We start from the raw sequence: 144,179 nt of genomic DNA on the forward strand, positions 1-144,179 counted from the left end.
AAAAAATAAAAGCTTTATGTTATGCTTGGACAAGATGAAGTTTCATTTATTTTATCTAAGTTTATTACCAAATAACATGATGCTAAGGATTTACCTTGTTTAGATGAAATAGAAAGGATTGCTTCAATTGTTATTCCCCCACTCATCCTTCGAAACAATATTTGTTGGAGCACGAAAGTTTTTAAATATGCATGAGCGGAAGGAAACAAATGATTTGGGCAAGTACTTTTGCTAAGACATAATCTGCCTGTGGAAACTTTAGGAGATCCCGAGCCTCCTAAAGGCGATCTAGTGTTTGAACTTAAACCTTTGCCTGATACAATGAAACATGCTTATTTGGATGAAAATAAATTATATCTGATTATTATCAGTGGTAACCTTTTAGTGCCGAAGGAGGAGGATTACTCGTTGTTCCAAAGAAACATTGAGGAGGAATTATTTACAGAATGAAATTGTCTTAAAGGCATTAGTCCCATTTTCTGTATGCACCAGATTCATATGGAACCTGATGTTAAGCCTGTTATAGATCATCAACATTGCTTAAATCCTAAGATGAAGGAAGTGGTAAGAAAAGAAATTCTCAATATCCTGTAAGCAGTATAATTTATCCTATATCCATTAGTAGATAGGTAAGTCTTGTTCATTGTGTTCCTAAGAACAGAGGAATTGTTGTTGTTCCTAATGATAAAATGAACTTAAACCATAAAGGGATGTAAATGTTATAGGATGGTTATCGATTTAGGAAAAATAAATAAAGCTACTAGAAAGGATCATTATCCTTTGCTTTTTATTGAAAAATGTTAGAAAGATTATCTAAGCAGACACATTTTTGTTATCTTGATTGTCATTCTAGTTTATCTCAAACAGTTGTTTATCCTAAAGATCAAGAGAAAACAACTTTTATACGTCCTTCTGATTTTTTTCATATGTATGTATGTCTTTTGGTTTATGTAATGCACCTTCTACTTTTCAAAGATGTATGACTGCTATCTTTAGTGATTTTTGTGCGAAGATCATGGAAGTATTCATGGATGATTTTTCCTTCTATGGAACTTCCTTTGATGATTTTTTGCACAATATTTACATTGTTTGCAGAGATGTGAGCAAACTCACATTTTTATTTAATTGGGAGAAGTGCCACTTTATTGTAAATGAATGTATTGTCCTTGGGCATAAAATTTTCGGATGAGGTATTGAAGTTCATAGAGCCAAGGTTGAAGCTATTGAAAAGATGTCTTGTCCTTGAGATATTAAAGGTATATGAAGTTTTCCTAGTCATGTTGTTTTCTATAGAAGGTTTATTAAAAACTTCTCAACCTCTTACTTGAAGGAAATATGCCCTAGAGGCAATAATAAAGTTATTATTTATTTCCTTATATCATGATAAATATTTATTATTCATGCTAGAATTGTATTAACCGGAAACATAATACATGTGTGAATACATAGACAAACAGAGTGTCACTAGTATGCCTCTACTTGACTAGCTCGTTAATCGAAGATGGTTATGTTTCCTAACCATAAACAAAAGAGTTGTTATTTGATTAACGGGATCACATCATTAGAAGAATGATGTGATTGACATGACCCATTCCATTAGCTTAGCACCCGATCGTTTAGTACGTTGCTATTGCTTTCTTCATGACTTATACATGTTCCTATGACTATGAGATTATGCAACTCTCGTTTGCCGGAGGAACACTTTGTGTGCTACCAAACGTCACAATGTAACTGGGTGATTATAAAGGAGCTCTACATGTGTCTCCAAAGGTACATGTTGGGTTGGCGTATTTCAAGATTAGGATTTGTCACTCCGATTGTCGGAGAGGTATCTCTGGGCCCTCTCGGTAATGCACATCACTTAAGCTTTGCAAGCATTGCAACTAATGAGTTAGTTGCAGGATGATGTATTACGGAACGAGTAAAGAGACTTGACGGTGACGAGATTGAACTAGGTATTGAGATACCGATGATCGAATCTCAGGCAAGTAACATACCGATGACAAAGGGAACAACGTATGTTGTTATGCGGTCTGACCGATAAAGATCTTCGTAGAATATGTGGGAGCCAATATGAGCATCCAGGTTCCGCTATTGGTTATTGACCGGAGACGTGTCTCGGTCATGTCTACATTGTTCTCGAACCCGTAGGGTCCGCACGCTTAAGGTTTCGATGACAGTTATATTATGAGTTTATGAGTTTTGATGTACCGAAGGAGTTCGGAGTCCCGGATGAGATCGGGGACATGATGAGGAGTCTCGAAATGGTCGAGACGTAAAGATCGATATATTGGACGACTATATTCGGACATCGGAAAGATTTCGAGTGGTTCGGGTATTTTTCGGAGTACCGGGGAGTTACGAGAATACGGGAGAAGAAGTATATGGGCCTTATTGGGCTTTAGGGGAGAGGGAGAGGCAGGCCGCGCGCCCCCCCAAGGCCTAGTCCGAATTGGACTAGGGGAAGGGGCTGCGCCCCCTCCTTCCTTCTCTTCCCTCTTCCCCTTCCTTGTCTCCTACTCCTACTACATGGAAGGACTCCTAGTTGGACTAGGAAAGGGGGAATCCTACTCCCGGTGGGAGTAGGACTCCCCTAGGGCGCGCCATAGAGAGGCCGGCCCTCCCCTCCTCCACTCCTTTATATACGGAGGCAGGGGCACCCCATAGACACACAAGTTGATCCACGTGATCATATTCTTAGCCGTGTGCAGTGCCCCTTCCACCATATACCTCGATAATATTGTAGTGGTGCTTAGGCGAAGTCCTGCGACAGTTGAACATCAAGATCTTCACCACGCCGTCGTGCTGACGGAACTCTTCCCCGACACTTTGCTGGATCGGAGTCCGGGGATCGTCATTGAGCTGAACGTGTGCTAGAACTCGGAGGTGCCGTAGTTTCGGTGCTTGATCGGTCGGGCCGTGAAGACGTACGACTACATCAACCGCGTTGTCATAACGCTTCCGCTGTCGGTCTATAAGGGTACGTAGATCACACTCTCCTCTCATTGCTATGCATCACCATGATCTTGCGTGTGCGTATGATTTTTTTTGAAATTACTATGTTCCCCAACATTACTAACTTTTACGAAAAGACGTTTCATTTCTTTTTTATGATGATTGTAAGGAAGCTTTTGAAATTCTTAAGAAAGCCTTAATATTTGCTCCTATATTCAACCACGCGATTGGAGTTTGCCTTTTGAAATTATGTGTGATGCCAGTGACTATGTTGTTGGTGTTGTGTTTGGACAAAGAGTTGATAAGAAACTGAATATTATATTATGCTAGTAAGACTTTCGATTTTTCTCAAAGAAACTATGCTATAGCTAGAAAAGAATTTCTAGCTGTTTTCTTTGCTTGTGATAAATTTAGATCTTATATTGTTGATTCTAAGGTTACTATTCATACTAGCAATAAGGCCAAGGGAAATAGGTGTGGGGAAAGAAGAAGGTCGTGAAGGAGGCCGGGAAGAAGAAGCACACGGAGAAGAGGGGCTGACAAGTCACCGCCGGCGGAGAGCAAACCTCCATTCTGCTCCGTCGTCTTCTCCGACGGAGGGGCTCAGAGAACACCTCGAGCGAGATTTCATCACGTATGCACCCTGAATCATGGGCTATTGAATTGAGTCGAAGGCAATATGGATTTCATTCTTCCCTTTCAAGTAGTTTCAGTCGTGTGAACCTCTTCATCGAAGCCAGTGGCGGAGCCAGGATTGGGGCAAGCCCCGGCCCAAAATAGTTTTTGCCGTGAGGGAAAAACTTAACGTACATAAGGCTTTTTACCTCAAAAGACACCCATACAAAATATGGCCCAATTGCACTAAAATTTAGAATTTAAACTCGATGCTTAACGATACAACAAAATGGATAAAAACATAGCAAAAACTACAAAGAACAATACATGATGAAAAAGTGTACCGAATCAATGTTTGCTTCATCTGTGCCTCACATAACCTCAACAACGATGGAAGAAGAGCCAACACCTTCAAGACATGAAAAACAAAATTTCATAAGAGAAGACATAAATATCAAGTGAAACAATTATCACTAATACAAATATAAAAACTTACCACTTCGACGAGGTAAAGCCCTTTGCGAGATCTATAAGCGATATACCCTAGACTGATGAAAAAAAATCTCTTCATATTATTTTTCTACAATATGAAATAAATTAGCAACTACATCAATTTGAGTTCGACAATACCCTGGATATATGACTGGATACATATACACACACTATTTCAATTAAATTTCAATTCGGAACAGTTTATACACTGATATAAGTAGAACATCGTACAAGTGAAAAGCGTCAGGGGAACAAAGAAAACGTCAAAGAAAAATACAAGGTGCGACAGCCGGCAGTGAAGCAACCAGCACGGGATGGCGCGCCCGGGCGAAAGACGCACATGACAGCAGGGCAGCGGGCGGGAGCCAGGGAAGTGGGGAGGGGGTTGGTGGGCGGAGGCATCGCCGGCGGTGCGAACGCTAGAGTCTGGAGATTTGATCATGTGTGTGTGCGCGACTCGGCGGCGGCTGCACGAGCGCCGCGTCTCCATGTTTCAGCAACAGCACTGCGTTCCTCTGCCTCGTGCGTGCGAGTAGATCGTGGGGTAGCGTTGCCTCGTTCGTGCGTCCGTTTCACATAAGACAGGTCAAGGCTTTGGGCTTTCTTTCGTTTACTGGGCTGCACCCCGGGCCTGCAGAAAAAGCTATATAATTGCAGCCTATTAAATTTTGCATGCCCCGGGCCTGGGCCCTAGGTGCCCGGGGCCCAGCTCCGCCCCTGATCGAAGCCAAAATTGCAATACCGGTGGTTTTGACTTATTTGTACTAAACTTTTTACCTATCATCAATTTTTGCGTCAGTATATCCTTAAATTGGTTAACTATGAACTTTCAGATATCATGTTAGTATATAGATATACTATTAAGATGTTATATAACTCGCCATTATATTTTCTACTGTTTATTATAGAAATATTCATGTTCTGCCAAACAAAAAACATGTTCAAAAAAATGAATTTCCTTATCCATTTTTTAAGATCTAAAACTTTTGCTATAATAAACTTCGCCATAAGCCTAAGAATAAATCTCATTACACCGGAAATTAATTGATTTGTGGCAATTAATGAGATTGTAGTGCATTTACTATTTGCATCCATAGTATACTTAATAAATACTTCCTTCGTCCTGATTTACTTGTCGTAAAAATGGATGTATCTAGAACTAAAATGCATCTACATACATTTATTTGTGCGAGTATATATATAAGCATGGTAGAGTGTTTAGAACATACATTCGCCACAAATATCCCGACATGTCTCTAGAGTACTACACAATAGAAATTCTTTATCACATGAAATTTGAAATATGTCTTTCACGTTCTTGGTGTTTATAAGCTTGATAGTGGCCCGTGCGGGTGGCCATGCGTTCTTTGCATTTACTCTCAAATTGCAAGCAAATGTGTGGGATTGTATATAACTTAAACTTCTCAAAGGATGTAAATTTTTTTGAGAGAAGGGTCGAAGTATTGTTCTTTTGATCTCCCGGTAATGTAGTATACCTATAGTAATCCGACTAAATGATTCTAGTGAGTTGGCCTCCCTCTATCTCGCTAGATATCAAGCCAACCTATTAAAACTAGGGAAATGTTATCTAGAATACCGGGTATTATAGATAATATATATATATATATATATATATATATATATATATATATATATGAAAAATGTATTTGGGGATGTTCAGTGAGTAGGGCGTTTTGGTGACCGAGCTCCATGGAGCCCTTTATTTTTGAAAAATTCAAAATTCAAACTTTTTGACTTCAAAAAATTCTGAAAATAAATATGTAACTATACACAGATGAAATGCACGTGTGTGTAAAAATTCAAGATGAAATACTTCGAAATGCAACCTATAGAAAAAAGACAAATTTCTGGACTTTGAGGATGAATAGTAACATGTGTTAAAAGGCCTCAGATTTGTCTTTTTTGCACAGCCTTTATTTCAACGTATTTCGTCCTAAAAATTTACACACATGTGTGTTATGCCTCCATGTATATCTGTAATTTTTTTCAGATTTTTTTGAATTGTAAAAATATGAATTTTCATGATTTTGGTGTTTTTCAAAAACCGGCCTCCATGGAGGCCGAGCTCCAAAAGGCATTTTCGATGTTCAGTTATATATAAAAGGGTCTAATAATCATCAGGAGTCTTTTTATATTTAATTTAAGGGTTTCTTATTTCTGTGCCCCTGGTTCCTTAGTTCTACTCATTCATCGCCACGCTCTTAACTTTTGCTCACTTTTCCCTACTCCCTTGCCCGAAACCCTCAGAACTGGTCACAACGGACGTTGCCGTCGAGTCAATGGCTTGACCGTTAACTCTGACGAGTGGGGCCGCGTAGGGAGGAGTCCACATTTTGACCGTTACGTGCTAACTAGCGGGGTCGCGAAACTGACACTCACTGTAACCTGAATCAGATCCAGTCGCTTCCGCGCCGCCCCCTCCGCCGCCATCATGCCGCCTCTGCCGCAGTCATACCGCCTCCGCCGCAGTCGTGCCGCCTCCGCCGCATCTACCCTCTCTGCCCATCTAGGATTAGGAAGCGATGTCGGGGGGGCACCCCATCCGGCCCATCCACCGTGGAGATGATTGGGTCGAATTAGAGGCTGATAATCCATGGGTTCCACCTGGGTAAGCATCGTTTTCCTCTCAAATTGATTAGGAGATCCGTAAATTAGGCTGTATTTGACCACCGTTGGCGTGAATCAGTGCAATTTATCTGAAAATTTTCGGCCTAACTGCGCCCTTTATCTTATTTCAATCGAATAGGGTTGATCCTGCACTTGCTTTTCGGCTGGCGGTTAGAATGGAAACTAGCGAGCTGCGTGGAACTAAACCGTGTCTGATTTCTAGATTTTTCTATCCTAAAGTGCTAGAAACCAGCGTTTCATTCATAGGTTTCCGCAAGGCACTCTGTTGTGAGTATCCGTGGAGCCCTGCCGATGCTGTGGAACTGAGATATTTCAATAGTACCGAGCAGATATTTGTCCCATTAACTTGTGATGAGCATCTTTGATTAATATTTAGTTTGAATGCTGACAGCCGTTTCGGTAAAATCCATATCGGTGTGCTTTAGGCACGCAAACAACGTATCCCGAAGGGGAAGGGTGTTCAGACATCATCTGTCTCTGCTAATAGCGAGCGTCCTCGCACTCCTTGTAGGTCGAGACCAAGTAAACCTAGTGGTTCTGAAAGCCACAACATGTCGGTTGCCGCTAATTCTGCCACTTTTCCTCTTCCTTCTACACCTAATGTGGAAGTAGATGCAGAGCCTGACGAGGAAGTGCCTCGACATGATGATGAGGATGAGATTCTATTCCCTGAACTGGTAGATAGAGTCAGTCAACAAGCAGTGGAAGATGAATATCTAGAGGAGCCTAGCAGCCGTGCTAGATTTGATGACACTGACGATGAAGAGAGGGAGGAGAACATTGACTCCTTACTTTTACAAGATTATGATGGTGAGGACATGCCAACAATTGAGTGGAACAAGGAGAATCCTGACCTTACTCCAGGAACCGTATTCGAATCGATGGTGGACTGTCGTAATGCAGTGACTACATATTGCATTCTCACTGAAAACTCTTATGAGGTTGATAGGAGTGAGCCAGGAAGATTCACTGTTCATTGCCCTTATGATAGGTGTAGGTGGAGGTTGCATGCATCCACTATACTAACAAGCAAATTGATTCAGGTATTACAACTGAATCTTTTTATCAGATTATTTATCCATTCTATATTCAGATCATGTGTATTGTTTCTTAATTGTATTTGACATCATTTTTCATTTTGTTTTAGATAAAAAGCAACCCACATGGTCACACTTGCCCACCTGGAGTGGGGGGAGGAAAAATCTAAGCTTGCAAAGACTAGGTGGGTGGCAGATGCAATCTTGGATTGGGTGAGGGAAACACCAACAATTGGTCCAACAACACTTCATGGGAAGCTATTTGAGAAGTACAAGATTAATATACATTACATGAGGATTTTCTATGCTAAGGAAAGGTCTCTTGATAGGATTAATGGTCCATGGAATGAGAGTTTTCGATTGCTTTACACCTTCAAAGCTTTAGTGGAGATGGCTAGTCCAGGGAGTGTTGTAGAGATTGACAAGCATACAGTTAAGTACAAATTAAAAGGGAAGGCATTGGAGAAGGAGTGCTTTAGTAGGACTTTTGTTTGTTTCAAGGCTTGATGGCAGGGGTTTCTGAATGATTGTAGGCCCTATTTGGCTGTCGATGCAACTGGTTTGAATGGAAGATGGAGAGGCCAGCTAGCAGCAGCTTCTGCAGTTGATGGACACAACTGGCTATTCCCGGTTGCATTTGGTGTGTTGGAGGTAGAGTGTGAGGAGAGTTGGGTCTGGTTTCTACAGCAGTTGCGCAACATTATAGGTACACCCTCAGGTTTAGTTATACACACAGATGCTTGCAAGGGTTTAGAAACTTCATTAGAAATTGTATTCCCTAGAGTGGAACATTGGGAATGTATGTGACACCTAGCGTAGAATTTTAAAAAGAAATTCAAAGGCAAAGTTTATGATGAGAATCTATGGCCAGCATCATACACATGCAGCTTGGGGAAGCATGGGCACCATTTGAGAGTGTTGTATGCTCACAATCCTTTGGTGAAGGAGTACATGGATGAACATCATGGAAAGCTGTGGTCAAGAAGCAAATTCAATGAAATCTGTAAAGTAGACTATGTGACCAATAATCTCACTGAGTGTTTCAATGCAAAGTTCAAGTCAGTGAAAGGGCTTTTGTTGTGGCAAGCATTTGATAAGATCAGACAGATGATCATGGTAAAGATGGCTCTTCGTAAAAGAATTGCAGAAACACAATATGTTTGCCATCTTATGCTCCCATCTCTGATTAAGGCATTGCATGCCAAGGCAAGAGGACTAAGGATGAAATGCATTATTCGACCTCGACATACGAGATAACCAGTGAACCTTGCAACTAAGGAATGCAGTTGTAGGCAATGGCAGATCCGCGGGAAACCGTGCATACATGCCCTACATCTCATGACTGTTATTGGAGGTGAAGATGGTGAAGTAGATCAGTATTGCTCTGAATATTTCTCTATTGCCAAATTTAGGGCCTCTTATGCTGAAAATGTGCCTGCACTCTTGGGAAAAGACCAATGGAACATAGTAGACCTAGGGTTCAGACTCTATTCTCATGTACTGACTAGACCACCAGGAAGACCAAGGGAAAACACGATAAGAGCCGGTGAAGAGGGTCGTGTAAAAAAACAGCGTAAGTGAAAATGATGTGGTATCCTAGGGCATATTGCTAGGCGTTGTACCAATCTAGTTGATGCATCATTTGGAGAAGAGGAACAACGGGCAGTAGCAAATGCAGAGGAGAATGCAGCATCAAAGGAGAATGCAGCAAGTTTAGAGGAGAATGCAGCAGCAGAGGAGAATGTAACAAGTTTAGAGAATGAAGCAACTGAAGTAGCAGCTTGGTATGTGTGCAATCTTTCCATTTTTTGCATCTGTTCTCTTTTTTTATCAATGTCTAAGCTTACTTCTATCTGACCTAGCTCTAGGATAATTAGAGGCACAAGACAGAAAAGACCTAGAGAGGAAGAAACTTCGTTTGAACCATCATGTGATGCGGAATTTGAAACCATGGCTTATGAAGGTTTTGAAGATATAAGAGAGGAGGAAGTTGATACGTTTCCAACGTATCTACTTTTCCAAACACTTTTGCCCTTGTTTTGGACTCTAACTTGCATGATTTGAATGGAACTAACCCGGACTGACGCTGCTTTCAGCAGAACTACCATGGTGTTATTTATGTGCAGGAGCAAACGTTCTCGGAATGACCTGAAACTTCACGGAGACACTTTTCAGAAAATAAGAAAATACCTGCCAAAGATGAAGGCCAGGGGGCCCACCGTCTCTCCACGAGGGTGGGGGGCACGCCTCCCCCCTAGGGCGCGCCCCCTACCTCGTGGGCCCCCTGTTTCCTCTCCGACTCCAACTCCACCTCCATATATTGAGTTTCGATGAGAAAAAAATCAGAGAGAAGAAATCATCACGTTTTACGATACGGAGCCGCCGCCAAGCCCTAAAACCTCTCGGGAGGGCTGATCTGGAGTCTGTTCGGGGCTCCGGAGAGGGGAATCCGTCGCCATCGTCATCATCAACCATCCTCCATCACCAATTTCATGATGCTCACCGCCGTGCGTGAGTAATTCCATCGTAGGCTTGCTGGACGGTGATGGGTTGGATGGGATCTATCATGTAATCGAGTTAGCTTTGTTAGGGTTTGATCCATAGTGTCCACTATGTTCCGAGATTGATGTTGCTATGACTTTGCTATGCCACTAGGGCCAGAGTGCCATGATTTCAGATCTGAACCTATTATGTTTTCATCAATATATGAGTGTTCTTGATCCTATCTCGCAAGTCTATAGTCACCTTTTATGTGTTATGATCCGTTAACCCCGAAGTGACAATAATCGGGATACTTACCGGTGATGATCGTAGTTTGAGGAGTTCATGTATTCACTATGTGTTAATGCTTTGTTCCGGTTCTCTATTAAAAGGAAGCCTTAATATCCCTTAGTTTCCGTAAGGACCCCGCTGCCACGGGAGGGTAGGACAAAAGATGTCATGCAAGTTCTTTTCCATAAGCACGTATGACTATGTTCGGAATACATGCCTACATTATATCAATGAACTGGAGCTAGTTCTGTGTCATCCTAGGTTATGACTGTTACATGATGAACCGCATCCGGCATAATTCTCCATCACCGATCCATTGCCTACGAGCTTTCCATATATTGTTCTTCGCTTATTTACTTTTCCATTGCTATTGCTATCATCACTACAAAATACCAAAAACATTGCTTTTACTACTGTTACCCTTTGCTACCGTTATCACTACTATCATATTACTTTGCTACTAAACACTTTGCTGCAGATATTAAGTTTCTAGGTGTGGTTGAATTGACAACTCAGCTGCTAATACTTGAGAATATCCTTTGTCTCCCCTTGTGTCGAATCAATAAATTTGGGTTGAATACTCTACCCTCAAAAACTGTTGCGATCCCCTATACTTGTGGGTTATCAAGACCATTTTCTGGCGCCGTTGCCGGGGAGCATAGCTCTATTATTTGAGTCACTTGGGATATATATCTGCTTATCATTATGAAGAACTTGAGAGATCCAAAAACCAAGATCTATCCCTCAACTACGAGGGGAGGTAAGGAACTGCCATCTAGCTCTGCACTTGATTCACCTTCTGTTATGAGTAAGTTTGCGACACCTACACCTGCTTCTGCTATTCGTTCTGATATGTCGCATGTTATTGATCATGCCACTTCTGCTATGCATGATACTTATGATGAAACCACCTCTATGCCTGATACTACTATGCCACTTAGTGATTTTCTTGATGAACAACTTGCTAGGGCTAGAGAAATTGAAAATATTGAATCTGATGATACTGATGAAAGTGATGATGAAGAACCACTTGCTATTCCTAAGGGTTATGTATTTGATCAAGATGCTTCTTTATCCATTTTAGTTTGCAGAAATAGAACTGAACTTAAAAAATTATTGGCTAAATGGAGTAAGCAATCCCTAAATGATAGAATGAAACCTGACCCTGCTTTGCTACTTCACCTATCTTTGTTACTGATAAGGATTATGAATTCTATGTTGATCCTGATATAATTACTTTGGTTGAATCTGATCCTTTTCATGGTTATGAATCTGAAACTGTTGTGGCACATCTTACTAAATTAAATGATATAGCTACCCTGTTTACTAAAGATGAGAGAACTCGTTACTTTTATATCCTTAAAATATTTCCGTTCTCATTAAAGGGTGATGCTAAGATATGGTTTAATTCTCTTGATCCTGGTTGTGTGCGTAGTCCCATGATATGATTTATTACTTCTCTACTAAATATTTCCCTGCTCATAAGAAACAAGCTGTTTAAGGGATATATATAATTTTGTGCAAATTGAAGAAGAGAGTCTCCCACAAGCTTGGGGGAGGCTTCTCCAATTACTTAATGCTTTGCCTGATCATCCTCTTAAGAAAAATGAAATACTTGATATCTTTTATAATGGACTAACCGATGCCTCCAGAGATTACCTGGATAGTTGTGCTGGTTCTGTTTTTAGGGAAAGAACACCGGATGAAGATGAAATTCTATTAGATAATATGTTGACAAATGAAAATAATTGGACTTCTCCGGAGCCAATTCCTGAGCCTATTCCTAAACCAACTCCGAAGAAGAGGGGTATTCTATTTCTCAGTCCTGAAGATACGCAAGAGGCAAAGAAATCTATGAAAGAAAAGGGTATTAAAGCTGAAGATGTTAAGAATTTACCTCCTATTGAAGAAATACATGGTCTTAATTTACCGCCTGTTGAAGAAACATATAATCTTAATCCATTACCTATTGAAGAAACTCATGGTCTTGATAACCCGACACAGGTAGTAAAGGTAAATTCTCTCTATAGATATGATAAAGCTGTAATGCCATTCACTAAAATTGCTAGCCCATGCTTAGATGAGTTTGATAAATTTATGGCTAAGAAAGAAGATTTTAATGCTTATTTTGGTAGACAATTGAAATACAATTCAAATATGCTTGGACACTTGGGTGATTATATGGCTAATGTTAAAGGTGAACTTAAACTTATTAGTAAACATGCTTCTATGGTTACCACTCAAGTAGAACAAGTACTGAAAGCTCACAATGATTTGCTCAATGAATTGAACAAATGATAATGCTGTTAGAGTTATGACTAGAGGTGGAAGAATGACTCAGGAACCTTTGTATCCTGAAGGCCATCCTAAAAGAATTGAACAAGATTCTCAGAGAAATAATATAGATGCACCTAGCATTTCTAAAAAGAAGGAAAAGAAAAATGATAGGACTTTGCATGCTTCTAGTGATCCTATTGTTGAAACACCTGAGAATCTAAATGATATTTCTATTTCTGATGCTGAAACTCAATCTGGTAATGAACCTGAAATTAGTGATAATGTTAATGATAATGTTCATGATGATGCTCAACTTAGTAATGACAATGATATAGAAATTGAACCTGCTGTTGATCTTGATAACCCACAATCAAAGAATCAACGTTATGATAAGAAAGATTTTGTTGCTAGAAAACACGGTAAAGAAAGAGAGCCATGGGTTCAGAAACCCATGCCCTTTCCTCCTAAACCATCCAAGAAAAAGGATGATGAGGATTTTGAGCGCTTTGCTGAAATGATTAGACCTATCTTTTTGCGTATGCGATTAACTGATATGCTTAAAACCAATCCTTATGCTAAGTACATGAAAGATATTATTACAAATAAAAGAACGATACCGGAAGCTGAAATTTCCACCATGCTTGCTAATTATACTTTTAAGGGTGGAATACCAAAGAAACTTGGAGATCCCGGTGTACCCACTGAAAGAACATGCGGTGCCCCCATGTTTGGTTTTGGTAATTGATGACAATCTCTATGGACTAATGGTTGCCTTGAGTTATATTTGAAGGTTTTGTCCATAGGCTTTTCTTGGAGTACATGTCTTGGTTTCAAGGAGAGTTTGTGTCGACCAAGGTGCTATTCAAGGAATTACCTAAAGATTGGTCTTGTGAGAGGTTGATCAAGACTAAGTCAAAGAATGAATCAAGTTGATCAACCCACAAAGTGTAGAAGATGTACCGAGAGGGATCAAGTGATCCCATGGTATGGTAAGCATTGTCAATTACGCTTTGTGTACTAACCCATGGTCTTTGTGAGGGTTCTTTGTGGGGTTAGGTTGCTGTGTGCAAGTTCAAGTGGAGCATCTGAAAGCACAAGTGCTCCCTGGGTGGTTTTGGTAATTAATGTCAACATATCTCTTGTTGGACTAACACTTTTACCTAGTATGTTTCAGATAAGTTCAACAATGGAGTGGCATGGACTAGAGGATGTGGAACCCCTTCAAGATGCTAAGGACAAAGGATTGGCTCAAGCTTCAAGATCAAGACTCTACATTTTCTATTTAGTGATCCAAGATCACATTGAGTCTATAGGAAAAGCCGATACTACCAAGAGGGGATGAGGTGTTGCTTAATGGCTTGCTTGCTCAAAGTGCTTAGTGATATGCTCCAAAACCCTCAACTACCTTCCCACATCCACATATGACCTAAACCAAAAGTCAAACTCGGCCCAACCAATTCTATCTATCCGGCGCCATCGAGTTTCAGATGTCATAGCCACTGCCACAAACCCTAGCAAATCAGTTTCACCGATAGGGATCTCGGTCTCACCGAGATGGGATTGTAATCTCTCTGTGTATGTCCATTACCAAAATCGGTCTCACCGAGTTTGAGAAATTGGTACTACCGAGATTACAATGCAAACCCTCTGGTTAGCTTATTACCAAAATCGGTCCCATCGAGTTTGTGTAATCGGTCTCACCGAGTTTGCCTGACCAACTCTCTGGTTAGCTTATTACCAAAATCGGTCCCACCGAGTTTGTGTAATCGGTCACACCGAGATTACGTTATGCCCTAACCCTAACCATATCGGTCCTACCGAGTTGCATCTCAGTCCCACCGAAAATCCTAACAGTCACTAAGTTTGCTGAATCGGTCCGACCGAGTTTAACCATTCGGTCGCACCGAGTTTGGCAAATTGTGTGTAACGGTTAGGTTTTGTGTGGAGGCTATATATACCCCTCCACCCACTCTTCATTCGTGGAGCGAGCCATCATAACATACCTAGACTTCCAATACACATTTTCTGAGAGAAAACCACCTACACTTGTGTTGAGGTCAAGATATTCCATTCCAACCACATGAATCTTGATCTCTAGCCTTTCCCAAGTTGCTTTCCACTCAAATCTTCTTTCCACCAAATCCAAATCCTGTGAGAGAGAGTTGAGTGTTGGGGAGACTATAATTTGAAGCACAAGAGCAAGGGGTTCATCATCAACACACCATTTGTTACTTCTTGGAGAGTGGTGTCTCCTAGATTGGCTAGGTGTCACTTGGGAGCCTCCAACAAGATTGTGGAGTTGAACCAAGGAGTTTGTAAGGGCAAGGAGATTGCCTACTTCGTGAAAATCTACCGCTAGTGAGGCAAGTCCTTCGTGGGCGACGACCGTGATGGAATAGACAAGGTTGCTTCTTCGTGGACCCTTCATGGGTGGAGCCCTCCGTGGACTCGCGCAACCGTTACCCTCCGTGGGTTGAAGTCTCCATCAACGTGGATGTACGATAGCACAACCTATCGGAACCACGACAAAAACATCCGTGTCTCCAATTGCATTTGAATACTCCAAACCCTTCTCTTTACATTCTTGCAAGTTGCATGCTTTACTTTCCACTTCTCATATACTCATTGCATGCTTGCTTGATATGTATTGAGTTTGTTAAACTTGTGCTTAAACTCCACTTAAACTTAAGTATATTAAAAACTGCAACTTTTGGCACTTAGCGTCTAATCACCCCCTCTAGACACCTCTTCTCGATCCTTTCAATTGGTATCAGAGCTTTGGTCTCCATTGCCTTGGTTTAAACACCATTGGAGGAAGATGGATGTGTCTACTTTGGGGAGTCTTAGACATAGAGTGCCTATTCTTGATGGAGAGTATTTTTCATGAGTGGAAAAATGAAATGCTTGAGATTTTCAATGAATATCATTTGAACAAGTACATTACTAGCCCTTGTGCACCTCATGTTTATCCTTTGCACCCTATCCTAGATGAAGATATTGACATGATTCGCAATCTTAGAACTGTTGAGCTCATCATTAGAGGCTTGCCTAGAAACTTGATTAGATGTTTGCCTACTCTCAAGTGTGCCTACACCATCTGGAGATTTCTTGAGGAATGATTTCCAGATTATTCCTTGAAAAATTTAGATGAAATTCTCCATAAGTCTATTGCCTTGAGTAAGATGAACTCTAGTGATCCTAGCTTTGGTGATTGTCTATTTGAGCTTACCAATCTCATGCGTGCTAAAGGAAATGTTGGAATCATTAGCGATATCATATCCGAAGCTATTAGAATTCATAAAGGTAACCATTGTGATGATCATTTATCTAATGAATTACCCTCTCTAGGAATTGATCAATCACAAGATGATGTTGAACATGGATACTATGATGAAGATGATGATAGTGACTATGATCTTTATGATGCAATGAGGCATTTTGGTCTTATGGCAAATCTTCGCGGCTACATGGCTGGAGGAAAGGAATGGGTCCTTGATAGTGGATGTACTGATCATATGACCGGAGATAAATATATGTTCCGTGAGCTTGCTGAAAACGACAACCCTCGAAAATATGTCACTTTTGGTGATAATTCAAAGGGTAAGGTGGTTGGCCTTGGTAAGGTGGCCATCTCACATGATAGCTCCATACAAAATGTCATGCTCGTTGAATCCCTTGGATACAATTTACTTTTAGTTTCTAGACTTGCAGATTTCGGTTTCAATGTCTTATTCACTGAAGTAGATTGCCAAGTGTTTCGTAGAGACAATCATAAAATGGTCTTTACCGGTATACGTAGAGGAGATCTTTACATTGTTGATTTCACTAAAAAGGCTCAACCTAGAACTTGCTTAAGTACCAAATCTTCTAAAGGCTGGTTGTGGCATAGAAGACTAGGTCATGTTGGTATGCGAAATCTTGATAAGCTTATTAAAGGTGATCATATCCTTGGAATAAAAGATGTCATATTTGACAAGGATAGAATTTGTAGTGCCTGTCAAGCAGGGAAACAAGTTGGAGGAAGTCACCGCGCGAAGAACATCATGACCACAAGAAGACCACTCGAGCTACTTCACATGGATCTCTTTGGTCCAAATGCCTACAAGAGTCTCGGTGGTAACTCATTTGGTCTAGTCATAGTTGATGATTTTTCAAGATTTACGTGGGTGTTCTTTCTTGATGACAAATCGCAGGTCCAAAAGATCTTCAAAAACTTCGCTAGGAAGGCCCAAAATCAGTTTGACGTGAAGATCAAGAAGGTTCGGAGCGACAACGGAACGAAGTTCAAGAATGCAAATGTGGACACCTTTCTTGACGAATAAGGGATTTCACACGAGTTCTCGGCTACGTACACACCTCAACAAAATGGAGTTGTTGAAAGGAAGAACCGGACTCTTATCAAGATGGCAAGAACGATGCTTGATGAGTACAAAACGCCAAAGCACTTTTGGGCGGAAGCGGTTGAGACAGCTTGTCATGCAACAAATCGCTTGTATCTTCACAAGCTACTCGGCAAGACGGCATACGAGCTCCTCACCGGTAACAAACCCCAAGTTGGATACTTTCGAGTATTCGGCTCAAAGTGCTACATTCTTTATAAGCATCGTCGTTCTAAATTTGCTCCTAAATCTCATGAAGGTTTCCTACTTGGTCACGGCTAAACTCTCACACTTACCGTGTCTACAACAATTTCACCCGAAAGGTTGAAGAGACGGTAGATGTGAAGTTTGATGAATCTAACGGCTCGCAAGTAGAGCAATTGCCAATTGATGTAGGAGACAAAGACCCTTCAGAAGCAATTCAAGACTTGTCCATTGGCAAGATTCGTCCAACGGAAGTGAAGGAGAGTACCTCGTTCGTCCAAGTGAAAGCTTCTACCTCATGACAAGGTGAACCAAGAGTTGATACGGAAGCATCCACAAGTGGGACACACCAAGATGAAGAAAACGAGGAAGCGCACCAAGATGAACATCAACAACCTCCTTCTCCACCACGACAAGAGAATGACAACATCAACAATAAAGAAGGCCAAGAAGAAGCACAAGATGAAGAGGATGTTCCACCCCGACCCAAGCAAAAGCTTTCACGAGTTCGAGCAAGAATTGCTAAGGATCATCCCGTCGAGCAAATCTACAATGATATCCAAACCGGGAGAATCACTCGCTCTAAAACTCGTTTAGCTAACTTTTGTGAACATTACTCATTCATCTCTAGCATTGAACCTATGAAGGTTGAAGAAGCATTGGAGGATCCGGACTGGATAAACGCTATGCATGAAGAGCTACACAACTTTGAGAGAAATCAAGTGTGGACATTGGTCGAGAAGCCCGACAACAACCACAACATCATTGGTACCAAATTGGTGTTTCGCAACAAGCAAGATGAAGATGGACAAGTGGTTTGCAACAAAGCACGTCTCGTCGCCCAAGGCTACACACAAGTTGAAGGTATGTACTATGGTGAGACATATGCTCCCGTTGCTAGACTTGAGTCCATTCGCATCTTACTTGCTTATGCTAATCACCATGATATCACCTTGTACCAAATGGACATTAAAAGTGCTTTTCTAAATGGCAAAATTGAGGAGGAAGTTTATGTTAAGCAACCTCCCGGCTTCGTCAATCCTAAGAAACCTAATCATGTTTACAAACTTCACAAAGCCCTTTATGGTCTTAAACAAGCTCCTAGAGCATGGTATAAATGCTTGACCAAGTTCCTTATTGAAAAAGGCTTTGAAATTGGTAAAATTGATTCTACTCTTTTTACTAAAAGGGTTAATGGAGAACTATTTGTGTGCCAAATTTATGTTGATGATATCATATTTGGTTCAACTAACCCTCATTTTAGTGAGAAGTTTGGAAAGCTAATGTCGGAGAAGTTTGAGATGTCTATGATGAGTGAACTCAAATTCTTTCTCGGTTTGCAAATCAAGCAAACTAAGGAAGGTACCTTTGTCTCTCAAACGAAGTACACCAAGGACTTATTCAAGAAGTTCAATATGCGAGAATGCAAAGGTATGACTACACCCATGCCTACTAGTGGACATCTTGATTTGACCAAAGATGGTGAACCGGTTGATCAAAAGGTTTATCGCTCTATGATTGGTTCATTGTTATATCTATGTGTCTCTCGTCCCGATATTATGCTAAGTGTGTGCATGTGTGCACGATATCAAGCTGCTCCTAAAGAGTGTCATCTTAAGGCTGTGAAAAGGATAGTGAGATACCTAATCCATACACCAAATTTTGGCATTTGGTATCCTAAGAGGTCCTCTTTTGATCTTGTTGGCTACTCCGATTCGGACTATGCCGGAGACAAGGTTGATAGAAAATCCACTTCGGGTACTTGTCAATTCCTTGGTAGATCTCTTGTGTCTTGGTCTTCCAAGAAACAAAACTCGGTATCCTTATCCACCGCCGAAGCGGAATACATTGCCGCTGGTTCATGTTGTGCTCAATTACTTTGGATGACCCAAACTCTTAAAGATTATGGGATATATGTGAAACATGTTCCATTGCTATGTGACAATGAAAGTGCTATTAAGATTGCTCACAATCCCGTGCAACATTCTCGAACTAAGCATATTGAAGTTCGTCATCATTTCATTCGAGATCATGTTGCAAAAGGGGACATTAACCTTAAGCATGTTCGCACCGATAAGCAATTGGCGGATATATTCACTAAACCACTTGATGAGAAAGTGTTTTGAAGGTTGAGAGGTGAATTGAACATCATTGATGCTTCAAACTTGGAGTAGGAACTCCATTTGATACACGCGGGGCATGAGCCTATGACTAATCCTCGATATTTCTCTTATGATGCTATTCATATGTCTTGGATATATTTGTACCTTGCATGTTATCTAACCCGTGTAGGTACTTGGTTGAATCTAAATCTATGAGATTGCAACTCACTCACATCTTGAGCAATCTCTACATCACCAAGTCTCTACACAATGGTGGTTGAAGACAAGGAAGCACGAAACCATTCAAACATATCCTTTGGCAAATTCTATGTTGAGTCTCATGATTGTCATTTTGGATACACAAGTGCTCTTCCTTGCAAAGCTAACCCATGTAGGTAGATGAACTCAAACTCCAAGTGGTGCTCCCAACCCTTGATGAACTACATCAACCTTGAGCAACCCACACAAGTTCAACTACATGAGCAAGATCAACACCACCACCCAAGGTATGTTATTCCATCTTAGAGAAGCTTTACTCCAAGTCATGAGTCAAAGCAACTCGACAAGATGTGAATACATCAAAAGGCTTAAATGAAAAATGGTAACCCCATTTTGAGCTTAAACGATGAGTATAACCTATGATCAAGTGCTCTCACTTGACTCCTAAGTCAATATACTCTAACATAGGTGACTTTGTCGCCGACCATCTCTAGATGAAGTTCTCGTGTGTCTCTCCGTGCTTTTGTCTCTTGCATATTTGTTTCCCCTTTCAAAAAAAACTTCATCTAGAACTTTTAGTTTCTTTCTTTCCTTTTTGTTCTGCATTTTCTGCATTCAATTCATTGCAAATCTTTCAGTAAATTCCTTGCATATCCTTGTGAGCTCTTACTTGTCTAGTGAGCTGAGGTGACAAGTGGTTTCACTCTAATGAACTCGGTCACACCGGTTTGTTCTCTTCGGCCCAACCGAAATCTTTCGGTGCAACCGAAATCTTTCGGTGCAACCGAAGCACACAACTCGGAGTCACCGATTCCACCACAGGAAAACCAACTTGCCACTTATTCCTGATTTCTGTTTGCTCCAGCTCCACTCAATGATTCTTGTCCTCTACCAGCATCATATTAGACATGCTGCTTTGCTCTGTGACTCGAGGACCAACCCATTTGTATCACATCTCCAGAAGAGCCTTTCTTGGAAATTGATGTCAAAGGGGGAGAGAGAGATCACATCAAAGCTTAATCCTTCCTATAGGGGGAGAAAGAGAGAATACTCAGGGGGAGAGAGTTTCTCAACTAGGAGAAAGTAATATCATCAAAGACCCCAGATGCTTGGTGTTCAAGAGGAGATATGTCACATGTCTTTAAGAGGGGAAAGACATGTTTGGTTGCTTGCTTTAGCTCAAGCTCTGTTGTTTCCTTTTTTGTTGCTCTGATTTTCTGTTCCCTATCTTCTCCCAATATCCCATGCAGATTTAGGGGGAGCAAGACATCTAAGGGAAGGAAATCTATGATTTTATTGCATATCTTTACCTTTGGGGACATGTCTATATCCAATGTGGTACTTAGTACTCACTCTACATGTCATCCCAGTCTTGGTTCTCTTGTGGTTTCTCTTGCTTGCTCTGGTTAGTAGGTGTATCTGTGTTATTTAACCTTGTTTGCACAGGTTCATCCCATCCTAAGCCGACTCAAGACCACAAGGTAAGTATATGCATCACAGTCATGTGAATGAGAAGTTCTTGCTGATGTACATACTGTTTGAAAGAAGGACTCATGAGCATGAAGGTACATTTCTCACATTCACATCATTTTCTCTGATGCATATAGCCAAGATACATGTAACACATTTCTTACTCTGTCATGTTTACACATTCACATGCTCCTATATTCAATATTCACATGCCTATGCATGTTACATGTCTTTCGAAAGCTTTACTTGCTATTCTCTATATCTTTATCTAAAGCTTTGATGTATGTTGTCATCAATTACCAAAAAGAGGGAGATTGAAAGCACAAGTGCTCCCTGGGTGGTTTTGGTAATTAATGTCAACATATCTCTTGTTGGACTAACACTTTTACCTAGTATGTTTCAGATAAGTTCAACAATGGAGTGGCATGGACTAGAGGATGTGGAACCCCTTCAAGATGCTAAGGACAAAGGATTGGCTCAAGCTTCAAGATCAAGACTCTACATTTTTCTATTTTAGTGATCCAAGATCACATTGAGTCTATAGGAAAAGCCAATACTATCAAGAGGGGATGAGATGTTGCTTAATGGCTTGCTTGCTCAAAGTACTTAGTGATATGCTCCAAAACCCTCAACTACCTTCCCACATCCACATATGACCTAAACCAAAAGTCAAACTCGGCCCCACCAATTCTATCTATCCGGCGCCACCGAGTGATGTCATAGCCACTGCCACAAACCCTAGCAAATCAGTTTCACCGATAGGGATCTCGGTCTCACCGAGATGGGATTGTAATCTCTCTGTGTATGTCCATTACCAAAATCGGTCTCACCGAGTTTGAGCAATCGGTACTACCGAGATTACAATGCAAACCCTCTGGTTAGCTTATTACCAAAATCGGTCCCACCGAGTTTGTGTAATCGGTCTCACCGAGTTTGCCTGACCAACTCTCTGGTTAGCTTATTACCAAAATCGGTCCCATCGAGTTTGTGTAATCAGTCACACCGAGATTACGTTATGCCCTAACCCTAACCATATCGGTCCTACCGAGTTGCATCTTAGTCCCACCGAAAATCCTAACGGTCACTAAGTTTGCTGAATTGGTCCGACCGAGTTTAACCATTCGGTCGCACCGAGTTTGGCAAATTGTGTGTAACAGTTAGATTTTGTGTGGAGTCTATATATACCCCTCCACCCACTCTTCGTGGAGAGAGCCATCAGAACATACCTAGACTTCCAATACACATTTTCTGATAGAGAACCACCTACACTTGTGTTGAGGTCAAGATATTCCATTCCAACCATATGAATCTTGATCTCTAGCCTTTCCCAAGTTGCTTTCCACTCAAATCTTCTTTCCACCAAATCCAAATCCTGTGAGAGAGAGTTGAGTGTTGGGGAGACTATCATTTGAAGCACAAGAGCAAGGGGTTCATCATCAACACACCATTTGTTACTTCTTGGAGAGTGGTGTCTCCTAGATTGGCTAGGTGTCACTTGGGAGCCTCCAACAAGATTGTGGAGTTGAACCAAGGAGTTTGTAAGGGCAAGGAGATCGCCTACTTCATGAAGATCTACCGCTAGTGAGGCAAGACCTTCGTGGGCGACGGCCGTGATGGAATAGACAAGGTTGCTTCTTCATGGACCCTTCATGGGTGGAGCCCTCCGTGGACTTGCGCAACCGTTACCCTCCGTGGGTTGAAGTATCCATCAACGTGGATGTACGATAGCACCACCTATCGGAACCACGACAAAAACATCCGTGTCTCCAATTGCGTTTGAATACTCCAAACCCTTCTCTTTACATTCTTGCAAGTTGCATGCTTTACTTTCCGCTGCTCATATACTCATTGCATGCTTGCTTGATATGTATTGAGTTTGTTAAACTTGTGCTTAAACTCCACTTAAACTTAAGAATATTAAAAACTGCAACTTTTGGCACTTAGTGTCTAATCACCCCCCTCTAGACACCTCTTCTCGATCCTTTCAATTGGTATCAGAGCTTTGGTCTCCATTGCCTTGGTTTAAACACCATTGGAGGAAGATGGATGTGTCTACTTTGGGGAGTCTTAGACATAGAGTGCCTATTCTTGATGGAGAGTATTTTCATGAGTGGAAAAATGAAATGCTTGAGATTTTCAATGAATATCATTTGAACAAGTACATTACTAGCCCTTGTGCACCTCATGTTGATCCTTTGCACCCTACCCTAGATGAAGATATTGACATGATTCGCAATCTTAGAACTGTTGAGCTCATCATTAGAGGCTTGCCTAGAAACTTGATTAGATGTTTGCCTACTCTCAAGTGTGCCTACACCATATGGAGATTTCTTGAGGAACGATTTCCAGATTATTCCTTGAAAAATTTAGACGAAATTCTCCATAAGTCTATTGCCTTGAGTAAGATGAACTCTAGTGATCCTAGCTTTGGTGATTTTCTATTTGAGCTTACCAATCTCATGCGTGCTAAAGGAAATGTTGGAATCATTAGCGATATCATATCCAAAGCTATTAGAATTCATAAAGTTAACCATTGTGATGATCATTTATCTAATGAATTACCCTCTCTAGGAATTGATCAATCACAAGATGATGTTGAACATGGATACTATGATGAAGATGATGATAGTGACTATGATCTTGATGATGCAATGAGGCATTTTGGTCTTATGGCAAATCTTCGTGGCTACATGGCTGGAGGAAAGGAATGGGTCCTTGATAGTGGATGTACCGATCATATGACCGGAGATAAAGATATGTTCCGTGAGCTTGCTGAAAATGACAGCCCTCGAAAATATGTCACTTTTGGTGATAATTCAAAGGGTAAGGTGGTTGGCCTTGGTAAGGTGGCCATCTCACATGATAGCTCCATACAAAATGTCATGCTCGTTGAATCCCTTGGATACAATTTACTTTCAGTTTCTAGACATGCGGATTTTGGTTTCAATGTCTTATTCACTGAAGTAGATTGCCAAGTGTTTCGTAGAGACAATCATAAAATGGTCTTTACTGGTATACGTAGAGGAGATCTTTACATTGTTGATTTCACTAAAAAGCCTCAACCTAGAACTTGCTTAATTACCAAATCTTCTAAAGGCTGGTTGTGGCATAGAAGACTAGGTCATGTTGGTATGCGAAATCTTGATAAGCTTATTAAAGGTGATCATATCCTTGGAATAAAAGATGTCATATTTGACAAGGATAGACTTTGTTGTGCTTGTCAAGCAGGGAAACAAGTTGGAGGAAGTCACCACGCGAAGAACATCATGACCACAAGAAGACCACTCGAGCTACTTCACATGGATCTCTTTGGTCCAAATGCCTACAAGAGTCTCGGTGGTAACTCATTTGGTCTAGTCATAGTTGATGATTTTTCAAGATTTACGTGGGTGTTCTTTCTTGATGACAAATCGCAGGTCCAAAAGATCTTCAAAAACTTCGCTAGGAAGGCCCAAAATCAATTTGACGTGAAGATCAAGAAGGTTTGGACGGACAACGGAGCGGAGTTCAAGAACGCAAATGTGGATACCTTTCTTGACGAAGAAGGGATTTCACACGAGTTCTCGGCTACGTACACACCTCAACAAAATGGAGTTGTTGAAAGGAAGAACCGGACTCTTATCGAGATGGCAAGAATGATGCTTGATGAGTACAAAACGCCAAAGCACTTTTGGGTGGAAGCGGTTGAGACAGCTTGTCATGCAACAAATCGCTTGTATCTTCACAAGCTACTCGGCAAGACGGCATACGAGCTCCTCACCAGTAACAAATGCTTGAAGCTTGCCATCCTTTGTGGTGACAATGGACTTGTGAAGATGTGCGGAAGAGTGGCTCACCCATAGTGGAGTATGGGGGAGCAATCAACTAGTCTTCATCAAGTCAACACAATCAAGAAAGGTTGTGGTGTGCAAGTTCAAGTGGAGCATCACGAAGAGATCAAATGCTTGAAGCTTGTCATCCTTTGTGGTGACAATGGACTTGTGAAGATGTGCGTAATAGTGGCTCACCCATAGTGGAGTATGGGGGAGCAATCAACTAGTCTTCATCGAGTCAACCCAATCAGGAAAGGTGGTCCAACTTGAGGGAGTCAAGATCGTCATCATCTAGCTCAAGTGGACCATGTGCAAGGCAAAGGTTTGCCCTCGGTAGGTTTTCTATTTTACCGGTCTCATGATGGTAGTTGGGAGACCGGGTTATAGGATCGATTTACGTACTATCAAGGGGGGCTCTCGATGAGTAGCTTGATCGTATCGTTCGTAGAGAGCTCAAACCATTGCATCCTTGCATCATATTTATTGGTTCTTGTTTGGTTCTTCTCTTTGTGAGTTTTGGAGCTTATGGTCATCTTGGTGACAAGCTCGAGTTCATCGAAAACGGAGTCCACTCGCATCTTCTATGATGTTTTCGATGTTGGAGGTTTTTGTCGGTTCTTCTCGGTTGGAGGTTTCTCTCCTCTATTTGTTGGCATACCTCCTGTCGGTGTCAAAATTGGCGGATCTCGGGTAGGGGGTCCCGAACTGTGCGTCTAGGTCGGATGGTAACAGGAGGCAGGGGACACGATGTTTTACCCAGGTTCGGGCCCTCTTGATGGAGGTAAAACCCTACATCCCGCTTGATTAATATTGATGATATGGGTAGTACAAGAGTAGATCTACCACGAGATCAGAGAGGCTAAACCCTAGAAGCTAGCCTATGGTATGATTGTTGTTTGTCCTACGGACTAAAACTCTCCGGTTTATATAGACACCGGAGAGGGCTAGGGTTACACAGAGTTGGTTACAATGGTAGGAGATCTACATATCCGTATCGCCAAGCTTGCCTTCCACGCCAAGGAAAGTCCCTTCCGGACACGGGACGAAGTCTTCAATCTTGTATCTTCATAGTCCAGGAGTCCGGCCGAAGGTATAGTCTGGCCACCCGGACACCCCTAATCTAGGAGTCCCTCAGTAGCCCCTGAACCAAGCTTCAATGACGATGAGTTTGGCGCGCAGATTGTCTTCGGCATTGCAAGGCGGGTTCCTCCTCCAAGTACTTCATAGAAGATTTTGAACACAAAGGTAGTGTCCGGCTCTGCAAAATAAGTTTCCACATATTGCCATAGAGAGAATAACATTTAGACAAATCTAATCTGCTGACGTATTCCGTAGCGTGACATCACACCATGGCCAAGTCTTTATTCGAATCGTTTTACTGTCCCACCTCAGCGCGTTTAGCGAGGCGGTTTCCTTGGCACGTCTTGTTAAAGCAGAGATCGTGTCCCCTTATTCTGGGATTCTCATCAATACGGGTGTGGGTAACCCAACCGCGCCATTGACTGTGGCTCTTGGGAGATAAGCGAGTTTTACCAGGCTGGTGGGGGCGCATAGTCGCGTCTGCCCATATAAGGGGATAAGGATCCACCTTTTCATCCATGCCTTCTTCCTCCTTTGCCTATCCATTTCCGCGCACTCGAGCTCCAGCGCCCAAGTCCACACACCCCACCTCAACCTTCTCCATCCATGTCCGGAGCGGGAGGCAAGTGGATGGTCTCCTCTGTCACGGAGGGACACATCAAAAGACTGAGGAAGGCTGAATACTTGTCTAACGACATTGCGCACCGGCTTCCCGAAGAGGGGCAGCTCATCCCCACCCCAGGCCCCATGAGAGCATGGTGTTCCTCCCCCATTTCCTCCGCGGACTGGGCTTCCCTCTCCACCCATTTGTCCAGGGGCTCATGTTCTACTATGGCCTGGATTTCCACGATCTGGCCCCGAATTTTGTCCTCAACATCTCGGCGTTTATCGTTGTGTGCGAGGCTTTCTTCCACATCCGCCCCCATTTCGGCCTATGGCTCAAGACTTTCAATGTCAAGCCGAAGGTGGTGCACGGCACCCAAGCGGAGTGCGGAGGCGCCATGGTGGGCAAGATGCCCAACGTCCTATGGTTCGAGGGCTCCTTCGTGGAGTCCCTAAAGGGGTGGCAGTCGGGGTGGTTTTACATCACAAAGCCGCGCGACCCTGAATGGGTCGCAACCCCCGAGTTCCGATCCGGACCCCCTACGCGGCTCGCCTCCTAGAAAGAGATGGGCCTGTCGTGGGGTAAAAAAGGAGAGCTGACCGGACTCCAAACATGCGTCCAAAACCTGGTGGACAGGAATCTCAAACTTGTCAACGTAGTCCAGGTTATGCTCATCCGTCGGATCCTCCCGTGTCAACAACGGGCTTTCAACCTGTGGGAGTTCGACCCGGCGTGGCACCGAACTCTAAGCAGGCTCTTCGACACGACGTACGAAGATGCCTGGAAGGTGCTATTCAAGGGCGCCGAGGCCCCCGCATCTGCTACCGAGGATCGCGGATACAGCACGCAGCGTCACGCTTGTGCGGTAAGATGTTTTCACTTTTTACAGGGTATTAGTTTTTCATAGTTTGACTCCATGCAGGATCTAAGTTCCCTTACCTTTGACAGGATTGGCAGGAGACGTCTGGACAGATCAACTGTCCGGCTCCTTTGCCCGAAGGCCTAGCGGACGCTCGCTTGGCGAAGCTGCTGGCTCCGGCACCTTACGTGGTGTCAGAGTAGAAGGCCAAGAAGAAGGCCACGTGGACTCGGAAGAGCGCCCGGCGCCAGGAGGTGTCGGATTCACCATCCGACGACTCCAAGGCGCACTCCTCCCATGAAGACGAGGAGGAGGAAGAAGAGACCTCTCCCCCTCCAGCGGGGGAAGGGAAGAAAAGGAAGGCCGCCCCAACTGGGGAGGCCGAAGGGTCCAAGAGGGGGAAGACCCCTCCTCCGGACTACTCCACCAACGCCGCCGACGACGAAGAGGAGTGGCCGCACAGGGCCAAGCCCCTGGCGAGATCGTAAGTATCTGGATACCCGAGTGATTCATAGTATTCCCCCATTGCACAACTTTTCCTTACGTCGAACATGATTGTGCAGTCCGCCCAAGGCCGGGCTCGACGAGTCGTCGAGCGGCTCCCTGGATTCGTCGGATGTGAATTAGCTTCCGACGGCTTCCTCCCCCCACCCTACGGACGACGCCGAGGTGGCGTCCCAATAGGTTCGAAGCCAGGAGGAGGTGGTCCTGGAGGCGCTGCAAGGCAACCTCCCGGACTCTAGGCATAAAGGGGATAGAACCCCCAAGGGCTCCAAGTCCGGCCTTGAGCCGGACACCGCGCCGGAACCTTCAACGGTTCCGGACTCCGGTAGGTAGCCTCCTTCCAAGAGGAGCAAGCCTACCGAGACGGTGACCTCCGTCCAACCGGAGGCACCGGACAATTTGCTGGAGATGCTTAACGGCGCCTCCATCGATGAGGGGCACCACACTATTATGATTGCGGTGATCCAGAAGGTTCAGTCCGCCAAGAGCGGACTGACTGAAGTCTGTGCCAGCCTTCTAACAGGCTTTGAGGTAAGTAAAGAATATGTAAAAATATTACCCATAGACAGTAGCCCCTGATGCTCTGTTCGGTGTTCGGAAAGAAAAGCCGAATAGAGGATCTAAGAATCACAGGAGTCTAACATAATCAAGTCAATATGCGTATGCAGGCTTCACTGCTGGCCTCCGCCGCACTGACTGCGGAGGTGGATACGCTGAAGTAGAACCTCGAGCGGTCCGAGCAAGAGCTCGGCCTAGCCAAGCAGTAGCTCGAGGAGAAGGAAGGTAAGAAATACCTTATTGAAATATGTGAAAGGTGCAATTGCAAAAAGTGACAGGATTAATGCGGCTATTGTAGGGGCCACAACTGCGGTGGCGACCCTTAAGCAAGCGATGTCCGAGGCCGAAAAGAGGGCGGCCACGGAGCGCACCGAGCGGGAAAAGCATGAGACGCAGGTTGGCGAGGTGCGGCAAGAGCTCCAGGCTCTCATGAAAAAACATGAGATTTTGGAGCGTGACTCGAAGACAAGAGAGTCTGAGCTCGCGGCAGCCATTAAAGATGCCAAGTCTGCCAAGGCCGAAGCCCAGAAGGCCCTCCAGGAGGTTGAGGCAGTAAAAAAGATAGCGGCGGGTAAGGCATTCTTTATGCAAAGCAAGCACATAAAAGTGATTTACTTGTCACTTACCTGAATCCGGAGCTCTCCGGGAGCATTCGCAGACTTGCCCCGTAGCGTGTCGGATGCCGCCGCCTTCTACCGCGTCGAGGAGGGAAGCTCGACGGAGAAGGTGTTCTGGTCTCAGTATGCTGACGCCGAACACCCGGTGCCCTTAAGCGACCAGCTGAAACAGCTGGTCGAGCTCCATAAGGTGGCCGGACAGGCCATGAAGGGCCTCATAGTCCGGCTGTGGCCTGGAGAGGCCATGCCTGGGAGCTACTTCGGGCTGGTGAGGCGGCTGGTGGAGGCCTGTCCAAGGCTCGAAGCCATCAAGCGCTCCGTATGCATCGAGGGTGCCCGTAGGGCGCTTTCCCGTGCGAAGGTGCACTGGGGCAAGCTGGATGCTGAGAAGCTTGTGAAGGACGGGCCACCGCGGGGCAAGGAGCATCGCAAGCTCGAGATGTATTATGAGGGCGTTCTGAAGGGTGCCCGCCTTGTGGCGGATGAATGTTCCATGAATGTAATTTTTCAATGAACTCGCTCGTTTTGTCCTGTGCGCTGAAAACTTGTTCATGTGCGCTAAGCAATGCTTTTTGAATTTAAAATATTACCTTCTGTGCGTCCGTTTATCAAATTTGAGAGATGGCGAGTCGTCGGCTTCTGCCCCCATGCCACGAGTGCTGGGGTGTTCGGGATAAACATGAGCGCTCTTTTTCCCATTCTTGGGTCCTTCGAGGGAGGCGCTCAACACAACGAACAAGGCAATCAGACTATAATGCTTGAACACTCTCACTTAGCCATAAAATTCTATAATTTTAAATTTCAGCGAAGCCCCTAGTGTTCGGAAGACCGAGTTCGGGGCGTTATCCACGCCTAGGCCGGACAAAGCCGACTCCTCGCTCTAAGCGGCATAAGTCTTTAGGGACTCGAAAACCTCTCGAACAGCGACCAGCTCTCGCCTCATCATGACGGTCAGTTTTAGCTTTCTCTACTGAGGTGCTTAGCCCAGCTCAACTGGGGCACAATCGTAGTAGTTCTCCTAGTGCTACCTTAGCCCATATGACGGAATGTAAGGTACCAAAACATAGGAGTCGGGCAAACCCAACTATTGACCCAAGACATGATTCGGAGCCGATGCATATAATGCTATAAGTTCGGGGTGCCGCACTTGTGAAAGTGTTCGGACTTCTCACACCATGTTGTGGGGTACTTAAGCCCCTGGCGTATTGGCCGTACCAAAGTGTACGGGTGCAACATGTCATTAATGAACATATATTCGTAAAAAAGGTAATGCAATAATAGACGGAAGCTATGCATTGTTTATTTAAAAAAGCTGCGATCAAAGCAGAACGATACAAATAGTGATAAGCAAAGGATGGGACTATCAAATATGTCCTTTCCAGGGGCGAGCTGCAGAATGTTATGCGAAACAGGTATACTGCTCGTTATAGAGACCACCTTAGAGTTCCGTAGTGCGGCGTAGCTTTCTGCTTCCCTGGTTGTATCGTTTGTGCGGCAATTGTACTGCTGGACAAGCCTTCCGAAGGATGGAGTCCTGAAAATAAGAGAAAATTAAGAAATCGGCAGCCCCTAGTGCGGTTTAAGCCGCATTTCGGTCGTGCCGTGATGGTGCCCCTCCCCCTGTGCCCATGGTATTTCTAGAGCATAGTTATGTACGCGCAACACTGGTTTCGCAAGTTCGCGAGGGCTGGGGTTGGGGCCGCATTGCTATGCTTTCTCGGAACGTGCCAGGCGGTCTTGTTGTAGGTTACTCCGGGCGCGCTTGACGGTGTCCGGACGTTTAATGGCCGGACTGGGGAATTGCCTTGAGAGGCTGCTTTGTACTTCCTCTGCGATAGCCGCCGTATGCTCCTCCGTTCGTTGTTTCCATTGACCGTGATGACGCCTCGAGGGCCTGGCATGCTTGAGGTATGCTTAGTGCGGCACCGCATTGAACTTGGCAAATGCGGTTCGCCCGAGCAGTGTGTGATAGCCACTGCGGAACTGGACTATGTCGAAGATTAACTCCTCGCTTCGGAAATTATCCGGAGATCCGAAGACCACTTCGAGTGTAACTGAGCCTGTACAGTTGGCTTCTACACCTGGTATGACGCCTTTAAAGGTCGTTCTGGTGGGTTTAATCCTCGAGGGATCGATGCCTATTTTCCGCACTGTATCCTGATAAAGCAGGTTCAGGCTGCTGCCGCTGTCCATAAGGACTCTAGTGAGGTGAAATCCGTCAATAATTGGGTCTAGAACCAATGCAGCGAATCCGCCATGACGGATGCTAGTGGGGTGGTCCCTTCGATCAAAAGTGATCGGGCAGGAAGACCATGGGTTGAACTTTGGGGCAACTGGCTCCATCGCGTATACGTCCCTTAGCACACGCTTCCGCTCCCTCTTGGGGACGTGGGTTGCGTATATCATGTTCACCGTCCGCACTTGTGGGGGAAAACCTTTCTGTCCACTGTTGTTCGGCGGCCGGGGCTCCTCCTCGTCATCGCTATGCAGCCCCTTATCTCTGCTTTCGACATTTAACTTGCCTGCCTGCTTGAACACCCAACAAACCCTTTTGGTGTGATTGGCTGGTTTTTCGGGGGTGCCATGTATCTGGCATGAGCGGTCGAGTATTCGGTCCAAACTGGATGGGCCCGGAGTATTTCTTTTGAATGCCTTTTTCCGCTGACCGGGTTTAGAGCCTCTGAATCCGGCATTAACTGTCGTATCCTCAACATTGTTGCTGTTAATGCGACGCTTTTGCTTGTTGCGACGTGACCTACCACTGTTGTCCTTGGTATCCGAATTACCAGGGTTCTTCGTCATGTTATTGTTGCGAGCTAGCCAGCTGTCTTCTCCCGCGCAAAAGCGGGTCATAAGTGTCGTGAGGGCTGCCATGGATTTCGGTTTTTCCTGTCCTAGGTGTCGTGCAAGCCACTCGTCACGGATGTTATGCTTGAAGGCTGCTAAGGCCGCTGCGTCCGGACAGTCGACAATTTGATTTTTCTTGGTTAGGAACCGTGTCCAGAATTGTCTGGCCGATTCCTCTGGCTGCTGAATTATGTGGCTTAGGTCATCGGCGTCTGGTGGTTGCACATAAGTGCCCTGGAAATTGTCGAGGAATGCGGCTTCCAGGTCCTCCCAACAACCAATTGATTCTTCTGGCACGCTATTAAGCCAATGCCGAGCTGGTCCTTTAAGCTTGAGTGGGAGGTATTTGATGGCGTGTAAGTCATCACCGCGGGCCATGTGGATATGAAGGAGATAGTCCTTGATCGATACCGCAGGATCTGTTGTGCCATCATATGATTCGATGTTCACGAGTTTGAAACCCTCGGGGATTTGATGATTCATTACTTCATCTGTGAAGCATAGTGGGTGTGCGGCACCTCTATACTGGGCTATATCATGACACAGCTCAACCGAGCTTTGTCTACTGTGTTCGGCCTGGCCGGATTTACTATATCCGGCGTGACGAGTACCGTCTCGTGCCATGGGGTGCCCACGTGATCCGTAGATCGATCTTGTTTGCCTTGCCTTGTCCTCCAATATGTCTCGCAGGTCTGGTGCATTTTCCCATGCCTTGGTAGTTTTTGAGCGGCACCGGGGTGCGACTTGAGTGGAGGGCCGAGAGGCCTCTCTGTCGCGGCCACGGGGTGGCCGGTCGGCCGCATCATGCGCTGGTGATGTAGGTTTAAGTGCTTCCTCCTCTAATTGGGGTAGCAACCTGCGCTTTGGGTTGCTCTTGGAGGGGCGTTCGAGTTCATACTCTTCGGCCGCAAGGACTTCAGTCCGTCTGTCGGCTAGCAAATCCTGATCAGCTCTAAGTTGTTGCTGTTTTTTCTTGAGGCTGTTCACCGTGGCCATAAGCCTGCATTTGAAACACTCTTGTTTGACGGGATCCTCCGACACGACAAATTCGTCGCCGTTGAGGCTTGCCTCATCTTCAGAGGGAGGCATGTAATTATCGTCCTTGACCTCTCTGTCTGCCGCTCTCTCATGAAGGCTGGCTTCTCTATCCTCCTGTGCTGAATCTTGCTGGAGGTGGTTGTCTTCGACACTGTCCGGGGTGTTATTATCCCCCGTGCCGGAATCACCATTTTTGGTTTGGCGGGATTTAGAGCGGCGTCGCTGACGCCGGCGCTTAGGCTACTTCTTGGAGGGGTCATCCTCCGCTATTCCATCGCCATTGCCTTCTTTTGGGGTGTCCACCATGTATATATCATACGACGAGGTGGCTTTCCAGTGCCCTATAGGCGCTGGTTCTTGATCGTCTCCTGCATCGGCGTCCATACCGTCGATGTCTTCGGAGTCGAAGTCGAGCATGTCGGTTAAATCATCGACAGTGGCTACGAAGTGGGTGGTGGGTGGGCTTTGAATTTCTTCATCATCCGCATCCCAACCTTGCCGACCATAGTCCGGCTAGGGCTCTCCTGACAAAGAGACAGACTTTAGTGACTTCAGAATATCGCCGAAGGGCGAGTGCTGAAAGATGTCCGCGATGGTGAACTCCATGATCGGCGCCCAATCGGGTTCGATCGATCGGGGTGCAGAGGGCTTGGAGTCTGGAGAGGAGTCCGGCTCCTTGGAGTCACGGGCTTCGCAGAGAACAGGGCTGGTGTTCGGCTCGATCGCCGTAGAAATTGCAGCCCCTGAGGCGGTGTCTAACCACCCATCCTCGGTTGGTGTGATTGGCTCCGAGCTAGGGGTCGGAGCGGACACAGGTGCGGCCTCCAAGGCACTGTTCGGCGGCAGAGCTAAATCATGCCCATCATGACAGTGCGGCGTGCTCGGCTGTGGCTCGAATCCGTCGAAGATCAAGTCTCCGCGGATGTCGGCCGTGTAGTTCAAACTTCCAAATCTGACCTGATGGCCAGGGGTGTAGCTTTCGATCTGCTCCAGATGACCAAGCGAATTGGCCCGCAGTGCAAAGCCGCCGAATACGAAGATCTGTCCGGGGATAAAAGTCTCACCCTGGATCGCATCGCTGTTGATGATCGGAGAAGCCATCGGGCCTAAAAGCGACGACACAGAGGAACTCTCAATGAAAGCAACAATGTCGGTGTCAAAACCGGCGGATCTCGGGTAGGGGGTCCCGAACTGTGCGTCTAGGTCGGATGGTAACAGGAGGCAGGGGACACGATGTTTTACCCATGTTCGGGCCCTCTTGATGGAGGTAAAACCCTACGTCCTGCTTGATTAATATTGATGATATGGGTAGTACAAGAGTAGATCTACCACGAGATCAGAGAGGCTAAACCCTAGAAGCTAGCCTATGGTATGATTGTTGTTCGTCCTACGAACTAAAACTCTCCGGTTTATATAGACACCGGAGAGGGCTAGGGTTACATAGAGTCGGTTACAATGGTAGGAGATCTACATATCCGTATCGCCAAGCTTGCCTTCCACGCCAAGGAAAGTCCCTTCCCGACACGGGACGAAGTCTTCAATCTTGTATCTTCATAGTCCAGGAGTCCGGCCGAAGGTATAGTCCGGCCACCCGGACACCCCCTAATCCAGGACTCCCTCACCTCCCCTGTTTTGATGCTACTCGTCGTCTTGTATCCAATAAGCTTGAGTTTGCTCAATTCGGATCTCATTTGCAGAAGTTATGGCAGTTCTGGTTTTCTGTGGAGTTTACTTGCTTTCGTGGAAGTGGCATAAGGATGGCGCCAGCGGTAGTACCGCTGGGCCGGAGCGGCACTACCGCTTATCACCACAAGCGGTAGTACCGCTGTCCCACAGCGGTAGTACCGCCCATGGCCATAAGCGGTAGTACAATTCCGGTTCCGCACTGGTACCGCATCGACTCAAGACGTGGTTTTCTCGTGTCGGGTTCAGCGACAGTAGGAGCGGTAGTACCGCTCAATGGCCCTCCTCTCTGTTCCTTCTCCCTGTGCTCGTGATAGGCACTGTGCGCAGTCCTAGCGGTAGTACCGCCTGGCCGGAGCGACAGTACCGCTTATCGCCACAGGCGGTAGTACTGCTGTCCCAAGCGACAGTACCGTTGCGGCCAATGCTAGTACCGCTGGCTCCAGCGGTAGTGCCGCTCATACGGCTCTGCCTCGCACTCTGTTTCGCTCCGCTCTCCGTGTTCTACCGCCCGAGCGGTAGTACCGCTCCCCTGAGCGGTAGTACCGCTCGTGCGCGGACTGAGCACATAACAGTTGGATTAGGGAGCTCCTATAAAAGGGGGTCTTCTTCCCCATTCAACCTTATCCTTTGAGCTCGTGTTCTTCCCCCATTGTTGACCTTCTTCGAGCTTGCTAACTCTCAATCCCTCCATGGATTCTTGCTAGTTTTTGAGGGAAAAGAGAGAGGAGATCTAGATCCACATTTCCACCAATCACTTTCTCCTCTATGTGAGGGGAACCCCTTGGATCTAGATCTTGGAGTTCTTTGTCTTCTCTTTCTTGTTCTTCCTCTCATTTTCCTCCCTAGCATTAGTTGCTTCAGTGGGATTTGAGAGAGAAGGACTTGGGCACTCTGTGTGCCCTTGCCATTGCATTTGGTGCATCGGTTTGAGTTCTCCACGGTGATACGTGGAAGTTACAAGTTGAGAAGCTTATTACTCTTGGGTGCTTGGTACCCTTGAGCTTGTCCCTCTTGGGTGCTTGGGTGCCCTAGATGGTTGGTGGTGTTCGGAGCTCAATCATTATGGTGTAAAGCTCCGGGCAAGCGTCGGGGTCTCCAATTAGGTTGTGGAAATCGCCCCGAGCAATTTGACGGGTACCGGTGACCGCCCCCAAGGGTTGCCAAAGTGTACGGGTTCGGTGACCACCCCCAAGGGTTGCCATTTGTACGGGTTTGGTGACCGCCCTCAAGGGTCCCTTAGTGGAATCACGGCATCTTGCATTGTGCGAGGGCGTGAGGAGATTACGGTGGCCCTAGTGGCTTCTTGGGGAGCATTGTGCCTCCACACCGCTCCAAACGGAGATTAGCATCCGCAAGGGTGTGAACTTCGGGATACATCATCGTCTCCGCGTGCCTCGGTTATCTCTTACCCGAGCCCTTTACTTATCCACTTTACTTTGTGATAGCCATATTGTTCTTTGTCATATATCTTGTTATCACATAGTTTCTTATCTTGCTTAGCATAAGTTGTTGGTGCACATAGGTAAGCCTAGTTGTTTTAGGTTTTGTGCTTGGCAAATTAACCGCTAGGTTTATTCCGCATTTGTTCAAGCCTAAACCGTAATTATTTTAAAGCGCCTATTCACCCCCCTTCTAGGTGACATCCACGATCTTTCACCCACTATACAATGCTCCATTAAAAGAAACTATGTTAAAACTGCTTTATGTGATCTTGGAGCCGGTGTTAGTGTTATGCCTCTCTCTTTATATCGTAGACTTGATTTAAATAAGTTGACACCTACTGAAATATCTTTGCAAATGGCTGATAAATCAACTGCTATACCTGTCGGTATTTGTGAGGATGTGCCTGTTGTAGTTGCAAACGTTACTATTTTAACGGACTTTGTTATTCTTGATATTCCCGAGGACGATAGTATGTCTATTATTCTTGGAAGATCCTTTTTGAATACTGCATGTGCTGTTATTGATTGCACTAAAGGCAATGTCACTTTTCATGTTAATGGTAATGAGCATACGGTACACTTTCTGAGGAAACAACCTCAAGTTCATAGTATCAACTCTATTGGAAAAATTCCATCGATTATATTTGGAGGTTTTGAATTTCCTCTTCCTACTGTCAAGAAGAAATATGATATTCTTATTATTGGGGATGTGCATATCCCCGTTGAGGTAACATAGTGTTATTCGAAATTTCTCCAGTTCCATGTTATTCGGAATGAGTTCATTAACAAGACTTGATCAACCTTGTTAGTGGATTCCTTTTGATGATCATGAGATGGATGAAGCTAGAAGGCACAACCTTCTGTACCCCACTTTTACTTTCTGTTATTTATATCAAATAAAATAAAAATAAATATTTTTCTGTCTGTTATCTGATTATCCGTGCAATATAAAAATACCTTGAAAATAAAAGTTCTCCAAATGCCCTGAAAATTAAATATGATTTTTTCTAGAATATTTGAGGATTTATGCAACTGAGAACACACCAGGGGGGTCAACCACCTGCCCACGAGGGTGGAGGGTGCGCCCACCCCCTAGGGCGCGCCCCCTGCCTCGTGGGCCCATGGTGGCCCTCCTCCACTTATTCCTGCACCCACACACTTCATCTTCCTCCCCCAAACACGAATAACCAACTCAAACCCAAGTCCAAGCTCGTTTTGCTGCCATTTTTGATCTCCTTGCTCAAAGCACCTCTCACAAAACTGCTTGGGGAGATTGTTCCTTGGTATGTGACTCCTCCATTGGTCCAATTAGTTTTTGTTCTAGTGCTTTATTCATTGCAAACTTTTGCTTCTTAGGTGACCCTGTTCTTGAGCTTGCATGTGAAATTTATATGGTCAAAAGTAGTTTTGATGCATGATATAGGCCCTAGGCACTTGTAGGAGTAGTTACTATCAATATTATTGAGTTTGGTTTACTTTTATTTTGAAGTTACTAAAAATTTTCAGAATTTTTCATAGGAAGAAAAATGCTTAGGAAAATTTTCCAAGGTGGTTCTTCAAAGAAGCAAGGACCCAGGCTTGCAATGTGTGATGCTGACGAAGAGCCACCAAGAGAGGCTCCAGTGCGTCCTTGTGAGTGGCCTTCTGAAAATTTTATGGATCGAGCAGGAATAAAAGAAGAATTCAACGCATATCTGCGTAACGCTTATCTCGTGAGCTTCGAAGAAGAGAAGTGCAGTCAGTATCATGATCTCACTAGCTCCTTTGTGAGGAGGTTTGAATTTTCAACTTCACGTAATTCTCCAACTGTCCTGTTTGATCTTTATGATAAATCTTATACCATGGACTTAGAGGATTTTACCAATGCATGCAAACTTCCACAATGGGGTAGTATAAGGGATCCTCGCAAATCTTAATTTAGAGATTTTCTTGCTAATATAACTGTGGGAGAATCTAGAGATATTACACAAGCTACCATAGGGAGCATTCACTTTCCTGCTATACATTATTTTGCTCTCTTCATAGGTAGATGCATAAGTGGTAAAGATGAGGCATGTCACATGTGTGTCCCCGATCTTAGTATTCTTAGGAGTGCTGTGTTAGGAGACAAGTCATATAATTTGGGAGCCATTGTTGCACGTAGGTTGCATCTTAATAGACGTAATGGAGATTTCTTTGGTGGAATTTATGCAACCCGCATAGCCAATTTTCTTGGTATAAATGTACGCGAAGATGATATTGAATTACCTCATGCCTATCTAGATTTTAATGCTATGGTTCACCACCAGTTTGTTGAGAGGAACGAATAACCTCTCCAGTATCGACTAATCTTTGACAGACGCCGTGCTGTCCGTATTACTCTCCTTGCTCCTGCTTTCTTTGATTACCAGGCAAGAGGAGGATATACTATTACCAGAGAGGAGGCAGATGAGTACAAAAGGAGAGAGGAGGCCGCCCGTCGCCACGCTGCGGCTCAGCAGGCGATAGCTGCTGGATCCCAGTACAACCCCAACAACTATTATTATGGATATCCGCCAGGCCAGCCGTGGCCATAGACCAACTTAGGCCAAAAGCCTAATCTTGGGGGAGTACGTATTTCCCACCGACACTATATTCATGTTCACACGCTCATTGCTAGATGTCGATGCTCATACTTTTTCATTGTATCATCCATGCTAATTTATTTTCCTTTTTATGCTTTCTTATTGTGTGTTTAATAAACCTTAATAAAAAACCAAAAAAATTAGTTGTAGCTTTTAATTAGTTTACTTTCCATGCTTGTAGTAGTAATTAAAAAGAAAACCCAAAAAGATTTCATGTTCTTCTTTTGCTTGTTGGGAGCTTTCCCGTGTAAATAGTTTCTTTTCTTTTCTTTGGGGGTCGATAGGAGAAGACCATGATTAAATTGTTGAAGTGGCTCTTATATGCATTATTGTTGATCTGACAAAAGAGCCCATATTGCCTTGTCTTCTCCTGTTTATTGAATGCTTGCAGATTCCAGCTTAGTCCAATGCACGTGCACTATTATTATTATTCACATTGTTCAGTCGTGCAAGTGAAGGGCAATTATGATGATATATGATGGACTGGCTGAGATGAGAAAAGCTAGTATGAACTCGACCTCTTTTGCTTTTGTAAATATGACTAGTTCATCATTCTTGATTCGGCCTATTATGAATAAACATGTTTGCAATGTCAACTAGAGATCATAGTTTCTTGTGCCATGCTTGATTAGCTATGAGTTATAATGGTTTACCTTGCGTGCCAACATGCTAATGAGATAGTTATGATGTGGTATGATAGGGTGGTATCCTCCTCTGAATGATTTAAGTGACTTGACTTGGCACATGTTCACGCATGTAGTTGAAACAAAATCAACATAGCCTTCACGATATTTATGTTCATGGTGTATTATATCCTACTCATGCTTGCATTCGATGTTGATTAATTTTAATGCATGTTCATGACTGTTGTCGCTTGAAAGTGCTAGTGATCGACTAGAGGGGGGGGGGGTGAATAGGCGATTTTTATAAAAGTCTTCAAAACATGGAAGTTTCGAAAACAAACAATAGAAATAAACCTATTACCATGCAGCGGAAGGTAGACTACCCTAGGCAAACCATAGTCAAGTATTCAATGAAGTGAAAGCGCAATGACTAATAGCAGCTAGGCAGTAAGGATCAGGTAGGAAGATATTGTAAAGCCAATCAGAACAAGTAATCACTCAGTGAAGCCAAATGGTGATGCAATCGTACAATGACTTCACAAGGACCAACAGTAAGTAAAGGGAAGGGAAGGATGAAACCAGTGACTCGTTGAAGACAATGATTTGTTGGACCAGTTCCAGTTGCTGTGACAACTGTACGTCTGGTTAGGGAGGCTGAGATTCAACTCAGAAGACCTCGTCTTCACCTTATTCCCCTTGAGCTAAGGACACACAGTCCTTGCCCAATCACTCTGGTAAGTCTTCAAGGTAGACTTCCGAACCTTCACAGGCTTCGTTCACCGGCGATCCACAATGACTCTTGGATGCTCAGAACGCGACGCCTAAGCGGCTGGAGGATTCACAGTCCTCAAGTGTAATAAGTCTTCAGATCACACAAACAAGAAGACTTAAGTGATTCCTAACACTCTTTGGCTCTGGGTGGTTAGGGCTTTATCCTCTCAAGGAATTCTCTCTCAAAGGCTTCGAGGTGGGTTGCTCTCAAACAACAAAAGCCGTACTTTAACTCTGAGCAGCCAACCGTTTATGGTTGTAGGGGGTGGGCTATTTATAGCCACTAGGCAACCCGACCTGATTTGTCCGAAATGACCCTGGATCACTAAGGAACTGACACGTGTTCCAATGGTCAGATTTCAAACACACACAGCAACTTTACTTGGGCTACAAGCAAAGCTGACTTGTCCAACTCTGAACAAGATTCTCTCTCATAGTCTTCACTCGAAGACATAGGATTTTGGTTAGGCATCACTTCAGTCATTCTGACTGGTTTTCTTGGACCCCACTTAACAGTACGGTGGTTCCTATAACTCAACAAAGAAGAAAAAGAACTATGAAAGATCTAAGTCTTCACGCTCCATAGTCTTCATGCGATGTCTTCTCTTGTCATAGTCTTCAATGTGAATGTCTTCACATACCACCTTTGACTTCAATGTCTTCATACATTTTTAGGGGTCATCTCTGGTAGGAAAACCGAATCAATGTGGGACTTCTACCTGTGTTATCCTGCAATTCTCACAAACACATTACTCCCTCAACTAGGTTTGTCGTCAATACTCCAAAACTAACTAGGGGTGGCACTAGATGCACTTACAATCTCCCCCTTTTTGGTGATTGATGACAAACTAGTTGAAGTTTTCAACGGGGAATATAATATGTGAAATTGTAAAGGATAAGGAATTGTCTTCATAAGTTGCAAGGGCTCCCCCTGAATATGTGCATATAAGTAATTTGCTTTTGGAATGCAAATGCACATGGCAGGTTGTACTTGTGGAGATCCTCTTCAACTTATGATGACAATTCATCACGCATGAAAGGTATGTGAAGATAATTAACATGCATAATGAAAAATGGACGTCTGCAAAATGATCTAAGTGCGGAATTTATCGTCGCACATGCGGAATTTATCATCGCATCACAAAATAGCAAATAAGTAGCAGACGACCATCGAGTTTAAGTGTTACAACTCAAAGAACCAAATGTATCAAAACGAGAGTTGTAAACACTAGGCAAAACATAAAGTAACCGCCCATATGGACCCGCTTGAAGACTATCAAACTCATAAGCTTCTCCCCCTTTTGTCAGTGAGGACCAAAAAGGTTTGAAGACATAGAGCATCTACTCGTTCCCATGAAGAGTAGGTGAGGCAGCAGGGTCGTCGGTGGTGTTCGGCGGTGCAGAAGAACTTGGGGCAGTGTCGAGGCGTGCAGAAGTAGGGGGCGGTGAAGTGGCATCATCTTCGTCCTCGATCACTCTGGCATTCACAGTTGCCGCAGAGGAAGAAAACTCAGAGTCTTCAAGAGAAGGGGTTCGTCGCAGCACAACCCTTCTGGGAGGTGTGGAGTCAAACTTGAAACGTTCAGAGAAGCCATCCTCTTGAAGATCATCCTCAGGACACATAAGCGTCAGCCCTTTCCATGTACGCTGACAAGTTTCATGGGAAACAAAGGCATTCTTGGTGGCACGATTGCGAATGCGATTGACATCCACCAAGAGGCTTTGCATTTGGCGCTTTAGCCAGTCATGATGCCTATCCTGTTTCTGATGAAGAGCAACCAGAAGCTCTCGGTCATTGAGAACACGAGATCGCTTCTTGGGTCGTTGGACAATAGTGCTTTCAATGGCTTCAGTAAGAGCACGATGAGGTGCACATGTAGTACCAGCCAGAGGATAAACACGAGTGACTGCTTCAACTCCTTCAATGTTCTGAGTGAAACTTTGATGCTCCACATTCTGAAGACTAAGAGGTTCCTTGGTAGGCTCAGGATAAATGGCTTCAACGGACATATCCACATCAGGCAGAAAGATCCAATGATTGTGAGCAGATGGCTGATATGAGATAGCTGAGTGGAGTTTAATCAGCCGCATTATCCATGGAGCATAGAACTTCAAGCCAAAAAGATCAGATCCTGATGCAGCAAGTTGGTGGATGAAGAAGTCTTGTGCATTGAAACATTTGCCATGAAGAATATAGAAGACCAAAGTATTCATTGCACCTTCCAGCTTTGCATGTGGAGAATGTCCTTTGATGGGCCAGAGAGTTCACCTTATAATGTGATAGATAGTCCTTGGCAGATACTCAAGGTCTTCAACAAAGAACTCCTTAGGATATGCAACATCTTGTGGCAAAGGCTTCATCATACTGAGCATCTGACTCATGTTCGGTTCAGGCCTCTGAAAGATGCTTTCCATAGCTTCACTGTGAAGTTGACATCCAGGTTCATAGAGATCTCCAGGAGTGGGCAGACCAGTGAGCTCAATGATATCAAAGGCTTTGGCTTCATGATGAACATTTCCTGTCATCCACTCCAGGACCCAAGTCTTCGGATCTCTGTTGTAACCACGTATGTGAAGTGTGGCATAAAATTGGAGCAGCAACTCTTCATTCCAGTGCTCTTGGTCGGTGATGAAGGGCAACAATCCAACCTCTTTGAAGCAGTCCAGAGCTTCTTCCAGATATGGCAGACCAGCTATTGCTTCGGTGTCAAGACGCATATGTGGGAAGATGCGACCTTGATTGTACAGAATGCAGGAGTAATAGCTTCGCTGCGGATAGCTCCAGAACCGATTAGAAGATATTCGTTCCCTTGAGTAGGGGTTCTTGGAGCTATTGAAGAAGGTGTTGTCTGCTTTGAAGCCATTGACATTGAAGGATCCAGGTGCTGTTGCAGGACCTAGAAACCTGGGCAACCTTGGCATTGGCTTCTGTACCTGAGGCCTATGCTCAATATGATAGTCAAACTAAGCACCAGCAGCAGGCGCAGGAACAGAAGCAGTAGTATCATTGGCTTCGCTGACTTATGGTTCTTGGGTTGGTGCAGGCTCCACATTTGCTTCAGCCATGACAATGTCAGTGGCTTCATTGGTGTTGGTGGTGGCAGCCTCAAGATTTTCTACCTCCACTTGATGAGCTGGAGGGTCGGGCACAAACATGTTCTCCTCGAGAACAGCTTCTTCAGTAGTTGGGGGAGTAGGAACACGTTCTTCTTCTTGGGTGTCATCGGCTGATGCAGCCGGAATGTCTTCAGCAGTTTTAGCTTCAGACTCGAAGACTTGAGACCTTGGTCCTTTGCGAAGCCTGCGTAATGCAGGCGACGCCTTTGGAGATGGAGTTGGCTGGGCCTCAAAGTCATCTTCTTCTTCTTGCTGGGGTGGTGTGACTTGTTGTTGTTGTGGGTGATCAGCCCATGTTGCATCCTGAGCAATTGGCGTTAGAGGATGACCAATGCTGATGAGTTCGCTGTGCGTAAGCATAGGCGATGATACCTGTTGGTGCTCGATCTGAGGAAGAACTACATCATCTTCAACATGGTCATGATGACCAATGTCTTCAGCAGTGATGGGATTAGCTGCTGGTATGTCTTCCGCTTCATGAGCCTCTGTGAAAGCAGGCTCATGGACAGTCAGTTGGCGCTCTTGATGTTCAGCGGCAGGGCGAACCATGGAGATAGGTTCAACAATTAAGGGCTCTATGGGAGCAGCCCGTTCCTTCTTGGTCTTGCGCTTCTTTTTGGAGGGAGCAGCAGCAGAGGCTTCAGGATGTTTCCTCTTTCTGGCTTCAGCCTCCGCTGTCCTCGTCTTCTTCAGGTCTCAAGCAGTAGACCTGGCCTTTGGCTTCGAGCCAGTCATGCTGGTTGGGAAGACAATGGGATGTGCTTCCTGCCTTGGTGCGTCGGGTTCTGCCATAGCGGGCTTCTTCTTCTTCTTCTTCTTCTTCTTCTTCTTCTTCTTCTTCTTCTTCTTCTTCTTCTTCTTCTTCTTCTGCTTTGTAGCCATCCTGGGGTCAATGCCAGGACGCCCAAGAGCCTTGCGCTTCTCAGCCTCATTGTAGGCTTGCGCACACTTGTCAGCCAGGCTCTTCATGCGCTCACGAGAACCTTGAGCTTCTTCACGCTTCTTGAGAAAGGCTTCTTTAAGCTCGTGCATCATGATCTTGAAGTTCTTGACCTCTTGCACACTGAGCTTGGCCATATGCTTCTTGAACTGAGCTTTCTCAAAGTCAATCTTCTGCTTCAGTTCAACGATGCGCTGGGCTATAGCTAACTCTGAAGCAATGGCGCCATGGAAAGCGACACTGAGGCCAATGGGAAGTTGCAGATCTTCAAAGCTAAGGTTGGGCATGTCAAACCACTCATCGATGAAGTCGTGGATGATTGCCATGTCAAAGAGAGGCAAATTGTTGAAGATTTCTGCTTCTTCTTTGCTCTTGATCAGTTGCTCAAGAGCGTCATCTGCAAGATCTTCATCACTGTATAGATCAATGGTATCGTTGCGCAGAATAGCAGCAACAATCAGTTCTTGGCTGGTATGTGGCAGAGGCATCTTGACTCTCGGGGGCTTGGAGATGCGTGACAGATCTTCAGACTGCACATTGTCTTCAGGAGGTGCAGTAGCCAGTGGCTTCGCCCGTGAGATTTTTGGTGCTGAGGCAGGCTTTGAAGCTTTAGGCAGCTTTGGCTTCTGCGGCTTTGGAGTAGAAGCTGGGGCTTCATTAGTGTCAGCATCATCATCAGAATGATCCACTTTGGCACCTTGAACAGAGATGTGAGTGATGAGGCCATCCAGGTTGTAGAACGGACCGGCGACATTGGGTTCGGCATCGCGGGTGCCATCTGCACGGGGAGCAGAGGGACCAAGGTTGAAGTCTAGTCCCAATGACTTCTTGTTCTGCTTCGCCGAATTCTAGGCAAACTGGAAGTTGCGCTTGAAAAGATTGTCGTCACGACACCAGAGCAGTGACGATGGGTCAGCATCCGCAGGCTGTGGTCCACGGACCATGCAGGGATAGAAGCCTTGTTCAATGGCTTCATCTCTGGACCTGGGTTGAAGATTTTTGTATAGGATGTCTCCCCATGGTCGCTTGATGGCATTCTTTTCAGCATATTCCTTTGTCACAAATCTGTACTTGAACCACTGTTCTGCCCAATATCGTCGAATCCATTGGATTCGTGTCTTGTGATGATTGTAATCCTCTTCTAGATCTGTCTTGTACAGTTCTGAGAGGTCATCGAGCAGATCTCTTGATGTCTCACCTCGACGCTTTCTTGCTGATTTCTCTGCAGCCATGAACTTTAAACTGAATGGCTTCAATACGTTCAAAGACTTCAAGGGCTTTCGCTTGCTGGACAAATAGGAACTGGCTTTGGGAGAATTTATGTGATGTTGTAAGAATTCTACAAATGAATGCAGACTATGAGAACCAAGGGATTCTCCCATGGACATGTACCTGTGACAGCATTAAGGTGCGAGGGAAGGGGAAGAGGTCATATGCATTCTCAGAAGATTTTGAAGATAAATCAGTTTAGAAGACATTGACCTCATCGTGCGAAGACATTCACTCATAGATAAGCAGTTGGTTCCAGATTTGTACGAATCCACATATCAGTACAAGTGAGGAATCTAACTACTTTGTGAAGCATAAGTGAACATACTAGGCATAATATGAGATGCAGTATGAAGTGGATCCAACTTGTGTGAACAGAAACTGCTTGTGGTAGAAAGTGACCAATCTATAGGATCAAAGAGGCCATAAAAAAGAAGTTTTATTGTTGGAAATATGCCCTAGAGGCAATAATAAATTGGTTATTATTATATTTCCTTGTTCATGATAATCGTTTATTATCCATGCTATAATTGTATTGATAGGAAACTCAGATACATGTGTGGATACATAGACAACACCATGTCCCTAGTAAGCCTCTAGTTGACTAGCTCGTTGATCAATAGATGGTTACGGTTCCCTGACCATGGACATTGGATGTCGTTGATAACGGGATCACATCATTAGGAGAATGATGTGATGGACAAGACCCAATCCTAAGCCTAGCACAAAGATCGTGTAGTTCGTATGCTAAAGCTTTTCTAATGTCAAGTATCATTTCCTTAGACCATGAGATTGTGCAACTCCCGGATACCGTAGGAATACTTTGGGTGTGCCAAACATCACAACGTAACTGGGTGGCTATAAAGGTACACTACAGGTATCTCCGAAAGTGTCTGTTGGGTTGGCACGAATCGAGACTGGGGATTGTCACTCCGTGTAAACGGAGAGGTATCTCTGGGCCCACTCGGTAGGACATCATCATAATGTGCACAATGTGACCAAGGAGTTGATCACAGGATGATGTGTTACAGAACGAGTAAAAGAGACTTGCCGGTAACGAGATTGAACAAGGTATCAGGATACCAACGATCGAATCTTGGGCAAGTACAATACCGCTAGACAAAGGGAATAGAATACGGGATTGATCGAATCCTCGACATCGTGGTTCATCCGATGAGATCATCATGGAACATGTGGGAACCAACATGGGTATCCAATTCCTGCTGTTGGTTATTGACCGGAGAACATCTCGGTCATGTCTGCATGGTTCCCGAACCCGTAGGGTCTACACACTTAAGGTTCGATGACGCTAGGGTTATAAAGGAAGTTTGTATGTGGTTACCGAATGTTGTTCAGAGTCCCGGATGAGATCCCAGACATCACGAGGAGTTCCGGAATGGTCCGGAGGTAAAGATTTATATATGGGAAGTCCTGTTTTGGTCACCGGAAAAGTTTCGGGTTTTATCGGTAATGTACCGGGACCACCGGGAGGGTCCTGGGGGTCCACCAAGTGGGGCTACCAGCCCCGGAGGCTTGCATGGGCCAAGAGTGGGAAGGGACCAGCCCCTGAGTGGGCTGGTGTGCCTCCCACAAGGCCCAAGGCGCAGCTAGGAGGAGAAGGGGAAAACCCTAGGCGCAGATGGGCCTAAGGCCCACCCTAGGGCGCGCCCCCTCTCCCCCTCTTGGCCGCCCCCCTCCATCCCATCTAGGGCTGCCGCACCCCTAGGGGTGGGAACCCTAGAGGGGGCGCACCCTCCTCCCCTTCTCCTATAAATAGTGGGGGTTTTGGGCTGCCCAAGACAGACGATTTGATCTCTCCCTGGCGCAGCCCTACCTCTCTCCTCCTCGTCTCTTGCGGTGCTTGGCGAAGCCCTGCTGGAGTACCACGCTCCTCCACCACCACCGTGCCGTTGTGCTGCTGCTGGATGGAGTCTTCCTCAACCTCTCCCTCTCTCCTTGCTGGATCAAGGCATGGGAGACGTCACCGGGCTGTACGTGTGTTGAACGCGGAGGTGCCGTCCGTTCGGCACTAGGATCTCCGGTGATTTGGATCACGACGAGTACGACTCCTTCTACCCCGTTCTCTTGAACGCTTCCGCATAGCGATCTACAAGGGTATGTACATGCACTCTCCTTCCCCTCGTTTCTGGTTTCTTCATAGATAGATCTTGGTGACACGTTGGAAAATTTTGAATTTCTGCTACGTTCCCCAACAGTGGCATCATGAGCTAGGTCTATTGCGTAGATTCTATGCACGAGTAGAACACAAAGTAGTTGTGGGCGTTGATTTTGTTCAATATTCTTACCGTTACTAGTCCAATCTTGATTCGGCGGCATTGTGGGATGAAGCGGCCTGGACCGACCTTACACGTACTCTTACGTGAGACTGGTTCCACCGACTGACATGCACTAGTTGCATAAGGTGGCTAGCGGGTGTCTGTCTCTCCCACTTTAGTCGGATCGGATTCGATGAAAAGGGTCCTTATGGAGGGTAAATAGCAATTGGCATATCACGTTGTGGTTTTTGCGTAGGTAAGAAACGTTCTTGCTAGAAACCCATAGTAGCCATGTAAAACATGCAAACAACAATTAGAGGACGTCTAACTTGTTTTTGCAGGGTATGCTATGTGATGTGATATGGCCAAGAAGAATGTGATGAATGATATGTGATGTATGAGATTGATCATGTTCTTGTAATAGGAATCACGACTTGCATGTCGATGAGCATGACAACCGGCAGGAGCCATAGGAGTTGTCTTTATTTATTTATGACCTACGTGTCAACTTAAACGTCATGTAATTACTTTACTTTATTGCTAAAGTGTTAGCCATAGTAGTAGAAGTAATAGATGACGAGATAACTTCAAGAAGACACGATGATGGAGATCATGATGATGGAGATCATGGTGTCATGCCGGTGACAAGATGATCATGGAGCCCCAAGATGGAGATCAAAGGAGCTATATGATATTGGCCATATCATGTCACTATTATTTGATTGCATGTGATGTTTATCATGTTTATGCATCTTATTTGCTTAGAACAATGGTAGTAAATAAGATGATCCCTCATTAAAATTTCAAGAAAGTGTTCCCCCTAACTGTGCACCATTGCGTCAGTTCGTTGTTTCGAAGCACCACGTGATGATCGGGTGTGATAGATTCTAACATTCACATACAACGGGTGTAAGATAGATTTACACACGTGAAACACTTAGGTTGACTTGACGAGCCTAGCATGTACAGACATGGCCTCGGAACACAAGAGACCGAAAGGTCGAGCATGAGTCGTATGGTAGATACGATCAACATGAAGATGTTCACCGATGATGACTAGTCCGTCTCACGTGATGATCGGACACGGCCTAGTTGACTCGGATCATGTAATCACTTAGATGACTAGAGGGATGTCTATCTGAGTGGGAGTTCATAAGATGAACTTAATTATCCTGAACATGGTCAAAAGGTCTTCGCAAATTATGTCGTGGCTCGCGCTTTAGTTCTACTGTTTAGATATGTTCCTAGAGAAAATTTAGTTGAAATTTGATAGTAGCAATTATGCGGACTAGGTCCGTAAACTGAGGATTGTCCTCATTGCTTCATAGAAGGCTTATGTCCTTAATGCACCGCTCAGTGTGCTGAACCTTGAACGTCGTCTATGGATGTTGCGAACATCTGACATACACATTTTGATAACTACGTGATAGTTCAGTTAAACGGTTTAGAGTTGAGGCACCGAAGACGTTTTTGAAACATCGCGGAACATATGAGATGTTTCGAGGGCTGAAATTGGGATTTCAGGCTCGTGCCCACGTCAGGAAGTATGAGACCTCCGACGATTTTCTTAGCCTGCAAACTAAGGGAGAAAAGCTCAATCGTTGAGCTTGTGCTCAGATTGTCTGAGTGCCACAATCACTCGAATCAAGTGGGAGTTGATCTTTTAGATATAGTGATGTTTCTCCAAAGTCATTGCCACCAAGCTGCTAGAGCTTCGTGATGAACTATAACATATCAGGGATAGATATGATGATCCTTGAAATACTCGCGATGTTTGACACCGCGAAAGTAGAAATCAAGAAGGAGCATCAATTGTTGATGGTTAGTGAAACCACTAGTTTCAAGAAGGGCAAGGGCAAGAAGGGATACTTCATGAAACGGCAAATCAGCTGCTGCTCTAGTGAAGAAACCCAAGGTTGAACCCAAACCCGAGACTAAGTGCTTCTGTAATAAGGGGAACAACCACTGGAGCAGAATTACCCTAGATACTTGGTAGATGAGAAGGCTGTCGATAGAAGTATATTGGATATACATTATGTTAATGTGTACTTTACTAGTACTCCTAGTAGCACCAGGGTATTAGATACCGGTTCGGTTGCTAAGTGTTAGTAACTCAAAATAAAAGCTACGGAATAAATGGAGACTAGCTAAAGGTGAGATGACGATATGTGTTGGAAGTATTTCCAAGGTTGATCAAATATTGTACGCTCCCTCTACCATCAAGATTGGTGTTTGCGTTGAGCATAGATATGATTGGATTATGTCTATCGCAATACGGTTATTCATTTAAGGAGAATAATGGTTACTCTGTTTATTTGAATAATACCTTCAATGGTCTTGCACCTAAAATGAATGGTTTATTGAATCTCGATCGTAGTGATACACATGTTCATGCCAAAAGATATAAGATAGTAATGATAGTACCACCTACTTGTGGCACTTCCACGTAAGTCATATCAGTATAAAATGCATGAAGAAGCTCCATGTTGATGGATCTTTGGACTCACTCGGTTTTTCAAAAGTTTGAGACATGCGAACCATGTCTATTGGTGTATATGCATGAAGAAACTCCATGCAAATGGACTGTTTGGACTCACTTGATTTTGAATCACTTGAGACATGCAAATCATACCACATGGGCAAGATGACTGAATGCCTCGTTTTCAGTAAAATGGAACTAGAAAGCAACTTGTTGGAAGTAATACATTTTGATGTGTGCAGTCCAATGAGTGCTGGGGCGTGTAGTGGATATCGTTATGTTCTTACTTCACAGATGATTTGAGTAGATGTTGAGTACATTTACTTGATGAATCACGAGTCTGAATTATTGAAAGGTTCAAGTAATTTCAGGGTGAAGTTGAAAGATCGTCGTGACAATAGGATAAAATATCTATGATATGATCATAGAGATGAATATCTGAATTACGAGTTTGGCACAGAATTAAGACATTGTGGAAATTGTTTCACAACTAATACAGCCTGGAACACCATAGTGTGATGGTGTGTCCGAACATCATAACTGCACCCTATTGGATATGATGCATACCATGATGTCTCTTATCGAATTACCACGATAGTTTATGGGTTAGGCATTAGAGACAACCACATTTACTTTAAATAGGGCACCACGTAATTCCGATGAGATGACACCGTATGAACTATGGTTTAGAGAAACCTAAGCTGTCATTTCTTAAAAGTTTGGGGCTGCGATGCTTATGTGAAAAAGTTTCAGGCTGATAAGCTCGAACCCAAAGCGGATAAATGCATCTTCATATGACACCCAAAACAGTTGGGTATACCTCCTATCTCAGATCCGAAAGCAATAAGGGATTGTTTCTAGAATCGGGTCCTTTCTCGAGGAAAAGTTTCTCTCGAAAGAATTGAGTGGGAGGATGGTGGAGACTTGATGAGGTTATTGAAACGTCTCTTCAACTAGTGTGTGGAAGGGCACAGGAAGTTGTTCCTGTGGCACCTACACCAATTGAAGTGGAAGCTTATGATAGTGATCATGAAACTTCAGATCAAGTCACTAACAAACCTCGTGGGATGACAAGGATGTGTACTACTTCAGAGCGGTACGTAATCCTATCTTGGAAGTCATGTTGCTAGACAACAATGAACCTACGAGCTATGGAGAAGCGATGGTGGGCCTGGATTCCAAAATGGCTCGAGGCCATATAATCCGAGAGAGGATCCATGTATGAAAACAAAGTGTAGACTTTGGCAGAACGGCTCGATGGTCGTAAGGCTATTGAGTACAGATGGATTTTAAAAGGAAGACGGACAATGATGGTAAGTATCACCATTAAGAAAGCTCGACTTGTCGTTAAGATTTTTTTTCTGACAAGTTCAAGGAGTTGACTATGATGAGACTTTCTCACTTGTAGCGATGCTAAGAGTCTGTTGGAATTATATTAGCGATTATTGCATTATTTATGAAATCTTGCAGATAGGATGTCAAAACATTGTTTCCTCGACGATTTTCTTGAGGAAAGGTTGTATGTGATACAACCGGAAGGTTTTGTCAATCCTGAAAGATGCTAATAAGTATGCAAAGCTCCAGCAATCCTTCTAAGGACTGGAGTAAGCATCTGTTGGAATGTATGCTTTGATGAGATGATTAAAGATTTTGGGTGTATACAAAGTTTATGAGAAACTTGTATTTCCAAAGAAGTGAGTGGGAGCACTATAGAATTTCCGATGAGCATGTGTTGTTAACATGTTGTTGATCGGAAATGATGTAAAATTTCTAGAAAGCATGCAGAGTTATTTGAAAAGTGTTTTTGAATGGAAAGCCTGGATTAAGCCACTTGAACGTTGAGCATCAAGATCTATAAGGATAGATCAAAACGCTTAATGGTACTTTCAAATGAGCACATACCTTGACATGATCTTGAAGGTGTTCAAGATGGATCAGTCAAAGAAGGAGTTCTTGCCTGAGTTGTAAGGTATGAAGTTAAGACTTAAAGCTTGACCACGGCAGAAGAAAGAGGAAGGACGAAGGTCGTCCCCTATGCTTTTGTCATAGGCTCTATACGGTATGCCATGCTAAGTACCGCACCTGATGTGTGCCTTGCCACATGTCTGGCAAGAGGGTACAAAGATGATCTAGGAGTAGATCACCAGATAGCAGTCAAAATTATCCTTAGAGGAATAAGGATATGTTTCTCGGTTGTGGAGGTGATAAAGAGTTCGACGTAAAGAGTTACATTGATGCAAGCTTAACATCTATCCGGATAGCTCTAAGTAGAGATACCGGATTTGTATAGTAGAATAGTTATTTGAAATGGCTCCAAATATAGCGTAGTAGCTGCATCCGCAAGATGACATACATACGAATCTGAATGTTGCAGACCCGTAGACTACAACCTCTCTCACAAGCATAACATGATCAAAGCCAGAACTCTTTGGGTGTTAGTCACATGGGGATGTGACCTTGAGTGTTAATCACATATCGATGTGAACTGGATTATTGACTCTAGTGCAAGTGGGAGACTGTTGGAAATATGCCCTAGAGGCAATAATAAATTGGTTATTATTATATTTCCTTGTTCATGATAATCGTTTATTATCCATGCTATAATTGTATTGATAGGAAACTCAGATACATGTGTGGATACATAGACAACACCATGTCCCTAGTAAGCCTCTAGTTGACTAGCTCGTTGATCAATAGATGGTTACGGTTCCCTGACCATGGACATTGGATGTTGTTGATAACGGGATCATATCATTAGGAGAATGATGTGATGGACAAGACCCAATCCTAAGCCTAGCACAAAGATCGTGTAGTTCGTATGCTAAAGCTTTTCTAATGTCAAGTATCATTTCCTTAGACCATGAGATTGTGCAACTCCCGGATACCGTAGGAATACTTTGGGTGTGCCAAACGTCACAACGTAACTGGGTGGCTATAAAGGTACACTACAGGTATCTCCGAAAGTGTCTGTTGGGTTGGCACGAATCGAGACTGGGATTTGTCACTCCGTGTAAACGGAGAGGTATCTCTGGGCCCACTCGGTAGGACATCATCATAATGTGCACAATGTGACCAAGGAGTTGATCACGGGATGATGTGTTATGGAACGAGTAAAAGAGACTTGCCGGTAACAAGATTGAACAAGGTATCGGGATACCGACGATCGAATCTCGGGCAAGTACAATACCGCTAGACAAAGGGAATTGAATACGGGATTGATCGAATCCTCGACATCGTGGTTCATCCAATGAGATCATCATGGAACATGTGGGAACCAACATGGGTATCCAGATCCCGCTGTTGGTTATTGACCGGAGAACATCTCGGTCATGTCTGCATGGTTCCCGAACCCGTAGGGTCTACACACTTAAGGTTTGATGACGCTAGGGTTATAAAGGAAGTTTGTATGTGGTTACCGAATGTTGTCCAGAGTCCCGGATGAGATCTCGGACGTCACGAGGAGTTCCGGAATGGTCCAGAGGTAAAGATTTATATATGGGAAGTCCTGTTTTGGTCACCGGAAAAGTTTCGGGTTTTATCGGTAACGTACCGGGACCATCGGGAGGGTCCCGGGGGTCCACCAAGTGGGGCCACCAGCCCCGGAGGCTTGCATGGGCCAAGAGTGGGAAGGGACCAGCCCCTGAGTGGGATGGTGCGCCTCCCACACGGCCCAAGGCGCAGCTAGGAGGAGAAGGGGGAAACCCTAGGCGCAGATGGGCCTAAGGCCCACCCTAGGGCGCGCCCCCCTCTCCCCCTCTTGGCCGCCCCCTCCATCCCATCTAGGGCTGCCGCCCCCTAGGGGTGGGAACCCTAGAGGGGGCGCACCCTCCTCCCCTTCTCCTATAAATAGTGGGGGTTTTGGGCTGCCCAAGACAGACGATTTGATCTCTCCCTGGCGCAGCCCTACCTCTCTCCTCGTCTCTTGCGGTGCTTGGTGAAGCCCTGCTAGAGTACCACGCTCCTCCACCACCACCACGCCGTTGTGCTGCTGCTGGATGGAGTCTTCCTCAACCTCTCCCTCTCTCCTTGCTGGATCAAGTCATGGGAGACGTCACCGGGCTGTACGTGTGTTGAACGCGGAGGTGCCGTCCGTTCGGCACTAGGATCTCTGGTGATTTGGATCACGATGAGTACGACTCCTTCAACCCCGTTCTCTTGAATGCTTCCTCATAGCAATCTACAAGGGTATGTAGATGCACCTCTCCTTCCCCTTGTTGCTGGTTTCTCCATAGATAGATCTTGGTGACACATAGGAAAATTTTGAATTTTTGCTACGTTCCCCAACATTTATTTACCACACAAGAAACTGCTAGACGGAGTGGAAGAGGAGGCTGAGCAGTTCGATCGTCCGTGCCCTAACTTAGCGACGGAGGACACCTACGGCGACGGCGGAGAAGACGATGTCCGCGGCCGGCATGAAGACGGCGTCGGAGAGGTCGCGGCAGCTAAGCGCTTCGTCGCCGGTGTCGTCGAGGGCTAGCGGTGGCGCTAGGGTTCGTGCGAGAGTGGAAGAAGGATAATGACTGTGGTGAGGCGTGTATTTATAGGGACAGGGACGACACAACGTTATTACACAGGTGCCCCTGGCGATTCACATCTGAGGAACACGTGGCCATCATGCAACCTATCGGAGGTTGTTCCACGTTCCCACGCACGCCTGGATTGTCGGGTGGTCGTTCCCACTTCTCTGGGTTTCAGGTGAAGGAATTGGCATTGAAAACGGACTTAATGTTTGTCTCTGTATCTTCTGCTGTCAAGGACGCAGAGAAGACATTCGACAGTTTCAATAGAATGCATATGATTTGGAGAGATAGAGTTTGAGATAGGAAGCATAGAGAGACTAGGGTCCGATCACATTCACTTAGTTCAAAAGATTCAACAAGAAGACATAGCTATAAGTGAATGCTATAGAGGACAAAACACTATGTGTATATATATGTGAAAAATACAATCAAATCAACATAGTGAAGATAATCATGAGGACAAGTTGAGAATGAAGACAAACAAAATGTGAAGACATAGCAAATGTAATGCCATGGGTAAAACACTTCAAACAGAAGAATTTGGTGGTGGCGTTACCCACAGTATAGGAAGTATTAGACCCAGACACGGCGCACAATTATCGTGGTGCTCCGAAGTCAAATTCCACATTAATGTGTTCACACTTAGAATGTATGTCTTCATTGACTGAAGATATACTTTACTTCATGTGTTACACATCTAAGTCATCAATATGCATAAGTGTTAGGATGTGTGCCTGATCACAGGACATTTGAGGATTCCAAGATATTTAGCTCACACCGTAACTTGCAAAATCTCTTCTCATCCAAGGGCTTGGTGAAGATATCTGCCAATTGCTCTTCAGTGTTGACATGTATGATATCAATATCTTCCTTCACAACATGATCTCTGAGAAAGTGATGACGAATTTCAATATGCTTTGTCTTCGAGTGCTGAACTGGGTTGTTGGCAATCTTGATGGCGCTTTCGTTGTTGCAGTAGAGTGGCACTTGCTTCAGATAAATGCCATAGTCTTTGAGGGTTTGCTTCATCCACAGAAGCTGAGCGCAGCAAGATCCAGCAGCAATGTATTCAGATTCAGCAGTGGAGAGAGATACACAATTCTGCTTCTTTGAAGACCAACATACAAATGATCGTCCCAGAAAATGACATGTGCCTGATGTAGACTTGCGATCCACCTTGTCACCAGCATAATCAGCATCCGAGAATCCAACCAGATCAAACTCTGAGCCCTTTGGATACCATAATCCTAGAGTTGGGGTGTAAGCCAAATATCGAAGAATTCGCTTCACAGCTAAGTGATGCGATTCCTTTGGTGCCGCTTGGAATAGAGCACACATGCAAACACTACGCATAATATCTGGCCTAGATGCACATAGATAAACTAAAGAACCAATCATGGAGTGGTATACCTTTTGATCGAACTCTTTACCATTGTCGTTGGGACCCAGATGATGTTTGGCTGGCATTGGCGTCGTGAAGCCTTTGCAGTCTTGCATACCAAACTTCTTCAGGCAATCTTTGAGATACTTCTCTTGAGATATAAAGATGCCGTTGTGTTGCTGACGTATTTGAAGACCAAGGAAGAACTTCAGCTCACCCATCATGGACATCTGATATTGCTCTTGCATCATATATCCAAACTCTTCACTGTATTTCTGATTGGTGCAGCTGAAGATAATGTCATCCACATATATTTGGCACACAAACAGTTCACCATCATATGTCTTCATGAAGAGAGTGGGGTCGAGGGAACCAGATTTGAAGCCTTTGCTCTTCAGGAAGTCTTTGAGTGTGTCATACCAAGCCCGAGGGGCTTGTTTGAGGCCATACAGTGCCTTGTTGAGCTTGTATACCATGTCAGGATGTTTTGGATCTTCAAAGCCAGGTGGTTGTGCGACATACACTTCTTCTTCAATCTTGCCATTGAGAAAAGCGCTCTTCACATCCATTTGATACAGAAGTATGTTATGATGATTTGCATAGGCCAGAAGTATGCGTATGGATTCAAGTCTAGCCACAGGAGCAAATGTTTCATCGAAGTCAATCCCTTCAACTTGAGTGTATCCTTGAGCAACATGACGAGCTTTGTTTCTGACAACTTGACCATGCTCATCTTGCTTGTTGCGATATATCCATTTGGTGCCTATTATATTGTGCTTCTGAGGATCAGGACGCTTAACCAGTTCCCATACATTATTCAGCTCAAACTGTTGAAGCTCTTCTTACATAGCTTGAATCCATTCAGGTTCCATGAAGGCTTCTTCAACTTTCTTGGGTTCTGTTATTGAGACGAATGCGAAGTGCCCACAGAAATTTGCTAGCTGTGTTGCCCTTGAACGAGTGAGTGGACCTGGTGCATTGATGTTATCAATTATTCTCTCAATTTGCACTTCATTTGCAACACGAGGATGTACAAGAGGAAGATTTTGCTCTTGCTGATCATTATCATTGTTACAGGGATTGTCTTCAGGCTGAGCATTGTCTTCAGGTTGATTAGGTGCGGAGATGATAAGTTCTTCTTCAGGTTGAGCTTCAGAAGGTATGATTTCTCTAGTTCCCATAAGTTTGATTGATTCACTGGATGGAACTTCATCTAGCACATTTGGCAGCTGCTCTCTTTGTGAGCCATTAGTTTCATCGAACCGCACATCCACTGTTTCAACCACTTTGTAATGAAAGAGATTGAAGACTCTGTAGGAGTGCGAATCCTTTCCATATCCAAGCATAAAACCCTCATGTGCTTTTGGTGCAAATTTTGACGTGTGATGTGGATCCTTGATCCAGCACTTGGCGCCAAATACTCTGAAGTAACTGACATTTGGCTTCTTGCCAGTAAGGAGTTCATAGGATGTCTTGTTCAGAAGCTTGTGAAGATAAACACGGTTGATGATATGGCATGCAGTGTCAATGGCTTCAGGCCAGAATTCTCTTGGAGTCTTGTATTCATCAAGCATCGTTTGAGCCATCTCAATAAGTGTTTTGTTCTTGCGTTCGACGACGCCATTCTGCTGTGGCGTGTACGGAGCTGAGAATTCATGTGTGATGCCCAAAGTATCAAGATATGTATCAAGGCCAGTGTTCTTAAATTCAGTGCCATTGTCACTTCTGATGTGCTTTATCTTGGTGCCATAGTTGTTCATTGCTTGATTGGCGAAGCGTCTGAAGACATCCTGCACTTCAGTCTTGTAAAGGATTATATGCACCCAAGTATGTCTTGAATAATCATCAACAATGACAAAGCCATAGAGACAAGAAGTAGTAGTAAGAGTTGAGTAATGAGTGGGACCGAAAAGATCCATGTGTAGCAGTTCGAAGGGTTGAGTCGTTGTCATGATTGTCTTCGAGGGATGCTTGGCCCTCGTCATCTTTCCTGCTTCACAGGCACCGCATAAGTGATCCTTTTTGAACTTGACGCCCTCGATGCCTATGACATGCTTCTTCCTTGCAAGGGTGTGGAGGTTCCTCATGCCAGCATGCCCTAGCCTTCGATGCCAGAGCCAGCATTCAGAAGCTTTTGCTAGAAGACATACTGCAAGTTGTGGTCCTGCTGAGAAATCTACCACATACAAATCATCTTTTCAATACCCTTCAAACACTAGAGACTTGTCAGATTCCATTAGTACAAGGCAACGATATTTTCCAAACATCACAATCATGTTTAAATCGCAAAGCATTGAGACAGACATTAAGTTGAAACCAAGGGATTCAACAAGCATGACTTTATCCATGTGTTGATCCTTTGAGATTGCAACTCTACCTAGACCCAATACCTTGCTTTTACCAATGTCAGCAAATGTGATGTGACTTTTGTCTGATGGACGTAAAGTTGAGTCCATGAGAAGGCTTCGCTTGCCAGTCATGTGATTTGTACACCCACTATTAATAATCCATTGTGAAGCAGCTGGTGTCGTACCCTACAGTGTAGTTAGGGGGATAGGCTTCATGAAGAGAATTGTGAAGCAAAAACATTTGACGAACCAGTGGATTATTAAAGCTTAGGTCGAGATTAGGACTGATAGGGCATGTTGCAAGCGATTTAGAAACAAAGTACATAGTAAGACCATTTGGGCATTTGATCTTGCGCCCTACAAGATGTTTAAGGTCCCCACCAATAGTGTCAAACGATTTTGGTTTTTGGCTGGAGACCTTTCCCTGCAAAAGAGAGTTAAGCTTTCTTAGCCACCCACAACTTCAGGGGTGGCTTCGAAGCAATGAGTCTAAGTGCAGCATCTGAGAACTTTGGCTTTGGAGCCCTAGCAAAAAGTCTTGCAGGTGGACAGTAGTACTCATAAGAATAAGCAGAATAGTTCTTGGTCTTATGAACATGGCGGTTTAAAGGACCGCGCTCATATTCATAGGCCTGAGTATGGCTTCCCTGCAAAACATTTGCGTTAGTTTGACTCCGGTGAGTCCTCTATCTGTATGAAGCCTTTGGACCGTATGAAGCCTATGGTCTGGGGTTTGTCTTCTTCACATGTGGTGTCATGATGACATTCACAGGAAGATTCTCCAAACACCTTTTCGGTACCCAGATCTTCTTCATAGGCGGCCCATTCCTGCAGTTAGTACCAATGTACCTGGCAAACACTTCACCCTTCTGATTCTTAAATAGTTTATAGTTTGCATCAAAGGATTCATCAATAACAATGGGGTTAGCACAAGTGAAGCCAGATAGAGTGGATGGATCTGCTGAAGGTTCCTTTGCAACAACCCATGTGGTTTTGGGGTACTGCTCAGGTTTCCAGTAAGAGCCATCAGCATTCATTTTCCTTACGAACCCAACACCCTCTTTCCTAGGGTTTCGGTTTAGGATCTGCCTTTTGAGGACATCACAAAGTGTCTGATGCCCTTTGAGACTTTTGTACATCCCTGTTTCAAGCAGTGTTGTAGGATCTAGAAGTAGATGTGTCTAGAGGGGGGGTGATTAGACACTTAATGCTAGAGTTACAATTTTTAAGCTTTTTCGGTTTAAGTGGGGTTTAGGCACAATTTCAACACACACAATACATATCAAGCAAGCATGCAAGAGTATATGAGCAGCGGAATGTAAAGCATGCAACTTGCAAGAATGTAAAGAGAAGGGTTCGGAAAATTCAAACGCAATTGGAGACACGGATGTTTTTCCCGTGGTTCGGATAGGTGTTGCTATCCTACATCCACATTGATGGAGACTTCAACCCGCGAAGGGTAACGGTTGCGCGAGTCCACACAGGGCTCCACCCAAGGGTAACGGTTGCGCGAGTCCACACAGGGCTCCACCCACGAAGGGTCCATGAAGAAGCAACCACCCACAAAGGGTCCACGAAGAAGCAACCTTGTCTATCCCACCATGGCCATCGCCCACACAGGACTTGCCTCACTAGAGGTAGATCTTCATGAAGTAGGCGATCTCCTTGCCCTTACAAACTCCTTGGTTCAACTCCACAATCTTGTCAGAGGCTCCCATGTGACACCTAGCCAATCTAGGAGACACCACTCTCCAAGAAGTAACAAATGGTGTGTAGGTAACGAACTCCTTGCTCTTGTGCTTCAAATGATAGTCTCCCCAACACTCAACTCTCTCTCATAGGATTTGGATTTGGTGGAAAGAAGATTTGAGTGGAAAGCAACTTGGGAAGGCTAGAGATCAAGATTCATATGGTAGGAATGGAATATCTTGGTCTCAACACATGAGTAGGTGGTTCTCTCTCAGAACATATGAGTTGGAATGGTGTGTGTGTTCTGATGGCTCTCTCATCGAATGAGGAGGAGGTGGAGGGGTATATAAAGCCTCCACACAAAATCCAACCGTTACACACAGTTTTCCAATCTCGGTGGGACCGAATCAATAAACTCGGTCGGACCGAAAATGTAAACCTAGTGACCGTTAGAGATTTCGGTGGGACCGACTGGATCAACTCAGTGGGACCGATGTGCTAGGGTTAGTGTAAATCCAAAACTCGGTTTGACCGATTACTCAAACTCGGTGGGACCGATTTGGGTAATAAGCGAAACTGAGATTTGGCCAAGCAAACTCGGTGGAACCGATTGCATATCTCGGTGGGACCGAGAATATTGCAATGGGTAACAGAGAGTTTTCAAGCCCATCTCGGTGAGACCGAGATCCCATCGGTGAGACCGAAATGATTAGGGTTTGGCAGTGGCTTATGACAAGTGAAACTCGGTGGTGCCGGATAGGAAGAATCGGTAGGACCGAGTTTGGCTTAGGGTTTAGGTCATATGTGGATATGGGAAAGTAGTTGAGGGTTTTGGAGCATATCACTAAGCACATGAAGCAAGAGGCTCATTAAGCAACACCTCATCCCTCCTTAATAGTATTGGCTTTTCCTAAAGACTCAATGTGATCTTGGATCACTAAAATATAAAATGAAGAGTCTTGAGCTTGAAGCTTTAGCCAATCCTTTGTCCTTAGCATCTTGAAGGAGTTCCCACAACCTTTAGTCCATGCCACTCCATTGTTGAACTTATCTGAAACATGCTAGATCGAAATGTTAGTCCAACAAGAGATATGTTGTCATCAATTATCAAAACCACCTAGCAAGCACTTGTGCTTTCAATCTCCCCCTTTTTGGTAATTGATGGCAACATACATCAAAGCTTTAGATAAAGATATAAAGAACAACAAGTAAAGCTTTGGAAGAACATGTAACAAGCATAGACCCCCCCTACATGTATGCACTCATGTAAATATGAAATATAGAGACATGTGAGAGAGCATAACCATGACAGAGTAGGCAATGTGTTACATGCATCTTGGCCATATGCATCAGAGCAAAAGATTATCAAGGAAAATACCTTCATGCTCATGAGTCCTTCTTGCAAACAATATGTACATAAGCAAGAACTCCTCATACTCATGATTTTGATGCATATACTTACCTTGTGGTCTTGAGTTGGCTTAGGATGGAATGAACCTGCACAAACAAGGTTAGATAACACAGGTACGTCCACTAGCCAGAGCAAACAAAAGAAACCACAAGAATACCAAGACTGGGATGACATGTAGAGAGTGAGTACAAGGTACCACATTGAATTCAACATGTCCCCAAGAATAAAGATATGCAATGAATTTGACTGATTTCTTTCCCTTAGGTGTCTTGCTCCCCCTGAATCGTACATGGGATATTGGGAGAAGATAGGAAACAGAGAATCAGAGCTGAAAGATATGAATAGAACTTAATTCAAATGAGTTCATATGAACATGTCTTTCCCCAAAAAGACATGTGGCATCTCTCCTCTTGAACATCAAGCATCTGGGATCCTTGAGTATTCTCTCCCCCTTGGAAATTTCTTTCTCCCCCTTAATATATGGGATCCTTGAGTATTCTCTCCCCCTTAGTACTTTCTCCTTTGTAGATCTCTCTCTCTCTCCCTGATGATAACCTTTGATGTGATCTCTCTCTCCCCCTTTGACATCAATTTCCAAGAAGGTTTGTCCTGGAATCCGTCGAATAGGTTTGGTCCTTGAGATTCAGCACAAGGCAGTGAATAAAACTGTGATGCTTGTAGAGGACAAGATTCATTGAGTGGAGCCGGATTAGAAGAAATATAGAATATGTGGCAAACTGTTTTTCCTGTTGCAAAATCGATGGCACCGAGTGGCATGTTTCGGTAGTACCGAAGGGAGTCGGTTGGACCGAAAATGACAATTCAGTGAAACCGAGTTCATCACAGAGAAAAACACTTGTCACCGCAGCTCACTAGTCAAGTAAGATCTCACAAAGATTTGCAATGAATAAGCTGAAAGATTTGCAAGGAATTTGATGCAGAAATATGCAGAACAAAAACAAAGAGAAAAGAGTGAAAGTTTCTAGATGAAGTTTTTTTTTGATTGAAAAAGAAAGAAACGAATATGCAAGGGACAAATGCAATAACTCAGAAAAGAACACAAGAGATCTTCATCTAGAATTGGGCGGTGACATAGTCACCTATGTTAGAGTATATTGACTTAGGAGTCAAGTGAGAACACTTGATCATAGGTCATACTCATCGTTTAAGCTCAAAATGGGGTTACCATCTTTTGTTTAAGCATATTGATGTATTCACATCTTGTTGAGTTGCTTTGACTCATGTCTTGGAGTAAAGCTTCTCTAAGATGGAATAACATACCTTGGGTGGTGGTGTGGTTCTTGCTCATGTAGTTGAACTTGTGTGGGTGCTCAAGGTTGATGTAGCTCATCGAGAGTTGGGAGCACCATTTGGAGTTTGAGTTCATCTACCTACACGGGTTAGTTCTTGCAAGGAAAAGCACTTGTGTATCCAAAAATGACAATCATGAAGCTTAATATAGAATTTGTCAAAGGATATGTTTGAATGGTTTTGTGCTTCCTTGTCTTCAACCACTATTGTGTAGAGTCTTGGTGATGTAGAGATTGCTCAAGATATGAGTGAGTCGCAATCTCATGGAATTAGATTCAACCAAGCACCTACATGGGTTAGACAACATGCAAGGTGCAAATATATCCAAGACATAAGATAGTTATCACAAGAGATATATCATGGATTAGTCATAAGCTCATGTCTTGCATGTATCCAATGGAGTTTCTACTCCAAGTTCGAAGCATCAATGATGTTCAATTCTCCTCTCAACCTGCAAAACACTTTCTCATCAAGCGGTTTAGTGAATATATCCGCTAATTGCTTATTAGTGCGAACATGCTTAAGATTGATGTCACCCTTAGCAACATGATCTCAAATGAAATGATGATGAACTTCAATATGCTTAGTTCAAGAATGTTGTACAGGATTATGACCAATTTTGATAGCACTTTCATTGTCACAAAGCAGTGGAACATGTTTCACATAAATCCCATAATCTTTAAGAGTTTGGGTCATCCAAAGTAATTGAGCACAACATGAACCAGCGGCAATGTATTCCGCTTCGGCGGTGGATAAGGATACCGAGTTTTGTTTCTTGGAAGACCAAGACACAAGAGATCTGCCAAGAAATTGACAAGTACCCAAAGTGGACTTTCTATCAACCTTGTCTCCGGCATAATCCGAGTCGGAATAGCCAACAAGATCAAAAGAAGACCTCTTAGGATACCAAATGCCAAAATTTGGTGTATGGATTAAATATCTCACTATCCTTTTCACAGCCTTAAGATGACAATCTTTAGGAGCAGCTTGATATCGTGCACACATGCACACACTTAGCATAATATTGGGACGTGAAGCACATAGGTATAACAATGAACCAATCATAGAGCGATAAACCTTTTGATCAACAGGTTCACCATCTTTGGTCAAATCATTATGTCCACTACTAGGCATGGGTGTAGACATACCTTTGCATTCTTGCATATTGAACTTCTTGAATAAGTCCTTGGTGTACTTTGTTTGAGAGACAAATGTACCTTCCTTAGTTTGCTTTATTTGCAACCCGAGAAAGAATTTGAGTTCACTCATCATAGACATCTCAAACTTCTCTGACATTAGCTTTCCAAACTTTTCACTAAAGAGAGGGTTAGTTGAACCAAATATGATATCATCAACATAAATTTGGCATACAAATAGTTCTCCATTAACCCTTTTAGTAAAAAGAGTACAATCAATTTTACCAATTTCAAAACCACTTGTAGTAAGGAACTTGGTCAAGCATTTATACCATGCTCTAGGAGCTTGTTTAAGACCATAAAGAGCTTTGTGAAGTTTGTAAACATGATTTGGTTTCTTAGGATTGACAAAGCCGGGAGGTTGTTTGACATAAACTTCCTCCTCTATTTCACCATTTAGAAAAGCACTTTTAATGTCCATTTGGTACAAGGTGATATTATGGTGATTAGCATAGGGAAGCAAGATGCGAATGGACTCAAGTCTAGCAACGGGAGCATACGTCTCACCATAGTCCATACCTTCGACTTGTGTGTACCCTTGGGCGACGAGACGTGCTTTGTTGCGAACCACTTGTCCATCTTCATCTTGCTTGTTGCGAAACACCCATTTGGTACCAATGATGTTGTGGTTGTTGTCGGGCTTCTCAACCAATGTCCAAACTTGGTTTCTCTCAAAATTATGTAGCTCTTCATGCATAGCGTTTATCCAATCCGGATCTTCCAATGCTTCTTCAACCTTCATAGGTTCAATGCTAGAGATGAATGAATAGTTTTCACAAAAGTTAGCTAAACGAGTTTTTGAGCGAGTGATTCTCCCGGTTTGTATATCATTGAGGATTTGCTCGACGGGATGATCTTTGGCAATTCTTGCTCGAACTTGTGAGAGCTTTTGCTTGGGTCTTCGTTGAACATCTTCTTCATCTTGTTCTTCTTCTTGGCCTTCTTCATTGTTGACGTCGTCGTTCTTTTGTCGTGGTGGAGAAGGAGGTTGTTGATGTTCATCTTGACGTACTTCCTCATTTTCTTCATCTTGGTGTGTCCCACTTGTGGATGCTTCCGTGTCGATTCTTGGTTCACCTTGTCGTGAAGTAGAAGCTTCCACTTGAACGGATGAAGTACTCTCCTTCACCTCCGTTGGACGAATTTTGCCAATGGACAAGTCTTGAATTGCTTCTGAAGGGTCTTTGTCTCCTACATCAATTGGCAGTTGCTCTACTTGCGAGCCATTAGATTCATCAAACTTCACATCTACCGTCTCTTCAACCTTTCGGGTGAAATTGTTGTAGACATGGTAAGTGTGAGAGTTTGATCCATAACCAAGTAGAAAACCTTCATGAGATTTAGGAGCAAACTTTGAACGATGATGCTTATCAAGAATGTAGCACTTTGAGCCGAATACTCAAAAGTATCCAACTTGGGGTTTGTTACCGGTGAGAAGCTCGTATGCCGTTTTGCCGAGTAGCTTGTGAAGATATAAGCGATTTGTTGCGTGACAAGCTGTCTCAACCGCTTCTGCCCAAAAGTGCTTTGGCGTCTTGTATTCATCAAGCATCGTTCTTGCCATTTCGATGAGCGTCCGGTTCTTCCTCTCAATAACTCCATTTTGTTGAGGTGTGTACGTAGCCGAGAACTCGTGTGAAATCCCTTCTTCGTCAAGAAAGGTGTCCACATTTGCGTTCTTGAACTCCGTTCCGTTGTCACTCCGAACCTTTTTGATCTTCACATCAAACTGATTTTGGGCCTTCCTAGCGAAGTTTCTGAAGATCTTCTGGACCTGCGATTTGTCATTAAGAAAGAACACCCACGTAAATCTTGAAAAGTCATCAACTATAACTAGACCAAAAGAATTTCCACCGAAACTCTTGTAGGCGTTGGGACCAAAAAGATCCATGTGAAGTAGCTCGAGTGGCCTCCTTGTGGTCATGATGTTCTTCACGGGATGTCTTCCTCCAACCTGTTTACCTGCTTGACAAGCACTGCAAAGTCTATCCTTATCAAATATGACATCGTTGACTCCAAGGATATGATTTCCTTTAATAAGCTTGTCAAGGTTTCTCATGCCAACGTGACCTAGTCGTCTATGCCACAACCAACCTTTTGAGGATTTAGCAACAAAGCAAGTTTTAGGTTGTGCCTTTTTAGAGAAATCGACAATGTAAAGATCACCTCTACGCATACCCGTAAAGACCATTTTATGATTGTCTCAACGAAATACTTGGATATCTACCTCAGTAAATAGGACATTCAAACCGAAATCAGCAAGTCTAGATACTGAAAGTAAGTTGTAGCCAAGAGATTCAACGAGCATGACATTTTGAATGGAACTATCATGTGAGATGGCCACCTTACCAAGGCCAACCACTTTACCCTTTGAATTCACCAAAGGTGACATATTTTCGAGGGCCGTCATTTTCAGCAAGCTCACAAAACATCTCTTCATCTCCGGTCATATGATCAGTACATCTACTATCAAGAACCCATTCCTTTCCTCCTGATTCATATCCCCGAAGATTTGCCATAAGACCAAAATGTCTCATTGCATCATCAATATCGAGGTCACTATCATCATCATCATAATATTCATGTTCATCATGATCTTGTGACTCATCATTTCCTAGAGAGGGTAATTCATTAGATAAATGATTATCAAAGTGGTCACTTTTATGAATTCTTATAGCTTTGAATATGATATCATTAATGATTCCAACATCTCCTTTAGCATGCTTAAGATTGGCAAGTTCAAAAAGACATTTACCAAAACTAGGATCACTAGAGTTCATCTTACTCAAGGCAATAGATTTATGGAGAATTTCATCCAAAGTTTTCAAGGAATAATCAGGAAATCGTTCCTCAAGAAATTTCCATATGGTATAGGCACAATTGTGAGTAGGCAAACTAGCAATCAAAATTTTGGGCAATCCTCTAATGATGAGCTCAATAGTTCTAAGATTGCGAATCATGTCAATATCTTCATCTAGGGTAGGATGCAAGGGATCAATATGGGGTGCACAAGGGCTAGCAATATACTTGTTCAAATGATATTGATTGAAGATTACAAGCATCTCATTTTTCCACTCATGAAAATACTCTCCCTCAAGAATAGGCACTCAATGTCTAAGACTCCCTAATGTAGACACATCCATCTTCCTCCAATGGTGATTAAACCAAGGCAATGGAGACCAAAGCTCTGATACCACTTGTAGGATCTAGAAGTAGATGTGTCTAGAGGGGGGTGATTAGACACTTAATGCTAGAGTTACTATTTTTAAGCTTTTTCGGTTTAAGTGGGGTTTAGGCACAATTTCAACACACACAATACATATCAAGCAAGCATGCAAGAGTATATGAGTAGCGGAATGTAAAGCATGCAACTTGCAAGAATGTAAAGAGAAGGGTTTGGAAAATTCAAATGCAATTGGAGACACGGATGTTTTTCCCGTGGTTCGGATAGGTGGTGCTATCCTACATCCACGTTGATGGAGACTTCAACCCACGAAGGGTAACGGTTGCGCGAGTCCACACAGGGCTCCACCCAAGGGTAACGGTTGCGCGAGTCCACACAGGGCTCCACCCAAGGGTAACGGTTGCGCGAGTCCACACAGGGCTCCACCCACGAAGGGTCCACGAAGAAGCAACCACCCACAAAGGGTCCACGAAGAAGCAACCTTGTCTATCCCACCATGGCCATCGCCCACACAGGACTTGCCTCACTAGCGGTAGATCTTCACGAAGTAGGCGATCTCCTTGCCCTTACAAACTCCTTGGTTCAACTCCACAATCTTGTCGGAGGCTCCCAAGTGACACCTAGCCAATCTAGGAGACACCACTCTCCAAGAAGTAACAAATGGTGTGTAGGTAACGAACTCCTTGCTCTTGTGCTTCAAATGATAGTCTCCCCAACACTCAACTCTCTCTCATAGGATTTGGATTTGGTGGAAAGAAGATTTGAGTGGAAAGAAACTTGGGAAGGCTAGAGATCAAGATTCATATGGTAGGAATGGAATATCTTGGTCTCAACACATGAGTAGGTGGTTCTCTCTCAGAACATATGAGTTGGAATGGTGTGTGTGTTCTGATGGCTCTCTCATTGAATGAGGAGGAGGTGGAGGGGTATATAAAGCCTCCACACAAAATCCAACCGTTACACACAGTTTTCCAATCTCGGTGGGACCGAATCAATAAACTCGGTCGGACCGAAAATGTAAACCTAGTGACTGTTAGAGATTTCGGTGGGACCGACTGGATCAACTCGGTGGGACCGATGTGCTAGGGTTAGGGTAAATCCAAAACTCGGTTTGACCGATTACTCAAACTCGGTGGGACTGATTTGGGTAATAAGTGAAACTGAGATTTGGCCAAGCAAACTCGGTGGAACCGATTGCATATCTCGGTGGGACCGAGAATATTGCAATGGGTAACAGAGAGTTTGAAAGCCCATCTCGGTGAGACCGAGATCCCATCGGTGAGACCGAAATGATTAGGGTTTGGCAGTGGCTTATGACAGGTGAAACTCGGTGGCGCCGGATAGGAAGAATCGGTAGGACCGAGTTTGGCTTAGGGTTTAGGTCATATGTGGATATGGGAAAGTAGTTGAGGGTTTTGGAGCATATCACTAAGCACATGAAGCAAGAGGCTCATTAAGCAACACCTCATCCCTCCTTAATAGTATTGGCTTTTCCTAAAGACTCAATGTGATCTTGGATCACTAAAATATAAAATGAAGAGTCTTGAGCTTGAAGCTTTAGCCAATCCTTTGTCCTTAGCATCTTGAAGGAGTTCCCACAACCTTTAGTCCATGCCACTCCATTGTTGAACTTATCTGAAACATGCTAGATCGAAATGTTAGTCCAACAAGAGATATGTTGTCATAAATTATCAAAACCACCTAGGGAGCACTTGTGCTTTCAAGTGTCTTCAACCTAGCATTCTCATCAGCAATAGCAGTGGTGTCCTCAGCAGAGGGGTTAGTTTCCACATCAACAGTTGAAGATATTGCAACAGTAGCAGCAGTAGAGCATTCAGCAACAGAAGTAGCGTTATCACGCTCAATGCATTTAAGACATGGTGGTTCAAATCCTTCCTGGGCTGAACTGATCTGTTCGGCGCGAAGTGACTCGTTTTCCTTTTGAAGATCTTCATGAGCCGCTCTCAATTTCTCAAGATCTTGCTTCCTTTGAAAATAATCATAGGAAAGCCTTTCATGAGCTGTTGAGAGCGTTTCATGACGACTTTCAAGTTCCTCATACTTAACGTGAAGATTTTTTATGTCTTCAATTAAGGACTGAGATCGAGTCATTTCAGTGTCTAACAGATCATCGCTTTTGTCTAATAGTTTTTGAATGTGTTCCATGGTTTTCTGTTGTTCAGTTGCAATTTTAGCAAGTGTTTTATAGCTGGGTTTGCAACCACAATCAGAGTCATCATCACTAGATGTTTGATAGTGAGTAGTGCGTGTGTTTACCTTGGCACCACATGCCATGAAGCACTAGGAAGGAGCGGAGTAGTCCTTGTCATTTGCATCGGTGTCGGTGATGAAGTCATTTTCTTCAGTGTTGAAGATGGACTTGGCAACGTATGCTGTAGCCAGACTTGCAACACCAAAATCGGACTCCTCCTCAGACTCGACCTCCGCCTCCTCAGAAGCGGACTCATCCTCAGAGTCCATTTCCTTGCCAACAAACGCACGTGCCTTGCCAGACGAGCTCTTCTTGTGTGATGAAGACTTGGAGGAATACTTGGAAGAAGATTTTGAGTATTTCTTCTTCTTCTTCTTCTTGTCGTCAGAGTCATACTCCTTGCTCTTCTTCTTCTTGTTGTTCTCATTGTCCCACTGTGGACACTCAGAGATGTGGTGACCAGGTTTCTTGCACTTGTGATATGTTCTCTTCTTGTAGTCATGAGCAGAAGCTTCATCATTCCTTGAGCTTGACCGTGAAGACTTTCTGAAGCCTTTCTTCTTGGTGAATTTTTGGAACTTCTTCACAAGCATAGCAAGCTCCCTTCCAATGTCTTCAGGATCATCAGAACTGCTGTCAGACTCTTCTTCAGATGAGGAGACAGCCTTTGCCTTCAAGGCACGAGTTCGCCCATAGTTGGGACCGTAGATGTCTCTTTTCTCAGAAAGCTGAAACTCGTGTGTGTTGAGTCTTTCAAGTATGTCAGACGGATTGAGTGTCTTGAAATCAGGACGTTCTTGAATCATCAGGGCTAGTGTGTCAAACGAACTGTCAAGTGATCTCAGGAGTGTCTTGATGACTTCATGCTTGGTGATCTCAGTAGCACCGAGGGCTTGAAGCTCATTTGTGATGTCAGTGAGTCGATCAAACATGAGCTGGACATTCTCATTGTCATTTCTCTTGAAGTGGTTGAAGAGGTTGCGAAGGACACTGATTCTCTGATCTCTCTGGGTTGAGACGCCTTTGTTGACCTTGGAGAGCCAGTCCCAGACTAGCTTAGATGTTTCCAAAGCACTCACGCGGCCATACTGTCCTTTGGTCAGATGACCACAGATGATATTCTTGGCAGTAGAGTCCAGTTGAACGAACTTCTTGACATCAGCAGCAGTGACACCTTCTCCAGCCTTGGGAACGCCGTTCTTGACGACATACCATAGGTGGACATCAATGGCTTCAACATGCATGTGCATCTTATTCTTCCAGTAGGGATATTTAGTTCCATCGAAGACGGGGCATGCTGCGGAGACTTTGATTATCCCTGCAGTCGACATAGCTAAAACTCCAGGTGGTTAAACCGAATCACATAGAACAAGGAAGTACCTTGCTCTGATACCAATTGAAAGTGCTAGTGATCGACTAGAGGGGGGGGGGTGAATAGGCGATTTTTATAAAAGTCTTCAAAACATGGAAGTTTCGAAAACAAACGATATAAATAAACCTATTACCATGTAGCGGAAGGTAGACTACCCTAGGCAAACCATAGTCAAGTATTCAATGAAGTGAAAGCGCAATGACTAATAGCAGCTAGGCAGTAAGGATCAGGTAGGAAGATATTGTAAAGCCAATCAGAACAAGTAATCACTCAGTGAAGCCAAATGGTGATGCAATCGTACAATGACTTCACAAGGACCAACAATAAGTAAAGGGAAGGGAAGGATGAAACCAGTGACTCGTTGAAGACAATGATTTGTTGGGCCAGTTCCAGTTGCTGTGACAACTATACGTCTGGTTAGGGAGGCTGAGATTCAACTCAGAAGACCTCGTCTTCACCTTATTCCCCTTGAGCTAAGGACACTTAGTCCTCGCCCAATCACTCTGGTAAGTCTTCAAGGTAGACTTCCGAACCTTCACATTCTTCGTTCACCGGTGATCCACAATGACTCTTGGATGCTCAGAACGCAACGCCTAACCGACTGGAGGATTCACAGTCCTCAAGTATAATAAATCTTCAGATCACACAGACAAGAAGACTTAAGTGATGCCTAACACTCTTTGGCTCTGGGTGGTTAGGGCTTTATCCTCTCAAGGAATTCTCTCTCAAAGGCTTCGAGGTGGGTTGCTCTCAAACGACAAAAGCCGTACTTTAACTCTGAGCAGCCAACTGTTTATGGTTGTAGGGGGTGGGCTATTTATAGCCACTAGGCAACCCGACCTGATTTGTCCGAAATGACCCTGGGTCACTAAGGAACTGACACGTGTTCCAGTGGTCAGATTTCAAACACACACGACAACTTTACTTGGGCTACAAGCAAAGCTGACTTTTTCAACTCTGAACAAGATTCGCTCTCATAGTCTTCACTCGAAGACATAGGATTTTGGTTAAGCATCACTTCAGTCATTCTGACTGGTTTTCTTGGACCCCACTTAACAGTACGGTGGTTCCTATGACTCAACAAAGAAGAAAAAGAACTATGAAAGATCTAAGTCTTCGCACTCCATAGTCTTCATGCGATGTCTTCTCTTGTCATAGTCTTCAATGTGAATGTCTTCACATACCACCTTTGACTTCAATGTCTTCATACATTTTTAGGGGTCATCTCTGGTAGGAAAACCGAATCAATGATGGACTTCTACCTGTGTTATCCTGCAATTCTCACAAACACATTAGTCCCTCAACTAGGTTTGTCGTCAATACTCCAAAACCAACTAGGGGTGGCACTAGATGCACTTACATTGCTCTCTAGCTGGTCGCTTCCTAGTCTTTTGCTAGCCTTCACCTATACTAAGCGGGAATACTGCTTGTGCATCCAAACTCCTTAAACCCCAAAGTTATTCCACATGAGTCCACTATACCTACCTATATACGGTATCTACCTGCCGTTCCAAGTAAATTTGTATGTGCCAAACTCTAAACCTTCAAATAAATATCCTGTTTTGTATGCTCGAATAGATCATGTATCAACTAGGGCTGTCTGTATCTTCCATGTTAGGCAGGTTATTCTCAAGAGGAGTGGACTCCACTCCTCACTCACGAGATAAATGGCTGGTCACCGGGATGCCCAGTCCCATGCTTTATGCAAACTAAATCAAACTAATTGCAAACAAAACCCCCCTGGGACTCTTGTTAGTTGGAGGCACTCGTTGTTTCGAGCAAGCCATGGATTGATGCTTGTGGTGGAAGGGGGAGCATAAACTTTACCATTCTGTTTGGGAACCGCCTATAATGTGTGTAGCATGGAAGATATCGCCATCTCTTGGTTGTTATGTTGACAATGAAAGTATACCACTCAAAATATTATTCACATCTGTTTCAAAACCAAGCTCTGGCACCTCTACAAATCCCTGCCCCCCTCTGCGAAGGGCCTATCTATTTACTTTTATGCTGAGTTATCATCCTCTTATTAGAAAGCACCAGTTGGAGAGCACTGCTATCATTTGCATTCATTATTGTTAGTTTACATTGAGTATGACTTTACTGGATCTCTTTTACCATGAATTACAATGTCTAGTCAGTCCTTGGTCTTTAAAGGTGCTCTGCATTTATGTTTTGCGGTCTCAGAAAGGGCTAGCGAGATACCACCTTGTTATATCATATTATGATTGTTTTGAGAAAGTGTTGTCATCCGAGTTTTATTATTATGGCTCGCTAGTTGATTATGCTATTGATATGAGTAAACTTGAGACCTATGCATTATTGCGAATGTGGTTAGTTATAATCTTTGCCGAGAACTTGAATGATGGCTTTACATATTTACAACAACAAGAGCAAACAGAGTTTGTAAAAGTTTTTCTTTATCACTTTCAGTTTGTCAACTGAATTTCTTGAGGACAAGCAAAGGTTTAAGCTTAGGGGAGTTGATACGTTTCCAAAGTATCTACTTTTCCAAACACTTTTGCCCTTGTTTTGGACTCTAACTTGCATGATTTGAATGGAACTAACCCGGACTGACGCTGTTTTCAGCAGAACTACCATGGTGTTATTTATGTGTAGGAGCAAACGTTCTCGGAATGACCTGAAACTTCACGGAGACACTTTTTAGAAAATAAGAAAAATACCTGCCAAGGATGAAGGCCAGGGGCCCATCATCTCTCCACGAGGGTGGGGGGCGCGCCCCCTACCTCGTGGGCCCCCTGTTGCCTCTCCGACTCCAACTCCAACTCCATATATTGAGTTTCGATGAGAAAAAAATCAGAGAGAAGAAATCATCGTGTTTTACGATACGGAGCCGCCGCCAAGCCCTAAAACCTCTCGGGAGGGATGATCTGGAGTCCGTTCGGGGCTCCGGAGAGGGGAATCCGTCGCCATCGTCATCATCAACCATCCTCCACCACAAATTTCATGATGCTCACCGCCGTGCGTGAGTAATTCCATCGTAGGCTTGCTGGACGGTGATGGGTTGGATGGGATCTATCATGTAATCGAGTTAGTTTTGTTAGGGTTTGATCCCTAGTGTCCACTATGTTCTAAGATTGATGTTGCTATGACTTTGCTATGCTTAATGCTTGTCACTAGGGCCCGAGTGCCATGATTTCAGATCTGAACCTATTATGTTTTCATCAATATATGAGTGTTCTTGATCCTATCTCGCAAGTCTATAGTCACCTATTATGTGTTATGATCCGTTAACCCCGAAGTGACAATAATTGGCATACTTGCCGGTGATGACCGTAGTTTGAGGAGTTCATGTATTCACTATGTGTTAATGCTTTGTTCCGGTTCTCTATTAAAAGGAGGCCTTAATATCCCTTAGTTTCCGTAAGGACCCCGCTGCCATGGGAGGGTAGGACAAAAGATGTCATGCAAGTTCTTTTCCATAAGCACATATGACTATGTTCGGAATACATGCCTACATTATATCAATGAACTAGAGCTAGTTCTGTGCCACCCTAGGTTATGACTGTTACATGATGAACCGCATCCGGCATAATTCTCCATCACCGATCCATTGCCTATGAGCTTTCCATATATTGTTCTTCGCTTATTTACTTTTCCGTTGCTATTGCTATCATCACTACAAAATACCAAAAACATTTCTTTTACTACTGTTACCTTTTGCTATCGTTATCACTACTATCATATTACTTTGCTACTAAACACTTTGCTGCAGATATTAAGTTTCTAGGTGTGGTTGAATTGACAACTCAGCTGCTAATACTTGAGAATATTCTTTGGCTCCCCTTGTGTCGAATAAATAAATTTGGGTTGAATACTCTACCCTCGAAAACTGTTGCGATCCCCTATACTTGTGGGTTATCAGAAGTTTTTTGTCTGAAGTTCCATCAAAGATTAGTGAACCCACAAATGACCATCGACTGGTCATCACTTGCTCGATCAATCAAAGCTCAATAAAACTGCCACCACCAGAAGTGAATATCAGAAGCAACAAGACAAAGCTTTCAAAAGCACAAAATATCCCAGCCAAGGAAACCAGAAGCAAGATGGTTAACCCATCCCGAAACACAAGGAGCAAGCCAAAGATTTGAATTTGAACTTGAATGCAAGTCATAAACTTTGAACTTTAAGGATTTGTAATAAGGATTTTGTCGTCAATTTGAACTACTGTGAAAACTTGTAAGGTGTAATAATTCTATTTGTAAACTTTGATTTTGAACTACTGAAGCAAAATTTGAATTTTAGGCAAACTTTGAATTTGAACCAACACTTGAAATCCATTCCCCTGTGGTGTGAGTTGCATAGTCTGCTGAACTATTATAAATGTTAGGTGATCAACCCGATCTCGTTTGCGTGGTAAAACTTGTAGTCATGAGAAATGTGCTCCAAATGAGCTCCCAAGCTAGGGTAAACAACCCCATTTGTAATCAAGTTTTTTTGGACCTACTCCAAATTAGCCAAATATGTTTTATTAACACCGATTCAATCTGTGTAGTGTAGATTCGAAGAATCACTATTTATTGAATTAATATTTATATTTTTACATTTTTTTGAAAAATATACTTTAATAGAAAAACTATTAAAAATAGGTTTACCATATGAAAATGGAAAACTAAGTTCAGATCCTTCTTATTCACTTTGAAATCAAGCTTTAGTGATTTTTTTTTGATTTTTTTTAATTTTCAAAAACCGAAGGGAAACCCTACCTCCTCTCCTTGGTCTCTATGAAACGTTGTATGTGATAGCTCATATGTGTGAAGGTTTTTTCATGAAAATGTCCATAGACAAAGTTTATGATTTTTGGTTGGTAACATGTCACACAAGACAACATTGTGCGCAGGTTTTGTATTTTTTTTGATTTTTTTAATTAATGGTGCTCATTTGACCTCGATTGTGCTAGCTAGGTTTTTTCTCTAAATGTACGTATACCAAGTTTAGTATTTTTCCTCGTTAGTGTGTCCTATAAAACAACGAACGGCAAAGGTTTCGTATTTTTTGATTTTTTTTAATTAGTTATGCTCAGTCAAAGCCTTTGAAACCCCATTGACCAAATCAAAACCCCTCTAAACCCCGCGGGGTTTCGCCTTAGCTCCGAATGTCAGCCGTCCGATCATACCCTAGCGCCAAGTGACAACCCTCATATGCGGTCTTCTAGAAGGAATTCCGAGGCAGGCTGCGTGCAGGCTCCGCGCCGTTGAATCACATGGACGGCTCTGCATCGTTGGATCGTGGGGTGATCCGCGAGACATGTTGGTTGTGCCTCCCCTTTTTCTGGTGCTTATTCTACAGCGACGAGAGGAGTAACTCCTCCCCTGCTTCTTCTTCTCCAGCGACGAGAGGAGCCACTCCTCTTCTTCTTCTTCTTCGGCCACTTTGGGCGATATGTTGAGCTCCACTTCAGCCTCCCGCTCCTCGTGGACCCAGTATGGTCCACTTCCCATGGAGCGACGTCCTGATTGCCCATGCAGCGCGTCAACATACGGTTGACTTCAAAGGAGGTCAAGAATGGCAACTATGGGCACGAGTTCATGAAATGCGAGAGCAAGCCAGAGGGGCAGGTTAGATCTCACGATTTTTCTATGATTTCTTTTTCCATTTGCTTTTAATTCTTATTCGATCCGGGATTTAGGGTTCATGTTTTCATTTCAGACCGTGAATAAATGCACACATTTGAATGGCTGGATGACTATGTTAAGCGGATTCAATTCAATGGGGCCCCAACCTGGGAGCTCAATCTGCCATCAGCACCAACGAATTTGGTCTCTGAAAGTGCTGCTCTGACAGTTGGGGATGCAGATCTGATGGGGGGAAATAAAGAAGATGAACAAGAACTTGAAGCAGATGATTCATTTGAACAAGCAGGCGAATCTGATAGATTTAGGGTTTTATCCCTTTTATTTTTGTGTACTTGCTCTAGGATTTGCTTACTTGCTGGTCATCACTCGTTAGAGATGTTATTAGTGTGGTGTCATGTGCTCTAGGATTTGGTTAAATTTGTGGATCATGTGCTCTACGATTTTCTTAAATTTGTGGATCATGTGCTCTATGCTCTGTGTTGCTTAATTTGTGGATCATGTGCTCTATGCTTTGTGTTGCTTAATTTGTGGATCATGTCAGTTTCGTCAGTTTTGTACACTTTTAGTTTCATTAGACAACACCGACCGTAGAAGAAAAAAACGTAGTTATAGGGCCCAAATTGAAACTAAGCTCTAGTTGGGCCGTCTCATTGCATTCAGTGTCGAAGGCCCACAAAGATAAAAAAGCTCTAGAAAATAGTGCACGCGATGGCTCTATTTTTTCCCTTGATTATTGCCATGGTAAATCCTTTTATTGCCATGCTGAACAAAAATAGTGCACGATGGTAAATCATATTTATTGTGGGACTTGCCCATGTCAAATTTATTTGTACATATCGTGGCAATTTCCTTCTGTATATAGCCTATGGCACAACACTTTGATTTTTTGACATGCGGGTATTATAAACATGTTTTTGTTGCAATAAAAATATTGTATACTGATATGTCCATTTTGCATCATTCTTTTATATCGATATTTATTGCACTATGGGTTGTTATTACACATTATGTCACAATACTTATGCCTATTCTCTCTTATTTTACAAGGCTCATATGAAGATGGGGAATGCCGGCAGCTGGGATTCTAGGCTGGAAAAGGAGCAAATATTAGAGACCTATTCCACACAGCTCCAAAACTCCTGAAACTTCACGAAAGTCCTTTTTGGAATTAATAAAAATACCGAGCGGAGAAAGATCCAGAGGGGGGCCACACCCTCGCCACGAGGGTGCGGGGCGCGCCCTACCCCCCTGGGCGCGCCCCTGCCTCGTGGGCCCCATGGTGGCCCTCCGATGCCCATCTTCTACTATATGAGGTCTTTCGTCGAGGAAAAAATCATAAGCAAGCTTACGGGATGAAACTCCGCAGCCACGAGGCGGAACCTTGGCGGAACCAATCTAGGGCTCCAGCGAAGCTGTTCTGCCGGGGAAACTTCCCTCCGGGAGGGGGAAATCATCACCATCGTCATCACCAACGATCCTCTCATCGGGAGGGGGTCAATCTCCATCTACATCTTCACCAGCACCATCTCATCTCAAACCCTAGTTCATCTCTTGTATCCAATCTTTGTATCCGAACCTCAGATTGGCACCTGTGGGTTGCTAGTAGTGTAGATTACTCCTTGTAGTTGATGCTAGTTGGTTTACTTGGTGGAAGATCATATATTCAGATCCATTATGCATATTATACCCCTATGATTATGAACATGAATATTCTTTGTGAGTAGTTACGTTTGTTCCTCAGGACATGGGAGAAGTCTTGCTATTAGTAGTCATGTGAATTTGATATTCGTTAGATATTTTGATGAGATGTATGTTGTCATCCCTCTAGTGGTGTCATGTGAACGTCGACTACATGACACTTCACCATTGTTTGGGCCTAGAGGGAGGCATTGGGAAGTAATAAGTAGATGATGGGTTGCTAGAGTGACAGAAGCTTAAACCCTAGTTTATGCGTTGCTTCGTAAGGGGCTGATTTTGATCCATATGTTTCATGCTATGGTTAGGTTTACCTTAATACTTCTGTTGTAGTTGCGGATGCTTGCAATGGGGGTTAGTCATAAGTGGGATGCTTGTCCAAGTAAGGACAGTACCCAAGAACCGGTCCACCCACATATCAAATTATCAAAGTACCGAAAGCGAATCATATGAACGTGATGAAAACTAGTTTGACGATAATTCCCATGTGTCCTCGGGAGCGCTTTTCTTCATATAAGAGTTTGTCCAGGCTTGTCCTTTGCTACAAAAAGGATTGGGCCATATTGCTGCACCTTATTTACTTTTATTACTTGCTACTCGTTACAAATTACCTTATCACAAAACTATCTGTTACCGATAATTTCAGTGCTTGCAGAGAATACCTTACTGAAAACTGCTTATCATTTCCTTCTGCTCCTCGTTGGGTTCGACACTCTTACTTATCGAAAAGCTACGATAGATCCCCTACACTTGTGGGTCATCAAGACTCTTTTTTGGCGCCGTTGCCGGGGAGTGAAGCGCCTTTGGTAGGTGGAATTTGGTAAGGAAAAATTTATATAGTGTGTTGAAATTTACTGTCACTTGTTACTATGGAACTTAATCCTTTGAGGGGCTCGTTCGGGGTATCTTCACCCCGACCAGTAGAGCAAAGAGTTTCTCCTCAACCTACTGAACCCACTGAAAATGTTTACTTCGAAATTCCTTCGGGTATGATAGAGAAACTGCTAGCTAATCCTTTCACAGGTGATGGAACATTGCATCCCGATTTACACTTAATCTATGTGGATGAAGTTTGTGGATTATTTAAGCTTGCAGGTATGCCCGAGGATGTTATCAAGAAGAAGGTCTTCCATTTATCTTTGAAGGGAGATGCATTGACATGGTATAGTCTATGTGATGATATGGGATCATGGGACTATAAGCGATTGAAATTGGAATTTCACCAGAAGTTTTATCCTATGCATCTTGTTCATCGTGATCATAATTATATATATAATTTTTAGCCTCGCGAAGGAGAAAGCATCACTCAAGCTTGGGGGAGGCTTAAGTCAATGTTATATTCATGCCCCAATCATGAGCTCTCAAGAGAAATGATTATTCAAAAAATTTATGCTCGACTTTCTCTCAGTAATCGCTCCATGCTCGATACTTCTTGTACTAGATCTTTTATGATGAACACTATTGAATTCAAATGGGATTTATTGGAAATAATTAAACGCAACTCTGAAGATTGGGACATCGACGAAGGTAAGGAGTCAGTATAACACCTAAGTTTGATTGTGTTCAATTTTTATGGATACCGATGCATTTCGTGAATTTAGCACTAAATATGGACTTGACTCTGAGATAGTAGCTTCCTTTTGTGAATCCTTTGATACTCATGTTGATCTCCCTAAGGAGAAGTGGTTTAAATATAATCCTACCATTGAAGTAAAAGTAGTTGCACCTATTAAAGTTGAAGAAAAGACTATCACTTATAATGATCATGTTGTTCCTACTGCTTATGTTGAGAAACCACCTTTCCCTGTTAGAATAAAGGATCATGCTAAAGTTTCAACAGTAGTCAACAAAAGTAATATTAGAACACACAAACCCCCTGAGCAAGTTAAATTTGAACCTAATATTGCTATGGTTAAAGATCTCTTGGCCTATAATATTGATGGGCATGTTATTTACTTCTGTGATGAGACTACTAGAATTGCTAGACCTGATACTAAAAATAAACATAGACCTGTTGTAGGCATGCCTGTTATTTCTATTAAAATAGGAGATCATTGATATCATGGCTTATGTGATATGGGTGCTAGTTTAAGTGCAATACCTCATTCCTTATACAAAGAAATTATGCATGATATTGCACCTGCTGAGATAGAAGATATAGATGTTACCATTAAGCTTGCCAATAGAGATACTATTTCACCAATTGCGATTGTTAGAGATGTTGAGGTCTTGTGTGGGAAGGTTAAATATCCTGCTGATTTTCTTGTTCTTGGTTCCCCACAAGATAGCTTTTGTCCCATTATATTTGGTAGACCCTTCTTGAATACTGTTAATGCTAAGATAGACTGCAATAAGGATATTGTTTCTGTTGGTTTTGGGGATATGTCTCATGAGTTTAATTTTGCTAAATTTCGTAGACAACCTCATGATAAAGAATTGCCTAGTAAAGATGAAATTATTGGTCTTGCTTCTATTGCCGTGCCTCCTACTGATCCTTTAGAACAATATTTGCTAGACCATGAGAATGATATGTTTATGAATGAAAGAAGGGAAATAGATGAAGTACTCTTTAAACAGGGACCAATTCTGAAACACAATTTGCCTGTTGAAATCCTAGGGGATCCTCCTCCACCCAAGGGTGATCCGTGTTTGAGCTTAAACCTTTACCTGATACTCTTAGATATGCTTATCTTGATGAAAAGAAGATATATCCTGTTATTATTAGTGCTAACCTTTCAAAGAAGGAGGAACAGAATTTATTGAAAACTCTGAAGAAGCACCGTGCTGCTATTGGATATACTCTTGATGATCTTAAGGATATTAGTCCCACTCTATGTCAACACAAAATAAATTTGGAGAAAGATGCCAAACTAGTTATTGATCACCAATGACGGCTGAATCCTAAGATGAAAGAAGTGGTAAGAAAGGAAATATTAAAGCTCCCTGAGGCAGGTATAATTTATCCAGTTGTTGATAGTCAGTGGGTAAGTCCTGTCCATTGTGTCCCTAAGAAGGGAGGTATTACTGTTGCTCCTAATGATAAAGATGAATTGATTCCACAAAGAATTATTACAGGTTATGGGATGGTAATTGATTTTCACAAATTAAATAAAGCTACTAATAATATCATTACCCTTTGCCTTTCATTGATCAAATGCTAGAAAGATTATCCAAACATACACATTTTTGCTTTCTAGATGGTTACTCTGGCTTCTCTCAAATACTTGTGTCAGCTGATGATCAAGCAAAGACCACTTTTACTTGCCCTTTCGGTACTTTTTCTTATAGAAGTGTGCCTTTTGGTTTATGTAATGCACCTGCTACCTTTCAAAGATGCATGATGGCTATATTCTCTGACTTTTGTGAAAAGATTTGTGAGGTTTTCATGGACGATTTCTCCATTTATGGATCCTCTTTTGATGATTGCTTGAGAAACCTTGATCGAGTTTTGCAGAGATGTGAAGAAACTAATCTTGTCTTGAACTAGGAGAAGTGCCACTTTATGGTTAATGAAGGTATTGTCTTGGGGCATAAAATTTCTTAAAGAGGTATTGAAGTTGATAAAGCTAAAGTTGATGCTACTGAAAAAATGCCGTGTCCCAAGGACATCAAAGGTATAAGAAGTTTCCTTGGTCATGTCGGTTTTTATAGGAGAAGTGCCACTTTATGGTTAATGAAGGTATAAGAAGTTTCCCGAGGGACCGCGTGTCATTCAAAATTTCCTCGGCCTGACGCACGAGGAGATGTACAAGTCATTCTTCGGACCTCAGGTAGAGTGTCCGGAAATCACCGAGGACGTGGGCCTGAGCAGTAACCGCGCCGCCGAACAGGTAAGGAATCTGTCGGCCGAACATACTATCTCTCATTTGTTACGAAGTTATTTCTGAGAGTTTGCTTTTTGACCAGGACTGGCTAACAAAGGTGAAGTTGATTCGGTGTTCGGCCCCCCTCCCTGAGGGTTTGGACAATCCGGTATTGGAAAAGATGCTCCAGGTCGCACCTTGCCCGGAGCCCTTGAAGGAAGATACTGGGGAGGATAATACGGGTGGACGAGGGCCCCCAACGCTGCCCATTCTAACCAAGGGAGCGAGCGTCTCCATGAAGGAGGACGACCGGAGGAGGAAAAGGACTGCGCCTGGGGATTCGGAAGCCGAAGCTTCCAAACGGGAGAAGAAGTCTCCCACAGAGGGTCCTACCTTGGGGGGTGCTTTTGCCGCACAAAGTCCGCGAGGGGATCAATTCTCCAGCGAGTCGTAAGTGACCCGAAATACTTTAATAGTACAGGTATGCCATATTTTTCTTCTGAGAAAATAACCACCGCACATATCTTTGCAGTTCGGGCCTTAGCCCCTCTCAAATGAGCTCGTCTTCGGGGGATCTTCTTCCAGAGATGATGGAGAGCGAAACGCCTCCTCCGGATTCCTCCGCTCCGGAAGCGGGCGAACCTGAAGTGTCGTCACGGAGGGCCTCTCCAAGTCCGGTGAGGCCAGAAGATAATCCCATTGACCCCCGAAGCTCCCAGTGTCCGGCTCCCGAAGAGAGCGGACAAAAGAGTCCGGCACCGTCTGGTGTGCGATCGGATGTTCTGAGGGAGTTGGTGGGGCGAGCGGCCATCTCAGATGAACATCGTGTGCTGATGAATACGGTGATGGAGAGAATCTCGTCCACCGAAAGAGGATTGCATGAAGCTTTTATGAGTCTACTGACAGGCTTTGAAGTACGTAAAATAATGTATGATAGTCCTGCACATGCTAGGTGTGCCCTGTGTAGATAGTAGCCCCTGAGACTCTGGTTGTCGTTGGAAACAACGACGAACAGAGGATCATATTCCCAAGTAATAACCATACTGCCTCTATGTGCAGGTGATGGAAGCTCCGGTGGCTAGCCGGACTAGCGAGTTTGCCCATTTAAAACGACAGTTGGATGCGGTAGACGCCAACATCGAGCTTGTTAACAAAAGGCTTGACGAGGCACAAGGTAAGTGTCATTATCTGGTAAACACCACATAGTAAGAGCATCATGATGCCACATAGTAAGAGCATCATGACTGCAGATGGAGTTGCCACTGTTGAAGCCTTGCGAGCAGAACTTGCCCGAGCCAAGGAACAAGCGAGGTTTGGTAATGCGGCTGCTTTGAAGGCGGCCGAAGAGTTGAAAGCCGAGAAGGCCGCGCATGGCGAGAGCCGAGATAAGATGGCCATAGAATTAAAAGCCACCGCCGACCGTTGCCGGGTTCTTGAAAAGGAAAACCTAGCGAAGGCATCGTACCTTGAGAAGGCTGCTGTGACGAGAAAAGACACCCGCTCTGCTATGAGGGCGAAGAAGGAGGAGCTGCGGGAAGCCGGGGATATTGTAGCTGGGAAATCCTTTATGTTGTGGAGGAAGTTCGGAGATCCACGGTATGCCTCTCTGGATCGGCTGTGGAGTTCGGAGGATGTGTATATGGATTTGGCGGCGAGCGCTGCCGATGCGGCCAAGTACTTCCAAGGTCAGACGGACCGTGAAGTGGACCAGCTATTTTGGACACAATTCCATTCTCTCGAGCGTCCGCTTTCATTGACTGACCAATTAGCCGAATGGGCCGAACTGAATAGGTTGTCCGCACTCGCCATGAGGTCTGTTGTGGATCAGCTATGGCCGGAAAGGCCAAAACCGAACAGTTATTTCAGCTTGGTGCAGCAGTTCCTTGACGTGGTGCCGCGCATTAATGTGATGAAGAGGTCAGCGTGCATAGAGGGCTCACGAATGGCCTTTGCCTGTGTTAAAGCATACTGGGCGGAGATGGATGCTACCGCTGTTGCAGCGCGGGATTCGACCATAGGTCGAATGGATGCTGAGCACTACTTTGAAGAAGTTCTTGAGGCTGCTCGTTTGATAGAGACCCAGTGCTCAAAAAATATTATGTTTGAGTGATATGTAATCTCATTGTAAGCGAAATGCTTTTATAAATTTTATAAGGCTATTTTATACTTTTGCTTGAAAGTAATATGATGCCTCCTGGGGGCCGTTTATGTATACATGTGTATAACCTGAAAGATTGCAACCATCGGCTTCAACCCCCACGCATATAATGCGGAGGTGCTCGCAAAAAACACGCGTTCACACTTAACCCAACATCTTGGTCCTATTAAGGAGGTGATACCGGAGCGAGCGAGGCAACCAGACTATAATGCTTTAACACTTTCACTTAGCCATAGGAGTTTGACAGTGGGGCTACTAGATAGCCCCTGGTGGCTCCGCACTCTCCCGATCCCAGGGTGCGTACATGCCTGGCCGGAAAACGGCCCTTCATTAAGGCGGAGGAATTCTAACATTCCAACAGGTCATCGAGTGGTTGACCAGTCTCACGCTATATCATGACAGTCAGTTTTCGGCTTTCTCTACTGAGGTGCTCGTCCGGATGAACCAGGGCACAATCGCAGTAGTTCTCCTGGTGCTACCTTAGCCGGTAAAGCGGAACGTAAGGCACCAAAACACAGGAGCGGGGCAAACCCAACATTTGACCAAAGACAATGATTCGGTGCTGATGCATATAGGGCCAAACTCGCGACGCCGAACACTCCCTAAGGTATTCGGTCTTTGTGGTATAAATCGTGCCTAAATAATGGCGTTTATAAGAAGCCCCTTGTGTCCAGGTACGTGCATTGTTCTGACGTGGCCACATGCCAAGACGTCAGCATCCTTCTCAACGGTGGATATGTATCAACAAGAGACAGTAAAAAAGGTTTACGCAGGGTCTTAATCTAAAAAGAATCCTTGGAGCGGGTCCCTGCTGCACGTCTGCGCCTGTGTCTCTGTTGTGCCGTATCCTGGATGGGTGTAGCACGATGATCGTCTGTAAAAGACAGGAATATAGGTGAAAAAGTTGTCGTGCAAAAAGATAGTTTTTAAAGAAACCATGTATAATTCAAGATGAGAAGAAATTGCCACATGTCTGCGCGTTGAGCCCCTTGTATTTACAAATAGGGGTGTGACCATTTATTCGGTATAAATAGCGGCGCCGGACTTGATTAGCTGTGTCTAAGGTCTTGACAACCTATTGGATGCTTTCGCTGGTCCGGGCGCCTTTAGTGTGCAGCTGCCAAGGCAGCCGCACTCTCTTCGGTGCGCAGAGATCGCTTGATATTTCCGTTCACTGAAATGATTCCACATGGACTGAGTATCTTGAGTGTGAGGTAGGCGTAGTGTGGTATTGCATTAAAGCGAGCGAAAGCTTCCCGTCCGAGTAGTGCTTGATAGCCACTTTGGAACGGAGCGATGTGGAAGGTTAAATGCTCGCGACGGAAGTTATCGGGGGAGCCGAATATAACTTGTAGTAGGAGGGAGCCCGTATAACGAGCCCCTGGGCATGGCGTTACTCCTTTAAAGGTAGCATTGCTATGGCGAATTTTTGTTGGGTCTAACCCCATCCCGCGGACTGTGTCCTGATATATTAGGTTTAGATTGCTGCCACCGTCCATCAAGACTCGTGTGAAGTGATATCCGCCAATTACTGGGTCTAATACCAGGGCAGCCCATCCTGCGCGTCGGATACTTGCTGAGTAATCGCGATGGTCGAAAGTGATCGGTTGAGACGACCAATGGCAGGACTTCGTGGTGACAGGCACTTGGGTATATTTTCCTGGGAGTGCCACATTGTTTTTTCCCTTGATCACGTTTAACACATTTACTGTTTTGACTTCTGGTGGAAATTTCTTTTGTTCCGCAGTGTCTTGCTTGGGAGGCTCGTCCTCGTCTTCACTTGGTGTATCGTCCCCTCTGTGTACGGCGTTGAGCTTGCCGGACTGCTTGAAGACCCAACATTCTCTGTGGGTATGATTAGCAGGTTTACCAGGGGTACTATGGATCTGACATACTTGGTCCAGAATTTTGTTGAGGCTGGACAGTTCATCCTTGGTGCCTTTAGAGGGCGGCTTTTGACCTGGCCGAGAGCTTTTGAATCCGGCGTTTACTGCCGTGCCCTTCGTGTTGTCTTCTTTATTCTGGCGTTTGTTATTGCTGTTGCGCCGTGATTTCCCGTTTCCATCTCTAACTTCAGATGTACTGGGGTCGCTAGTGCTGCATCTGGCTAGCCAACTGTCCTCACCCGCGCAAAAGCGGGTCATGAGGCTTGTTAATGCGGCCATCGTTCTCGGCTTATTTTGGCCGAGGTGTCTGGCGAGCCATTCGTCACGGACACTATGCTTAAAAGCTGCCAAGGCTTCGGTGTCCGGATAGTAGACAATCTGGTTCTTTTTAGTAAGAAACAGGTTCCAAAGCTTTCGGGCTGACTCTTCGGGCTGTTGAGTTATATGACTCAAATCGTCCGCATCTGGAGGTCGGACATAAGTCCCTTGAAAATTTGCCCGAAAGGCATCTTCGAGCTCTTCCCAAGTTCCAATGGAGCTTTCGGGGAGGCCTTTAAGCCAGTGACGAGCTGGCCCTTTGAGCTTGAGGGGTAAGTACTTGATGGCGTGGAGATCATCTCCTCAAGCCATATGGATATGAAGGATGTAGTCCTCAATCCAGACCCCAGGGTATGTTGTTCCGTCGTATGTCTCTATGTTTACGGGTTTGAATCCCTCAGGAAATTCATGGTCCAGCACCTCATCGATGAAACATAGGGGGTGTGCGGCACCTCTGTAGCTGGGTGTACCGCGTTGTTCGGATGTTTGTTGTGTTGCATTGTATGCTGGGGCGCGCTTGCGTGGTCCATAGATGGATCTTGTTGCGCCGTCCTTTGGGTGCGAGCCCTCGCATGGGTCGCGTGTTGTATTGTGAGTGGCGTTGTATGCCGCTCTGTGTTGGTAGAGGGGTCGTCTATCCGGCCAGGTGGCTGCTTTGATATTTGGTTGTGGGGGGTCTGAGGCCTCCTCATCGAATTCAGGTAGCAGCTTATGCTTTGGGTAGCTCTTGGAGGGGCGATTTTCACCGTACCTCGCTGCTGTGTTGAGTATTTTACTCCATCTAATTTGGAGTGTGTCTTGCGCAGCCTTGAGCCTTTGCTTCTGCTTTTTAAGACTCCTCGCGGTGGCAACAAGCCTTTTACGGGCATTCTGCTGCTCCGGGTGCCTGTCCGGCGTTATGTCGTCCGGACCATTATCCTTGATAGAATTTGTTTGTTCGGTTTGATTATCCGAATTGCCGTTGTTCGGCAGCGGTTCGCCCTGCTCCAGCGCTAAGTCTGTGTGATCGTTATTTCTATCGAGGCGGGATTTGGGGCGGCGCTTGCGTCGCCGCTTTGACTGCTTTTCGAGGGAACAAGCCTTCGGTGCGTCCTTCCGCTCCTCGTCGTCATCTTTTGGTGCGTCCACCATCTATACGTCGTATGACGAGGTGGCTTTCCAGGGCCCAATAGGCGCTGGTTCTTCATCGTCTCCTTCATCGGCGTCCATACCGTCGATGTCTTCAGAGTCGAAGTCGAGCATGTCGGTTAAATCATCGACAGTGGCTACAAAGTGGGTGGTGGGTGGGCTTTGAGTTTCTTCATCGTCCGTATCCCAACCTTACTGACCGTAGTCCGGCCAGGGCTCTCCTGATAAAGAGAGAGACTTTAGTGTCTTCAGAATATCACCGAAAGGCGAGTGCTGAAAGATGTCCGTGGCAGTAAATTCCATGATCGGCGCCCAATCGGATTCGATCGGCAGGGGCACGGAGGGTTCGGAGTCCGGAGAGGAGTCCGGCTCCTTGGAGTCACGAGTCTCGCGGAGTGCGGGGCTGGTGTTCGGCTCGATCGCCGTTGGGATCGCAGCCCCCGAGGCGGCGTCCAACCACCCATCCTCGATCAGCGCAGTTGGCTCCGAATTAAGGGTCGAAGCCGATGCGGGTGCGGCCTCCAGGGCACTGTTCGGCGGCAGAGCTAGATCATGCTCGTCGTGACAGTGCGGCGTGCTCGGCAGTGGCTCGAATCCGTCGAAGATCAAGTCCCCGCGGATGTCAGCCGTGTAGTTTAAACTTCCAAATCTGACCTGACGGCCAGGGGCATAGCCTTCGATCTGCTCCAGATGGCCAAGTGAATTGGCCCGCAGTGCGAAGCCACCGAAGACGAAGATCTATCCGGGGAGGAAGGTCTCTCCCTGGACTGCATCGCTATTGATGATCGTAGGAGCCATCAAGCCTAATGGCAACGACACAGAGGAACTCTCAATGAAAGCACCAATGTCGGTGTCAAAATTGGCGGATCTCGGGTAGGGGGTCCCGAACTGTGAATCTAGGCTGGATGGTAACAGGAGGCAAGGGACACGAAGTTTTACCCAGGTTCAGGCCCTCTTGATGGAGGTAAAACCCTACGTCCTGCTTGATTAATATTGATGATATGGGTAGTACAAGAGTAGATCTACCACGAGATCGGAGAGGCTAAACCCTAGAAGCTAGCCTATGGTATGATTGTTGTTCTGTATGTTGTCCTACGGACTAAAACCCTCCGGTTTATATAGACACCGGAGAGGGTTAGGGTTACACAAAGTCAGTTACAATGGTAGGAGATCTATATATCCGTATCGCCAAGCTTGCCTTCCACGCCAAGGAAAGTCCCTTCCGGACACGGGACGAAGTCTTCAATCTTGTATCTTCATAGTCCAGGATTCCGACTGAAGGTATAGTCCGGCCATCCGGACACCCCCTAATCCAGGACTCCCTCAACCATCGTATCATGCAAAAACCTCTTGTTCTTGTTTCGAGCTATTTTCTGCCAGGGTTGTCAAGGCCAAGCATCATGTCGTCTCCCTCCTCCTCCAACAACGAGGGCAACGATGCTTGGCTAATGAAGACAGAGCTGAAGAGAGAAGAACCTGGAGAGATCAACAAGGATGATGGGATCAAGAAGGCCATGGGGGATCAAGTTCCAGCAGTAGCAGAAGAAGACATCCTTCCACCTCACCACAATCTCTTTACCCCAACGGAGAGTGAGGCTTTCAAGATGATTGAGTTAGCTTGTATTCAAAACAAGTATCTCACAAGTGAAAATATTTTGTTGAAGGAGCATATCATCGCACTCAAGGGCATTATCCGCAAATTGGAGGATCTCTTACGCTCAATGTGCGACTACCCATCATCACCAACACCTTCTTCACCAACAAAGAAGAACTGAGCATCGGGTATGGGCACTCCCCTTGGCAACTGCCAAGCTTGGGGGAGTGCCCCGGTATCGTATCACCATCACACCTTTTATCTTTACTGTTTTCTTAGTTTTATCCTTTTGGTAATATCTTGATGTAGTGGAATAAAGTTTTAGTATGATCTAGTTGTGAGTTTTGCTTTATGATCCTTCTATGTAATCTAGTCTGTGAGCTATATATAATAAAGATTAGTGTTGAGTCAAGGGCTTGATTATCTTGCTATGATCTTGAGGGAATAAAATAAAAGAGAAAGAAAAAAATAGATCATATGGATCTTATGGAGAGTAATGAGCTCACATATAAAGAGTATGATGAGTAAAAGTTATTGAGAGTTGACAAACATAGTTTTGGTCATCGTTGCAATTAATAGGAAGTAATAAAGAAAGAGAGGTTCACATATAAATATACTATCTTGGACATCTTTTATGATTGTGAGCACTCATTAAAGTATGACATGCTAAAGAGTTGACGTTGGACAAGGAAGACAACATAATGGGTTATGTTTTCTTACATCTGAGATAAATTATATTGTCATGGATCATCCAACATGTCGAGCTTGCCTTTCCCTCTCATGCTAGCCAATTTCTTTGCACCAAGTATAGATACTACGTGTGCTTCCAAATATCCCTAAACCCGTTTTTGCCATGAGAGTCCACCATACCTACCTATGGATTGAGTAAGATCCTTCAAGTAAGTTGTCATCGGTGCAAGCAATAAAAATTGCTCTTTAAATATGTATGAGTTATTAGTGTGGAGAAAATAAGCTTTATATGATCTTGTGATATGGAAGAAATAAAAGCGACGGACTGCACAATAAAGGTCCATATCACAAGTGGCAATATAAAGTGACGTTCTTTTGCATTAAGATTTCGTGCATCCAACCATAAAAGTGCATGACAACCTCTACTTCCCTCTGCGAAGGGCCTATCTTTTATTCTTGTCTTATACTTCATGCAAAGAGTCATGGTGATATCCACCTTTCCTTTTTACATTTTATCCTTTGGCAAGCACAATGTGTTGGAAATATCCTGATATATATAGCTAATTGGATGTGAGTTTTCATGAACTATTGTTTTTGACATTACCCTTGAGGTAAAACGTTGGGAGGCAAAACTATAAGCCCCTATATTTCTCTGTGTCCGATTAAAACTTCATACCCATAAATATTGCGTGAGTGTTAGCAATTGTGAAAGACTAAATGATAGTTGAGTATGTGGACTTGCTGAAAAGCTCTTATATTGACTCTTTCTTATGTTATGATAAATTGCAATTGCCTCAATGACTGAGATTAGAGTTTGTTGGTTCTCAATGAAGTTTATGATTCATACTTGAAATTGTGATTGAATTGTTACTTTAGCATAAGAGATCATATTGATATATGCTCAGATTGGTTCCTGATTTTAATAAGACTTTTGAGCTTGAATGTGATGCTAATGGAATAGGATTAGGAGGTGTGTTATTACAAGATGGCAAACCTGTTGCATACTTTTCTGAAAAATTGAGTGGGCCTAGTCTGAACTATTCTACTTATGATAAAGAATTATATGCTCTTGTTCGGACCTTAGAAACGTGGCAACATTATTTATGGCCCAAGGAATTTGTTATACATTTTGATCATGAATCTTTGAAACACATTAAAAGTCAAGCAAACTTGAACCGTAGACATGCTAAATGGGTTGAATTCATTGAGACTTTCCCTTATGCCATTAAACACAAGAAGCGTAAAGAAAATGTTATTGCTGATGCACTATCTCGTCGTTATACTATGCTTTCACAACTTGACTTTAAAATATTTGGTTTGGAGACCATCAAAGATCAATATGTGCATGCTGCAGAATTTGAAGATGTATTGCAGAATTGTAAGGAAGGGAGAACTTGGAACAAGTTCGTTCTTAACAATGGATTTGTGTTTCGTGCTAACAAGCTATGCATTCCAGCTAGCTCCGTTCGTCTTTTGTTGTTGCAGGAGGTGCATGGTTGACGATTAATGGGACACTTTGGCGTCAAGAAGACGGAGGATATACTTGCTACACATGTCTTTTGGCCAAAGATGAGACGGGATGTTGAGCGTTTTGTTGCTCGCTGCACTACATGTCAAAAAGCTAAGTCATGACTCAATCCTCATGGTTTATATATGCCTTTGCCTGTACCTATTGTTCCTTGGGAGGATATATCTATGGACTTTGTTTTATGTTTACCTCGAACAAAGAAGGGGAGGGATAGCATATTTGTTGTCATGGATAGGTTCTCGAAAATGGCACACTTTATACCATGTCATAAAAGCGATGATGCTGTTAATGTTGCTGATTTGTTCTTTCGTGAAATTATTCGCTTGCATGGTGTGCCAAATACTATTATTTCAGATTGTGATACTAAATTTCATAGCCACTTTTGGAGATGTTTATGGGCTAAGTTGGGGACTAAGCTGCTTTTTAGTACTACTTGTCACCCCCAAACTGATGGACAAACTGAAGTAGTCAATAGAACACTGTCTACTATGCTTAGGGCTGTTTTGAAGAATAACAAGAAAATGTGGGAAGAATGCTTGCCTCATATTGAATTTGCTTATAATCGTTCATTGCATTCTACTACTAACATGTGCCCTTTTGAAATTGTGTATGGTTTCCTACCTCATGCACCTATTGATTTGTTGCCTCTTCCATCTTCGAAGAAGGTTAATTTTGATGCTAAAGAACGTGCTGAATTGATTTTAAAAATGCATGAGTTAACTAAGGAAAACATTGAGCGTATGAATGCTAAATATAAACTTGCTAGAGATAAGGGTAGAAAACATGTTGTGTTTGCACCTGGAGATCTTGTTTGGTTACATTTGCGTAAGGATAGATTTCCTAATTTGCACAAATCAAAGCTAATGCCACGTGCTGATGGTCCTTTTAAGGTGTTAGAGAAAATAAATGATAATGCATATAAACTTGAGTTGCCTGCAGATTTTGGGGTTAGTCCCACTTTTAACATTGCAGATTTGAAGCCTTATTTGGGTGAGGACGATGAACTTTCGTCGAGGACGACTTCATTTCAAGAAGGGGAGAATGATGAGGACATCAATACCATTGTTACACCCACAGCCCCTGCTGCTATACATACTGGACCAATAACTAGAGCTCGCGCACGCCAATTGAATTATCAGGTACTTTCGTTTCTTGGTAACGATTCTAATGTTCATGAGAATATGATGCTGCCTAAATTGGATACATTTTTTTTGCTTACAAATGAAGGGCCTAGCTTGGACAAGAAAGATGAACCTTGGAGCAAGTTCAAGCATGGAGATGATGGCATGCGCAAGGGGAACAAGAATGGAGTTACAAGTGATGATTCCAGGACTCTGAAGCCACCATAATGAGTGCATGAAGCATGGGACGAAATATACAAGATGCCACTTCATAAATTTCGTCCAGAGGCTATTCTAGGTGCTGCGTCACCTTATTATTGGGCCAGGCCCATGTATTTTCGAAGTACTTAAGTATAGGCTGTTTTTAGAGTCCGTATGTGTGGGGAAACAAGAGTTAGGGTTGGTTTTGGACCCCTTCACCAAGGGCCACGAAATTACCCCTCTCTCCTCCATATATACAGCCCTTAGGGCATCGTTTAGACTTTGGGTTTTGTTTAGATTAAAAGTTCGCCATAGCTGCAACTTCGCGTACTTCGTTTGTGTTCAACGACTAGACCAAGGCGTCATAGAACCCCACCTTGATCAATAAAGCTTTCATCTTATATTCGCAATATCCAGATTGCAATCTCAGTTTCTTGCTTGTTCTTCGTTTGCTCGCAGGAGACAGACCCTCGTGGCTAGGTTGATCGTGCTCCGGCGTGGTCAATAACCTCTTGGAAGTTGGTTTAGCGATTGCTAAGGCGCGACGTCTCGCACGTTCATAGTCGGATCGTCAAGGTCGACTCCCACAGAAACGATAGCCACCATCTCATCGAAACATCGGGACACCTTTGCCTCTATCAATATATATATATATATGTATATATATATATGTTGTTCTAAGAATGATCATGATGCCCTCATGTCCGTATTTCATTTTTATCGACACCTCTATCTCTAAACATGTGGACATATTTTTTCGATTTCGGCTTTCGCTTGAGGACAAGCGAGGTCTAAGCTTGGGGGAGTTGATAAGTCCATTTTGCATCATGCTTTTATATTGTTATTTATTGCACTATGGGCTGTTATCACACATTATGTCACAATACTTATGCTTATTCTCTCTTATTTTACAAGGTTTATATGAAGAGGGAGAATGCCGATAGCTGGGATTCTGGGCTGGAAAAGGAGCAAATATTAGAGACCTATTCTACATGGCTCCAAAAATCCTGAAACTTCACAAAAGTCCCTTTGGAATTAATAAAAATACTGAGCGAAGAAAGTTCCATAGGGGGCCACACCCTGGCCACGAGGGTGGGGGCGCGCCCCCTGCCTCGTGGGCCCCCTGGTGGCCCTCCGATGCCCATCTTCTGCTATATGAGGTCTTTCGTCAAGGAAAAAATCATAAGCAAGCTTACGGGACGAAACTACGCCGCCACGAGGCGGAACCTTGGCGGAACCAATCTAGGGCTCCGGCGGAGCTGTTCTGCCGGGGAAACTTCCCTCCGGAAGGGGGAAATCATCACCATCGTCATCACCAAGGATCCTCTCATTGGGAGGGGTCAATCTCCATCAACATCTTCACCAGCACCATCTCATCTCAAACCCTAGTTCATCTCTTGTATCCAATCTTTGTATCCAAACCTTAGACTGGTACCCGTGGGTTGCTACTAGTGTTGATTACTCCTTGTAGTTCATGCTAGTTGGTTTACTTGGTGGAAGATCATATGTTCAGATCCATTATGCATATTAATACCCCTCTGATTATGAACATGAATATTCTTTGTGAGTAGTTATGTTTGTTCCTGAGGACATGGGAGAAGTCTTGCTATTAGTAGTCATGTGAATTTGGTATTCGTTCGATATTTTGATGAGATGTATGTTGTCACCCTCTAGTGGTGTCATGTGAACGTCAACTACATGACACTTCACCATTGTTTGGGCCTAGAGGGAGGCATTGGGAAGTAATAAGTAGATGATGGGTTGCTAGAGTGACGGAAGCTTAAACCCTAGTTTATGCGTTGCTTCGTAAGGGGATGATTTGGATCCATATGTTTCATGCTATGGTTAGGTTCACCTTAATACTTCTGTTGTAGTTGCGGATGCTTGCAATGGGGGTTAATCATAAGTGGGATGCTTGTCCAAGTAAGGACAGTATCCAAGCACCGGTCCACCCACATATCAAATTATCAAAGTACCGAACGTGAATCATATGAACGTGATGAAAACTAGCTTGACGATATTTCCCATGTGTCCTCGGGAGCGCTTTCCTTCATATAAGAGTTTGTCCAGGATGTCCTTTGCTACAAAAAGGATTGGGCCATCTTGCTGCACCTTATTTACTTTTATTACTTGCTACTCATTACAAATTACCTTATCACAAAACTATCTGTTACCGATAATTTCAGTGCTTGCAGAGAATACCTTACTGAAAAGTGCTTATCATTTCCTTCTGCTCCTCGTTGGGTTCGACACTCTTACTTATCGAAAAGCTACGATAGATCCCCTACACTTGTGGGTCATCATATAAACGATTTTTTGTTTTTTTTTGTTATTAAGATCATGATATGCATCTGAAACCATGTCTAAAATAAAGCCCGGTGGCACCATGAGCCACCATATCCATCTAGAGAGCATGTCTAGGGCTCGGTGATACGTCTCCAACATATCTATAATTTTTTATTGTTCCATGCTATTATATTATCTGTTTTGGATGTTAATGGGCTTATTTATACACTTTTATATTATTTTTGGGACTAACCTACTAACCCAAGGCCCAGTGCAAATTGTTGTTTTTGCCTATTTCAGTGTTTCGCGGAAAAAGAATATCAAACGGAATCCAAACAGAATAAAACCTTCGGGAGAGTTATTTTTGGAACAAACGTGATCCAGGGGACTTGGAGTGGACGTCAAGAAACCAACAAGGAGGTCACGAGGCAGGGGACGCGTCTACCCCCCTAGGCACGCCCTCCACCCTCGTGGGCCCCTCATGGCTCCATCGACCTACTTCTTCCTCCTATATATATTCATATACCCCGAAAACATCCAGGAGCACCACGAAACCCTATTTCCACCGCCGCAACCTTCTGTACCCAAGAGATCCCATCTTCGGGATTTTCCGGAGCTCCGCCAGATGGGGAATCGATCATGGAGGGCTTCTACATCAACACCATAGCCTCTCTGATGATGTGTGAGTAGTTTACCTCAGACCTTCGGGTCCATAGTTATTAGCTAGATGGCTTCTTCTCTCTCTTTGGATCTCAATACAATGTTCTCCTCGATCTTCTTGGAGATCTATTTGATGTAACTCTTTTTGCGGTGTGTTTGTCGAGATCCGATGAATTGTGGGTTTATGATCAAGTTTATCTATGAACAATATTTGATTCTTGTCTGAAATCTTTTATGTATCATTGGTTATCTTTGCAAGTCTCTTCGAATTATCAGTTTGGTTTGGCCTACTAGATTGATCTTTCTTGCAATGGGAGAAGTGCTTAGCTTTGGGTTCAATCTTGTGGTGTCCTTTCCCTGTGACAGCAGGGGCAGCAAGACACATATTGTATTATTGCCATCGAGGATAAAAAGATGGGTTTTATATCATATTGCTTGAGTTTATCCCTCTACATAATGTCATCTTGCCTAATGCGTTACTCTGTTCTTATGAACTTAATACTCTAGATGCATGGTGGATAGCGGTTGATGTGTGGAGTAATAGTAGTAGATGCAGAATCGTTTCGGTCTACTTGTCGCAGACGTGATGCCTATATACATGATCATGCCTAGATATTCTCATAATTATGCACTTTTCTATCAATTGCTCGACAGTAATTTGTTCACCCACCGTAATACTTATGCTATCTTGAGAGAAGCCACTAGTGAAACCTATGGCCCCCAGGTCTATTCTCCTTTATATTAATCTCACATCAACAAGCTCTTTCTATTACCATTTATTTTGCAATCTCTACTTTCAATCTATATCATAAAAATACAAAAAATATTCATCTTATTATTATTATCTCTATCAGATCTCACTCTCGTAAGTGACTGTGAAGGGATTGACAACCCCTTTATCGCGTTGGTTGCGAGGTTCTTATTTGTATGTGTAGGTATGAGGGACTTGCGTGTAGTCTCCTACTGGATTGATACCTTGGTTCTCAAAAACTGAGGGGAATACTTACGCTACTTTGCTGCATCACCCTTTCCTATTCAAGGGAAAACCAACGCAGTGCTCAAGAGGTATCACTCGGCTACGACACCATATTCATCTACCGATATCTCATGTAGCAAGCATACATCCATAACATATAAAGTAGCAACCATAGCATACATCTTACATAAAACATAGGGTGCCCTAAACGGCTAAACCATAGCATAGTCCACAAACTATTCAAAAATTAGCTTGTTTTTGTTCATACAATATACGGAATAGGGCCACCAACATTTCAAAAAAAAAACTTTTCTTCTTATTTTCAACATCAACATGGCTCATTTTTCTAGCTTTAGTTTCCTTTTTGACACTTCAACTAGTCCATTATCCACGGGTGCGAAAACTTGACCCTACTCTAAATGGGCCATTTAAACATGACCTACACAAGTACACACCATGAATATAACAAGATGAATGGGCTACCCTCCAACCATTTTTACAAGGCTAACCCCAAAACTTGCTGGTTTTCATTGAGCGATACCCTTTCATTGATTGATTTAGCAGAAGGGCTCGTGTGCGGCACCATATCCATCTAGCGATATCTCAAGTCAAATAAGATAGAAATAGCAAGCAAAACACAGATAACCAATGACATATCAAATAAGGGTAACAAGCATAACATTGTTCTTAGGGGATAACACGACAGAGATAAAAAGTTCATGGTACAACCAACGACATAATTAAGATAGAAATATATAAAAGATAAAAAGCCCTAACACCCTAGGCCAAGACAAGTTCACGAGACCGGGCCTTCACCACCATCTTCATAGCACCTCCACTTCACTACTACTCCTCTCCATGCCGTCCTCGCTGATGTAGTAGGGGAGGCTATGCATACTGTTGTGGGTGGGTAAGATGTTGTCGAAGTTTGTGAAGATTTTGTGGGTTGTGAATGCGATGAATTTTCATCCATACCAAAACACCTTGCCGAGGAGGTAGTACGCATCAAATCTGTTGGTGAAGGTGACGGTGAGCCCTATCGGCGGACTCCTGGAGTTTGGACGCACTTCCTCCAGTCGGAACATCACCGGCGAGCCCGCCGGGAGGTGGGCGGAGCCTGCACCGAGGAACCACTGGGCAAACCCCCTTGCACCCCTCCAGCGTGAGAACGCCCACATGTGGAGCGTCCTCTCCACGATGACGCCGGTCGGATACCTTCTCTCCAGCACAGTCGGTGGGAGCTGGAAGGTGGGGCCGTTGTACTGCATCCTCGCCTCGCTTTGAGAGTGATCTGGGTTTGGGTGAAGAAGATAAAGGGGTGGCGCAAATGGATGTGTGGAGAATAGGTGGAGGGGTGGTGGTTTAAATAGGAAAAGGGGAAGGGAAAGGGAGTGGCACCGGCCGCGCTTACGTTCAAACGAGCCGCGTTGATCAATCGATATGCCACTTTAATTGCCAACAGGTTTTAATTGCCACGTTGAATATATGTGAGTGGATCGAAAAGTCTAAAACAATGATCTACATCGAGGAGACACGCGTGGGAGATGAGACGAACCAGCGGCAGCAACCGTCCCTGTGTCCGTGGCAGCTCGCGTGAAAAAGAGGCCGATCAGCGCATCGTGGTGGCGGGCAGTGGCGCATGTAGGTAGGCTAGCTACATGCATGCATAGCAGGCTAGCTAGACATGTCGTGCATGCATAACAGGTGAGGGAGTCCTGGATTAGGGGGTCTCCGGACAGCCGGACTATATCCTTTGCCCGGACTGTTGGACTATGAAGTTACTAGATTAAAGACTTAGTCTTGTGTCCGGATGGGACTCTACTTGGCGTGGAAGGCAAGCTAGGCAATACAGATATGTATATCTCCTCCTTTGTAACCGACCTTGTGTAACCCTAACCCTCTCTGGTGTCCATATAAACTGGAGGGTTTTAGTCCGTAGGACAATAACAGACAATCATACCATAGGCTAGCTTCTAGGGTTTAGCCTCTCTGATCTCGTGGTAGATCTACTCTTGTACTACCCATATCATCAATATTAATCAAGCAGGACGTAGGGTTTTACCTCCATCAAGAGGGCCCGAACCTGGGTAAAACATCGTGTCCCCTGCCTCCTGTTACCATCCGCCTTAGACGCATAGTTCGGGACCCCCTACCCGAGATCTGCCGGTTTTGACACCGACATTGGTGCTTTCATTGAGAGTTCCTCTGTGTCGTCACCCTTAGGCTTCATGGCTCCTTCGATCATCGTTAGCGATGCAGTCCAGGGTGAGACTTTTCTCCCCGGACAGATTTTTGTATTCGGCGGCTTCGCACTGTGGGCCAACTCGCTTGGCCATCTGGAGCAGATCGAAAGTTACGCCCCTGGCCACCAAGTTAGGTTTGGAAGTACGATTTAGCTCTACCATCAGACAGTGTTCAAGAGATCGCGCCGGCAGCCGCTCCGACCCTCAATTCAGAGCCAGTTGCGTCGTCCATGGACGGGTGGATAGACCCCGCCACGGAGGTCTTACCCTCAGCGGCGATCGAGCCGAACATCGACCTTACCCTGCGCGAGAGCCGTGTTGTCAGACTACGGAATCCTTCTCCGGCCACGGACTCCGAACCGCCTGCGCCCATTCCTAGCGAATCCGATTGGGTGCCGATCATGGAGTTTACCTCTGCGGATATTTTTCAGCACTCGCCCTTGTCAGGAGGATCCTGGCCAAACTATGTTCGGCAGGATTGGGATATGGACGACGAAGAAATTCGCTGCCCACCCACCACCCACTTAGTAGCCACTGTCGATGACTTAACCGACATGCTCGACTTCGACTCCGAAGACATCGACGGTATGGACGACGATGCGAGAGACAAAGAGGAACCACTGCCCACAGGGCACTGGACAGCCACCTCATCATACAATATATACATGGTGGACACACCCAAAGAAGGCAATGGCGATGAGACAACGGAGGATGACCCCTCCAGGAAGCAACCTAAGCGCCGGCGTCAGCGGCGCCGCTCTAAGTACCGCCAAAGCAAAAATGGTGATTCCGGCACAGGAGATAACAACACCCCAGACAGTGCCGAAGACAACCGCCTCCAGCAAGATTCAGCACAGGAGGATGGAGAAGCCAGCCCTCATGAGAGAGCGGCAGATAGAGAGGAAGCGGATAATAATTACATACCTCCCTCCGAAGACGAGGCAAGCCTCGACGATGACGAATTCGTCATGCCAGAGGATCCCGTCGAACAAGAGCGCTTCAAGCGCCGGCTTATAGCCACGACAAGTAGCCTTAAGAAAAAGCAGCATCAGCTTCAAGCTGATCAAGAATTCGCCGAATTCGGCCTTCCGGATACCAGGGGCTTCGCCGAAATTTAAAATTATAGAATTATATGGCTAAGTGAGAGTGATAAAGCATTATTAGTCTGGTTGCCTTGTTCGCCGTGGTGAGCACCTCCCTCGAAGGACCCAAAAATGGGAACAAGAGTGCTCAGGTTTATCCCGAACACCCCAGCACTCGTGGCATGGGGGCAGAAGCTGAGGACTAGCCATCTCTCAGATTGGATAAACAGCCAAACAGAAGGTAATATTTTAAATCCAAACAAGTGTTGCATAGCGCATATGAAACAAGTTTTCATCATACAGGATCACACGAGCAAGTTTACTCAAATATTACATCCTTTGGACATTCGTCCGCTACAAGACGGGAACCCTTTAGGACACCCTAATAATAAATTTCGAGGGTACGATTCTCCTTGCCCTGCGGCGGTCCTTCCTTGATTAGCTTCACGGCGTCTAGCTTGGCCCATTGCACCTTCACACGGGCGAAAGCCCGGTGTGCACCTTCGATGCAGACGGACCGCTTGACGACTTCCAGCCGTGGGCAGGCATCCACAAGCCGCCTCACCAGGCCGAAGTAGCTATTCGGAAGGGCGTCGCCAGGCCATAGCCAGACTATAAGGCCCTTCATGGCCTGTTCGGCCGCCTTGTGTAACTCGACCAGCTACTTTAGCTGGTCGCTCAGAGGCATCGGGTGTTCGGTCCCAGTATACTGAGACCAGAACAGCTTCTCCGTTGAGCTTCCCTCCTCGGCCTGGTAAAACTGTGCGGCATCCGACACGCTGCAGGGCAAATCTGCGAATGCTCCTAGAGAGCTCCAGATTCGGGTAAGTAATAGGTAATTTACTTTCACATGCTTGCTTTGCATATAGAATTCCTTACCCGCCGCTATTTTCTTCATCGCATCAATCTCCTAGAGGGCCTTTTGGGCTTCGGCCTTGGCACTCTTTGCGCTCTCGAGGGCCTCGACAAGCTCAGACTCTCGCATCTTCGAGTCAAGCTCCAATGCCTCGTGCTTCGTCACGAGAGCCTGGAGCTCTTGCTGCACCTCGCCCACCCGAACCTCTTGCCTTTCCCGCTCGGTGCGCTCCTTGGCTGCTTTATCTTCAGCCTCGGACAACTCTTGCTTTAGGGTCGACACTTTGGTCGTGGCCCCTGGCAAATTCATGATGATCCTGTCATTTTGCAATCGCGTCTTATTTTATATATACATATCTATAGACAGGGTATTACTTACCTTTGTTCTCCTCGAGATGCCTCTTGGCAATGCCGAGCTCTTTCTTGGACCCCTCGAGGTCCTGCTTTAGTGTGGTGACCTCCATAGTCAGTGCGGCTGAGGCCAGCAGCGAAGCCTGCATACGCATATAGACATACTTATGTTAGACTCCTGCGATATTATTTGATCCTCTATTCGGCTTTTCTTTTGGAACACCGAACAGAGCATCAGGGGCTACTGTCTATGCGGTAATATTTTTCCTATATTTCAAACACTTACCTCAAAGCCTGTTAAAAGGCTGGCACAGGCTTCAGTCATTCCGCTCTTGGCGGACTGAACCTGACCACCGCACTCATAATAGTGCGGTGCTCCTCGTCGATGGAAGCGCTGCGAAGCGCTCCCTGCAGATTGTTCGGTGCCTCTGGATGGACAGAGGTCGCCGGCACAGGCGTCTTTCCCCTCTTGGAAGGAGGCCGCTTGCCCGAATCCGGAACCGATGGAGGTTCCGGCGCGGTGTTCGGCTGAGGGACGAACTCGGAGCCCTCGGGGGCCTTGTCCCCTCTGCTCCCGGAGTCCGGAAGGTTGCCTTGAGGCACCTCCGGTACTGTCTCCCCCCGACCCGGTGCCTCTTGAGACAATACCTCGGCGTTGTCCGTAGGGCAAGGGGAGGTGGAGGTCGGAAGTGGATCGCTATCCATATCCGACGAGCCCAGGGAGCCGTCCGACGATACATCGATATGGTCTCGTGGCGGTCTGCATAGTCATAATTCGGCGTTAGGAGAAGCAGTGTGACAAAGGAATGCTATGAGTTACTCTGGTATCCGAATACTTACGACTTCCCCCGGGGCTTGGCCTAGGGCAGCCACTCATCTTCGCCTTCGGTGGCGGTGGTAGAGTAGTCCGGAAGGAGAGTCCTTCCCATCTTGGACCCTTCGCCCCCCCCCCCCCCGGTTGGGGCGGCCTTCCTTTTCTTGTCTCCCCCAACTGAAGGGGGAGCATCTTCTTCTTCTTCCTCCTCGTCTTCGGGGGAGGAGTGTGCCGCAGAGTTATCGGATGATGAGTCCGATGACACCTGGCGTCGGGAACTCTTTCGGGTTCCCTTGGCCTTCTTGGTCTTCTCCGGCATCGTATAAGGGGCCGGAGTCAGCATCTTCGTCAGGAGAGTGTCTACCGGGCCTTCGGGCAAAGGAGCCGGACAGTCGATCTGTCTGGCCGTCTCCTGCCAGTCCTGTCAAAGGTACGGGAGCTTAGATCCCGCATAGAGTCAAACTATGAAAAACAAGTATCCTGTGAGAGGTAAAACAGCTTACCGCGCTAGCTTGGCGCTTCGCGCAGAATCCGTGATCCTCGGTAGTGGGAGGGGGAACCTCGGCACCCTTGAATAGCACCTTCCAGGCATCCTCGTGAGTTGTGTCGAAGAGCCTATTCAGAGTTCGGTGCTGGTCCGGGTCGAACTCCCACAAGTTGAAAGCCTGTTGTTGGCACGGGAGGATCCGGCGGATGAGCATGACCTAGACTACATTGACGAGTTTGAGCTTCTTGTTCACCATGTTTTGAATACATGTTTGGAGTCTGGTTAGCTCTCCCGAACTACCCCAGGACAGGCCCTTCTCTTGCCAGGAGGTGAGCCGCGTGGGGATGCCAGATCGGAACTCGGGGGCCGCTGCCCATGCAGGGTCACGTGGCTCGATGATGTAGAACCACCCCGATTGCCACCCCTTTATGGTCTCCACGAAGGAGCCCTCGAGCCATGTGACGTTGGGCATCTTGCCCACCTTGGTGCCTCCGCACTCCGCCTGGCGGCCGCTCACAACCTTCGGCTTGAGATTGAAGGTCTTCAGCCATAAGCCGAAGTGGGGCTTGATGCGGAGGAAGGCCTCGCACACGACGATAAATGCCGAGATATTGAGGATGAAGTTTGGGGCCAGATCATGGAAATCCAGGCCGTAGTAAAACATGAGGCCCCAGACGAATGGGTGGAGAGGGAATCCCAGTCCGTGGAGGAAATGGGTAAGGAACACTACCCTCTTGTGGGGCCTGGGGGTGGGGATGAGCTGCCCCTCATCTGGGAGCCGGTGCGCGATGTCGTCAGGCAGGTATCCGACTCTCCTCAGCTTCTTGATGTGTCCCTCCGTAATGGAGGAGACCATCCACCTGCCTCCCGCTCTGGACATGGTTGGAGAAGGTTGAGGTGGGAAATGTGGACTTGGGCGCTGGAGCTCGAGTGTGCGAAAATGGATGAGCAAAGGAGGAAGAAGGCGTGGATGCAAAAGGTGAATCCTTGTCCCTTTATATGGGCGGCCGAAACTATGCACCCCCACTAGCCTGGTAAAACTCGCTTATCCCCCAAGTGCCATAATCGATGGCGCGGTTGGGTTACCCACGCCCGTATTGATGAGAATCCCGTAATATGGGGACACGATCTCCGCTTTGACAAGACGTGTCAAAAAACTGCCTCGCGTTATGTGCGGGGCTAGTTAAAGGAAACGGTTCGAATAATCACCGGGCCATGGCGTGATGTCATGTTGCTGAAACGTGTCAGCAGATTAGAATTGTGGAAATATTATTCTCTCTACGGTGGTATGTGGAACTTATTTTGCAGGGTCGGACACTATCCTTGTATTCAAATTCTTCCGTGGTGTATTCGGAGGAGGAACCCGCCTTGCAATGCCGAAGACAATACTGCGCGCCGGACTCATCGTCATTGAAGCCTGGTTCAGGGGCTACCGAGGGAGTCCTGGATTAGGGGGTCTCCGGACAGCCGGACTATATCCTTTGCCCAGACTGTTGGACTATGAAGATACAAGATTGAAGACTTCGTCTCGTGTCCGGATGGGACTCTACTTGGCGTGGAAGGCAAGCTAGGCAATACGGATATGGATATATCCTCCTTTGTAACCGACCTTGTGTAACCCTAACCCTCTCCGATGTCTATATAAACCAGAGGGTTTTAGTCCGCAGGACAATAACAGACAATCATACCATAGGCTAGCTTCTATGGTTTAGCCTCTCTGATCTCGTGGTAGATCTACTCTTGTACTACCCATATCATCAATATTAATCAAGAACAACGTAGGGTTTTACCTCCATCAAGAGGGCCCGGACCTGGGTAAAACATCGTGTCCCCTGCCTCCTGTTACCATCTGCCTTAGACGCACAGTTCGGGACCACCTACCCGAGATCCGCCAGTTTTGACACCGACAACAGGCTTCTGGCGTTGTGGCGCGCGCATGGCCCAACAGTCTAACCACGGCCCAATGGGCGAACAACGGCACCGTCCGACACGACCCCACTGATCAGGTCCAACGGGTGACATAGTCAGCGCAACCCCACTCGTCAGAGTTAACAGTCAAAGCACTGACCCGACAACATCCACTGTTTTGTGACCAGTTTTGAGGGTTTCGGGCAAGGGAGTGGGGAAAAGTGAGCAAAAGTTAAGAGTGTGGGGATGAATGAGTATGGCTAAGGAACCAGGGGCACAGATGTAAAAAACCCTTAATTCAATATCAACGGGCCATAAAAGGCCTAGTGGTGGAAGGCAACTTGGGTCACCAAGGCCTAAGTGGAGGAGCCCCCCATTCCATAAGGGGAGGCCGAATTGGGGTGGGGAAGGGTTTCCCCTCCCCTATGGCCGGCGCACCAAGGAGGGAGTCCTTCCCTCCTTGTGTGCTACCGATACATCTCCAGCGTATCTATAATTTATGAAGTATTCATTCCATGTATATAACAATTTTATATGATTTTGGTATGATTTGATTAGAACTAACCTGGACTGACGCTGTTTTCAGCTGAATTACCGTGGTGTCGTTTTTTTGCAGAAATAGAAGTTTTCGGAATGGGCTGAAAATTTACGGTGATTTTTTATGGACCAAAAGAGAACCCCGAAGCACAAGAGTTGGACCAAAAGAGTCCCGAGGCGACGAAAAGGTAGGGGGGCGCGCCCTACACCCCTGGGAGGGTGCTCCTACATTGCCGCTCCCTCATGGACCCCCTTGACATGAGACCGATGCCAAAAATTCCTATAAGTACCAAAACACCCAGAAATAAACTTAGATCGGGAGTTCCACCGCCGCAAGCCTCTGTAGACACAAAAAATCAATCTAGGCCCTCTCCGGCACCCTGCCGGAGGGGGCCATCATCACCGGAGGCCATGGAGGAGGATCCTGGAGGGGGCCATCATCACTGGAGGCCATGGAGGAGGATTCCGGAGGGGTCCATCATCACCATGGAGGCCAAGGACCAGAGGGAGAACCTCTCCCCATCTAGGGGGGAGGTCATGGAGGATAAAGCACATGGGGGAGACCTTCTCCCCCTCTCTCTTGGTGGCGCCGGAGTGCCACCGGGGCAGCCAACGCCAGTGATCGTCTTCATCAAGACCACCATCTTCATCACCTTCCTCATCTCTTTTCGGTGGTCTACTCTCCCGCACCCCACTATAATCCCTTACTTGAACATGGTGCTTTATGCCACATATTATGATCCAATGATGTGTTGCCATCCTATGATGTTTTAAGTAGATTTCTTTTGTCTTTTGGGTTGATTGATGCTATAGATTGGTTTGAGTTGTATGTTGTATTTTGGTGCTGTCCTATGGTGCCTTCCGTGCCACGCACGTGTGAGGTATTCCCTCTGTAGGGTGTTGCAATATGTTCATGATTCGCTTATAGTGGGTTGCTTGAGTAACAGAAGCATAAACCCGAGTAAGGGGGTTGTTGCGTATGAGATAAAGGGGACTTGATACTTTAATGCTATGGTTGGGTTTTACCTTAATAATCTCTAGTAGTTGCGGATGCTTGCAAGAGTTCCAATCATAAGTGCATATGATCCAAAGGAGAGAAAGTATGTTAGCTTATGCCTCTCCCTCATATAAAATTGCAATGATGCCGATCTTGCTAACAATTGCCTAGGATAATTCCGCACACGGATCCATCATTATTCCACACTCGCTATTTATAATATATACTAATATATTCTAACTTTATGTCAACATCACCTATTTTTATATTTTAGTTCTCCGACATCATGCAAAGCTATCCTCTTCGTACCCACAACGTAGTTTTATTTCTCGTTTCTAGATGGAAGCAAACGTTCGGTGTACGTAGAGTCGTATCAGTGGTAGATAGGACTTGAGAGAATATTGATCTTACCATTAGCTCCTTGTGGGTTTGACACTCCATACTTATCACTCCCACCTTTGGAAATTGCTACAATGATTCCTTGCACTTGGGAATTATCAAGCTCTTTTATGGCGCCATTGCAGGGAGCAATAGCGTGGGGTTGATATTCTCGTGTGTGCTTGTTTGCTTCCTTCACTAAGTAGATTTTGTTTTCCCTTTTGTGCTTGTTTTCTTTAGTTTTGGGTGAAACATACAAATTTTTTTTACTTGCCTCCTATGTCTAAAAACTATTTCAAAAAGAGAAGTGATTGGAAGGTTATGCATTGGAGAAGTGAGGGTCGACCTTGAACACTTGTGTTCATGCTCATGGAAACAATGTCGAATTTTTCATGGAAGTTTTTAAAAATAAATATCCCCTTGTATATATTCATTGTATTATAAAAATAATGTGCCAAGGTTTTCCTTTAGAATGTTTAAATTGCTTGTTTGGTGTGTGCAGCAGAAAAAAACAGAAAATTTTGTTGTGGTAATTGAATTTACATTTTTTTACTGGAGCATGATAAGATCTTGAATTTTTTTTCATAGTACTGCTATGCAAATTTTTTATATTGTCCTAAGTTTTTAGAATTTTTTGAGTTACAGAAGTATACGAAGTTTTCATATTACTACAGATTGTCCTGTTTTTAACCGATTCTGTTTTCTATGTATTGATCACTTATTTTGATGAATCTATGGGTTGTATCGGGGGGTATGAACCATGGTGAAGTTGGAATATAGTAGATATAATGCTAATATGAAATTGGATTGAGTTTACATTAGTACCTAAAGGTAGTGATTTGCTTCATTATACTAACGGATCTCACAAGGTTTTTTGCTAAGTTTTGTGTGGATGAAGTGTTCGAAGATCGAGGAGTTATCGATATGAGAAGAATAAGGAGAGGCAAGAGTTCAAGCTTGGGGATGCCCAAGGCACCCCAAGTAAATATTTCAAATATACTCAAGCATCTAAGCTTGGGCATGCCCCGGTTGGCATCCCGTCTTTCTTCTTCAACAATTATCAGTATACCTTGGTTTTTGTTTTGTTCACATGATATGCGTCTTTTGTGATCACTTTTCTTTTCTTTTCCTTTATGCACCATGATATTATGAGATAGTCCTTCATTGATTTATAGAATGCTTCATGTGCTTCACTTAAATCTTTTGAGTATGGCTTTATAGAATGCTTCGTGTGCTTCGCTTATATATTTTGAGCTTGGATATTTGTAAATCTATATTATTTGTAGAATGCTCTATGAACTTCACTTATATATATTTTAGAGTTTGAATAAAATTATCATCGGAATTGGGCTTGGAATAGTATCATTAAAATACCATGCCTAGCTAAAAAGACATTAAAGAAAAACGCTTGTTGGGAGACAACCCAATATTTACCCCTACTGTTTTTGTGTGTTATCATGATTATGCTACTGTATTTATCATATTTTATAGGTTTTGTTTCAATAAAGTGCCAAGTAAGACCTTTGGGATGGCTTACGGTGATAGTTGATTTGATCTTGCTGAAAAATAGAAACTTTTGCACCCAGTAAAATAATTTTCATATTTAACAATAGCACGATAAGATATTGATTCTTTTTGCACAGTATTGATATACACATTTCCTAGGTTGTCCTAATTTTTCAGAATTGTTGGAGTAGCAGAACTATGGTTGTTGTTCAGATCATTACAGACTGTTCTATTTCTGGCAGATTCTGTTTTCAATGCATAGTTTGCTTGTTTTCTAGTTTCTATGGCTTATATTGCTAAATATAAATTGTAGAAATGATATGGTACAGTAGGCATTGTGTGAGAACAATTATGAATCTTGTCTTTGACAGTACCAAAGTGAATGATTTACTCTTTATCATACTAACCCATCTCACGAAGTCCTGTTAAGTTTTGTGTGATTGAAGTTTTCAGGTTTTGGGTGAGATATCGATACGAGGAGAATAAGGAGTGGAAAGACCCTAAGCTTGGGGATTCCCAAGGCATCCCAAGGTAATATTCAAGGAAGACTCAAGTGCCTCAGCTTGGGGATGCCTCGGAAGGCATCCCCTCTTTCGTCTTCAAAACCATCAGTATACCTTCCTTGGAGCTATATTTTTATTCGTCACATGATATGTGTTTTGCTTGGAGCGTATTTTCATTTTACTTGTTGTTTGAATAAAATCATTGGATATAAAATCTTGAATGAGAGAGAGTCCTCCCATGGCTATTTAACCATTTGACTACTCATTGTTCTTCACTTATATCTTTTTGGAGTAGTTTGTCATTTACTCACGTGCTTCACGTATATCCTATGAGTAAATGGTTGAATGAATTGAATGTCATAAATATGAAATTATATATGTTTCAAATACTTATCCCATGGAGAGTGATGAATTCACATATAATAAGTATAGGTGGTAAAATTTATTGAAAGTTAGCAAACACAACATTGGTCACTTGAACAATTCATGAAACAATATTGAAGGAAGAGAGATTTCACATATAAACATACTATCTTGGACATCTTCTATGATTGTGAACCCCATTAATTATTTTCAAACTTGAGCAAATTAGTTGGAGTTGGACAACGAAGACAACGCAATGAGTTATGTTTGGGTATATTTGCATAGAAGTTATATTGTTATGGATCCTCTCACATGTGGTGCTTGCTTAGGATCTTTTGCTAGCCAAAATTTTGTACTAAGTAGAGATAGTACTTGTGCATCCAAAACCCTTAAACCCCATTTCATGCCATGAGTGTCCACCATATCTACCTATGGATTGAATAAGATCCTTCAAGTAAGTTGTCATCGGTGCAAAAAAGCAATAAAAATTGCTCCTAAACATGTATGATCTTTTATTGTAAGGGAAAATAAGCATTGTACGAACTTGTGATGGTAAAGAAATAAAAGCGACAAACTGCATAATAAAGGTCGCTATCAAAAGGGTAATACGACGTGACATCCCTTTGCATTAAGGGTTTGCACATCCAAAATTGAAAAGCGCATGACAACCTCTGCTTCCCTCTGCGAAGGGCCTATCTTTTACTTCCATGTATTTACTTTTATGCAAGAATCAATAGCATTCCTTCTTATTTCAACCTAAATCATTCTTTAGTTGGCAAGCATCATGTGGTGGAGAAAGATCCAAGCATATATGGCCATTCAAATATATTTGATCATGAATTATTATGGTTGACAATTATCTATATGATAAATAAGTTGGGAAGCAAAATATTAAGCCCCTATCTTTCTATGTGTTTGACGGATGCTATTTGTTCTAGAAATATGCTTTGAGTGTTAGCAATCATGGAAGACTATATGATAGTTGAGTATGTGGAATTTGCTAAATCAAAGTTCTTACATAGACCCTTCCTGAAAATAAGATGAACTGCAATTGTTTTGATGACTAAGAACATGGTTTGTTAGTTTTCAAGAAACTTTATGGTCTATACTTTAACATGCGAATAGCTTGCTAGTTGATCATGAGAAGTTTTATGAGATGAGCTACTATTTATGATAAATAATAATGCTAGAAAAAGTGTTTGGAACTATCATTGATCAAATTTATGCACTATGCTAGCATTCACACTTCATAAATTATTTCTTTTATCATTTACCTACTTGAGGACGAGCAGGAATTAAGCTTGAGGATGCTGGTATGTCTCCAACGTATCTATAATTTATGAAGTATTCATGCCATGTTTACAACAATTTTATATGATTTTGGTATGATTTGATTAGAACTAACCCGGACTGACGCTGTTTTCAGCAGAACTACCGTGGTGTCGTTTTTTGTGCAGAAATAAAGTTCTTGGAATGGGCTGAAAATTTACGGTGATTTTTTATGGACCAAAAGAGAACCCTAAAGCACAAGAGCTGGACTAGAAGTGTCCTGAGGCGACGACAAGGTAGGGGGTGTGCCCTTCCCCGGGGAGGGTGCTCCTACCTTGTCGCTGCCTCGTGGACCCCCTTGACATGAGACCAATGCCAACAATTCCTATAAATACCAAAACCCCCAAAAATAAACCTAGATCTGGAGTTCCGCAGCCGCAAGCCTCTATAGCCACGAAAAATCAATCTAGGCCCTCTCTGGCACCCTGCCGGAGGGGGCCATCATCATCAGAGGCCATGGAGGAGGATCCCGGAGGGGGCCATCATCACCATGGAGGCCAAGGACCAGAGGAAGAACCTCTTCCCATCTAGGGGGGAGGCCATGGAGTAGAAAGCACAAGGGGGAGACCTTCTCCCCCTCTCCAGTGGTGCCGGAGTGCCACCGGGGGAACCATCACCGCGGTGATCGTCTTCATCAACATCACCATCTTCATGACCTTCCTCATCTCTTTTCGGCGGTCCACTCTCCCGCACCCCGTTGTAATCCCTTACTTGAACATGGTGCTTTATGCCACATATTATGATCCAACGATGTGTTGCCATCCTATGATGTTTTGAGTAGATTTCTTTTGTCTTTTGGGTTGATTGATGATATAGATTGGTTTGAGTTGTATGTTTTATTTTGGTGTTGTCCTATGGCGCCTTCCATGCCACACACACATGAGGGATTCCCGATGTAGGGTGTTGCAATACGTTCATGATTCGCTTATAGTAGGTTGCTTGAGTGACAGAAGCATAAACCCGAGTAAGGGGTTGTTGCCTATGGGATAAAGGGGACTTGATACTTTAATGCTATGGTTGGGTTTCACCTTAATGATCTTTAGTAGTTGCGGATGCTTGCTAGAGTTCCAATCTAAGTGCATATGATCCAAAGGAGAGAAAGTATGCTATCTTATGCCCCTCCCTCATATAAAATTGCAATGATGACCACCGATCTTGTTAACAATTGCCTAGGATAATTCCGCACACGGATCAATCATTATTCCACACTCGCTATTTATAATATATATTAATATATTCTAACTTTATGTTAACGGCACCTATTTTTATATTTTAGTTCTTCGAAATCATGCAAAGCTATCCTCTTCATACCCACAACGTAGTTTTATTTCTCGTTTCTAGATGGAAGCAAACCTTCGGTGTACGTAGAGTCGTATCAGTGGAAGATAGGACTTGAGAGAATATTGATCTTACATTTAGCTACTTGTGGGTTCGACACTCCATACTTATCACTTCCACCTTTGGAAATTTCTACGATGATTCCTTGCACTTGGGGATTATCATCTACCCATCCTCCCCTCCTAACCTATATATACTTGAGGTATTGTGCCCTATTGGATACACAAGTTTTGGAGCCTCCTCTTGTTCATCTATCCCTAGGTGTGGTTGGTTCTAGTTGACTAATTAGAGCTTGGTCTAGTTCCTATAATCTTCATAATTAGAAGTCAAGTGTGGTTCTAATCTCCTCCCTCTAATTCTTTGACGACGATTAGCTCTGGATGGCGAAGTGCTGCCTGATCATGAAGGTTGCACGCTTGCAACCAAATAGAGAGGTTGTGCTTTTGGTCTTCGGTTCAAGGAACTGTTGGTGGGCGTTACGAGGGATTGTTCATCGACGGTTTTAGGGACTCCAAGTAGGATCTACACCGACACATTCTTATTCCGTTGCAACTTGGTGATGATAACGACCGTGATCCCAACCCGTCATCATCTTCATATCGATCTTGGGTGTTCGTAGGTGTGCTTTTTTTGTTTTCAACTACATTTCCCAACAAGTTATGACTCAACAGAAGAAGTGTGGTTGATTGGGATTCAGGGACATTGAGATCTTCAACCCAACTTTATTGGCTTGGCAATCGTGGCGCCTGCTTATAGTGTCTGACTGCGTAAATCTGTCTACTACCCAAATAATGATATTTTGACTACCTGGATGGGACCTCACCCATCTCAAGTTTGGAGATCAATCCTGGAAGGTAGTGACATGCTCTGCAGGTCATCATAAGGAGTATCGGGAATGGTGCAACTACCCGAGTCTGGGAAGATAATTGGAGAGACCCGTCGATGAGGCCAGTAGCTTGCCTGGCTAGCGACTCCCCTACATTTGTCAGTGAGTTGATTGACGACACCTCGGCAACATGGAGAGATGATAAGTTTCATAATTTTTTTTCTTCCCTTTGATATTGAAGCAATAAAGAACATACTTCTCTGCACGACCCCAATGACAGATTTCTGGGCATGGCAATTCCAAAAGAATGGTGCATTTTCTGTCAGGCCGGCATACCGCATGTTAGTGAATGATACGGCTCCAATGTATCTATAATTTATGAAGTATTCATTCCATCTTTACAAAAATTCTATAAGATTTTGGTATGATTTGATTAGAACTAACCCAGACTGACGTTATTTTCAGCAGAACTACCGTGGTGTCGTTTTTTGTGCAGAAATAGAAGTTCTCGGAACGAGCTAAAAATTTACGAAGAATATTTTCATAAAATATAAAAAATACTGGAACGAAAAGATATCAGAGAGGAGTCCCGATGCAACCACAAGGGTGGAGGGCGCCCCCTGCCTCGTCGTCGCCTCATGGTCCCCCTTGACTTGTCCCCGACACCAACACCTCCTATAAATCCCAAAACCTCCAGAAATAAACCTAGATCGAGAATTCCGCCGCCGCAAGCCTTTGTAGCCACGAAAAACCAATAGGGAGCCCATTTTGGCACCCTGCTAGAGGGGAAAACCATCACCGATGGCCATCTTCATCATCATCCCGGCGGTCTCCATGACGAGGAGGTAGTAGTTCACCCTCGGGGCTGAGGTTATGTACCAGTAGCTATGTGTTTGATCTCTCCCTTGTGTTCTTGATTTGGCACGATCTTGATGTACCATGAGCTTTGTTACTATAGTTGGATCATATGGTGTTTCTCCCCCTCTACCTTCTTATGATGAATTGAGTTTTACCTTTGAGGTTTCACTATTATGGATTTGAGAACACTTGATGTATGTCTTGCGTGGGATACCCGTTGAGGGAGTCCTGGATTAGGGGGTGTTCGGATAGCCGAACTGTACCTTCAAGCCGGACTCCTGGACTATGAAGATACAAGATTGAAGACTCCATCCCGTGTCCGGAAGGGACTTTCCTTGGCGTGGAAGGCAAGCTTGGCGATACGGATGTTCAGATCTCCTACCATTGTAACCGACTCTATGTAACCCTAACCCTCTTCGGTGTCTATATAAACCGGAGGGTTTTAGTCTGTAGGACAACATACCCATCAAAAATCATACCATAGGCTAGCTTCTAGGGTTTAGCCTCTCTGATCTCGTGGTAGATCTACTCTTGTATTACCCATATCATCAATATTAATCTAGCAGGACGTAGGGTTTCACCTCCATCGAGAGGGCCCGAACCTGGGTAAAACTTCGTGTCCCTTGCCTCCTGTTACCATCCGGCCTAGACGCACAGTTCGGGACCCCCTACCCGAGATCCGCCGGTCTTGACACCGACATTGGTGCTTTCATTGAGAGTTCCTCTGTGCCATCGCCGTCAGGCCCGATGGCTCCTACGATCATCGATGGCGATGCAGTCCAGGGTGAGACCTTCCTCCCCGGACAGATCTTCGTCTTTGGCGGTTTCGCACTGCGAGCCAATTCACTTGGCCATCTAGAGAAGATCGAAAGCTATGCCCCTGGCCGTCAGGTCAGATTCGGAAATTTAAACTACACGGCTGACATCCGCGGGGACTTGATCTTCGACAGACTCGAACCACCGGCGAGCGCGCTGCACTGTCACGACGAGCATGATCTAGCTCTGCCGCCGAACAGTGCCCTGGAGGCCGCACCCGCATCGGCTCCGACCCTTAGTTCGGAGCCAACCGCGCCGATCGAGGATGGGCGGTTGGACGCCACCTCAGGGGCTGTGATCCAAACGGCAGTTGAGCCGAACACCAGCCCCGTACTCTGCGAGACTCGTGACTCCACGGAGCCAGATTCTTCTCTGAACTCCGAACGCTCCACGCCCCGGCCGGTCGAATCCGATTGGGCGCCGATCATGGAGTTCACGGCCGCGGACGTCTTTCAGCACTCGCCTTTTGGCGATATCCTGAAGTCACTGAAGTCTCTCTCTTTATCAGGAGAGCCCTGGCCGGACTACGGTCAGCAAGGGTGGGGTACGGACGATGAAGAAATTCAAAACCCACCCACCACCCACTTTGTAGCCACTATCGACAATTTAACCGACATGCTCGACTTTGACTCCGAAGACATCGACGGTATGGACACCGATGAAGGAGACAATGAAGAACTAGCGCCTATTGGGCCCTGGAACGCCACCTCGTCATATGACGTATACACGGTGGACGCACCAAAAGATGACGACGAAGAGCGGAAGGACGCACCGAAGGCATGTTCCCTCGAAAAGCAGTCAAAACGGCGACGCAAGCGTCGCCCCAAATCCCGCCTTGCCAGAAATAGCGATCACACAGACCCAGCGCTGGAGCAGGGCGAACCGCTGCCGGACAACGGCAATCCGGATATTCAAACCGAACAAACAAATCCTATCAGGGATAATGGTCCGGACGACATAACACCGGACAGGCACCCGGAGCATCAGAATACCCGCGAAAGGCTCGTTGCCACCGTAAAGACCCTTAGAAAGCAGAAGCGAAGGCTCAAGTCCACGCAAAACAAACTCCAATTCAGATGGAGTAAAATACTCGATACAGCAGCAATGTACGGCGAGGATCGCCCCTCAAAGAGCTACCCAAAGCGGAAGCTGCTACCCGAATTCGACGAGGAGGCCTCCAGCCCCCCACAACCAAATATCAAAGCAACCACTTAGTCGGATAGACGACCCCTCTATCAACACAGAACGACATACAATGCCGCTCACAATACAACACGCGACCCACGCGAGGGCTCGCACCCAAAGGACGGCGCAACAAGATCCATCTATGGACCACGCAAGCGCGTCCCAGTATACAATGCAACACAATGAGCATCAGAACAACGCGGTACACCCAGTTACAGGGGTGCCGCACACCCCCTATGTTTCACCGATGAGGTGCTGGACCATGAATTTCCAGAGGGATTCAAGCCCGTAAACATAGAGGCATACGATGGGACAACAGACCCTGGGGTTTGGATTGAGGACTATATCCTTCATATCCATATGGCTCGAGGAGATGATCTCCATGCCATCAAATACTTACCCCTCAAGCTCAAAGGGCCAGCTCGTCACTGGCTCAAAGGCCTCCCCGAAAGCTCCATTGGAAGTTGGGAAGAGCTCGAAGACGCCTTTCGGGCAAATTTTCAAGGAACTTATGTCCGACCTCCGGATGCGGACGATTTGAGTCATATAACCCAACAGCCCGGAGAGTCAGCCCGAAAGCTTTGGAACAGGTTTCTAACTAAAAAGAACCAGATTGTCGACTGTTCGGACGCCAAAGCCTTGGCAGCTTTCAAGCATAGCGTCCGTGACGAATGGCTCGCCAGACATCTCGGCCAAAATAAGCCGACAACGATGGCCGCATTAACAAACCTCATGACCCGCTTTTGTGCTGGTGAGGACAGCTGGCTAGCCAGATGCAGCACCAGCGACCCCAGTACATCTGAAGTTAGAGATGGAAACGGGAAATCACGGCGCAACAACAATAGCAAACGTTGGAATAAAGAAGACAGCACGAAGGGCACGACAGTAAATGCCGGATTCAAAAGCTCCCGGCCAGGCCAAAAGCCGCCCACTAAAGGCACCAGGGATGAACCGTCCAGCCTCAACAGAATTCTGGACCAGGTATGTCAGATACATAGTACCCCTAGCAAGCCCGCTAATCATACCCATAGAGAATGTTGGGTCTTCAAGCAGTCCGGCAAGCTCAACGCCGTACACAAGGGGGAGGATACACCAAGTGAAGATGAGGACGAGCCTCCCAAGCAAGACACTAGGGAACAAAAGAAATTCCCCCTAGAAGTCAAAACAGTAAATGTACTACACATGATCAAGGGAAAAAACAATGCGGCACCCCCAGAAAAATAACCCAAGTGCCTGTCACCGTGAAGTCCTGCCAATGGTCGTCTCAACCGATCATTTTCGACCATCGCGATTACTCAGCAAGTATCCGATATGCAGGACGGGTTGCCTTGGTATTAGACCCAGTAATTGGCGGATATCACTTCACACGAGTCTTGATGGACGGCGGCAGCAGCCTAAACCTAATATACCAGGATACAATCCGCGGGATGGGGTTAGACCCAACACAAATTCACCATAGCAATACTACCTTCAAAGGAGCAACGCCAGGCCCAGGGGCTCGTTGTACGGGCTCCCTCCTACTACAAGTTATATTCGGCTCCCCCGATAACTTCCGTAGCGAGCATTTAACCTTCCACATCGCTCCGTTTCAAAGTGGCTATCAAGCACTGTTCGGACGCGAAGCTTTCGCTCGCTTTAATGCAATTCCACACTACGCCTCCCTCACACTCAAGATGCCCGGTCCACACGGCATCATCTCAGTGCACGGAAATATCAAGCGATCTCTGCGCGCCGAAGAGAGTGAAGCTTCCTTGGCAGCCACACACTAAAGGCGCCCGGACTAGCCAAAGCGCCCTATAGGTCGTCAAGACCTCAGACACAACTAATCGAGTCCGGCGCCGCTACTTATACTGAATAAATGGTCACACCCCTATTACAAGGGGCTCAGCGGCGCAGACATGTGGCCATTCCTCCTCATCTTGGATTATGCATAGTTTCTTAATTATCTTTTTCCACGACAACCTTTTTTCACCTAAATTCCTCTCTTTTGCAGACGTTCATCGTGCCACACCCGTCTAGGATACGACACAACGGAGACACAGGTGCAGACGTGCAGCAAGGACCCGCTCCAAGGATTCTTTTTAGATTAAGACCCTGCGTAAACCTTTTTTACCGTCTCTTGTTGATACATATCCACCATTGAGAAGGATGCTAGCGTCTTGGCATGTGGCCACGCCAGACCAATGCACGTACCTGGACATAAGGGGCTTCTTACGAAGGCCATTATTTAGGCCCGGTTTATACCACAAAGACCGAATACCTTAGGGAGTGTTCGGCGTCACGAGTTTGGCCCTATATGCATCAGCTCCGAATCATTGTCTTTGGTCAAATGTTGGGTTTGCCCGGCTCCTATGTTTTGGTGCCTTACGTTCTGCTTTACCGGCTAAGGTAGCACCAGGAGAACTACTGCGATTGTGCCCTGGTTCATCCGGACGAGCACCTCAATAGAGAAAGCCAAAAAACTGACTGTCATGATCTAGCGCGAGACTGGTCAACCAATCGATGACCCATGGGAATGTTAGAATTCCTCCGCCTTAACGAAGGGCCGCTTTCCGGCCAGGCATATACGCACCCCGGGATCGGGAGAGTGCGAAGCCACCAGGGGCTATCGAGTAGTCCCACTGTCAAACTCCTATGGCTAAGTGAAACTATTCAAGCATTATAGTCCGGTTGCCTCGCTCGCTCCGCTATCACCTCCTTAATAGGACCAAGACGTTGGGTTAAGTGTGAATGCGTGTTTCTGCGAACACCTCCACATTATATGCATGGGGGTTGAAGCCGACGACTGCAATCTTTCAGGTTATACACATGTATACATAAACGGCCGCCCAGGAGGCATCACATTACTTTCAGGCAAAAAGTATAAAAATAGCCTTATGAAAATTTATAAAAGCATTTCGCTTACAATGAGATTACATGTCACTCAAATATAATATTTTTTGAGCACTGGGTATCTATCAAACGAGCACCCTCAAGAAATTCCTCAAAGTAGTGCTCAGCAGCCCTTCGACCTATGGCCGAATCCTGCGTTGCAACAGTGGTAGCATCCATCTCTGCCCAGTATGCTTTAGCACGGGCAAAGGCCATTCGCGCGCCTTCTATGCACGCCGACCGCTTCATCGCATTTATGCGTGGCACCACGTCAAGGAACTGCTGCACCAAGCTAAAATAGCTGCTCGGCTTCGACCTTCCCGGCCATAGCTGATCCACAACAGACCTCATGGAGAGTCCGGACAACCTATTTAGTTCGGCCCATTCGGCTAATCGGTCCGTCAATAAAAGCGGATGCTTGGGAGAAAGGAATTGTTTCCAAAACAGCTGGTCTACTTCACGGTCCGGCTGACTCTGGAAGTATTTGGCCGCATCGGCAGCGCTCGCCGCCAAATCCATATACACATCCTCCGAACTCCACAGCCGATCCAGAGGGGCATACCGTGGATCTCCGAACTTCCTCTGCAGCATAAAGGATTTCCTGGCTACAATATCCCCGGCTTCCCGCAGCTCCTCCTTCTTTCCCCTCATAGCAGAGCGGAGGTCTTTTCCCGTTGCAGCAGCATTCTCAAGGTCTGATCCCTTCGCCTGGTTTTCCTTTTCAAGATCCCGGCAATGGTCGACGGCGGCTTTTAATTCTACGACCATATTGGCCATCTTTTCCCGGCTCTCGCCATGCGCGGCCTTCTCGGCTCGCAATTCTTCGGCCACCTTCAAAGCAGCCGCATTACCCAATCTCGCTTGTTCCTTGGCTCAGGCAAGTTCTGCCCGCAAGGCTTCAACAGTGGCAGCTCCATCTGCAGTAATAACATGTTAAATATATTGGCTTCATGCTGCTCTTACTATGCGCCATTTACCAGATAATAACACCTACCCTGCGCCTCATCAAGCCTTTTGTTAACAACCTCGATGTCGGCGTCTGCAGCATCCAACTGCCATTTTAAATGGGCAAACTCACTAGTCCGGCTAGCCACCGGAGCTTCCATCGCCTGCTCATAAAAGCAGTATGGTTACTACCTGGGATTTTGATCCTCTGATCGTCATTGTTCCCAACGACAACCAGAGTCTCAGGGGCTACTATCTACACAGGGCACACTTAGCATGTGCAGGACTATCATACATTATTTTACGTACCTCAAAACCTGTTAGTAGACTCATAAAAGCTTTATGCAATCCGCTTTCGGCGGACGAGATTCTCTCCATCACCGTATTCATCAGCACACGGTGTTCATCTGAGATGGCCGCTCGCCCCACCAACTCCCTCAGAACATTCGACCGCACACTAGACGGTGCCGGACTCGTTTGTCTGCTCTCTTCGGGAGCCAGACACTGGGAGCTTTGGGGGTCGACGGGATTATCTTCTGGCCTCGCCGAACTCGGAGAGGCCCTCCGCGATGACACTTCAGGGTCACCCGCTTCCGGAGCGGAGGAGTCCGGAGGAGGCATTTCGCTCTCCATCATCTCCGGAAGAAGTTCCCCGAAGACGAACTCATTTGAGAGGGGCTAAGGCCCGAACTGCAAAGATACATGCAGTGGTTATCTTCTCAGAAGAAAAGACGACATATCTGTACTATTAAGGTATTTTGGGTCACTTACGACTCGTGGGAGAATTGATCCCCTCGCGGACTCTATGAGGCAACCGCACCCCCCGGGGTAGGACCCTCTGTGGGAGACTTCTTCTCCCGTTTGGAAGCTTCGGCTTCCGAATCCCCAGACGCAATCCTTTTCCTCTTCTGGTCATCTTCCTTCACGGAGACGCTCGTTCCCTCAGCTAGAGCGGCCAGCGTTGGGGGCCCGCGACCGCCCGCATTTTCCTTCAAGGGCTCTGGGTAAGGTGCGGTCGGGAGCATCTTTTCCAATATCGGATTTTCCAAACCCTCAGGGAGGGGGGCCGAGCACCGAATCAACTTTGCCTTCGTTAGCCAGTCCTGGTCAAAAAGTGAACTCTCAGAAATAACTTAGCATCAAAGGAAAGGTAGTACGCTCAGTCGGAAGACGCCTTACCTGCTCGGCGGCGCGGTTGCTACTCAGGCCCGCGTCCTCGGTGATTTTCGGACACGCCACTTGAGGTCCGAAGAACGACTTGTACATCTCCTCGTGTGTCAGGTCGAGGAAATTTTGAATGGTGCGCGTTCCCTCAGGATTGAACTCCCACAAGTGAATAGGCCGGCATGTGCAAGGCTGGACTTGACGGACTAGCATAACTTGTGTTACCGCGACCAAACTGAAATCTCCATTAAAGAGATCTTGAATGCAGCTTTGCAGTATAGGCACGTCCTTGGCTGAACCGCAGCCCAATCCTCTGCTAATCCATGACATCAGTTGTGGAGGAGGGCCCGGGCGGAAAACGGAAGCGGCCGCCCACTTGGCACTTCTAGGAGCCGTGATGTAGAACCACTCCTGTTGCCACAATTCAGACACCTCTGGAATGGAACCTTTGGGCCACGCAGCTCCCGTCATCTTGCGTATCGAGGCACCTCCACACGCCGCATGTTGCCCCTCGATCATCTTCGGCTTTACTTCAAAAGTCTTGAGCCATAGGCCAAAGTGAGGGGTAACCCGGAGGAAGGCCTCGCACACAACAATAAACGTCGTGATATGAAGAAAGGAGTCCGGAGCTAGATCATGGAAATCTAGCCCGTAGTAAAACATCAAGCCCCTGACGAAAGGATCCAGTGCAAGGCCTAGACCTCGGAGGAAGTGGGAGACGAACACGACGTTCTCGTTGGGTTCAGGGGAGGGGACGGCCTGCCCCTGGGGAGGCAGCCAATGCAGAATCTCGGCGGTCAGATATCTGGCCTCCCTCAACTTTTTAACATCTTCTTCCGTGATGGAAGAAGGCACCCATCGGCCTTGAAGGCTAGATCCGGACATGACTGAAGGCTTGGAGCACCTGACCTGAACTTTGGGCGTTTGAGCTTGAGGTGGGGGAAGGATTCGATTGAGCACAGGAGGGAAAAATAAAAGGCCTCGTCCCTTTATAAAGAGGGTGGGTATCGAGCGTCCTCTCCATGTCCGTTTGGAATTGCCTATGATCTAGGAGTCCTAGAAGCGGTTGGGTTACCCACGCCCGTATTGATGAGAATCCCGGAATAAGGGGACACGATCTCTACTTTGACAGGACGTGCCAAGGAAACCGCCTCGCATAACACGCTGAGGTGGGATGATGAAACAATTCGGATAAAGGCTTGGCCGTGGTGTGTCGCGCTACAGGATACGTCAGGAGATTAGATTTGTGTAAATATTATTCCCTCTATGGCAATATGTCAAAACTTATTTTGCAGAGCCGGACACTATCTTTGTGTTCAAAATCTTCTATGAAGTACTTGGAGGAGGAACCCGCCTTGCAATGCCGAACACAATCTGCGCGCCAGACTCGTCGTCATTGAAGCCTGGTTCAGGGGCTACTGAGGGAGTCCTGGATTAGGGGGTGTTCAGATAGCCGAACTATACCTTCAAGCCGGACTCCTGGACTATGAAGATACAAGATTGAAGACTCCGTCCCGTGTCCGGAAGGGACTTTCCTTGGCGTGGAAGGCAAGCTTGGCGATACGGATGTTCAGATCTCCTACCATTGTAACCGACTCTATGTAACCCTAACCCTCTCCGGTGTCTATATAAACCGGAGGGTTTTAGTCCGTAGGACAACATACACATCAACAATCATACCATAGGCTAGCTTCTAGGGTTTAGCCTCTCTGATCTCGTGGTAGATCTACTCTTGTATTACCCATATCATCAATATTAATCAAGCAGGACGTAGGGTTTTACCTCCATCGAGAGGGCCCGAACCTGGGTAAAACTTCGTGTCCCTTGCCTCCTGTTACCATCCGGCCTAGACGCACAGTTCGGGACCCCCTACCCGAGATCCTCCGGTTTTGACACCGACACCGTGGTGACAATGGGGTGTTCTACTGATTCACTTGATGTATGTTTTGGCACTCAACTCGCGGATTCCTGAGGTGAAATTGGGGTAATCTATGCATAGGGGTTGATGCACGTTTTCGTCCTTGTTTCTTCGGTAGGAATCTTGGGGCACTCTTTGAGGTTCTTTGTGTTGGATTGAATATGATGAATCTAAAGTTGTTTGATGCATATCTTATAATTGACCCACAGATACTTGTGGTGACGTTGGAGTATCTAGGTGACATTAGGGTTGATTGATGTGTATCGTATGGTGTTATTTTATTACGAACTCTAGGGTTGTTTGTGACACTTATAGTAATAGCTCAATGGATTGATCGGAAAGAATAACTTTGAGGTGGTCTCGTACCCTACAAGCAATTTCATCTTATGTTCTACGCGATAGGAACTTTGGAGTGACTTTTGTTGCACGTCGAGGGATTGCCATATGATTTAATTGTGTTATCATTGTTGAGAGAACTTGCACTAGTGAAAGTATGAACCCTAGGCCTTGTTTCCAAGCATTGCAATACCGTTTTTACTCACTTTTGTTACTTGCTACCTTGCTTTTTTTATATTTTAAGATTACAAAAACCTATATCTACCATCCATATTACACTTGTATCACCATCTCTTCGCCGAACTAGCGCACCTATACAATTTTCCAATGTATTGGGTGTGTTGGGGACACAAGAGACTCTTTGTTATTTGGTTGCAGGGTTGTTTGAGAGAGACCATCTTCATCCTACGCCTCCCACAGATTGATAGACCTTAGGTCGTCCACTTGAGGGAAATTTGCTACTGTCCTACAAAACTATGCGCTTGGAGGACCAACACGAGTCTACAAGAAGAAGGTTGCGTAGTAGACATCAAGCTCTTTTCTAGCACCGTTGCCGGGGAGGTTAATGCTTGAAGGTATATCTTTAGATCTTGCAGTTAAATCTTTTAGTTTCTTGTTTTATCACTAGTTTGGTCCATAAAAGAAAACTACAAAAAATGGAATTGAGGTTGCCTCATATTATTCATCTTTATCATGTTTTTCTTGAAAATGATGGATCAGAAAATTGTGCTCAAGTGTTAGAAGAAGAAGTCTATAAAATGTTTGGCTCTAAATTTTTGAATGGTGAGCATGATTGCAATGTTGTCAGTATGAATTCTTTGAATATCCATGATGCAAATGATATACAAAGTTACAAGCTTGGGGATGTTATGTTTGACGAAGATGATACTTTTAGTCCCCCAAGTTTTGATGAGCAAATTTGTTATGATGAAAGCATGCCTCCTATTTATGATGATTATATTGATGAAAGTGGGTATGGAAGAGTACAACTCTAGGTACTAATGATCCCACTATTTTGGAGGGTGTTGAATCTTTTCACAATGTTGATAAAAGTGGATTGTGGAGAGGTCATGACTTTATTTAGTGATGAATCCACTATTTCGGAAGAGGTTTCAATTGATTATGAGAACAAAGCTATCTATGATGATTATTGTGATGATATGTATGCTATAAAGAATAATGATAACCATGAAACTTGTTATCATGATTTTAATTTTCAATTGGATTATGCCTCGCATGATAGTTATTTTGTTGAGTTTGCTCCCACTATTATCCATGACAATAAATTTGCTTATGTGGAGAGTACTAAAATTTCTATGCTTATGAATCAAGAAGAGAATGTTTTATGTGATGGTTATATTGTTGAATTCATTCATGATGCTACTGAAAATTATTATGAGAGAGAAACTTATGCTTTTACATATCTCAAAAATATCAAGTTTCCTTTCTATGTGTTGAAAATCTTGAAGTTATGCTTGTTTTTCCTTCCTATGCTAGTTGATTGTTGTTCCCATAAGTTGTTTGCTCACAAAATCCCTATGTATAGGAAGTGGGTTAGACTTAAATGTGCTAGTCATACGCTTAATGATGCTCCCATTATGTTTCAATTCTTATCTTTTATGTGAGCATCATTGACATCATCATGCCTAGCTAAAAAGGAATTAAAGAAAAGCGCTTGTTGGGAGATGCTACCTCTTGAGCACTGCGTTGGTTCTCCCTTGAAGAGGAAAGGGTGAGGCAGCAAAGTAGCGTAAGTATTTCCCTCAGTTTTTGAGAACCAAGGTATCAATCCAGTAGGAGGCTACACGCAAGTCCCTCGCACCTACACAAAACAAATAAATCCTTGCAACCAACACGATAAGGGATTGTCAATCCCTACATGGTCACTTATGAGACTGAGATCTGATAGATATGATAAGATAATATTTTTGGTGTTTTTATGATAAAGATGCAAAGTAAAATAAAAGGCAATGAAAATAACTAAGTGTTGGAAGACTAATATGATGGAAGATAGACCCGGGGGCCATAGGTTTCACTAGTGGCTTCTCTCAAGAGCATAAGTATTTTACGGTGGGGGAACAAATTACTGTTGAGCAATTGACAGAATTAAGCATAGTTATGAGAATATCTAGGTATGATCATGTATATAGGTATCACGTCCGAGACAAGTAGACCGACTCCTGCCTGCATCTACTACTATTACTCCACACATTGACCGCTATCCAGCATGCATCTAGAGTATTAAGTTCATAAGAACAGAGTAATGCTTTAAGCAAGATGACATTATGTAGAGGGATAAATTCATGCAACATGATAAAAAAACCATCTTGTTATCCTCGATGGCAACAATACAATACGTGCCTTGCTGCCCCTACTGTCACTGGGAAAGAACACCGCCAGATTGAACCCAAAGCTAAGCACTTCTCCCATTGCAAGAAAGATCAATCTAGTAGGCCAAAACAAACTGATAATTCGAAGAGACTTGCAAAGATAACCAATCATACATAAAAGAATTCAGAAGATCCAAATATTGTTCATAGATAAACTTGATCATAAACCCACAATTCATTGGTGTCAACAAACACACCGCAAAAGAAGATTACATCGAATAGATCTCCACGAGAGAGGGGGAGAACATTGTATTGAGATCCAAAAAGAGAGAAGAAGCCATTTAGCTAATAACTATGGACCTGAAGGTCTGAGGTAAACTACTCACACATCATCGGAGAGGCTATGGTGTTGATGTAGAAGCCCTCCGTGATTGATGCCCCCTCCGGCGGAGCTCCGGAACAGGCCCCAAGATGGGATCTCGTGGATACAGAAAGTTACAGCGGTGGAATTAGGGTTTTGGCTCCATCCCTGATCGTTTGGGGGTACGTAGGTATATATAGGAGGAAGGAGTACGTCGGTGGAGCAACAGGGGGCCCACGAGGGTGGAGGGCACGCCTGGGGGGGTAGGCGCGCCCCCTACCTCGTGGCTTCCCTGTTGGTTGCTTGACGTAGGATCCAAGTCTCCTGGATCATGTTCGTTTCGAAAATCACGTTCCCAGAGGTTTCATTCCTTTTGGACTCCGTTTGATATTCTTTTTCTACGAAACTCTCAAATAGGCAAAAAACAGCAATTCTCGGCTGGGCCTCCCGTTAATAGGTTAGTCCCAAAAATAATATAAAAGGGAATAATAAAGCCCAATAATGTCCAAAACAGAAGATAATATAGCATGGAACAATAAAAAATTATAGATACGTTGGAGACATATCAAGCATCCCCAAGCTTAATTCCTGCTCGTCCTCGAGTAGGTAAATGATAAAAACAGAATTTTTGATGTGGAATGCTACTAGGCATAATTGCAATGTAATTCTTCTTAATTGTGGCATGAATATTCAGATCTGAAAGATTCAAGATAAACATTTAATATTGACATAGAAATAATAATACTTCAAGCATACTAACTAAGCAATCATGTCTTCTCAAAATAACATGGCCAAAGAAAGTTCATCCCTACAAAATCATATAGTTTAGTCATGCTCCATTTTCGTCACAAAAGAATGCTCTCATCATGCACAACCTCGATAACAAGCCAAGCAATTGTTTCATAATTTAGTAATCTCAAACTTTATAAACCTTCACGCAATACATGAGCGTGAGCCATGGATATAGCACTATGGGTGGAATAGAGTATAATGATGGGGGTTATGTGGAGAAGACAAAAAAGGAGAAAGTCTCACATCAACGAGGCTAATCAATGAGCTATGGAGATGCCCATCGATTGATGTTAATGCAAGGAGTAGGGATTGCCATGCAACGGATGCACTAGAGTTATAAATGTATGAAAGCTCAACAAAAGAAACTAGTGGGTGTGCATCCAACTTGCTTGCTCACAAAGACCTAGGGCACTTGAGGTGGCCCATTGTTGGAATATACAAGCGAGTTCTATAATGAAAAATTCCCACTAGTATATGAAAGTGACAAAACAAGAGACTTTCTATCATGAAGATCATGGTGCTACTTTGAAGAACAAGTGTGGAAAAAAGGATAGTAGCATTGTCCCTTTTCATTTTTTGGGCCTTCTTTTTTTGGCCTTTCTCTTTTTTTATTGGGACAATGCTTTATTAAATGATGATCATCACACTTCTATTTATTTACAACTCAATGATTACAACTCAATACTAGAACAAGGTATGACTCTATATGAATGCCTCCGGTGGTGTACCGGGATATGCAATGAACCAAGAGTGACATGTATGAAAGAATTATGAATGGTGGCTTTGCCCCAAATACTATGTCAACTACATGATCATACTAAACAATATGACAATGATGAACATGTCATGATAAACGGGATGGTGGAAAGTTGCATGGCAATATATCTTGGAATAGCTATGGAAATTCCATAATAGGTAGGTATGGTGGATGTTTTGAGGAAGATATAAGGAGGCTTATGTGTGAAAGAGCGTATCATATCACGGGGTTTGGATGCACCGGCGAAATTTGCACCAACTCTCAATGTGAGAAAGGGCAATGCACGGTACCGAAGAGGCTAGCAATGATGGAAAGGTGAGAGTGCGTATAATCCATGGACTCAACATTAGTCATAAAGAACTCACATACTTATTGCAAAAATCTACAAGTCATCAAAAACCAAGCACTATGCGCATGCTCCTAGGGGGTAGATTGGTAGGAAAAGACCATCGCTCATCCCCGACCGCCACTCATAAGGAGGACAATCAAAGAACACCTCATGTTTCAAATCTGTTACATAACGTTTACCATACGTGCATGCTATGGGACTTGCAAACTTCAACACAAGTATTTCTCAAATTCACAACTACTCAACTAGCACAACTTTAATATCACTACCTCCATATCTCAAAACAATCATCAAGCATCAAACTTCTCTTCGTATTCAAAACACTCATAAGAAAGTTTTTACTAATCTTGAATACCTAGCATATTAGGATTATTTAAGCAAATTACCATGCTATTTAAGACTCTCAAAATAATCTAAGTGAAGCATGAGAGATCAATAGTTTCTATAAAACAAATCCACCACCATGCTCTAAAAGATATAAGTGAAGTACTAGAGCAAAACTATATAACTCAAAAGATATAAGTGAAGCACATTGAGTATTCTAATAATTTCCGAATCATGTGTGTCTCTCTCAAAATGTGTGTACAGCAAAGATGATTGTGGTAAACTAAAAAGAAAAGACTCAAATCATACAAGACGCTCCAAGCAAAACACATATCATGTGGTGAATAAAAATATAGCTCCAAGTAAAGTTACCGATGGAAGTAGACGAAAGAGGGGATGCCTTCTGGGGCATCCCCAAGCTTTGGCTTTTTGGTGTCCTTAGATTATCTTGGGCGTGCCATGGGCATACCCAAGCTTAGGCTCTTGCCACTCCTTGTTCCATAATCCATCAAATCCTTACCCAAAACTTGAAAACTTCACAACACAAAACTTAAAGTAGAAAATCTCATGAGCTCCGTTAGCGAAAGAAAACAAAACACCACTTCAAGGTACTGTAATGAACTCATTATTTATTTATATTGGTGTTAAACCTACTCTATTCCAAATTCTCTATGGTTTATAAACTATTTTACTAGCCATAGATTCATCAAAATAAGCAAACAATACACGAAAAACAGAATCTATCAAAAACAGAACAGTCTTTAGTAATCTGTAGCTAGAGCAAGATCTGGAACCCCAAAAATTCTAAAATAAATTGCTGGACGTGAGGAATTTATTTATTAATCATATGAAAAAATAATTAACTAAATATCACTTTCCAAATAAAAATGGCAGCAGTTCTCGTGAGCGCTAAAGTTTCTGTTTTTTTACAGCAAGATTAACAAGACTTTCCCCAAGTCTTCCCAGCGGTTCTACTTGGCACAAACACTAATTAAACACAAAAACGCAACCAAAACAGAGGCTAGATAAATTATTTATTACTAAACAGGAGAAAAAAGTAAGGAATAAAAATAAAATTGGGTTGCCTCCCAACAAGCGCTATCGTTTAACGCCCCTAGCTAGGCATAAAAAGCAAGGATAGATCTAGGCATTGCCATCTTTGGTACGTAATTATTCAATGAGGCATCTACCATCCTTAGGAATTTCTTTCTTTTTATTGATTATCAAAATTTTTGGCACAAGATCGAAAAATTCATTTGTAACAAATGGTTCCTCAATGATAGCAAAAAGATTGGGATGAATACTTATAGATTTGAGATCCCAGTTTCCTTACTAGAGGATTCACCCTTATTTTTAGGAACATACATAAGCTTGGCAATTTTAGTGGGAGGACTTGGAGTATTCTTTACGAAAGAAAAAGCGGTTCCCAAGTTGGTAATAATATCCTCAAGTTTATCGATTCTAGTGGAATCCTGATTTATTTTCTCATTAACTATAGGTTCCTTTTCTTTAATATTTTTAAAGTGACTCCTACTTTAGATCCATATTGAGTGATTCGGTTGTGGACCTTTTTATCCAAATTTTCAATTAACTCTATAGTAGCAACCTTATTCTCAATAATTTCAAGTCTTTGCATTACATGCTCCAAAGTTAACATAGTTCCATTAACCAAAAGAGGTGGTGAGCCAAACAAATCTATCATAGCATTATAAGAATAAAAAAGTATGGCTACCCAAGAAGTTCCCTCCGGTAATGGTATCAAGGATATATCTGTACCAAGGAGTAGCGCCTACATAAAAATTGCGAAGAATAACGGAAGTAGATTGCTTCCTGGTAGATCTATTTTGAGCATTGCAAATTCTATACCAAGAATCTTTTAGATTTTCTCCCTCCCTTTGCTTAAAATTTAGAACTTTATTCTCGGGAGACAACGGAGAAGATAGAGGACTCGCCATAATGACAAGCAAACAGAAAAGAGGCGAACGAAAAAGAGAGGGTGAATAAAATGGCAAGGGTGAAGTGGGGGAGGGGAAAACGAGAGGCAAATGGTGAATAATGTAATGTGGGAGATAAGGGTTTGTGATGGGTACTTGGTATGTTGACTTTTGCGTAGACCTCCCCGGCAACGGCGCCATAAATCCTACTTGCTACCTCTTGAGCACTACGTTGGTTTTCCCTTGAAGAGGTAAGGGTGATATAGCAAAGTAGCGTAAGTATTTCCCTCAGTTTTTGAGAACCAAGGTATCAATCCAGTATGAGGCTACGCGCGAGTCACTCGCACCTACACAAAACAAATAAATCCTCGCAACCAACGCGATAAGGAGTTGTCGATCCCTACACGGTCACTTACGAGAGTGAGATCTGATAGATATGATAATATAATATTTTTTGGTATTTTTATGATAAAGATGCAAAGTAAAATAAAAGGCAATGAAAATAACTAAGTGTTGGAAGATTAATATGATGGAAGATAGACCCGGGGCCATAGGTTTCACTAGTGGCTTCTCTCAAGAGCATAAGTATTTTACGGTGGGTGAACAAATTACTGTTGAGCAATTGACAGAATTGAGCATAGTTATGAGAATATCTAGGTATGATCGTGTATATAGGCATCACGTCCGAGACAAGTAGACCGACTCCTGCCTGCATCTACTACTATTACTCCACACATCGACCGCTATCGAGCATGCATCTAGAGTATTAAGTTCATAAGAACAGAGTAACGCTTTAAGCAAGATGACTTGATGTAGAGGGATAAATTCATGCAATATGATAAAAAAACATCTTATTATCCTCGATGGCAACAATACAATACGTGCCTTGCTGCCCCTGCTGTCACTGGGAAAGGACACCGCAAGATTGAACCCAAAGCTAAGCACTTCTCCCATTGCAAGAAAGATCAATCTAGTAGGCCAAACCAAACTGATAATTCGAAGAGACTTGCAAAGATAACCAATCATACATAAAAGAATTCAGAAGATCCAAATATTGTTCATAGATAAACTTGATCATAAACCCACAATTCATCGGTGTCAACAAACACACCGCAAAAGAAGATTACATTGAATAGATCTCCACGAGACAGGGGGAGAACATTGTATTGAGATCCAAAAAGAGAGAAGAAGCCATCTAGCTAATAACTATGGACCCGAAGGTCTGAGGTAAACTACTCACACATCATCGGAGAGGCTATGGTGTTGATGTAGAAGCCCTCTATGATCGATGCCCCCTCCGGCGGAGCTCCGGAACAGGCCCCAAGATGGGATCTTGTGGATACAGAAAGTTACGGCGGTGGAATTAGGGTTTTGGCTCCGTCCCTGATCGTTTGGGGGTACGTAGGTATATATAGGAGGAAGGAGTACGTCGGTGGAGCAACAGGGGGCCCACAAGGGTGGAGGGCATGCTTGGGGGGGGGGGGGTAGGCGCGCCCCTCTACCTCGTGGCTTCCCTGTTGGTTGCTTGACGTAGGGTCCAAGTCTCCTGGATCATGTTCGTTCCGAAAATCACATTCTCGAAGGTTTCATTCCGTTTGGACTCCGTTTGATATTCTTTTTCTGTGAAACTCTGAAATAGACGAAAATACAACAATTCTGGGCTGGGCTTCCGGTTAATAGGTTAGCCCCGAAAATAATATAAAAGTGAATAATAAAGCCCAATAATGTCCAAAACAGAAGATAATATAGCATGGAGCAATCAAAAATTATAGATACGTTGGAGACGTATCAGCAGACAACCCAATATTTACCTCTATCGTTTTTGTGAGTTCACATGATTAGGCTATTGTAGTAATCATGTTTTATAACTTTTGTTTCAATAAAGTGTCAAGTAAGACCTTTCGGATGATCTATGGTGATAGTTAATTTGATATTGCTGAAGAACAAAACAAGTTGTGCCAAGTAACATAATTTTAATTTTTTACAGAAGCGCGATGAAATCTTGATTCTTTTTGCACAAGATTTATATAAAAAAATTCCCTGGTTGTCCTAATGTTTCAGAATTTTTGGAGTAGCAGAAGTATGGTTGTTGTTCAGATCATTACAAACTCTTATGTTTTTGACAGATTCTGTTTTCAATGCATAGTTTGCTTATTTTAGTGTTTCCATAGTTTATATTAAGTAATATAAATGGTGGAAATGATATAGTACAGTAGGCATTGTGTGAGAACAATTACAGATCTTGTCTTGGCAGTACCAAAGTTAATGATTTGTCTTTATCATACTAACCTATCTCACGAAGTTCCGTTAAGTTTTGTGTTGTGAAGTTTTCAAGTTTTGGGTGAAGTTTCGATGGACTACGGGATAAGGAGTGGAAAGAGACTAATCTTGGGGATGCCCAAGGCACCCCAAGGTAACATTCAAGTAATACCCAAGCAACTAAGCTTGGGGATGCCCCGGATGGCATCCCCTCTTTTGTCTTCAATCCATCGGTAAATTTACTTGAGGCTATATTTTTATACACCACATGATATGTGTTTTACTTGGAGCATCATTTTATTTTATTAGGATTTACTTGCTGTTATTTAGAGTAATGTTTTGCATATTTTAGTTCAATAAAAAGTGTCAAGTATAGCCTTTACCATGCTTATTTTGCAAGTCTATATGTTGCTGATTTGAAAACAGAAAGTTTTCTACCATTGTCTGAATATTTGTGAATAGTCAGAACATGATAAAATCTTGAAATTTTTACACAATGAGTGACAACAAATTATCTATAGTGTGGTAATTTTTCAGAATTTTTGGAGTTATAAAAGTATGATTCCTCTTGCATTCTTTACAGAGTGTTTTGTTTAGACAGATTGTTGTTATGTTTGCATTGTTTGCATATGTTTGCTTGTTTAATGATTCTATTTGAGGATAGGAGTGTTAAATATCAAACTATAATTTTAGTGATTTTCTACAGTAGAGAATGATAAGGTTTTGCATGGATTTATACTAACTTATCTCACGAGTTCTTGTTGAGTTTTGTGTGGATGAAGCTTTTAAGAATTAGGGAAACCACGATATGAAAGGAATTAATTAAGGAGACACAAAAGCTCAAGATTGGGGATGCCCAAGGCATCCCTAGTTAATATTCCAAGAAGTCTCAAGCATCTAATCTTGGGGATGCCCCGGTAGGCATCCCACCTTTCTTCTTCAACAATGATCGGTCAGTTTTGGTTGAGCCTAAGTTTTTGCTTCACATGATATGTGCTATCCTTGAAATGTCATTTTATTTTGCTTTGCTTGCTGTTTGAATAAAATATTAAGATCTGAAATTTTTAAATGAGAGAGATTCTTCACATAACTACATAATTATTCAACTGCTCATTGATCTTCACTTATATCTTTTTGGAGTAGTTTGTCATTTACTCTCATGCTTCACTTATATCCAATGAGTAAATGGTTGAATGAATTGAATATCATAAATCTGAATTTATATATGTTTCATATGCTTATACCATGGGTAGTAATGACTTCACATATAAGAAGGATAGGTGGTAAATTTATTGAAAGTTAGCAAACATAGTATTGGTCACTTGAACAATTCATGAAATAATATTGAAGGAAGAGATATTTCACATATAAATATACTATCTTGGACATCTTCTATGATTGTGAGCCCCATTAATTATTTTTGAACTTGAGAAAATTAGTTGAAGTTGGACAAGGAAGACAACATAATGAGTTATGCTTGGGTATATTTGTATAGAAGTTATATTGTTATGGATCCTCCAACATGTTGTGCTTGCTATTTAGAATCTTTTGCTAGCCAAAATGTCTGTAGTAAGCGGGAATACTGCTTGTACATCCAAAATCCTTAGACCAAGTTTCTTCCATGAGTCTCCACCATATCTACCTATATGCATTATTTACCTGCCGTTCCAAGTAAATTTACATGTGCCAAACTCTAAACCTTCAAATAATAATATGTTCTATATGCCCGAATCGCTCATGTAGCGACTAGGGGCTGTCAGTATCTTCCACGCTAGGTGGGTTATTCTCACGATGAGTGGACTCCGCTCATCATTCACGAGAAAAAATGGCTCGTAACCGGGATGCCTGGTTCCAAGCTCAAACCAAATCAAAATATAAGTGCAAAAAAACTCCCCCAGGATTGTTGATAGTTGGACGGTACCCGTTGTTTCGGACCAGTCGTGGAATGTGCTTGTTGGTGGTGGGGGAGTAAAAACTTTACCATTCTATTTGGGAACCGCCTATAACGTGTCTATCATGGAAGATAGTGAGAACTCCTGGTTGTTATGTTGACAATGAAACCATACCTCTCAAAATTATGTTCATCTCTGTTTTAAAAGCTTTGAGATCTGGCACCTCTGCAAATCCCTGCTTCCCTCTGCGAAGGGCCTATCTTTTACTTTTATGCAAGAGTCAGTAGTATTCCTTCTCATTCCAACCTACTCTTTAGTTGGCAAGCATCATGTGATGGGGAAATTAAGGGTTTGCACATCCAAAATTAAAAAGCGCATGACAACCTCTACTTCCCTCTGCGAAGGGCCTATCTTTTACTTCCATGTATTTACTTTTATGCAAGAATCAATAGCATTCCTTCTTATTTCAACCTAAATCATTCTTTAGTTGGCAAGCATCATTTGGTGGAGAAAGATCCAAGCATATATGGCCATTCAAATATATTTGATCATGAATAATTATTGTTGACAATTATCTATATGATAAATAAGTTGGGAGGTGAAACACTAAGCCCCTATCTTTCTCTGTGTTCGATGGATGCTATTTGTTCTAAAAATATGTTTTGAGTGGTAGCAATCATGGAAGACTATATGATAGTTGAGTATGTGGGATTTGCTGAATCAAAGCTCTTACACAGACCCTTCCTAAAAATAAGATAAATTGCACGTGTTTGATGACTGAGAACATAGTTTGTTAGTTTTCAAGAAAGTTTATGGTCTATGCTTTAACATGTGAATAGCTTGTTACTTAATCATGAGAAGCTTTATGATATGAGCTACCGTTATGTTATACAATGATGCTAGAAAAAGTGATTGAAATTATCATTGATCAAACTTGTGCACTTGCTAGCATTCACACTTCATAAATTATTTCTTTTATCATTTACCTACTCGAGGACGAGCAGGAATTAAGCTTGGAGGTGCTGATACGTCTCCAACGTATCTATAATTTATTAAGTATCCATGCCATGTTTACAACAATTCTATACGATTTTGGTATGATTTGATTAGAACTAACCCGGGCTGACGTTGTCTTCAGCAGAACTACAGTGGTGTCTTTTTTTGTGCAGAAATAGAAGTTCTCAGAACGAGCTGAAAATTTACAAAAAATATTTTTGGAAAATATTAAAAAATACTGGAACGAAAAGATATAGGAGAGGAGTCCCGAGGCAACCACAAGGGTGGAGGGCGCGCCCGCCTGCCTTGTCGTCGCCTCGCGGGCCCCCTTGACTTGTCCCCGACGCCAACACCTCCTATAAATCCTACAACCTCCAAAAATAAACCTAGATCGGGAGTTCCGCCGCCGCAAGCCTCTGTAGCCATGAAAAACCAATCCCGTTTCGGCACCATGTCGGGGGGAAACCATCACCGGTGGCCATCTTCATCATCCCGACGGTCTCCATGACGAGGAGGGAGTAGTTCACCCTCAAGGCTGGGGGTATGTACCAGTAGCTATGTGTTTGATCTCTCTCTCTCTCTCTCTCTTCTGTTCTTGATTTGGCACGATCTTGATGTTGGGAAACGCGGTATTTCAAAAAAATTCCTACAATAACGCAAGATCTATCTAGGATATGCATAACAACAAGAGATGAGAGTGTGTCTACGTACCCTCGTAGACCGAAAGCAGAAGCATTTACTAACGCGGTTGATGTAGTCAAACGTCTTTGCGATCCAACCGATCCATGCACCGAACGTACGGCACCTCCGCATTCAGCACACGTTCATCTCGATGACGTCCCTTGTACTCTTGATCCAGTTGAGGCTGAGGGAGAGTTCCGTCAGCACAACGGCGTGACGGCGGTGATGATGAAGTTACCGGTGCAGGGCTTCTCCTAAGCACTACGACAATATGACCGAGGTGTGTAACTGTGGAGGGGGCCACCACGCACAATTAAGAGAAACTTGTGTGTTCTAGGGTGCCCCATGCCCCCGTATATAATGGAGGGGAGGGGAGGCCGGCCGGCCCTCCTAGGGCACGCTAGGAGAGGGGAATCCTACTAGGACTCCAAGTCCTAGTAGGTTTCCACCTAAGTAAGAGGGGGGAGAAGGAAGGGAGAGAGGCAAGGGAAGGAAAGGGGGTGTCGGTGTCAAAACCGGCGGATCTCGGATAGGGGGTCCCGAACTGTGCGTCTAACGTCGATGTTAACAGGAGACATGGGACACAATGTTTACCCAGGTTCGGGCCCTCTCTATGGAGGTAATACCCTACTTCCTGCTTGATTGATCTTGATGAATGTGAGTATTACAAGAGTTGATCTACCACGAGATCGAGATGGCTAAACCCTAAAAGCCTAGCCTGTATGACTATGGTAATCATTATTCGGCCTTATCTACGGACCTAGCCCTACGGTTTATATAAGCACATGAGGGATCTAGGGTTACACAAAGTCGGTTACAGAGAAAGGAATATTCATATTTGGTCGCCAAGCTTGCCTCCCACGCCAAGGAGAGTCCCATCCGAACACGGGTAGAGTCTTCGGTCTTTGTATCTTCACGGCCCATCAGTCCGGCCCATATCCAATAGGTCGGACGCCCGAGGACCCCTTAGTCCAGGACTCCCTCAGTAGCCCCTGAACCAGGCTTCAATGATGAGGTGTCCGGCGCTCAGATTGTCTTCGGCATTGAAAGGCGGGTTCCTCTTCCCAAATACTCCAAAATAGTCTTCGGATGAAACAAATGTGTGCGGATCTACAACATAAGTACCACACACAACCGCAGAGAATATAATACTTCACGAGTCCCAACTGCTGACAATTTTTTATAAGATGACATCACGTCTGTCTGGTCATTATATCGAAACGTTTTTGTCTATCGTTCCGCATTCCGAGATGCGGTTGTTATTGGCATGTCTTGTCAAAAGCAGAGGTCATGTCCCCTTATTGCGGGATTCTCATCAATACGGGCGTGGGTAACCTAACTGTGCCATTTACACAGCCCTTGGGAATAGGCGAGTTTTAAGGCGAGTGGGGAGGCGTTCAATATTTACTGCCCTTATAAGGGGATAAGGATTCCCTCTTCTTCTCCCACACCTTCTCTCTTCCTCTGCCCTTCCACTCTTGAGCTCTAGCGCCCAAGTTCTCATCTTTTTCCCACTCGAGCAAGCACTCAACCATGTCCGGATCCGAAGGTCAAGGCAGGTGGATGGCTGATGACCCACAAGTATAGGGGATCTATCGTAGTCCTTTCGATAAGTAAGAGTGTCGAACCCAACAAGGAGCAGAAGGAAATGATAAGCGTTTTCAACAAGGTATTCTTTGCAAGCACTGAAATTATCGGTAACGGATAGTTTTGTGATAAGGTAATTGGTAACGAGTAGCAAGTAATAAAAGTAAATAAGGTGCAGCAAGATGGCCCAATCCTTTTTGTAGCAAAGGACAAGCTTGGACAAACTCTTATATGAAGGAAAGCGGTCCCGAGGACACATGGGAATTATCGTCAAGCTAGTTTTGATCACGATCATATGATTCGCGTTCGGTACTTTGATAATCTGATATGTGGGTGGACCGGTGCTTGGGTACTGTCCTTACTTGGACAAGCATCCCACTTATGATTAACCCCTATTGCAAGCATCCGCAACTACAACAGAAGTATTAAGGTAAACCTAACCATAGCATGAAACATATGGATCCAAATCAGCCCCTTATGAAGCAATGCATAAACTAGGGTTTAAGCTTCTGTCACTCTAGCAACCCATCATCTACTTATTACTTCCCAATGCCTCCCTCTAGGCCCAAACAATGGTGAAGTGTCATGTAGTCGACGTTCACATGACACCACTAGAGGGATGACAACATACATCTCATCAAAATATCGAATGAATACCAAATTCACATGACTACTAATAGCAAGACTTCTCCCATGTCCTCAGGAACAAACGTAACTACTCACAAAGCATATTCATGTTCATAATCAGAGGGGTATTAATATGCATAATGGATCTGAACATATGATCTTCCACCAAGTAAACCAACTAGCATCAACTACAAGGAGGTAATCAACACTACTAGCAACCCACATGTACCAATGTGAGGTTTGGATACAAAGATTGGATGCAAGAGATGAACTAGGGTTTGAGATGAGATGGTGCTGGTGAAGATGTTGATGGAGATTGACCCCCTCCCGATGAGAGGATCGTTGGTGATGACGATGGTGATGATTTCCCCCTCTGGAGGGAAGTTTCCCCGACAGAACAGCTCCGCTGGAGCCCTTGATTGGTTCCGCCAATGTTCCACCTCGTGGCAGCAGAGTCTCGTCCCGAAAGCTTTCTTATGATTTTTTTTCCTCAACGAAAGACTCCATATAGCAGAAGATGGGTATCGGAGGGCCACCAGGGGGCCCACGAGGCAGGGGGCACGCCCAGGGGGGTAGGGCGCGCCCCCACCCTCGTGGCCATGGTGTAGCCCCCCTTTGGAACTTCTTGCGCTCAGTATTTTTTATATACTCTAGAATCTTCCATGAAGTTTCAGGACTTTTGGAGTTGTGCAGAATAGGTCTGTAATATTTGCTCCTTTTCTAGCCCAGAATCCCAGCTGTCGGCATTCTCCCTCTTCATGTAAACCTTGTAAAATAAGAGAGAATAGGCATAAGTATTGTGACATAATATGTAATGACAGCCCATAATGCAATAAATATCGATATAAAAGCATGATGCAAAATGGACGTATCAACTCCCCCAAGCTTAGACCTCGCTTGTCCTCAAACGAAAGCCGAAATTGAAAAATATGTCCACATGTTTAGAGATAGAGGTGTCAATAAAAATGAAATACGGACATGAGGGCATCATGATCATTCTTAGAACAACAACATATATATATATATATATTCACATGATCTCTTATGATAAAGTAACAATTCAATCACAATTTCAAGTGTGAATCATAAACTACATTGAGAACCAACAAACTCTAATCTCAGTCATTGAGGCAATTGCAATTTATCATAACATAGGAAAGAGTTAATAAAAGAGCTTTTCAGCAAGTCCACATACTCAACCATCTTTTAGTCTTTCACAATTGCTAACACTCAGGCAATATTTATGGGTATGAAGTATTAATCGGACACAGAGAAAGATAGGGGCTTATAGTTTTGCCTCGCAACGTTTTACCTCAAGGGTAATGTCAACAATAATAGTTCATGAAGACTCACATCCAATTGGCTATATATATCAGGATCTTTCCAACATATTGTGCTTGCCAAAGGATAAAATGTAAAAAGGAAAGGTAAAGATCACCGTGACTCTTATGTAACGTAGAAGATAAAAGTAAAAGATAGGCCCTCTGCAGAGGGAAGCAGAGGTTGTCATGCGCTTTTATGGTTGGATGCACAAAATCTTAATCTAAAAGAACGTCACTTTATATTGCCACTTGTGATATGGACCTTTATTATGCAGTCCGTCGGTTTTATTTCTTCCACGTCACAAGATTGTATAAAGCTTATTTTATCCCACACTAATAAGTCATACATATTTAGAGAGCAATTTTTATTGCTTGCACCGATGACAACTTACTTGAAGGATCTTACTCAATCCATAGGTAGATATGGTGGACTCTCGTGGCAAAACTGGGTTTAGGGATATTTGGAAGCACAAGTAGTATCTCTACTTGGTGCAAAGAAATTGGCTAGCATGAGAGGGAAAGGCAATCTCACCAAGTTGGACGATCCATGACAATATAATTTATCTCAGATGTAAGAAAACATAACCCATTATGTTGTCTTCCTTATCCAACGTTAACTCTTAGCATGTCATACTTTAATGAGTGCTCACAATCATAAAAGATGTCCAAGATAGTACATTTATATGTGAACCTCTCATTCTTTATTACTTCCTATTAATTGCAACGATGACCAAAACTATGTTTGTCAACTCTCAACAACTTTTATTCATCATACTCTTTATATGTGAGCTCATTACTCTCCATAAGATCCATATGATCTCTTTATTTCTTTTTATTTCTTCTCTTTTATTTTATTCCCTCAATATCATAGCAAAATCATCAAGCCCTTGACTCAACACTAATCTTAATTATATATAGCTCACAGACTCGATTACATAGAAGGATCTTAAAGCAAAACTCACAACTAGATCATACTAAAACTTTATTCTACTAGATCAAGATATTATCGAAAGGATCGAACTAATAAAAATGGTAAAGATAAAAGTGATGGTGATACGATACCGGGGCACTCCCCCAAGCTTGGCAGTTGCCAAGGGGAGTGCCATACCTATGTGTTTATATCTCCTTCTTTGTCGGTGATGATGTGATATTCTTGGCGATGATGCCCTCAGGATACGATTCTCTTCCTCGAGCTTATTGACTTGCTGCTTGAGGTTCATTATCTCCTTACGGAACTTGCCAGTGACGGCTAAAGCTCCTTTCACCTAAGGATGTTGCATAGCTGCGGGAGAACAAGCAACACTCTTTTTCATATTTTCATAAGAAAGAAATCTAACATTGGAAGGGATAACCGAGTTTGGAATAGCTGGGCTCTGTGGTCCCCCCATCGTGAATCCTGCCCAGAAACAAGAAGTAACTTCTTTATCCTCCTCCATGGCATCTATCCTTTTCAAGTTAGCTTCCATCTCTTCCTCCGTTGAGGTCCCAAAGTGATAGGCATCGCTGTTTACCCCTGGACCTGGTGTCGGATGAGACACCCGACTCTCCCCGACTGACTCTTGAGAAGACATCTTGCTCTAATCTGCGGTAGAAATAGCTCGAAACAAAGAGAGGAGATATTTGCATGATACGATGGTCAAAACCTTCGGGAGATTATATAATGATTTTTTACCGACCAAAAGAAGTATCGTGCAAGATAATGGAGTCCGGAAAGCGCACGAGGTGCCCACGAGGCAGGGGGCGTGCCCAGGGGGGTAGGGCGCGCCTCCCACCCTCGAGGGAGCCTCGTGCCCTTTCCGGTCTGCTTCTTATTTTCCTATTTTTCTAAATATTCCAAAACGAAGAAATATTGCCATTAGAACTATTTTGGAGTCAGTTTACTTAACGTACCACGTACCTATTCCTTTTCGGAGTCTGAAACGTTCCGGAAAGTGTCCCTTATGTATTCCTCTGGGGTTACGGTTTCAATAATATTAGTTTCAACATTTATGGGATTACCTGAGATATAATGTTTGATTCTTTGATCGTTCACCACCCTCGGATTTGTGCCTTCGAAGTTGTTGATTTTTATGGCACCGGAACGATAGACCTCCTCGATAACGTAAGGACCTTCCCATTTAGAGAGAATTTTGCCTGCAAAAAATCTTAAACAAGAGTTGTATAGCAATACATAATCACCTATATTAAACTCATGCTTTTGTATCCTTTTGTCATGCCATCTTTTAACTTTTTCTTTAAACAGCTTGGCATTTTCATAAGCCTGGGTTCTCCATTCATCAAGTGAGCTAATGTCAAATAACCTCTTCTCACCGGCAAGTTTGAAATCATAATTGAGCTCTTTAATGGCCCAATATGCCTTATGTTCTAATTCAAGAGTTAAGTGACATACTTTACCATAAACCATTTTATACAGAGACATACCCATAGGATTTTTATATGCAGTTCTATATGCCCATAATGCATCATCAAGTTTCTTGGACCAATTCTTTCTAGATCTATTAACAGTCTTTTGCAAAATTAATTTGAGCTCTCTATTACTCAATTCTACTTGACCACTAGACTGTGGGTGATAAGGAGATGCAATTCTATGATTAACATCATACTTAGCAAGCATTTTACGAAAGGGATCATGAATAAAATGTGAACCACCATTAGTCATTAAATATCTAGGGACTCCAAACCTCGGAAAAATAACTTGTTTAAGCATCTTAATAGAGGTGCTATGATTAGCACTACTAGTTGGAATATCTTCTACCCACTTAGTAACGTAATCAACAGCAACTAAAATATGTGTATACCCATTAGAGGAAGGAAATGGTCCCATATAATCAAAGCCCCAAACATCAAATGGTCCAATAACAAGTGAATAATTCATAGGCATTTCTTGACGTCTACTAATATTACCAATTCTTTGACATTCTTCACAAGACAAGACAAACTTACGGGCATCCTTGAAGAGAGTAGGCCAATAAAAACCGGATTGCAATACCTTATGTGTAGTTCTATCTCCAGCATGGTGTCCTCCATAAGCCTCGGAGTGACACTTGCGTAGGATCTGTTCCTGTTCATGCTCAGGTACACAACATCTAATAATACCATATACTCCTTTATAAAGATGTGGGTCATCCCAAAAGTAATGTCTCAAATCATAGAAGAACTTTTTCTTTTGCTGGTATGTGAAACTAGGTGGTATAAATTTAGCAACAATATAATTAGCGTAATCAGCATACCATGGAGCAGTTCAAGAGGCATTTATGACATTTAATTGTTCATCAGGAAAGCTATCATCAATAGGTAATGGCTCATCAAGAACATTTTCTAACCTAGACAAGTTGTCTGCGACGGGGTTCTCAACTCCCTTTCTATCAATAATACGCAAATCAAATTCTTGTAGCAGGAGAACCCATCTAATAAGTCTAGGTTTAGCATATTTCTTTTCCATAAGGTATTTAATAGCAGCATGATCAGTGTGAATACTTACTTTAGAATCAACAATATAAGGTCTGAACTTATCACAAGCAAATACAACTGCTAAAATTTCTTTTTTAGTAGTAGCATAATTTCTCTGGGCATTGTCTAGAGTTTTACTAGCATATTGTATAACATTCAATTTCTTATCAACTCTTTGTCCTAGAACAGCCCCTACAGCATAAATCACTAGCATCACACATAATTTCAAAGGGCAAATTCCAATCAGGTGGCTGAACAATAGGTGCAGAAATTAATGCTTTCTTAAGTATTTCAAATGTTTCTACACAATCATCATCAAAGACAAAAGGAATGTTTTTTCGTAATAGATTAGTCAAAGGCCGAGAAATTTTTGAGAAGTCCTTAATGAACCTCCTATAAAACCGGCATGACCGAGGAAGCTTCTTATACCTTTAATGTACTTGGGACGTGGCATCTTTTCAATAGCATCAAATTTATCTTTATCAACTTCAATGCCTCTTTCAGAAATTTTATGCCCCAAGACAATACCTTCATTAACCATAAAGTGACATTTCTCCCAATTCAGAACAAGATTAGTTTCTTCACATATCTGCAAAACTCGATCAAGGTTGCTCAAGCAATCATCAAAAGAGGATCCATAAACGGAGAAATCGTCCATGAAAACCTCACATATCTTTTCACAAAAGTCAGAAAATATAGCCATCATGCATCTTTGAAAGGTAGCAGGTGCATTACATAAACCAAAAGGCATACGTCTATAAGCAAAAGTACCGAAATGGCAAGTAAAAGTGGTCTTTGATTGATCATCAGCTGACACAAGTATTTGAGAGAAGCCAGAGTAACCATCTAGAAAATAAAAATGTGTATGTTTGGATAATCTTTCTAGCATTTGATCAATAAAAGGCAAAGGGTAATGATCTTTTTAGTATCCTTATTTAATTTGCGGAAATTAGTTACCATCCTATAACTTGTAATAATTCTTTGCGGAATCAATTCATCTTTATCATTAGGAACAACAATAATACCTTCCTTCTTGGGGACACAATGGACAGGACTTACCCACTTACTATCAGCAACGGGATAAAGTATACCTGCCTCAAGGAGCTTTAATATTTCCTTTCTTACCACTTCTTTCATCTTAGGATTCAGCCGTCGTTGGTGATCAATAACTGGTTTGGCGTCTTCCTCCAAATTTATTTTGTGTTGACATAGAGTGGGACTAATGCCCTTAAGATCATCAAGAGTATATCCAATAGCAGCACGGTGCTTCTTCAGAGTTTTCAATAATTTCTCTTCCTCCTTCTCTGAAAGGTTAGCACTAATAATAACAGGATATATATTCTTTTCATCAAGATAAGCATATTTAAGAGTATGAGGTAATGGTTTAAGCTCAAACACGGGATCACCCTTGGGTGGAGGAGGATCCCCTAGGATTTCAACAGGCAAATTGTGTTTCAGAATAGGTCCATGTTTAAAGAATAATTCATCTATTTCCCTTCTTTCATTCATGAACATATCATTTTCATGGTCCAGGAAATATTGTTCTAATGGATCAGTAGGAGGCACAACAATAGAAGCAAGACCAATAATTTCATCTTTACTAGGCAATTCTTTATCATGGGGTTGTCTACGAAATTTAGAAAAATTAAACTCATGAGACATATCCCCTAAACCAACAGAAACAATATCCTTATTGCAGTCTATCTTAGCATTAACAGTATTAAAGAAGGGTCTACCAAATATAATGGGACAAAAGCTATCTTGAGGGTAACCAAGAACAAGAAAATCAGTAGGATATTTAGCCTTCCCACACAAGACTTCAACGTCTCTAACAATCCCAATTGGTGAAATAGTATCTCTATTAGCAAGCTTAATGGTAACATCAATACCTTCTATCTCAGCTGGTGCAATATGATGCATAATTTCTTTGTATACGGAAATAGGTATTGCACTAGCACTAGCACCCATATCACATAAGCCATGATAACAGTGATCTCCTATTTTAACAGAAATAACAGGCATGCCTACCACAGGTCTATGTTTATCTTTAGCACCAGGTTTCGCAATTCTAGCAGTCTCATCACAGAAATAAATAACATGCCCATCGATATTATCAGCCAGGAGATCTTTAACAATAGCAATATTAGATTCAACTTTAACTTGCTCAGGAGGTGTATAAGTTCTAATATTACTTTTACGAACCACAGTTGAAGCTTTAGCATGATCCTTTATTCTAACAGGGAAAGGTGGTTTCTCAACATAAGCAGAGGGAACAACAGGATCATTATAAGTGATAGTCTTTTCTTCAACTTTAATAGGTGCAACTACTTTTGTTTCAATGGGA

Source organism: Triticum aestivum, chromosome 5A (assembly GCF_018294505.1).
Source record: "Triticum aestivum cultivar Chinese Spring chromosome 5A, IWGSC CS RefSeq v2.1, whole genome shotgun sequence".
In the NCBI taxonomy this organism is placed as follows: domain Eukaryota; kingdom Viridiplantae; phylum Streptophyta; class Magnoliopsida; order Poales; family Poaceae; genus Triticum; species Triticum aestivum.